Here is a 144,179-nt window from a genome sequence, read left to right as displayed (position 1 = left end):
GCTTGGAGGCTGCATTTTGGACATACCTTTGTTTCTTTTCAGGAAATTTCAGTTCAAGTTCTCTCCAGTGACTCTTATCTCTGGTCACAAATAAGCCCTATATTGGACCCCTTCAATTAGGCTGCTAGTGTCAACACTCAAGTAATCTGAGGTCCTTACCACTGTCTCAGCTTCCCAGAGAAAAATCAATATTATAAAGAATCACATTGGAGTCTTGCCCACAAATAAGCTCTTTGAGGAGAAAAACACTTGTTTCTAGCTATTACAAAGAGCCCCTTATTCCAGAAGTACAGACTGCCGTTACTCACCTCCTAACCAGATATGACATGATTCTTTTGCCATTTCCTTAGCAGACTGCACTAACAGCTTCTTTATTATTATTTAACACAAATATCTTAAAAATTGACACTCATAACAGGCAAACAGCCTCCAGCTCAGTACGTTCCTCTTGCCCGACAAAGATTTCTTCCTACTTGGGTCATTGGTCTATCCGGATTTCCCACAAGCCTTTCTCTTCATCCATCAATTATCTCTTCATTCTCTGAAGATTTAAACTCCACACCTTTCACCTCACATCTTCAGGTAAATTCTGAGGGAGAATACAATATGCATAGCATAACCGGCATGTATAGCTATTACAAACAAATCTGAAATACATAAGTCAAGAGAATTAAAAAGTCAGATGAAACTGTATTACCACAGTCAGTAACATATTTACGTGAGAATTTATATTAAGTACAATATGAAATGTAGGTATCATAACAGCTAAGCTACCTGTAGATGTCTTTCAGTTTGATAAGTAATAACATGCTATTCAGATACAGACATCCATACCCTTCCTCCATATTAAATAAGCTCAGTTTAAAATCTAGGGTTTTTTTCTTTACTGCTTCCAGCTCTACAAAGTCAAGACTGTGATAACCAGAGCTGGGGTGTACCACAGCAAATGCCGCATGGACATACCCGCCAAGGGTCTGGAGGCTGTGTTTCGGGACTGTGCTTGCTCAAGCATGTACTTATACCCCCAGAGTTTCTGACTCTTGAAGTCATCTCCTCAACAGCCAGCTCTGGTATCTGGATCCACTGAATACATATGGCTCAGACTCTTTTTTCTTCTTCTGTATCACTACTGGAAATAAAGGTGATGTCACATTTCTATCCATACTGTCTTCAGGTTATGTCTCACTGTCTCCACATGATGCTAATTTCCATCCCTACAAGAACATTTTCTGCAGAGCAGTTTTGTCTTGGTGTACCTTCAGGGACAAGCAAATGGCAATAGGGTTATGGAGGTGTTATTGAATTGTTACTGCTGGCAATAAAGTGCCAGCAGAGAAAAGCACAGTTTGACTGCCGTATTCCAAACTGAGTTACCAGCTCTGACAGCTAAGGAAAAGAAACGAGTACATATCTTTTTGCTGGTAAAGTGATCACATTTGACTCAAAGCCCTTGAAACACTGTGCGTTTGGAATGATACGTTACAGCTTTTATAGTCACTAATCAGAGGAGAAACGTGGTTTGTTACAACTTCTTTTAATGCAGACAGCTGGATGATATAAGCTAACTGTGCCTAGAAAATCTTACAAAAACTGAAATTCTGATCCAAAGTTTTGCAATAACCATACATACCTACAATAATAGCTTGAGCTCCCTAATCCTTATTGCATGTATAGTGCACCACTGTGGTAGAACAGTATACATTACAATATACATTACAGTCACTTGTTTTCCAGCACTGGAAATTTAATTAATGTTAACATCTCTTTAGATCTGATGTCAATTTAACTTGCTTATATAGCAAACTCCAGTCTTTTCCTGGGTAAATTCTGCATTCCTCTTCTCTCTTGACCTTTGAAAATCTTCCCCATGACTACCAATCAAAACACTCCATACATCAGAAATTCTTTCAGATCTTGCTGGAAGATTAATCATTCCACATTCCAAAATATTCAGTTGAGGGTGTTTTAGTTAGTTAATTTCCCCAAATTACATTCAAATAGTGTCTGAGTAATAAAAATTGGCAGAAATGATTAGTGGCAGTATCCTACATTTGCCATTGAAAAGGACATTAATACCTCGTCACCAAAGATGTTCATTCCCCTACGTGTACTTTTTGCTTCCTAAGCCAGATCCAATAAGTGACTCCTATGCCTGGAAACTAATATATGACATTTAGAGGTCTGATTCCTGCTCGGCAGAATCCAGAACTATTTGCTGAGTGTCTGGACTCTGGGCATGAGACATAGAGAATAATATACCACAAAATGAGACTCAGGGCAGCCACTGTGCTGAGCAGAAAGCTGACAAGGGTATTTACGCTCAGAATGCAGCCACCTAGGTATTGTCAATAAAAAAAACATTGTTGGGATAACTCTAGACATGGCTTTAACACAGTTTAAAAATACCTCTGCTCTGGCTCCTTACACAATCTAGTTTCTTTTCAGAAATACTGAGAATCCAAAGATAATCCAAATACAAGAGCAGACAGATTTAAGAAAGGGCTGTCAAGCTATACCCGCCGACTCTCCCAGAGCGCACTGGCAATTGGCACAGTCACACTGCAAAGAACTTGCCAAATTCAAGCCTTGCCATACCCAAGAATATGGGATGAAGGTGCAGATGTGTGTTTGCAGAGAGTGTTCGTGCTGATCTCAAGGCCCTGCTCCTTCATCTGTTGTCTGATGGAAGGTACAAATGTAATTGGATAAGAAATAATCAAAGAGGGGACTCTGGGATTTGCTGCTCTAACGTGACACACCCACTCGCACAGGGGCACACAGTTCCTCTGGTCGTTATTCCCACAAGTTTAATTTCTCCTTTCTGTTGCATTGGAAATGTACGTGTTCAAGTGAAGGCTCTGAATTTAAGCAGAGGGAGCCAGGTCTTCAACAGCTGGGTCACTTAGGTGCTCATCCCCGAATCTCCGCACTTTTCCCTGGAAAGTTCTTTTATTTTTAATTGCTCTGTATATTAAAGATTCACCATATAATTATGTTTATAATAATTCCCCCGTGGAAAGTACCAGCAGGGTTGTTCAAGATGAAAGACACTTTAGAAACACATTAGTTCTCATTGTGATATTGGGATTTATCATTTACAAATTGCACAAATAACAAACAGTCATAGTAGCTTTTCCTAACTTTATGTTTGTGCTCCCACTAATTGGTATCTCTCCTGGGATTCTTCACCACCAGATGGGTGACCATATGGATAGGGACACTTGTTTATAAACCCTGTTATTTATGCACATACAAGGCTACCTAGGGAAAATAAACTTCCCCTAGATTTTATTAGGGAGACAGACACTAAAGTACTGTCATTCCAGCGTGGTAGAAATTACATTTTTCTTGTATCTTTTTAACAGAAACTGGAGAAGAACATAGGTTTTCACTGTGGTTTTTTTTTTTTAATAACTTCTTCAAGCAAGTGAGGACTTAAATCAGCAGTAAGGTAAAAAGCTATTAACTGTGCAGCTGCATCACTTTTTCTTCTCCAAGGAAAGAGCATACAATGGTGAAAGGAGAAAAATATATGTGTCTGGCAACAAGACTGGCTCTGATAAAGAATAACAGGTTTTACTATTGCAAAGTGCACCAGAAATATCAGCTGGAAAACCAATAAACAAAACCTGCATTTGAAGTCCCTCCAAGCAGGACTATGGGTCCAGATTTTGGTCTATTGCATTAGTAAATGTTCAGGAAAAGTTTAGTAGCTCTAAGTCAACAGTTATCTGCATTCACACCAGTGTAATTGAGATCAGACCCTGGCCTGGAAACTGTAGGAAAACTAATATTAGAATAATGCTTTAGGCTAATGATAATTTACATTACTTAATTTGCCATTTCCCTAAAGCAGTTTAATCCACCAGAAAAATTAATTTGCTGTTAAAAGACCTTTTATATCCCATTGACTTCATTGGACATTGGATAAACTTTTATGAGTTCACAGACATTTTCAAAAAGAAATAAAGAATAATAGTAGCTAGTATTAGTACTGGCCAATTGAGAAAGTACAAATAAGGAACACTGAAACAATATATACCAAGTCATTTTTACATACTTCCTGTAAGTCAGCAAAGTTTTTTCTAACATTAAGTTAATAATTTTATTACTAACACATACAACAAATGTCATTGGACAGGGCCTTGCAGTGAAAAGAAGTGCAAAACGTTTTGCATGCTGTGTATGACATCAGTTTGATACTGATCATATATTCATAGAATGGTTTTGGTAGGAAGGGACCTTAAATATTACCTAGTTCCAACCCCCCTGCTCATAGCCCCATTCAACCTGACCTTGAATGTTTCCAGGGATGGGGCATCTACCACCTCTCTACCACAGGGAAATGTGTTCTGGTGCCTCACCACCCTCAGTGAAGAATTTCTTCCTTATATTGAATCTAAATCTACTCTCTTTCAGTTTAAATCCATTACTCTTAGTCGTATCACTACATGCCCTTTTAAAAAGCCCCTCTCCAGTTTTCTTGTAGGCCCCCTTCGGGTACTGGAAGGCTGCCATAAGGTCTCCCCGCAGCCTTCTCTTCTCCAGGCTGAACAACCCCAACTCTCTCAGCCTGCCCTCACAGGAGAGGTGCTCCAGCCCCCTGACCATTTTTGTGGCCTCCTCTGGACCCGCTCCAACAGGTCCATGTCCTTCCTATGCTGAGGGCTCCAGAGCTGGATGCAGCCCTGCAGGTGGGCTCTCACCAGAGCGGAGCAGAGGGGCAGAATCACCTCCCTCGCCCTGCTGGACACGCTGCTTGTGATGCAGCCCAGGATACAGTTGGCTTTCTGGGCTAAAGGACTGAAACATGGCCAAGCAGTATAAGCCATGAAAGAGACTTCTTTCTATCTATTCCTAGCAGGGCTGTTATGTTCATCGCTAGGCATCATTGTCTAACCTCCAAGGCCTCATCCAGTTTCTCCTAGCCCTTGATCTTCCAGGCTGGGAAGCTTACTGGGCACTGCTGGTGGCCTGTTCACCTTCCCAGTTCATGGATGAAGGGAAGAAAGAGAGGATATCTGGGCCTCTTCAGGACATGAAGTCAAATGTAAGCAGGGTCTGAAAGTGAATACAGGAGCTGGGAAACACAACTCAGATTGTTGGAGTTTTCTTGGTTTTGTTTTTTTTGTTTTCAGATATAACTCAAGAAACTGCTTGATTTGTGTTTAGCCTCTACAGCCACTTAAAAGACAGGTTATAACAAAGTATAGCTTACATTTTCAAACTGTTGGTTTCAGCAACACAGCACTGCAGGGAGTTTTCACAAAGCAGCTCACCTTCAAAGCCCAGTGTGCAGGAATGGCTTATTTCACTTTTGCAGCCCTGGAAGGGAAATAACAAGACAGCGTGAAATGGGGGAAGTACTCCTCTGCGCTGCAATCCTCCATTTAATTTGTCTGAAATTCTGCCTTACTTCAATATGAATCGAGTTAACTCAGCTGTGAGGTTAAATTTAGGTAGAAGGTTTGCATTGGCACTTCTCCTCCTTCCCTATAATCCCCCAGTAATACTCACAGCAAACTTGGCAGCAAGTTGGCTACCCAAGTACTGACTCCTTACAAGTACTTGAAAGATCTACACTTTCAATGACAGAGTAGCGCAGAAAGTGTTTTCTAAGGTCAAAGGTTTCTTCCTATTTACCTAATAGCCACATTAATGTAGCTTTCACATAGAATTTATGGCTATGACTCTACAGTACATTAACCAGTGCCAGGGAATGTTCCTGGACACGGGTGTTCGGTTCTCTGTCTGCAATGCAAAATCATTCAGATGATCCCTGGTGCTGTTTTGGCCCATGCCAATCAGCACTCCCCAAACAATGTCCAAGCACAGTTTGGGAGTTAGCACAGGCCAGTGTTAACTTGTAGGAGGAAGTCTGGATGTAGCCACCCTGTTTTGGAAGCTAGAAAGCTTCAGTAATGTGGACACAAGCCATTAGCTTCAGGGCAGATGACCGTCTTGGCTACTTTTGACTTGATAGAATAAGAGTAGTCTATGATTTTGCTATATGAAAATGTACATGCCAAGAAAGAGATGCTTACAAAAGGGTGAAATTTATAGCCATCATAGATCATAAAAATCACATTTCCGTTGTGGTAGCCAGCAGTGCATGTTATTAAGGCAGTTTATGAAAATACTGGGTATAGGAGATGAAGACAATTCCAGACAAGATGGATCCAAGAGGTAAAATGTACTGTGAGGGTGACCGAGCACTGAAATAGGTTGCTCTGAGAGGCTGTGGAGTCTCCATCCCTGGGGATATTCAAAAGCAGTCTGGACATGGTTCTCGGCAACTGGCTCCAGGTGACCCTGCTTGATCTCCAGAGGTCCCTTCCAATCTCAACCATTCTGTAATTCTGTGACTCTAATGAATAAAAATAATTTTAAATTCTTCTGTTTTAATTCTGTCAAAGGCCACAAAGAAGATGAAGAGAAATGTCACTGCTTCTGGATTGTTTTGTAACAGAATTTATTGCCTTTGTGTGGCTGTGTAAGGTCTAGGCAGCAGAGAGCTTGACCCATAAAAATACTCTGCTCCTGGATATGCTCCTATACTATAGTGCACAGGGAAGTGAGAGACTGGTGAACAGGTGAGGTAACAGTTGAAAAAAGAAGAAAAGATATCTTTGCTACCCTGTAGTGATAAAACATCAAACCCTACTACTGACTAACTCAAGCTGGAATGCAGCTTTTTCCTTTAAAGGCAGGATGTATTTCTCACCAAAGGTGATGAATTGTCCAGCTTCTGCACAGAATAGGAAAAGCACAGGAATGCAAAAGGAAAACTTTGTTTTCATGGATCGACAAACATGTTATTAAGGCTATTTATTCTGCATATATGCCTCTGGAACAAGTAAGCTGTCATCCTGTCATCTGAAAGAACTACAACTAGGGTCATTAAGTGGACATCTGACCATTAGAAATGGCTGATATCACTGCACTCACTTTTGACCACAGGCTGTAGGATAAAAGGTCCCATATCCCATAATTCATCAGGCTTATCCAGCCAGAAATATGGCCACATCTGTGATCCTGTTTACTGAATATGCTTAGGTGTTAAAGCACAAATAAATAAACTTTTAGGTAAAATCTGCAAGGGAAACATTTCTGATGTCTCTTTAATATTTCACAGCTTGAAGAGGATTATTGCCCCCTTCACTTATCAGAGGGTTAAGCATTTGAAAGACATGTCTGTACCACCTTCTTCTCATATCAAGTCCACCACATGTTATTCTCTCTAATTTACATTCTGGATTAGATTCATCAAACATTTCTCGATAACTAAGTAGAAAGAAATTGATCCTATTAGTAAAATATATTTTTCATCACTTTTAAGAAATCTATATTCATGGATTTTTTTAAAAGTGCCCTTGGACACTGGAGCAATTGATGGTACTAAGGAGAGCAACAGTTTTTATCACTGAAAATGGGCCATGGCTTCACAGAGGTCACTGCCTGTTAAATGACTGAGCAATTAGAGCCAGATCAAGGTGGAGAAGGGGGAAAAGCTGTTGCCAAGTGAAACAGAAGTGGAAGGAGTAAATCCAACATGAGGCTCAGCTGACTACCACTGAAACACCTCATGCATAGCAGGTTTCTCCTCCTGGCCTTGAACTCACTGTGCATGCCCAGAATTGCCCTGGTTAATCAGATAGGTCCCTACCTCTTGCCTTCTACCTGGGCCATGACAGGGTAAAAAGAATAAGCCAAGTAGGTCCACAGTGCCTTGAAGAGCTCATTTGGTCTGTTCAGGGTCACGTAGTCAACATACCAACAGCTGTCTGGAAGCTGCAGATTATGTGTGTATATTCAGTGCTACCTGATGGCACTAACAACATTTTCTATACCTCATATCACTTAGTACACTCCTCTTGGGCAGCAGACTATGCTGGCTGGGGAAGAGGCTTCCTGTCGTTATTGGTGGATAGTGGAACAGATAGGTATAGCTTCTTTGAAAGCACTGTGGTTGAGAAAGGCTTTGGACCAGGGTCTCATGTTGTGGGTAAGATCTTCTAACCACCCCTCTTGAAGGTGAAAGAGTGACAATACCATTGCTTCTCCTTCCTCTTTAAAAGGGCAAGAGTAAATCATCACTACATGAGCTCTTTGAGAGAACAATTGTAGAGGCTTATCCTAAGAAGAAGACTTTGGGCTCTAGCTTCCAAATAGCTAGGTAAATCTGTCTGAAAGACCTTTGTTGAGACTTCTCATTTTTGGAAGAGAGTCAGGTTAAAAAATGCATCCACATGCTTAGCAAATCCAATAGACTACATGGACAGAAGTCAGCCTGAGCTCTGAAATTGTTGAATCGGTCCAATAGTTCACGGTAATCAGAGAGGTGGCCTACTTATGGTCATTTGTTCTCATAGCATCTTATATTCATGAGAGACCTTGCACTTCACTAATCCAAGAGAGAACCATTCCCTCTTTCTTTGTAAGGTATTTTTCTTTCTAGCATAAGGGATGGAACAAAGAGAGGGGAACAAAACTATACCTCTGGCTCATTTTAGCCTTTTTCGTGAAACTTCACCCTCAGAGTGCACATTCTTAACTTGCTTTCTCTGCCTAAATCTTCCTGTTCACCGTATCGAAAGCCTCTGAGATCAGGATGTGACCCTAGGCATCAGGGAACTTCACTTGTACGTACTTAAGCCTTATATTGAATTAATTCAACAAGTCAACAGGCTATTGTTGAAAAAATCTCAAGGCCCGGCAACCACAGGTCAATTCACAGTCAACAGACCTGAGCTCTGTTGCACCTTCCTAATGACCCTCTGGCTGAGTTAAATTTTCTTCTTCTTCATTGCTCAAAGATGGTCAGCAGTATGGAGAAAGCGATATACCTCGGCAGGTGCAAAGCACTTTGGGAATCCCACAAAAATGGATATTTTGCTGTATAACTGAAAACCATTTGCACCATCATTTTAAAAATAGGCCCTTGTGTAAATCTGCAATAAGCAAATCTGTGCCTGAGCTCATGAAAACAGATATCACAGTGGATAATTTAACACTTTAGAAGCTCGGATATTTACCACTTTTATTCTTGTTATTAATAAATTTGCACAATTATTAATCCAGGATCTTATTTACTTTTGTGTCATTAGGATTAAGCAAGACTGGAATTCCTTTTTTGTTGTTGTTGTTGTTGTATTTATATTAAATGGTAGTCGATGCTTTCATGAAGGTAATTACTAATGGACAAGCCATAAGAGGCGCGTGTCTGTGCTCTCACAAGTACACTGACTAATGGAAATGATTGCAGAGCTGAATGAGATAAAGAAGTAGTAAGTAAAAGTAGAAGGGGGGATTTTGAAAAAAACATATTATTTCAGTATTAGCCATCAATATACATGATTTAGGGTTAATTAATAGGGGTAATTGCAAGTCCTCACTGTCCTAAACATTATCAGATGGCAATATTATATAAATATTCATGTTATTCGTATGGATCACCATAATTGTTCATAGCCATATTAATTTTTATAGTGGTCATGCATGTGTGTTTTCATGCATGTGTGTCATATCAAAATTTTAGTTTTCATAGAAAGAGATCTGCTTCATCCATCTTAGCACAATTCAGCAGCTGATGAATTTTCTGATTACTTAACCCTGAAGAAATATTCCTGCTAAACTGCCATTTTCTCTCCTCTAGTCATAATCTACATTTCAGAATAGCAGGACAAATGCTGGGAGGTGTCAAACATTTATAATTTGACTTCAGTGAAAGTTACAGATGCTTATACTTTTCAGGTCATGAACCAACATCTGCTTCTCTAGCTACTGAAACACTGATGCTGTCCACTGTAATTGGAGTTCACTTTCAAATCATGGATCTGATTGTCAATTGCTGGAGTTAATGGCAGCCTTGCCATTCACCCCACGTGGGCCAGAGAGGGCTACGTGCAAAGAATAAGAGAGATTTATTTCTCATGATTGCATTGAGTATTCTGTGAGGGAACTAAGTAATAGTAAAACTGTATTTACAGAAGTCATTTTATACAGAAGTCGTAAAAATACTTTACAAATAGCACAGGTCTATGCTTCATGCCCAGCTGTCCCAGCAATTGAGATAAACCCTTGTAATAAGATTTGTTTAGCCTTTGCTCCAAGTTCAAGGCTCCAGGTAATCAACAAAGTGTTTGTTTATCAACAAAACCGAAGAAAACACTTCTGAAAATAGTATTTAATTTATTTCTCCAGTAAAATTAGCCATATAAATATCAGGTTTGGTTTTTATATTTTATACTTAAATGGTCAAATTTCAATAAGTATTGGCATACAAATAAGAGGAAAATCTGAAAAAGGATAAATAAAGGCATTATTTGCATGTTGACATATGGCCATGTATTTCTCTGCCTAGAGATTAGATGATGGTTTTGGAGAGGGTCGCCTGCATTTCAGATATTCACCTCTGAGGTCTATAGTATTTCTGATAAGTATTTTCCATGTAGAAATGCAGAGTTGTACTGATGTTTCAGCAAGCGTAAGACCTGCTGCACAAATGTTGTCCAGCTGATCTATGTTTGCCCAACAATTCTGAAATTTCCCAAATGGGCTGACCATCCAAGGAGTGGAGGCTGTGGGTCCTCCTGTGTCTGAAGGGACACTGAACACATTGCAGTTGTGCATAATTGTGCAAAATCTTCTAACTCCACTCAAACTAAACTTTCAGGCAGAAAAAAGATGAGACTGAGAAAATGTTGACATATGGTAGCCATAAACCACTGGGCTCTGCAAAGCGGAGATGTGAAGCAGAAGAAGAAAAGTAAATTAAATGTCTTGCAAGATGTTGCAAATGAAAAATAGTTCCATTAAAATTTGAACGTTAAAGAAATCTCACCAGTGGGGTGACAATGACAGTGTACCACTGTCAAGATCTCCACAAGTTCACAGCTCTCTATTTATTGTATTTTTTAGAAGGATTTTGATCTTGAGAGTTCTTCATCACTTATAAATGAACCAGTCATTAGTAGTCTTTTATGTATCTCCAGAGAGCTATCACAGCTCTCATTAACTGCTGTATCTAAACAACTGAAATCTCCTGTTCCAAAGGCATGTATTTTCAAGTCTGAGTCTTTACCCATTACCATGTCCTGTCTTGCAGAAGCAGAAAAAAAGCCTGAATAAATAAGGTAAACCACAACTCTCTCAGCACTGCCTCAGTTAGTGTTTAGAATGTATACAAGATATATTGAACTTAATATTTCAGTCTCAAAGACTTTTTCAAGAAAATGAGGAGAAAGTAAAGTAGTGTCACAAAATATTTCTTGTGAACTGACAGAGCTGGGGTTTTTTTGCAACAACCGTTGATAATTTATATTATTCATTTGCTACCTATGAATGTGATCATTTTAGTCAGAAAAGAAACCTGTACTAAGAAGGGTTTTATGCAGAACCAGTTTGGACAGTTATTGAATCCCATCAAGAAAAGCAGCTGTGTTGCTTGTTCTTTTTTGCCACAGCTTTCCAGAGGGGGGGAAAAAAAATCCAGAAATGAGTTGTCACCTAATTCACAGCTTCCACCCAGCCCTTTGTATGGCTCTTGTCTAAGACTGTGTAGTAACACTGTATTACTTAATTAATGAAATAATTTTGCTTCTCTCAGTCTTACTACTATCCTTTATTTTAGGTAGAAATGCAAAACATATCCATAGTGGATTAGAGAGAAGGTCCATCTTGCTGAGTCCTGTCTCTGACAGTGGCCAGTAGCTGCTGTTTACAGAAAGGTATAAAATCCGGTTAAGGATCCAATGGTGTTTTCCCTCATCCACCCTACCAACTTCCAGCAAAAATATAATGGGTTGCTTTATACTCATCTTTTCACCCAATTTCTTTCCTTCCTGCTAACTTGAAGGGTTTTATGAAGCACTATAACTACACAATCTCTGTCCTCTTTTATGGGCACAGACAACATTTCCCCCCACCCCCCTCTGTTATTACATTTATAGTCTTTGCCTGCCAAGATACTTTTATGGCAGTGGGAATGATTGCCTCACTCTTGATAAAGTTTGGAGTATCCCTCGGTGCTCCATATAACTTGTCACAATATTCTTAACTACAGCTCATCGCGTATTCCTGAGCGACTGACGCTTGCTACCAGCTCCCTTGATGTGCTTTCTGACACTATTGAAAAATATTCTTCTTTACAGCATCTCCCACACAGTGCTGAGCACCAGTTCTTTCCAACTTCTGCTCTTGGTTTCTTCACTTGTCTTGGCTCCTGGGCTTTCCCCTTTGGACACAATGAAAATTTATGCATTTGCTTTGCGCTGTAACTACACATACAATTTGAAGTAAAACATTGCCTTTGCTGCAGAGTATTTTTGTTGAGAGTTCTGTGCGTGTTCCTGTACAGGGTATATCCCCAACACTTTTTTTTTTTAATGTAACTGGAAACCAGGCATGTTTACCTCAAAAAATCTTGTGGAGAGCAGCTCGCATTGTTACAAACAACTCTTGGCTTTCCTTTCAGCTCAGCCTTGCAGCCTGGTTCATCTGCATTTCCAGCTCATAGAAGATTACATACGCACTTTCTGTGCTGAAATGCATGACCTAAAAGGAATAAAAACCCAAACAATAGTATAGATTTGGTTCTTCTTCAGAGAATTAAATGGGAAAGAATTATTGAAGATACTGTTAGGGCCCCTTGCTGAATCATCAAACTATTTTGCAGTGGTAATTGAGACAGCATATAAATACTGCATAGATATCTCTTCAGGCCCTCTTCATAGAGCCGTTATATTCCATTAAAGTGCTTTTCTTGTACAGGTTAATCTCTCAGAATAAAAGTGGAAAATACAGCAACAAAACAAGATGATATTTTCACTACTCAATAAACCTCTCTTCCCTTGTCTGCAAATAAGCGATTCCCAGAGGCATCCCCTCCAGGGCTTCTGAAGAATCAAAAGGGCAAGGAAAGGAATTAAAAAATATCACAGCCTGCTCCAACACGTTCATAGTATTTATTAAAAACAAACAAATAAACAAACAAACCAGCATGTCAAAGGCTGTTCTGCTTTATACTTCACAGAGCCTCACTGATTCACACGGTATGCAAGTTAAATCAGATTTGGACCCCGTCTGACTGTAGGAATACATGCCTTCTACTCCCATTGATTGAGATAAAGGTGAAAACAACCTCCCAGTTGACATGAAGCAGAAAAGCTGTTTTTTTGAAAACGAGAATAGCAAATCAGTCTTGATGATCAGGACAAATCCAAAGTGTGAAAGGAGTAGAACAAGCTGCAATATCACCTCTTGTAATTTCTTGTACATCCCTTGCTTTCTTCTTTTCTTGCCCTGTGATTTTTTTTTAGTAGCAGAACTATATCTACAGCAACTGAACAGCACCTGATATATTTTGGATACTACGATAGCGTAACTACCAGCGATAAAAATGCACTCTCATTGCAGCTGCACACATAGGAAAGTATGTCAATGCTCACTGTTGGATTGATTTCACATTATAGGTTAAAAAAATACAAATGTCTCTCCTAAGGAAGGTCCTGCAGTATAATGGCTAGATACCAGTACCGCGGTACTTAGGTAAATTGCATTTATTTATACTGCATCTAATTATATACTATCTGCCATTCTGTTTCAACACCTTTGTCCTTCACTTCCTGTCACAAACTCTTGTATAATGGTATTGCATATTTTGCCAGACGTTTGTTCCTTGCCCAAGCAGTGGTCACATTTTCTTCATGGGCCTTGTATTTCCTCTCAAAGAGGGTTTTTAAAGGAGTTCGTAAAATGCTTTTGGACCTTTGGGGGATGAAAGGCACTATATAAATCTCAGTTATTACTATTAAAAGAGCACTGAGTGAGTTGTCTAGAGGCAACTCCACTATGTGGTTTGGCTCTTTATTGATAAATCATAGAAGCCTGCATTATTGGTCTGCTTTACTGTATATGAAACAAGAGTTGGATGACACCTTGTATTTCACCAGCTGCTTTCCTGCAATTTCTCAAAGAAAGTAACATAATATATGGCCCACCTGCTGTGAGAACATCTGAAATACCACAGACAGTAAAAAGCCTTTGAGTAAAGTTCTTCCACAGTCTTCTGTTGATATGCTCTATAGCCCTTGCTCTGTTTTCAGACAGTATCTCTAGTTTTCCATGGAAAAGAACTATTCTTACATCACTGTTCATTTTCTTACATGCATGAGGATTTGATGCAAATATTTTTTTTTTAAAAAAAAGTTCATTTTCCTTTTGTGTTAGGCTTCCTTTTTTTCTCTTTAATTTTCATTTAGGTCTGCACAAAGGATCAATCAGCCCATTATTACCTCATTGCTACCAAGTACAAATTCAGCCCCTGCAAGAGTCCTGACAAAGGACTGATCTTGTATCCTTCACTTACATAAGTAAATTGTCAGATGTCAGTGGAACTAATTATGAGATCATTGCTTTCTGCTTTCATCAGGACTTCAAGGCCTGATTGAAGCGTGGTCAATATACACCACTGTCTTCCAATAACACCTTTAGTCCAGATGTTGATTTTGAGTAGTGTCCTCTTTGAAAAGTGTGAAAAAACTTTATAAGCATTAATTCTTGCAATGACCCTTGAAGGGGTCTACAGCCATCCTACAGACAGGTCAGCTGAGTCGCAGCAAGGCTAGGTGGTTCAGCCGACATGTCATCACCAGCGACTGAGCCACATCTTTCATAACCCACACAATTCTCATCATTAAATTCCACTTGATTCCCTACAAGCACTTTGTGCCTTTGATTTGTACTCGATTCCTCTAGACCCACAAAGCAGCCACTAATTGTACTCTCCGTACACAGTGGAATGGGACCTTAAGGGATAGGTTTTTAGTAACTTTGACGACACCTTTCTAGTTAGTGTGGTGTAGCAGTATCCTATTTAAGATTGCTTTGTTTAATTATTTAAGAGCCATTATGGTAACTGGATATACTCTAACTGTAATTTATTAACTCATATACTTGAATTATCCAGGCCTCTACATCCACTTCACAGAATTACAGAGGAACTAGAATAAGGTAGTGGTATCAAAATGCTACAGAATATTCCCTCTGCTGAGAAATACAGAAGATCTCTTACCTCTCATACCAAAAAGGTTCATAAGCTTTTTCAAACTATTCACTAGATCAAAAGAATCATTTTATACCAGCAGCAGTTGTTAATATAGACAGTATTAAGAAAATGTGTGCATTTGATATACAAGTATATGTATATGGATGTACAGGTAAATATTTACACCTATATATGCATTCATAGATACATTTTCAATGGAATAATACAATTTGCTTCCCTTTTTTGTGTAAAAAATAATACTGCATCCTTCTGTTCATCCCGCTTCCTCTGCTACTTGAATATGCTTCTTCACACTCTGATCCTTGTCTCTTACTACTCTTGTGCTTTCTTGTTGTCTACTCGTCTTGTCTAAGCTAGGTTGCCATGTTAAATGCTTCCTTTTTGACTGGAGATACTGCCTGTTCCCCTGAATCCCTCTTCACCATCATCCCCTGCATACACCACCTGTCTGCCTCTTGCCTGCCTGCATGGGACATCTCTTTTCTCTGAAAAATGACAGCTCTGGGAGCAGCACCTTGAGAGTAGTTTTTCCTTGCTCCAATATAATGTCTATTCTTGCCATCAGCAGCTAGAATCTCTTCTTGCTATTCAGGCACTTTTACACATCTCAGAGCTGTCATTTGCAAAAAGAATAGAGACACATGAAGCAGCAGATGAAGAAAAAAAATATAGACTAAATCATGTGAGCAACCAGCTCTCTGAAAGCCATAGCAAGCACTCACAGACCATCTCAGTGTCATAAATTAATTTGGAACTGCTTAGAAAGAAAAACTTTTAGCACTCAAAATTCTTACTTATAGCAGTCTCTTCAACAGAATATTGCTTTAGTTACAGCATGTATCTTGCTTAACCCAAGATGCTTACCAGAATTCTGCTGTGCTCCAGACAATATGTCATAAACATCATGAACGTGCAGAGCCATTATAGATCCTGGATTCAGGGCTGCAGCATCCCTGCTGTTCAAATGTACTGGAACAGGACAGAAACTGGTAACAGTAACTCTAGAAAGCTTTTAAGTGAGGAGAAGAGGATTGTAACCAAATAGTGCCTTGGAGGCTCAGATGTTCTAAAGCAAAAAGGGGGAAAATTTATAATTCGCCTGGACTGACCACTCTTGCAAAAAAAAAAAAAAAAAAAAGTAATTCGCTCTAAACTAAGAGCTTGCAAAAACTAAAAGTTAGGCAGGCACACCTGAGAAAGATTATTAGAAGATACAGAATGCTTTCCTGCACAAACAGAATTGCATAATCACTAACGTACAACATCCCTTTTACACTTAACCTTTATGTGCTACCAAAGTACAGTGTCAAGCTTGTCCTTCCAGCACAAGTCTGTAACTAAAAGCTTTTAATATCCTCCTTCCACCTCCCTCAAAGCCAAGTTATCAGGAACATAGAAAGATTTAACCACTTATTAAACTGTGCTATCTTGTCAGGCAATATGTTCTTTCCCGCAGGGCACAATGAATTGAATGTGCAAGAGAGACAAAGTGTCTAACAAAGGAAAAGTTGCTGCATGACAAGGATTCTTCTCCTCTCCCAAGGAATTTGATTAGCAAGGAAACCTCCTCGTGGAGTACAAAACAAAGCAATCCTATGACAGGCAATAAGGCAATAGGAAATCACAGAAATAAAGATGTAGAAAGACACTGGCAGACATGAATTTTGTATCTTTTTTGCAAATGCTGCTTCAGTAATAATAAGAAAACTTAGGACCTAATTGCTTTGGTTACCTGGCTCAGGGTGAACATATCTCTCCCTTCTTCTTTTTCTGCAAAGTGGAGCTGACAAAACCAACTCTCGCTGTCATGTTTTACACCACCACTGCACAAACATGGCACAAAGCAAGTCGAGTACAGAAAGTAGCTGAGAATCAGGCCTTGTGGCAGGCACTCATATGCTTAGGAACATGAAATAAATAACATTATATGACTATGGGGGGAAGCTGTCATTGAGGATTGCTCCAGTGAATGAAAATGCAACAAGTAGTTCTCCCATGGCAATATTAACACATCCTTATTCCACAGTATAGATGCATGCATATATACTGACATAGAGAGGTCAGAATGAGCCTCTGTCCAGCTTTACCACCCCACAACTTTGGAGACAAAACAGCGCAAACACTTCAGGACCCCTACATCTCTATGCCAGTAACTCCCCCCTTCCACTGAGGCAGCTGCTGATTCAGATTCACACTAGCTCACGTTTGTTTCATCTTTAATGCTCTATCTAAATCCGTAATTACCAGTTGATGTATAGTCATGAGTCATATATACAAAAGTCACCAGTACTTCTGGGCTTTTTGGTTTCTGAAACCCAACATGAGACATACTGACCAACCTACAATATCTCTACTTACCTCTGCAGATCTCTCCTAACTGGAGGATACAAGGGCTTGGTCATATTCCCCTTTGTTTTTTTCTTGTGGATAGAATTCCACCCAGAAAAAGAAGATGCAGCCAAGAGTCTCTGGATGAATGGCAGCCTTGAGTTTCAGGCTTCCGTGCTTAAAATGGTTACCTAAAATCGGTAACTATTTTAAAAATGTAGGTTGTAACTTTTACAGGGTCTGGAGCACAAAGCAACCCCTCAGAACTACAGCCCCAAACTGAAATACATTGTGGTTTCAAAAGAAAACTAAAATATTAATATAAACATTCAAAATTAACTACACAGCCATAATGTTAAATTTACAGTTAATTTAGTTTTCTTGTTTACTTCACCTTTAAAAATAATGGGAATTGTTTTACATTCAGTAAAACAGGCATTTCATTAGGCTTTGTAATTCACGTATAATTGAATAAAATACTTGGAAAAGGGCATATCCATCTCAACTCGTCTTATATCATTGTTTGACTTAATATAGCATGCCTCCATAAACAGCCGCTACAGCTTGACAAAATGGAAGTGTATTGTTTCTAAATGAAACATTAAAAACAAGGACATCTGCAAATTGTTGTACAATCAATCATTTAAGCTCCTTTCCTCCTCCTTCCCAAATTTAGTATGAAGGGAAATGGCTAGCTGAGACTTCTGTATCACTCTTCGTAAAGCGTTAAGTTTCTCATCCAACGTGTGCCAGGTAAAGCTGACAGCCCCTGAGACAAGCTCGGGAAATGATCTGAAATACCAGTGTCGGTTTTAAATTTCAAGATCTCACTCTCTGGGGGTTACAAAGAAAGTTCCCCTACAGACTAACTGTGCCCTGTGCTTATTCATAGCTACATGTCTTATCTCATTATCTACACATATATATGTCCCAGATGTCTATAATTTGATCACGTTTTAAGATTTTTCAGCTGCTTAGTACATGAAGTGTTAAAAAAGAAGCCAGCTATGAATGTGACAGTGGGAGCTGCGGGAGAGAGTGCCCAGAACTTTAGAAAGGCTGACCTTTCTTTTAACAGTGACTTTCAGCTTTTGAAAACCTAGTCACCTCCCTGAGGTCTGAGTGATTCTGTAGTCTTTGTGCACACAGGTCAAGTGGACCTGGGTGTTCTTGGAAATCCATAAGCAACACAAAAAAGCTAATGCATATAATTAAGTTGTAGGATACAGACTTATTAAATAATTTCCGCAAAATTATGAGAAGTTGCTTACAATTAGATTGTTCAGTATGCTGCAAAAGAAACTTGACTTAAGGAATTTAACGCTTTGTGCATCTTCCTAAATAATCTTGCCAAGCCAGAGTAAGAAGAAAACGGCGTGTTGGAGGTTTCAGTCTGAGTCTCAATTACTGCAACTGTAGTAGAACAATCATCTGAAAAAGTCAGGAAAAAAAATGTCCTGCAAATGCACATATGGATGTTACAGTGCCTTATTGTATGCAAAAAAGGAGTGTACTTACTTGTGTGCCTTTGGCAAAATACAAAATCCGATCAATCAAAATACAAAAGAAACAACATAATTTGTTTCAGCCAAAATCCAACTCAAACTGAAAGGCATCAAGAATGAATGACAGAGGAAGCCACCGGGAGGCAGTAGTGTCACTTAGCAAGTGCATGATCAAAGTCGTCTCTGCTAGTGCAGGCCCTCGGCCATAACACTGGGAAGCAGAGCCTAACAGCGTTGTGTGCAGGTCAACTTCCAAACACGAACATCAAAGCACAGAAAAGATAGCACGTACAGATATCTAAAGTCTGATGCATTTGTACCTACCTTGATTAGTATTTGCAATAAAAGTGATGTGTGAGTTTTGTTCGTTACCCAAGACTAAAGTGGTTTGGTTTGGGTTTTTTATTTTGTATAGCACCATTTATCTTTATCCTGAACAACCATGGTATAACAAAAAAGAGGGCTATAATGAACAAACAAAACTTTTATGTGCTTATGGAAAAGCTTCTTTGTACACTAGAAACTAAGGAATATCTACAGAATGAATACTTCCCTTTCAAAACTGCAAATTGCTATGCAAAAGAAGAAACTGAAAGTGGTGATTTAATACGACTCTCTTCTCAGTTGACAAAAACTCCTAAATTTGTGCTTTGTTAATTTTCAACTGTATCAACCCCTTTGATTATCACCTCACCAGAAGAAACAAAGCTATGTGAAGCAAAGATGAAAATCAGAAACCGCAGGGGCCTAAGAGACATCCTGTTCTTATACTGCCTCTCATCAGAATAAAAGTCAACAAAATCCAACTGTTTTTTCTAGATTCACCTAAGTAAATTTTTTTTTCATGTAATTAACAATTTTTTGCAACTTTTTTCCACCCCTTCCTTCCATGACTCGGAAGAAACTTCCTAAAAAACTCTGACTCTCATATAGTGTCACAGTCAGAGAAGGCTTTCTTAATATTCTTGTCTTATGCATTTATTATATTATTAAAAGCTGCCATCAACTTGGAAAAATACAGCACTATTTAGGATTTTTGTTATTTTATAATGAAAATAACGTACAAAACCTGCTATTTCAAAAAATGCTTTATGGTCTCTAGTGGTCCATGCATACAGGGTTCAATTCCTGAAGCTGATCAGGCATATAACATTCTCCTTTTCTGCTGTTACCCACAATATTTCACATGCAGGATATTTGCCCTTTTTCACCTGCAGATAGAAAGACACACACCTCTAATTATCGATAAATGTGCTATCATCTCCCTTGACTGGCCAAGAACCTAGAAAGATTTGCTGATAACATGAAGTGTAGAAACACTTATAAAGAACCAAAGTGGACAATTTTAAGGCACATCATATTTTGGATTACTTAGCTCACTACGCAGAATACATTGGGAGAAACACAATACACATCTCATTTGAAACTCCTCTTTAGTGAAGAGGTTTTAATGTTAAAGTGAGTCTAGTAGGCTAATCCCTGGGAATATCAGATGTTGCCTGGTATATCTGTCTGTGTGAAGAGCATGTGCTCAGGCAGGTGGAAACATCTGGCTTTAATTTTGCTTCCACTCTAAGCTAGCAAAATGCAAATCAGCTCCAGGTTTGATAGCTGCGCTCCTGCGAGAGTGTGTCACCAGAGATGATGGACACAAGCAGAAACCTGAGCCAATTACATTAACCAGTTCTGCTTTTACACCTGGATGCACTCTGCCCTGCTGCAATGTAGGCAGTTAGCCCAAGGCAGTACAGGGTCACGAAGATATGCCAGGGCACCAGGGAAGGCCAGTTTGCTGTATGGGGTGCCCAGTGAAATCTAATCTGCTGCTCTGTCATAGGTTATCTTTGGACAATTTTCTGTGCTTTGGATCTTCACCTAAAAAATGTTATTTCTCTAATTATCACAGTATTGTAAAGATAAATCACTTTATAACTGTCATGCACTTTGATACGGTTGTAATGAGGCTCATATAAAATACTTCACAGACGTCCTTAGAGCTATCTCCTATGAAAGTGCAGTAAAGCTGGACAGGCAGCACTTACATGCCTCAGGCATGAGACACCCAGCAGCTTCAGCAAGAGGAAAAAAATCTGTTCTTCTGATGCATTTATTTATTTCTTATTGCTGGACAAAGTGAAGAAAAAGCAATCATTTAGTTCTACTCCAGAGAGAGAGAAAAAACCTGCAAAGTTCAACTAACATTCTGGCTGTTTGCGTTTACCTTTATTAAAAACAACTTGTGACATTATAAAGCTAAATGTGGGATTCAAACCCACTTGTGATTCACAGTCGGTGGTTACAAAGCAGCTCTGTCTGACACTGCTTATCATTAGAAGATACACAGAATACACAGAATCATTTAGGTTGGAAAAGATTTCAAAGATCACCAAGACCAACCATAAACCTAACACTGTCAAGTTCACCAGTAAACCACGTCTCTAAGCATCACATCTACACATCTTTTAAATAGCCCCAGGGATGGTGACTCAACCACCTCTCTGGGCAGCCCCTTCCACTGAATAATAATGCTTTCAGTGAAGAAATTTTTCCTAATATCCCATCTAAACTTCCACTGATGCAACTTGAGGCTGTTTCCTCTTGTCCTATGACTTGCTGCTTGGGAGAAGAGACCAACACCCACCTCGCTACAACCTCCTTTCAGGTAGTTGTAGAGAGCAATAAAGTCTCCCCTCAGCCTCCTCTTCTTCAGGCTATACAACCCCAGCTCCCTCATCCTCTCCTCAGAAGACTTGTGCTCCAGACCCTTCACCAGCTTCAGTGCCCTTCTCTGGACACACTCCAGCACCTCAGTGTCCTTCTTGTAATGAGGGGCCCAAAACTGAACGCAGTATTCGAGGTGTGGCTTCACCAGTGCTGAGTACAGGGGCACGATCACTGCCCTGCTCCTGCTGGCCAGACTATTCCTGATATAAGCCAGGATGCTGTTGGCCTTCTTGGCCACCTGGGCACACGGCTGGCTCATGTTCAGCCAGTTGTCAACCAACATCCCCAGGTCCTTTTCCTCTGGGCAGCTCTCCAGCCACTCTTCCCCAAGCCTGCAGCGTTGCATGGGGTTGTTGTGACCCAAGTGCAGGACCTGGCACTTGGCCTTGTTGAACCTCATACAATTGGCCTTGGCCGATTGATCCAGCCTGTCCAGGTCCCTCTGCAGAACCTTCCTACCCTTAAGCAGATCAACACTCCCGCCCAACTTGGCGTAATCTGCAAACTACTGAGGGTGCACTCATTCCCCTCATTCGGATTATTGATAAAGATACTAAACAGAACTGGGCCCAACACTGAGCCCTGGGGAACACCACCTGTGACCGGCCACCAACTGGATTTAACTCCATTTACTACAACTCTTTGGGCCTGGCCATCCAGCCAGTTCTTTACACAGCGAAGAGTACGCCTATCTAAGCCATGAGCAGCCAGTTTTTCCAAGAGAATGCTGTGGGAAACAGTGTCACAGGCTTTACTAAAGTCCAAGTAGACAACATCCACAGCCTTTCCCTCATCCACTAAGGAAGCCACCTTGTCATAGAGGGAGATCAGGTTAGTTAAGCAGGACCTCCCTTTCCTGAACCCATCCTGAGTGGACCCGATCACCTGGTTGTCCTGTATGTGTCATGTGATGGCACTCAAGATGATCTGCTCCATAACCTTCCTCAGCGCTGAGGTCAGGCTGACAGGCCTGTAGTTCCCTGGATAAATACCAGCATGACACTCATGGCCAACAAGTACCACAAGGGAAAGCTGAAACGTACTTTGAAGCTATAAATTCTGAGACCCCCAAAGAGTACACCTACAAACTGTGATGACATGGGTGTGTGTCTTCATTCCCTTACGAGACTTAACAATATTACAGAGAAATCTCATTTTTTAAAAGTTGTCATTTCCAACCTTGATATCAGAGGTAACTTGCAGGTAGGAAATAGTTTCACTGATGTTATTACAAAACTTAGTTTTTCACTTTTAGCCCCAGACTTCTGGGGTTACAGGCAACCAGAATAGGTTCCTTGAAGCTGTTGCACCCAGCAGCTCATCAGAAAGTATATAGCAGATTATATTTCCAATGTTGCTCCTACAAATAAAGCCATCCAGAGGAGACAGTTCCACAGAAATCCAGAATTTGACCAAATGAAACTCATCTGCCTTCATTATCAGGAACATGAATTTATACGGGACTGAGTATTTTTGGTTCTTTTTTTTTTTTGTCCCCATAGAACAATATTGTTTCTACAAGTTGGTGGGAGTGGAAACCTATAAACAACTCTTGATTGGTTGCAAATTACAATCCTCTTGCATCTGGACAGAATTATAGTCATAACTAATATCCTGTACGATGTTATGACCTGGTATAAGGTCTTTCATATATAATTAATTATACTTCTCATTTTGGATAGATTTTCTTTTAGAAATAGGAATGACCGTATTTGTCTGTTTAACTGCTAACATTAGTCTAATCTCATTCATAGTGAATTTTTGTTTCTGATTTGCACAGTGGAAAAAAAAATCAGATGCATGTGCTGGCTTTGGCTGGGATAGAGTTAATTTTCTTCATAGTAGCTCGAATAGTGCTGTGTTTTGGATCTGTGAAAGAAACAGTGTTGATAACATGGGGATGTTTTTATTATTGCTGAGCAGGGCTTACACAGAGTCAAGGCCTTTTCTGCTCCTCACCCCACCCCACCAGCGGGTGGGCTGGGGGTGCACAAGGAGCTGGGAGGGGACACGGCTGGGACAGCTGACCCCAACTGACCCAAGGGATGTTCCATACCATATGATGTCATGCTCAGCATATAAAACTGGGGGAAGAAGAAGGAAGGGGGGGACGTTTGGAGTGGTGGCATTTGTCTTCCCAAGTAACCATTTATGCATGATGGAGCCCTGCTTTCCTGGAGATGGCTGAACACCTGCCTGCCCATGGGAAGTGGTGAATGAATTCCTTGTTTTGCTTTGCTTGGGTGCTCAGCTTTTGCTTTAGCTACTAAACTGCCTTTATCTCAACCCATGAGTTTTCTTATTTCCACTTTTCCAATTCTCTCCCCAACCCACCGGGGGGAGTGAGTGAGTAGCTGTGTGGGGCTGAGTTGCCAGCTGGGGTTACACCACGACAGGCAGAATTTCTGAAAATAACCTTAAAGCTAACTAAACATGTGCATGCTTTTACCGAGGTACAGAAATAAATTTTTTTCCATATAAAAATGAGAAAATATGCACTTACTTACCTTTACCGTCTGGAAGTTATTGTCCATTTCTTCCATGTTGATAATGCAGTAGCTGTAGAGCTAAAAGATAGGCTCAGGGAACATTTGTTTTAAAATTTACTCTTTGGGGAGTTATTGGATTTATATGACTTTTTAATCAAAAATTTCAAAACAAAATGGTGAAAATTAGAATGCATAACTAGACTGTGTACCTAGTTATGTCCTATAAATCACGCAGATGAGCATTTTTAAGTGGGGAAAAGCAACACAAGAACAATGAGGAAATGAAGCTGTTTCTAAACCCTAATGTGATGATATTCTGTTGTTCTAGAGACACTAGAAATGCGCATGTACACAGAGGCTTATAAAGCTTCGCTTACTTCTCAAAGGGAATTGATAAATGGGGGAAGGCATCCCAAGGGGTTCCCTTAGTTTAACAAAAACAAAAGTAGTTTTCAGCACATTGCTTTTTCCTTACATCTTCCCTCAAATAAAATGAATTATGCACACAGATTGTTTATTGTCAGTTTGCGTGCTGTGGAATTTCTGTTGTAATAACCAGGGCTCTGCGGACTTGTCTGTAAATGCTTTTCCTGTTTATTTATGTGGTTTTTATCAATACAGATGCTTATCTCAGCCCCAACATTTTAACTCTCCCCCCAAAATAAAAACAAAAAACCAAAAACCAATACATTATTAGTTTGGGCAGAGCAAATGGTATAGGAAAGTTTAAATTCCTGCAGGACAAATATGCCAAAATGCACTTGTAGCTTCTTTCTTTATAGAAACCCAGCTGCAGCAGGATCTATCATTATAGCAGCCCAGTAGTTGCAATATTTACCCAGAAACTGTTGAGAACTAGCTTGTATGCTTTGGGAAGATTCTCCCCTCCCAGGAAGCTGCTCTAGTCGGTTAGCAGTTCACTCTTCCACATCCTTTGTCCTCCTGCCATATGAATCCTTCCTCCTTTTCAACACAGGGGAATGCTCTGAATGTACCTACAGGCTACCATGTTTTGCATTCTGCAGTCAATGGATTTAAAAAAGAAATAATCTTGAGGGTAAGTCAAGACTCCAGGACTCCATGCTCTTAAGTCAAGGTATTAGGCCCCAGTGTAAAACCGTTTCTGAGTAAGTGTTAAACCCAGTAGGTTATTTTGTACAATGAGGGCATCACGATGTTTTTAGCATAAGGTTTTTCCATTCATTCAGATTTGGCATCTTCCCTCATGAACCTTTTGACTCTGGACTGAGGAGGCTGTGTAGCATCTCCCTTGCAGAACAGACTGTGGTGCCTGAATTGCAGCGAGGACACAAAAATTGGACTTCTCCCATGCTCAGGCTTTTCCACTGGTAACTGCTGAGGCCCTAGAAATTCCCTAATGAATCTGAGGGACCCTGGATTGTCTCCCCAAGTTCTCCCCACAGCAGTGCAGGGAAAGCACATGGTGGGCTTTGGCTTCTTCCAGTCACCTAAAAAACAACCATTGCAAAAAATCACTGCAGTTCTTTGTCCATCTCTTTAGTGGTGGCGTGATGCAATTTTACTCTAAGTTGCTGGTAGTGGAGGAGTCCTACTTCACTGAAGTATCGCCATCAAAAACAGCTAGGCAGAGAAGCTGTTCTTGGAGGATACCTTTGCTCACTGAAGCAGATTATAGGACTCCACAGGCTTACACAATCTTGAAAAAGTAAGAAGATGCAGAAAGCTTATTTTTGGCTGAGGTTTCTGTGGCTCCCTGTCCCTGTTATAAATGTGCTCGTTAGAGCCCATCATAAGAGGTCTTCATTTATGTTTGAAGTTAGACTCCTGCACAACCTTTGGCACAATGGGGTCATAGCTATTACCAGTTATACCGGTAGTTGTTTTCACCTGCTGTCATGCTGGTTTGTTTTCTATATTTTAAAGAGGTTACCAAAGCACCGTAATGTCATTAATTATTGTCAGGACATGAAAAGCTTGGAGAAGAACTTCAATTCCTGCAGGAAAAAAAGAGAAACACTAAGCAAAAACTGTATCAAGCCTTTGTATGAATATTAAAATAATTTAAGAAAAATCAGGATTTTGACAACTACAAAAAAACCTGTCGTAACAGATTTCAACAGATGATTATTGCGTGTTGCTCACAGACCCTATTATGAAGCAAATAATGAAACCCAAACCAAACTGTCCTACGTTATTCTCATAAAAAGCATCTGGTTTCTTTACTGAAAGAAATCAAAACACAGGCTCTAAAACCACCAGGTAACCTAGACCAAAGGTGGCACACAGAAGGTTACGGACCCCTGTTACACCCTAACGTTCCCCTGCCAGGGCCACGTTGTCTTTAACTATAAGATACAGTTTTGTCAAACACTACCAGCTCTTCACCCCCTTTTCCCAGTGTGTTAATAAGGTTTAGTTACCAAAAGAATCGCTTGCAGTAGAACTACATTTCCCAGACTGTGTTGCAAAGCAGTTATCTTTCAATAGCTCTCAAGGCCCATATAGCAGGAAACCTCCTTCTTGAACCTCTGTCAGGGACCGGGTGATAAGACCCAGTTGAATCAGCCACCACATCTGGTACTGTAGAGCTGTTCCCAACTCAGGGTTTGCAGGTATTTGTAAACAAAGACAAGAGATTAATTTTTTATAGGGAGTTTATCTTTTCTCAATTTACTATACTGTCACATCTGAATGCTGTTGTGTGTTATAATGAATTTCCTTATAACAAAATTTGAAGGGGGAACAAAATTTTCTAAGAATTTCCTCACCACAAGAAGTGATAAATTACATGTAGCACAGGAAACAACTAGGGCTATACCGAGAGCTTCAATTTTGGAGGCCTTAAAAAACCTTAAAAACCACAAAGGACTTGGTAATATGAGATAATATGCTTTTTCACTTTTTAAAATCCTTGTTAACTTTTGTTTGTTTCAAGATTTCTAATATTAGAGCCAATCCCCTTTTTGGTGAGTTGGTTCTAAAGCTCTGGAGGATCAGAAATGGATTAAAAATTCCAGGGCTGCTTCTCTCTCCATGTGGATTAAGAAACATGTTACAAATATCACTAGCTGTGTGTGAGCCTTTAGGGTTTTGTGGTTTTTAAGGTGGAGGTTGAAGGCTTTTTTAAAATCAGGTTAGAAATTACTCCAGTAAAGACTCCTGCTGTATCAGCAGATCTGGATGAAAGTAATTAGTATAAAATGGTGTATGGGTTTCTTTCATAAAAAAAAAAAACAAAAAAGCAAAACCAAAACAAAAAACCCTGAAAGAAAACAAAAGTTGAGAGCTTGGTGTACGTAAGGAAAAACTAGTTGCAATAAAGATTATATAAACATTAAATTAGCTTAGAATCTACTCTTTTTTCTTCCTGTGTCTCATATGCTTTTGAAATGACATATTCAATATATTTTTATGTCTTTGAAATGAAGATGCAGAATAAATTTTCTTATTTTTATTAACAATAACTTATATAGTTGAATATTTTTCTTCTTCTGAAGGACACAAATATTAGTCCTTTCAAGCTCAGGACAGTCACAGCAATGAAATGCCATAATTTGGATCTTTTTAGCTCCTTGACATGGATGAACCATCCTGTAAAATTAGGGCCACAAATAGTCAATAGACTTCGATTTAATTTTTTAAGAAGAAAACAATTTACTTGTTTCTCAAATTAGTGTTTTTCTCATCTAATATCAAATTCTTTTGTAAGTTTACAATAGAAAAATTAGACAAACACACCTTTGACTTCCTTTCTTTTTTTTTAGCGAATGAAGATCTTTTGTCTTACCACTACTGTAGTAATAACACTAGCCATGTCTATTTTGCGAGCCCTTTCGTTTGGAACAATTTTTAGACTGAATATTGTTTTCTGAGCCTCACCCATCCTATAGTGCAGGGCAAAGCAATCTAACAAAAATGACTGAAGCATTAACATTTTAATTGTGAAGATTTTATTCAGAATTTATTCTTCAAAAGTCCATAACTTTCATGTTAACCTTTCACAAGTGTCTTCCTCTGGCCTTTACATTTAGTGAGACACGGAAGACCATTAGTCTGCAGCAATTTTATTGCAGTAGGTTTTAAATAAAGAAGTCGACTAATCATTAACCTTTTCAGCTAAAAAGGGGTTAATTGGGAGATAGTATTGCTAGTATTATTTTAATAACTGTTGAGGACTGAAACATGCTCGAAGAGCCATGTGGAAAAAAAGGTGGATGCTTTCACATGCAATTTACTCATTCCACATGTAAATAGATACAGTGGTGTCAATTCAGCATCTTCTATGAGCCCTGAATTAACTTGAAAAAGAATTCATACTGGGAAATAGCATAGTAGGGGTTAAAGTTAGGTTTTTGTCTTATGTTTATTATAAGAAAGGCTAACTAAGCACTTGTGAAGAGACTTAGATTTTAAAAGCATACCATAATTATTCACATTCTTGAGGGTGGGTGAATATTAACAAACAAGATGCAGGATGTGTAAGAGCAACCTGCATAACCTGAACAAGTGGGATAAACATTACACACATTGTCTTACAGTTTTAGGGCAAAAGCTCAAGTCCTACAGTGAGCTCTGTCCTGGTGCACTTGCATCCCATAACGCTTTATATCAAAGGAGATGTCTGTAGGTATAAGAAAAGGTCCTTATTGGGGGCATTGTATCCAATTTTCTGGCAAGGTAGTTCAGCAGATATTAGTGTCCCCCGGACTCTTTCCTTGGGCAAACTGTTGGATTAGATGACCTTGTGGAGTCTCTTCAACTCTGTTTTTCTTTGGTTCTGTATCATGCAGCTCACTGTAAGACTGCCATTGAGAAAGAAAATCCATGCTGATTTTTTCCTGCCTGTAGAGGACAACAGCATCTGCCAAAGCAATTGTTTCTAAAGCTACAGCTGACCACTGGCCCGTTGTGTTAAGGAAATGTGAATATTTGTATTTTCTTCCATATAAAGAAACAGCAAGACTTTAACACTGCCATAGCTAAATACCATAAATCTTGAAATGAAAGCATATGTTTCTTTCACACATTCCCACTTTTATGCTTTAATTTGTCCCAGCCTACCTGAAGTGTTTTTACTCAGATTAGATCTGTTACTAGTATAAAATTATAGCTGTTCTATTTATGTGATATAAAAAACGAAATAGAAATGTATCTGGCTATACTTAGGATGGGGTATTTTTAGGATTGCTTCCTAACTGCTGTGGAAATGTAATGCAATACAGAACATAAGAGATGACGTTATTATCCTTATAGATAAAATATAGGCCATTGTGAAGAAAAAAAAAAAGAATACAATAATGAATATTAAAATCTAATTATTTGTGTCATTTAGAACATTATATTTGTTTTATAATACAACCAAGAATATGGCACATTTGTGTAACATATTCTGTTTATTGAAAAACAAATACCAAATGAGATAATTTTAACTGCATATTGTACCATGTGAACAAAAGATCTGTGGCAAAACACTAGGAAAAAAAATAATCACAGTAATGAATGAAAAAATCAGTAGCTGAGAAACTTACAGCTAGGGACCCATTTGTTCTTTGGGATTGTTATGCTAATTTTCAGGACTTGCTGCCACAGCAAAATTGAGATTTAGGATGGATGCATCAATTACCGACTACTAATGCTATAAAAATATCCTCAGCTTCTCAAGGTAATTTAAAAGACCCATTCATATCCAGTTTGTCAAGCATTGCACTTTTGCTTGAACTCCATGAGAGGTAAACTCTTCAAAAGTCAAAAAAACTTCACAGTTTCCTTAATAAAACAGAAGTGGTTTCCTTGGGAAGTGGTAGGATCTAATTCTCCACTAATCTAAAAAAAAAAAAAGTCTGCCTGGAGGCCTGTGAATAAGAGCCAGAATTGAGGTTTCAGCCCATTGATGTATTATTCTTATAGAAATGTGTGCTCGGATATATTTTAAGCCTTACTATGCATTTCTTACCCAAGCTTACATTCATGGCTGTTCACTGCCAAAATAAGACAGCGCATCAATAAAATTCAAACTCTTGGTTTTTAGTAAGTTTTTTAACAAAAATATGTTTCTCTGTTTAAGTCACAGAACTGCATTAAGTCGGTATCCCAAATTATTAAGGAAAATGATTGGGTGAGGGAGGGAAACTACATTTCATTAATTTCTTCTAGCAGGAAAGCAAAGGCATATTTTTATCGTAACATTTCACTTCATACACTGATCTATAATGAAGTGGTCCTGCTTCTTACTTTCCCTCATTTTGCTACAACTTAATACGTGGACAGAAGTGCTGTGATATTTGTGAACATATGGCCAGGACTATTGTTTCCCAATTGAGTTCTAAATTAAAAATCTGAAATCAGGTCATTCTCACCCACAGAATTCTTAGGCATACTTTGTAGAAACAGGTTATTTTTTTCTTCCCAGTGACTTCTCTTTCTCTTTCACAGCCACATTTCCTTTACCACTCCCCAAAGCAACAGCTCTCTCAACTCTTTATATTGCTCTATTCTGTGTGTTCTGTCTTGTTTCCAAAACACATTTAGGACTCACAAATCCGGGACAGCCTCTAGAATTACTCTTTAAGTCTCAAAAGCCAATCTCCTAATATGTAACTGCCAGGCAGTATTCCCAGAGCGCTTTCCCCTGGGTTTTATTAGTACCCAGATATTTTTTTAAATGTAACTAGATTTGATACTTTAGATTTTTTTTTTCTTGCTACACCATAAAAATTCCAACACACTGTTCACAATTATAACCTCTCCTTCTGGAGTTTTTTTGTTGTTAACAGGGCAGGTAAAACTGATTTTCATCTCTTAAGGTGAAATTTTGAAATTACCTACCTTGTTCAAACACTCCTAAAACTGCATGCAGTAACGGCCGCTGTAAGACAACTGACGAGATACCACCTTATAACTGTAAAACTTACATGAGGGGTTGTGACAGCTGTTGTAACAAGTCTCTCTCCCCGCATCTCCATGTAATGCTACCTGATGCTGTGACCACTCAGCATTTAAACAACGCATGATACAAATATTTTTTTCCTCCTACAGTGAGACAATTAATGGGAAGATGAATCCTGATAAACAATTTGAATTGATACTTCCACCCAGACTACTTTATCTCAAGTAATAAATAAATAGATGGCTGTATATTTAAAATAATCACTACAAAATATATAATTATTACCAAGAACTCAAGATTACTATTCTAATGCAGTACCATATTGCAGAGCAGGCACTTTAAATTTCAGATCATGTCTGATATAAAAGATAACCTGAAAATGAAATCAGACTGTTACTGAAGTGGAAATTACCTTGTCTATTTACTGTCTAAAGCAAGAAATGCTAAACTTACAGATAACTCTTAGATTGCTTATTGCAAAAAATTAGAGAAAGTTAAGTAACGAAACATTTTATTTCAAAGTATAAGACCAGAACACAATGACTAGAAGTTCCATTAGAACTGAATTTACACTTATGTGACAGATTTAAATGGTGATTTTCTTGTGGGATAAAATTCATAAATGTAGCATCGGGCACAACTGTGCCTTGCCACCACAGGTACTCTCTTTTTCTATTACTAATAATTATTGATACATACACAGCTGAATTTTTTTTTCAAAACAATTGTTTTGCACATATTGGCTACCTGCTTTGTCATATTACAAAATTAAGCAATGAGATACATATGTAACACACCAACATTCAGTGTGGAGCTGGTATTAATCGGTGGTTTGAAAGCTTGGCTTTAGAAAACAGAACTACTTTGTGTTAAAAGTGCAAATGACATTATTTGGAGCCAGACATAAAAACATGCTAGCCTTTACAGCGATTGCTAGTGAGCGGAGCAAATCTCTGATGGCAACTGTTTGATGATTCTGCTTCTGTCCCTTATCTCTCTGCATCACAAAAGAACACAGGATACTGAGACCAGTTTGCACTGCTTGATCCTTCCGTTGTAGGACACTTGCCTGGCAGAGTGAGAGCACTTACAAAATCCACGTTTCACATACCGATTTGCCTGTATACTTCGAGCAGGAGCTGAGTCTTGCTGTCTTTCACAGTGAGTTCATCCTCTTTCTTCTGTTACTTGTAAAAGGTGCAGAAGGAGCATGCTCCCATTCCTAAACAGGAAAAGAATGGGTTAGAGTGCTTTATGGTCCTTTTGGTAACAGTTCCCCACCCCACCCCAGTTTCTTTGGGGCTCTCCTACAGCTGCTGCTTTGCTTCGTAATCTCACTTCACATACGCAGACTCTTGAAGGTCACTTAAAAGTGTCATTGTTTTTGTGTGTACTTTGGTCTCATCATAGTCTGCAAAGTTTTCTTGAAGTGTGTTCTGGCTCATTCTTGTAGAAGTAGCTGGTGCAGGTGAGCACCTGGACTAAACCCCCCCATCTTCCAGCATTTTAAGTATTTTTTTTTCCCCAAAAGAAAAATGGACATTTTACTGTTGTCCATCGTCCCCCTTAAGAGAAGCTGAAGGACTGCTTTTTATAAGACAGCTTCATGATTCTTCTGAGTTAACTCTGTTTAAAATCAAATGCAATAAACTACCATCACCAAATGGCCTCTATTATATAATAACTTTAGTTTACCCTAGCTTTTTAAGGATCTGAGCAGTCTGAACAATGATATTTGCTGATATATTATGAGAAAAAAAGGAACTATCTACAGTTTTCATGCAGAATAATGAAAGAAATGGACCATGGGTAGATCAGAAAAGAAGTATTGCAGAAAATAGTGGTATACAGAAGATATTAATGCAGCAGATTTCTTTCAGGGTTGGAGCAGATAACGTTCTTCACCCTGAATAGCTATTTGTTCCACTAGGTAACAAGGAAAAAGGCAGGGGTATTTTCAAAGCTCAGGTATCCAGTAAACTCATACAAGCAGACAGGAAAACACAGATTATCATTCTGAATTGAGTTCTGTTTCTTTTTAAAGAAAACATCACCATACAAAGATAAATGTTGTGAGACACATCAAGGTCTTACTAAGACAACTGATAAGTTATGGCTGATGAGGCCTTGGCAGTTAAGAAAGACAGTCAGTGAAAGACAGGCTTTGAATGGGATTGAATATAAGAGAAAAAAATAGCAACAAACATTTTCGCACAGGAAAAAGCTGTCGTAGGAACAAAAGAGAACATTCATTAGCACACAACACAATGTGCTAAAAGAGGTGCAACCGGGAAGAAGACAGGTATAACAAAGATGAGAGTGCAGTGGATTTGGCATCACCCACGTTCCGAGCAATAAAAGAGGTATGTGGGAGGACCAGATGCATCGAGGTTTGTAATCCATTTGACTGTCCAGCACTAGAGAAGACAGTCACAGAGTGCACAAAGCAATCCACTTTTATAAGCATAGTACACAGGGAAACGGGAGAGTAAAGAGCACACAAATTTGCAAAAGCTCCTAGCAGAGGATTTTAGCAATAGTAGAACAGATTATCAGTACAGGATCAAGAAAGGGGCAGTAAGGAAGTATTTAAATCCAAATATGACACAAGAGAAAAAGAATATACAAAAAAAAATTTTTCACCATGATAATGTTGATATCTTTTGCATCATTAGAAGGACATTGAGTATTAGCAAGTATATACAGGAAAATGTCAAAATCTAGATTTTTAATAAATACATGTGCAAAGCCAATACTGGGCCAGAGAGCTGTAAAATCATTGCACCTTATTTAAAACAAAATTAGAAAAGACTCTTTTAATTCTACAAAATACTTCAGAGAAAATAAAGTTCACCATGATGCCTACAGGCACATCGTATGATCAATGTATATGTGCATGCAGTTCCAGGACTGTGCGTTGTTACAACTGCCATTAGCAATAATGCCTAAAGGAAAGAAAAAAGCCCTTTGGATCACGGCATATATGAATGTAATGAAAAAGGTGGTGAACTCGCTGCAACGAATTGCCTGAATTACTGCACTAGAAACTGGAGAGGCTGTTCTAATACAGCGTGTTAGCTTTTAAGACCTAAAAAGAACAATAAGGTGGAAGCCAAAATTTACTGCTACAGATGATGCAGGTTTTTTTGCTCTCCAAGCCTCGTACATTCTACGTACTATGTGTTCAACCTGGGTACCAGGAGTTCAGGCCAGGCAGAGTGTAGCAACCCACTTTTCAGCTCTCTGGAAGATGGCAGTTCAAGAAAATGCTTTTTATCATGACTGTTGCATATGAGATTTTTAAGGAAGGTGCAATGATATACTAGAAGGACTGTTTGGAATTAGCCATTATTGATACTATACTGAAACAACAACAAAAGATTATGACAAAATCCTAATGTCACAGGCAACAGATACAAGGAGATGCAATCTAAAATTCAATTACAATTGATGGAAAACTGGCGTTAATCATTTTGGTTATGTCTAGGAATAGAGACGGATTTAACTCTCCAGAGTTAGTGCTTAAAGCCAATAAAAATATTTTCTTCTTAAGAGAGCTGAAGACCATAATGAAGATGATGACTAAGACTGGCAGAAATCTAGAGCAATTGTGGAGGGAAGGATGAAAATGGTATTGGGCTCACAGTCTGAATGATTTCACAGATGATGTTTTCCGTAACATGAAAGATTTAGTCATTTACTTGTTCTACCGTAGATTCTTAGCTCATTCAAGAAAACACACTGTGGGCCAATACATAACGAGGAGAATTTAAGAGTAGCCCTTCATTAATGTAAAATTACAGTTATCAGAATAGCAGTTACTTGTGGATACTCTACATATTCTTTTTCATCACACTTATGGGTACACAGGAACAGTAGAAACTACACAAAACCAGTTCAGATTCAAGAAAAGGCTTGTTAAACTTTTGGCTATTTCAGTACTGACTCTATAACATAATATAAAAAATACAAATGTACAACTTGAATGAGGCATATAATTGTTAAAAAAAAATATTTTTTGCCAATTTTTTCTACAACACAGAATATGGTCCGACCCCGTTGCTCCAGCAGGGCTGCCTAGAGCCAGTTGCCCAGGACTGCATCCAGATGGCTTTTGAACATCTCTGAGGGAGACTCCACAGCCACCCTGGGCAACCTGTGCCAGCGCCTGGTCATCCTCACAGTAAAAAAGTGCTTTCTGATGTTCAGAGGGAACCTCCAGTGTTTCAGTTTGTACCCATTGCCTCTGGTCCTCCCTGGGCACCACCAAAAAGAGCTTGCCTTCACCCTTTTTGCACCCTCCCTTCAGGTATTTATATACATCAACAAGATCCCCCTGAGCCTTCTCTTCTCCAGGCTGAACAGTCCTAGCTCTCGCAGCCTTTCCTCATTGGAGAGATCACCAGACGCTTCATCATCATCATGGCCCTTCGTTGAACTCTATTCAGTATGTCCATGTCTGTCTTGTATTGGGGAGCCCAGAACTGGATACAGCTCTCCGGATGTGGCCTCACCAATATGAAGCAGGGGATAAGGATCACCTCCCGCAAGCTGAGAGCAACACTTCTACTGCAGCCCAGGACACCATTAGCCCTCTCTGCAGCAAGGGCACATCGCTGGCTCATGTTCAACTTGGTGTCCACCAAGACCACTGGGTCCTTTTCATCCAAGCTGCTTTTCTGCTCAGTGGCCCGCAGCATGTATTGCTGCCTGGGGTTATTCTTACCCAGGTGCAGGACTTTCCACTTCCCCTTACTGAACTTCATGAGGTTCCTGTCAGCCCATTTCTGATCTTTAAGACCATAAAAGAAGGTATTAAAAAAAATGGAAGACTGGCATGAAGAGGTGCGTGTTTGCAGGAAGAAAGTATCTTGTGTTGAGTGTTGATCTGCTTAAGGGTAGGAAGGATCTACAGAAGAATCTGGACAGGCTGGATTGATGGGCCAAGGCCAGTCATAAGAGATTCAACAAGGCCAAGTGCCGGGTCCTGCACTTGGGTCACAACAACCCCATGCAACGCTGCAGGCTTGGGGAAGAGTGGCTGGAGAGCTGCCCAGAGGAAAAGGACCTGGGGATGTTGGTTGACAACTGGCTGAACATGAGCCAGCCGTGTGCCCAGGTGGCCAAGAAGGCCAACAGCATCCTGGCTTGTATCAGGAATAGTGTGGCCAGCAGGAGCAGGGCAGTGATCGTGCCCCTGTACTCAGCACTGGTGAGGTTGTATGTCAAATCCTGTATTTATTTTTGGGTCCCTCAGTACAGGAAGGACACTGAGGTGCTGGAGAATGTCCAGAGAAGGGCACTGAAGCTGGTGAAGGGTCTGGAGCACAAGTCTTCTGAGGAGCAGCTGAGGGAGCTGGGGTTGTTTAGCCTGGAGAAGAGGAGGCTGAAGGGAGACCTTATTGCTCTCTACAACTACCTGAAAGGAGGTTGTCGTGAGGTGGGTGTTGGTCTCTTCTCCCAAGCAGCTTGTGATAGGACAAGAGAAGATGGCCTCAAGTTGTGCCGGGGGAGGTTTAGGTTGGATATTAGGAAAAATTTCTTCACTGAAAGAGTGGTGAGGCATTGGCACAGGCTGCCCAGAGAGGTGGTGGAGTCACCATCCCTGGGGGTGTTCAAAAAATGTGTAGACATGGCACTTCAGAGCACGGTTTAGGATGCCTGGGGGCATTGGGTTCATGGTTGGACTTGAAGATTGTAGAGGTCCTTCCCAACCTTAATGATTCTATGAGCCTATGTTAGTAAAAAAAAGGCTTTCAGGCATGTAAGTTCTGTGCCACCATATTTTCAGTCACTATATGAAAACAATATAACAAGTTTTTGAAAGAAACAACCTTAACATAGCTGACATTGAAATAAATTTCAATACGGATGAAAATAGGCTAACCATTGAACTATGGGGCAAAAGGTATGAAAAGGAAAGCAATGAATTTTTAGCAGAAAGCATCCAGAGCTTTTGAAAATGCTTCATGATGGATGTCTTGACATGACAGTATACTCTTGTCTATTTTTTCATACTGTAGCCCATATGCAAGTATAACAAAAAAAAAAAAAGAAATGGCCACAGGAATATTGGAAAAAGGAGTGCAATGGTAATTTCCATGTGCCTAATAGAAATTGGCAAGTGATATATTGGAATACTAAGGAAGCCAGCACCTACTTAGCAACATGCTAATCAGAACTGTGGTGAGTCACATCAAGGACATATTCACTAGATGTGGTATTTGTGACAAACCATTTCCCAAAATAGACCCTGCTTCTATAGGTCTTCGGCTGTGTGCATTTTAATGAGCTGAAGTCTCAAATAAATAATGGTTTCGTAACAGTCTGTTGTGGCCTGAGCTTTAAATCAGGAACCCAGAGGTAAATCAGAGGTGAGAACTACATTAGAGCCATGAAAAGTCTACCATAATCAGTGGCAGCTTGATATGATTATTAAATAAATGGAGTAACACTAGTCACACAAAATCAAAATATGAGTGAACAGTAATTTAGGCAAAATTACAAATATTTAGGTGTGCTTACAATATTAGGAACAAAGACTTAAATGATTAAAATATTGCTTATGTTTACCAGCAAATACAGAAAATGTGACTGCAATAATTTCTACAGAACCTACATACCAGAGAGACGATGCAGCTCACTTTCTGCCTCTTCACACATAGTCCTCAGACGCCCCGTCAGCTGCATCAAAAGGTACAAGAAGTAAGAAAGTGAATCTCACCCCTGAGAGTGAAGGTACTAACATGTCCTAATGCTTCTATGACATCTGAATATTAATTTTGGCATCTACAATTTTTGCTTAGAAATAGGCAGGCTCACTGTCCAGTCAGAACACCGGCGCTTTAAGGGAAGTAATGGACACTACTCTGACACTGGCTCTTGACTGATGTACACCCACCAGACTAACTTCCTGAGACTACCACCAGCATATAAGCAGCAGAGCAGGCACGTGTCAAAAACCGTTCAGCTTAGTGGTGGAGAGTAGGGATAAGCACATTTAAATCGTGAATCTTAGGAGTTTGGACTAAAGACTTCTAAACATTTGTGAATACTAAAGCTAATACTGACTGGGCAGCTCCTTGATCAAGCTGCTTTTCAGGCTTTGTATAGATTTCAGTAGCAAGAAAGCAATCAATCCTTAAGAAGTTGGTGTTTCCTGCCATTCCTGGAGAGTAAGAATTACGCTCAGCAGGCTTTTCCCAGCTAACCACATCTTAGGCTGCTTTCTGTGGCCTGAGGCTCATAATTTCCCATCCTTTCCGTCCTCCTCGTTTTATTACATCCTAGTGAATTTCATTGGAGAAAACAATATATACTGCACTTGTTAGGTGCAGGTTTGAGTTTGAACAATAGGGTAAAATGTGGGTAATTTTGTAATTCCTATATTATTACAGACCTGGTGAGAAACAAGTCTTCAGACATCCATTAAGTCTTTCTGCATTGTAAGCCAGTGGGAATTGGTATAATTTGGGAAGAAATACTGTGGTTTCTTGAAACACCAAATGTTTATTTAATCAGTTACCAGGACAAATATGACTCTTACCGAGAAAGGTACACTGTGCTTTACACCATTTGTAATAAAATAGCTGCCTTTCTGTCTGAGGTCCTGTATGCTGTAGAGGGACTTCAAATACAGTTTCAGCTCTACTGGCAAAGATAGGGATTATTCTGCTCCAGGTCATTCAATAAAGATTACACTCCTACATATTGTTCTGTGTCAAAGTTGTATGTGTCTGCCTCTTTCACAACAGATGGCTGCATTTCAGTAGTGTTTTATAAAAGATGTATATGGAAGGTTGAAATAAAACATTCATTGTAATCCAACTTCTTCCAGTTGCTTGAATGTTTTAGTCCTATCCGTCAGGCTTGATGTCATGCAGGAAAACTTTTAAATTATAACTTTGTAAATTTGTTCCTGTAGTCCTGGGTCAAGATTTATTTGGAATGGTTTTAGAGAGATTATAAATCAAGTATATTTCATATTGTAACGCGTCAGACATTGTTTTATGAAATATTCCAGTCTGTAAAATGCAACAAGAAATGATACCTTAATATATGGTCCTTCTGTTTTAAGGGTGAAAGAGCACATGTAATTCTGAGAAGGGAGCCTTAACCTCTGCTTCCAAGCTTTGAGTGAGTGATTTCTCATGCTAGCCTATTTTTCAGAGCTTTTTTTCTCCCTATCTTGCAAGGATATCCCTATCTTTGCAAAGATACATTGCAAACCTTTTTTTTTTTTTTAATGAAATAAAAAGTAAATGCATGATTATTCAATTCACAGAAATAAGAATATTTTCAGTGGTCTTTTAACTGTTGCTTATCATTTAATTTCCTATCGGCTTTTCCAGTAAACGTTAGTTGAAAATCGACAGAGAGAGAGGAAAACATTACTTTAGCATTAAGATTCTGGCTTCAGTGATTTAGTAACTTTCCTGTTTTGCCCTTGTGCTCTCGGTCTCGCTTCCTTTGGGCTTTTGTCAGCAAAGACTCATTGATGAAACACCTAAGGTCTAATGAGGAGGCTATGTAAAGCCTCAAAGCTAAAGATCAAAGTGAATAATGATCTAATATACCAAGCGTATCCACTGAAAAAACTAGAACAGGCTTGAGCAAGGGTCCTTAGAACTTTGCTTCTCTCTCTTGTAAAACAGGCTGCTGCTGAATCATAAGCCTGCTCACCACGGCCCATCGGTGTAATTCAGCCGAAGGAAGATTTTCTGGCTAGTATTTATGAAGTGCTTTGTATTACTAAAGGCGTAAGTACAAAATGCTGGATAAACACCCAGTACCGCTGTTTGAGGGAGGAAAAAGACGTTAAAACAGCGTTTTTACTCCTCCTTTTAAGAACAAATCTTGCCTTTCTTCGTTCCCCCTCCCCTTGGGACGGGAAAGGCAGGGTCAGGACGCTGCCCGGGCTGCCCCGAGCCCCTCTCGCAGCCCCTCTTGCCCGGGGGAGCGGGCGGAGGAGCGCGGCCGGCAGGAGGCGGGGCGCGGCGGGGCCCCCCTCCCCGCTCCCAGCTGCCGCGCTCCGCTCGGGCGCTCCCGCAGGCCGGGCGCCCGCACAGCCGCCGGCGCCGCCGGGGCGCGCTCGGGTCCCTGGAGCGAACAGCAGCAGCTCCCCGCTCCGCGGAGTGTCCGCTGTCGTTTTTAACGGGACCCCGCGCTCCCCGGCCGCCACCCCTCCGCGCCGCCCAGCCCCGCTCCGCTCCCCACCGCCCCTCAGCACCGCCCCGCGCTCCCCGCCGTCCCGCAGCGCGGCCCAGCCCCGCTCCGCGCCGCGCCGCTCCCCGCCGCCCCTCAGCGCCGCCCGTCCCCGCTCCGCTCCCCGCGCGGCGCCGCTGACGGGAGCGTTCCCTCAGCGTCCCACCGGCGGGGCGCAGCAGGACAACAGCGGCCACCAACCCGGAGCTGCGGCCCGTCCCTGACTGACAAGCACACCACCCAATAGAAGTCGTCACTTGAGTAGGCGGGGCGACAATGAAGGGGGCTCTGCTATCCCCGCCCGTTGGGAGGAGCCGGGGAGCGGGGCTGTGGCACGGGGCGGGGCTCGGAGGACAGGGGGCGTGGCTGAGGGACGGCTGGGGGCGGGGCCTCGGCAGGGGTATTTAAACCTGGCGCGGTGGGGCTCGCCCGCTCAGTCGGCGCGGCGCCGCTGGACGTGCGGGCGGGGTGCGGGGTCGCCTCGGCCGCCTCACGTTCTCCCTTTTCTTCTTCCCGCGCGTGTGCCCGGGGCTGCGGCGGCCCGTCCCGCCGGGGTCGGCGGCTCCCGGGGCGCCCCCCTTCCCACCGCCCCGCGCGCCTCCTCAGAGGGATTTCTCGCCGCCCCTTGTCCGGTGCGGGGGGGCGCCCCCCGGCCCGCGCCCCTTCCCGCCCCGCTCCCGGCCGGGGGCTCGCGGCGCTTCCCTCTGGATGCGTCCCCGCAGCCCCGGGCGGGAGGCGGCCGGGGGGAAGCGCTGCCTCCGAGGATTTACCGCCGGCTGGGACTCGGACCCGCGCCGCCGCCGCCCCCTTCCCCGCGGGGGCACCCGGCGCTCCGCCGCCGCCGCCGCTCCAGGCCGCCGCTGCCATGGACGAGAAGTACCTGCCCGAGCTGATGGCGGAGAAGGACTCGCTGGACCCGTCCTTCACCCACGCCCTGCGGCTGGTCAACCAAGGTGAGGGCGGAGCGGGGCCGCTTCGTCCCGCCGCGGGGACGAGCCGGAGTTCGCGGGGGATGCCGAGCGAGGGGTTTGCTCTTAGCTTCGCGCCGCTGGGTGGGTGTTTTCGGGTTTTCTTTTTTGTGTCGAGGCTGTCGGTGTTCGCCGGTTCCTGCCTGCTCCCGGAGCCCGCTGCTGGCTCGGCCCGGGTCCGGCGGCGCTGCCCGGGCGCTGCCCCGCCTCCAGCCCCGCCGCCGGCCGCGCTCCCCGCGCCGCTCTCCCGCGGCTCCGCAGCCGCACCGGGCGCCCGCTGCCCTCCCGAAGCGCTCCGCTTTCGGAGGTGTGGGGTTTTGTTTCGCAATAGCGAGTCGCTCACTGCCCGAGTTACAGACTATTCCAAGATGAATTGCGTAGAGCAGCGTGGGTCTTCTGCGCCCTGGGCTCCAGGGCGGTTAAAACCCCCAAAGGTGCTCTTCTCCTACCCTGCTCCGAACAGTAAGTAGCTTATTGTATATATGTGAGCCTTTTCAAATCGGAGCCTACAACCTATGTCCTTTCCTAAGACCTCTCGGATCGGGAACTAAAATATTAAGGAACCAACAATACGTTTTGGTGATTTTCTTAAAAACCCAAAAGCATATTTTATTATATGACTCCAAATAACAAGTGATTCCTACCCTTTCTGCATCTGACATGTTAGATATGGTTTAAAGTGCTGGCTCTTTGCTTTAGTGATACCGTACTCAGTAGGGAAGTAATTCTATGTGGTTTACAATGTGACTTAATGCAAATTTGGAAGTATTGTATAATTGGCAGGTGATTTTCAAGTACAGCTCTGGAGAGATGAACCCTTGATAGGTGCTTGGGGTGGTCAAGTGAAACAAGTTACAAACTGATCTTCTAATATAACTTAATGACAGTCAAAATGATTTTGGCTTCAGCTGAAGTGATTACAAAGCTGTACTAGTGTACTTTCCTGTAACAGGAATAGGTCGAAATCAGTATTGCTGCTTTTAATGATTTGTTGTCGTTTTTGATGTGTAATGGATTGCGAATGCTCATCTCTAAATCAGGAGGAGAATCAACTATTGTCTGAAATACTCCGGAGTTAGGAGCAGCTGTCACAGTTTCAGCTGTGGAATGTATATGCCATGTGAGTTGTAGCTGCGTGTCCTTGGATGGTTGGTGTTTTGCATGTTTTCCCTAATTTTATAAAAATACCACTGTTGATAGTGGAAGGATAATTATACTAGTATATATTTGTATTGTTTGCTGTAAATAAACTTGCTAGTTAGCTTGATGGGTGAGAATTTAAGGCTGCAAATTAGTGAAAGATTTTTTGCATATGTAAATTATTTGAGGAAGTTACAGAAGTATGTGACTTACTGTTTTACAGACAGTGCTTATGGAAGTAGATATGACTGAGTGGCTGTTACCAAAACTGACTTTTTGGGACTATGATAGGTTTTTGAGGTTCTCTTGAAATGAGAAATTAGAGGACAAACTTCTGCCTGCTTTTATTATGTAACACTTGGTATCTGCATACATACTTTCAGCTCCAAAAATAAAAGATATTGTCAGTGGAAAAAATTAATATAGATGGACGTGGATCTAACTTCTGTATTCTAGCACGTCTCCAGACTTTTTTGCTTGCTTTGAAAATGATGTCTTACACTAAATCTGAAGTATTTCATGTTAGAGATGGGTAAAAAGATTAAGGATCGTGACTATCAACTGGTTAACTAGTTTAAAATGCAAATTTATATAGTATCTATGTAAAATCGATAATTTAGGCAGTTGTACAGACACCAAAGAACCAAATAAGGTGAAATGACTGTGTAATACAAGTGGGAAATGCAAGAGGAGATGTTTTACAAACCCATCCTGTTGTGGTGCAACTTTATCAGTGACTCTTTTTTTATTGTCAATTTCAACAATTCTGTGCAGTTAAATGAAGGCAAATATGTATGGAAATGTATATGTAATAGTTCTGGCTTGTGCTTCATATGTCAGGTCCACTGGGTTCTTTCTATGCTAGTTCAGTGAACAGGCAAATGAAATGGCTTGTTTAATGTTTTCAAACTGGGTTTGTTTACCTTTTTGATTTAGAATGAAACCTGTTTCTCAGTTTGGGTTCTTCCAGGTATGTGCAAGAAAGTCTCAGCAAAGGTTTTAAGTGCTTAAAATAACCAGCTTAATTATGTAATAGCATTTTGCTGTCTTAATACTATTACATTTACTATCTGTACTGTAGAATAGCCAAGTTTCTTCAGAAACTCAAGACTGATTTCTAAGAATTGTATGGTTGAATTAGTAAACCCTTCTAAAATGCTGAAGGAATTGAAGTGTGTGTACTGTGTAGACAAAGGAGCCAAATCACTAACAAATTTCTAATAGTGTTGAAAATTGGTTTCTAGGGAAAAGTCCTGTGCTGGGACTTCCAAAATCTGTTAATTATAGGTCTGGAATAGAAGTGGACACATTTGCATGTTATGCTTATAATTACAGATTATAATTTGGGTATGCACAAATTACATAATTCTAAGTGATACAGGAAAAAAGTGGAGCTTGACATGCTTTCGGAGTTCTAGGGTAGCCTTTTATCTGAAAAAGAACAATGTGGCAATAACTAGGATGCTGCAAGAATCCTTTCCTGGGCAGTATTATTAATCTGTGTTTCAGAATTGGGAGATGACGGCACCTCCTCTTGCCCTAACAAAACCTTGTTTTAAGCATTTCAAAAAACATTGAAATCAAAGATCAATATCCTTCATTGTTCCTGCAAAGTATATGGAAGTGCTGATTTTTCTTGTTGAAAACTCTGCTCAAGTATTTGACGACTTGTCTCTTGGGACACAAATACAAGACCTATTGTTAAATTTTCCTTTAAACAGTCATTGAAACATTCAGCTGCTGCTTAAATTTTAGAACAGTAGGAATCTCTTGCAGGAGACTAGACTATAATGTTTGCTCTAAGATGATTTACTGTATGCTTGAACAGTATGTCTTCCTAAAAAGGGGGTATTGTTACCTGTAAACCCTTAAATTGGAAGTAGAGTTACTTTGCGTGGGTCTAAGGTGACCCTGCTAATAGGATTAATTAGCAGCTGGTACCAGACAGTGGCAACTAGAAGGTTATGTCCAATTATTATTTTATAATTAAGTTCTGTAATTGATGTACCTTGGGAAGGATGAGGTTCTGTGAAGAAGGAAGAGTTTAGGACATGTGTACTTGTGTTTTTCCTGTTTAAAACTCCCAGGTGTGTCTTTATGCAAAATCTGAAAAGCACTTTTGTATGTGAAAGTGATGCTTGTTCTGAAATCAGGCTTGTTCCTTGTGTTTATTGTTGCGAGGCACTGAGTAGCTTTACTTTTTAAACCTTTTTTGGAGACTTTTTGAAGACTGATTTTGTTTGCATTTGGTGTCTTATGTAAATGTTGGTAAATGTCCAGGTGTAATGTTGATTGTCATAACTTAGTTCATGAGTGATGCTATAAAAATATTGAAAGCTCTGCAAGAGAAGAGTTACTTTATCTTTGTCTCACATTTAAGTATAGTATTGATTTATGACAGTATTTTGTGAATGTTGGGTAAAGTATGAAATTGCAGATGGAAGAAGCGAACTGTAAATAAAACATGTTACAAAACAGCTCTGGTATCAACAGGGGAGATATTAAGATGGATGCCTGGCACTTGTTTGATTTGTGTGATGTTAAATGTGTAGGTGGAGAGGACTCTGTGATCAGTTAGGGCAGCTGAAATCCTTATGAGTCCTGGTGCCTTTGCTGGAAGACAGCTATTACTTCTCTGTAGATGGTACCTGTGGAATTCTTCCTTACAAGCTCATTTTAGCTACTCTGAGGTCTGAGGTAATGTCTTAAATTGGTGAGGCTTCCTTTAAATTGTCAATGAGATGGTGTACAGCAATAACAAGCTTTCCTATCAGTAGATGGCTGTATGTGCTAGCTGTATATTGAATGGTTTTACTGAGTGATGTGACTAGTACTGATCAGTAGAGGCTTGCTGGTCTTGTGTCAAATTTTGAGTAGGAGTTCAATAATTAGACCAATACGTCCCTGAATATCAGGGAGACTGGAGTGTGAGGAAAAGTGTATAGAGTTTCTCCATTTGTAAACAACATTAACTGTCTGATTTTTAGCAGGTAAGGGATAATTTTGTAAAAATGTTTGAAGCAGGAACTTATAAATTGAGGTTACAGAGATATTTATTTTGAACAAATCTGCCTTCCTATGCAAGGGCTTCTAGGTGCTTAGCAAGGGTTTCCTTTAATATTTCAAGAATACAATTTTAATTTTCCACAATTCTAAAAGATGTACTTGATTATCATGACATATGTCATTTCTTTACATATATAAACCAGTTTGCTGCTGAATCATCCGCTTTCCTCTGAGGACAGACGTTTCATGGCATGGAACAGACGTGTGGTGCTGCTTGTTCCCAGCCCCTAATGGTGTTACATGTACTCTGTTCCTGTATAACCTCAAGCTCTCATTGTAGTCTCAGTTGTACGAGCCACACTTGTTTCAAGTGTCCTGCTCTTGGAGTTTGGCAAAACACTTTGTGAATGTCGTCAGCATTTTCTAAAGCAAATATAGATGAAGAAATCTGGGTTTTAGGATTACTCCGAGCATCCCACTAATTTGAATAAGATAGTTTTGTGATTTGCTCTTCAGACAAACATTTTTTAGACAGCAAGTCACTAAGTTGTCTGTCTTAGAGGTTAACTAGAAGAAAATCTTCTGTCTTCTGGTAACCAGACTTCAACAATTTATTGAAATGTGCAGGGGGAATTGATTATTTGGCAGGCTCAGTGTGATAAGAAACTTATTGACAGTGGCAGGAATGGATGTGGGGTGATGGTAGCACCACAAAGCCAGGGAAGGCTGGTTCTAGTTTTAGTTTCTTAAAAGAGCATGAAAAGTAATAAGGTTTGAAGTGAATAAGAGATTCCAGAGATTGTCCCTCATGTCTCAGCCTGCCTTGTGAAGTTCTGAAGTGTTACTGAGCACTTCTTGTAATGGTTGCCTCTTTGCTTTTACTGCAGTGAAACTGTATTGGGAAAGTCATAGGACTTATTAACAATTAGATTCCAGTCTTGGTCTCAAAGGGCTGGGCATGTGACTTATCAGCTATTCCAGTCATGTTAACAGGGCTGCTGCAAAATGCAGCTGAAGATAACCATACATACCTCACCCTAGGCTCATCATGCTCTGAAGCATGACCCTAGCCTGCAGCCACTCACCGATGATCACATTTAGTCTAAAGCCGACTTCTAATTCACTTGCACACTTACTTTGGCAGTCAATGAGAGAGCTCGAATTTAAAGGGTTCAGATTTAAACTGACATGGTTTGTCACTTTCAATCCTTTTCGACACCAGCCATGCAAATTAAAACTGTAACCTTCTGAGTACTTATTTACTGGAGAAATCCGAAAGAAGGTCACAGCCGTGCATGGCTGCTTTTCTGGCTTGTGGCTTGTTTGACTTGACTTGCATGTACTTAATGTGTGTGTCACTTAATGTGACCTTTCTGCCCTCTGAGTTTTTCCACACACCCCCAACTTCAAGTGTAATTAAGAAACAAAATGATTTCGGATGTGCTTTGATTGAAAGAATGGGGTATCAAAGTTCAGAGCTGAGTAGCCTTTCTAAAGTATTCAGTGTGGTGCTGTGTGACTTCTTAATCAGTATTTAGTAGTTTCAGTAAAAAGCATGTTTAAATGGATTAACTGGTAACTGACACACCTAATATTTTATGGTGAATTAACTGACTGTTCTTAGCTGAGCTCTGCAGGAATCTTGCAAGCTTAATGTTTACATTATTAATGCTGTTTTTCAAATATAAAATGATAAATGACAGGATGCTTGTACTAGGCCAGTGGAGTATCCTGATCAAGTGGGGTTATCTGTCCTGAGACCTGGGAAGGCAAGTCTCACCTGTGCAATGGGAGCTGCATGGTAGGGGTTGTAGTAGTTTTGGGAATTACTTTAGAGCCACATATTGTTAGCAAACTGACTTCCAAGTACAGCACTAGCTGGAAAATTAATATCTTTATGGCCTTAAGCTAAGGCCATAAGGGCATATGGGCTGGGGAATGTCATTTTCTTGTGACACTCTAGGTACAGAAGTCCATGTGTCTTCATCTTTGAAGTTCATGGGAAGAATACAATGCTTTGCAAGCTTGAAGGTCTGTAGGCCTCTTGCTAGTCTGATTGGTTTGTGAAAATGATGGTTAACCTGTGGTTTGAGTGCCTTACTAACCTCACAGAGGTAAAAAAGGTGCTAAGAGGCCCTTTAAACTGGTGATGAAATGTCTGGCCAAAAAAGTGCAAATGAAAAAATAAAGCACAGTGCCTTAGCAATGGATGATTAGCTCCTAAATCAGATGTAAGAACTGGTAGATTTTGCATCTTGACATCTTCAATTAAAAAATGTTTCTGGACACCTGATAAAATTGTTAAGCTTTTCACTGAACTGTCAGTGACTTGGGATATACAGTAGATGTAGGCTGGCTACTTATGACAAGAGCAAATTAAAAGTAGCAACTGGAGAGGTGGGATGAAGAAACATTGTTAAGCTGAAAAAGCTGTATCTTGAGTGTCTCAACAGCTGAGCAGTGCATGTGTTATTCTTTGTTTATCCTATCTTAATGTTCCTTTGCTTGAACTCAACTTTGTCATATTTATCACTTATTGTTCTTTTGTTTTTCATTCTCTTACCTTATTGTCAAGGTAAAATTAATAAGAACCTGTAAAGTTAAATGATTTCCTTCCTATTCTCCATTTCCAGTTGCTGTTCTGCTGGCTGCCTTCCATATCTTATTTTGATGTGTTTATCAGGCTTTTGGCTTCAGCTAGCAGCTCAACAGGAACCAAGTTGCAAGGCAGCAATCGAATGTCAGTTTAATTCTTGTAGTTGGTAAATCTTTCACTTTTTTGGCCTATATAGGTGTTATTTTGTAGGTCTTCATTTTCTAGGAAGAATTTCTTGACAAAATAATTGGAAACCTAAAAGATTAGAAATCATCTCAGTAAACCTATTCTTGCACTTAATCCAAAAGAAAATTTGTTAAAAATGCTGTGCTGATCTTGGTATAATGCAGTGACAGTGAAAATCTGAAGTTGCAAATCCTTTGAGGATTTACTGATTTTCTTCAGCTTTATTAATCCACTTGGGTTGTACAACAGGAATAGTAGGGGAAGATACCTTTTTGTGGGCAAGACAGAATCTAGGAAGAAACCAAATTACTGCTGTTGCTCTGACACTGAATACTGCTGCATTTACTGAATGCTTGGAGAGTAAATGTGCCTGTAGTATCTTACTGCCTCTGGTTATTCAGTAACAATACTCTGGAAAGCAGATGTGTCTGAAAGCAAAATTTAACCCAAAGCATCAGGAAAATAAATAAGAATGTTTTTAAGATGTAGAAATAGAAGGACTGCTTTTAGTGCAGTCATTATTCCTTTCATGCACTTCCTTTTCTGTCAACTGATAAGGGGTAAAAATTTTTGTCCCTGGTTCCTTTTGATCTGTGTCCTAATTAACGAGAGAAGGTCAACTAGAAGTGGTGGTGAAGCACCAATCCTGATGTGTCTCTGGTCAGCAGCCTGGTTTCTGCTCCCTGAGCTCCCTAACACTCGGATACTGAGGATCTGATATTTTCATGTTGTCTTTATCGTGCTACCAGGAAGAAATGATAGGCTGCGTACACAGATTTGAGTGATACAGCTCTATGGTGTAAACCAGTGAAGTACAAAAAACCCTTCTCTTCTGTTCACCTCCAAAATAATGTAAAATAAATTTCACTTTTGCAAAAAATGAAAAGCACTAAGGTCCATCGTGTCTGTTTCATGTTTTATGCTTAACTACACCCTATAAGCCTCCCTGAATTTGAAGGAAAACAGATTGTATATTCTAGACTTGCCTTCACACAGCTTGAGTACAATGTTCTTGATCTATTTGTACAGACATGGAAGTTCAGAAACCTAGAGTGGTTTGTCACTTTATGAATTATCTGTTTCATGACTGTTTCCAGCCTGTTTTTAGGATCAAGAAGCCCTAATTTCAAGGAAGAAGGGTGTGTTAGTGCTGAGTCTTTGCCTTCCTTACAGGGGTTCCCCAAAACTTTTATAGTTAGTGGAGGAGTTTCTCAAGGTGAAACAGTTTCTTACTAATGATTTGACTGTTTCTCCATTTAAATTCTGGCTGTGTGTGGAGGGGCTAATCTGCTTTACTTTCTGCTTCACAGCAGGTAGGTGCAGTGACACCTCCAGCTCTAGTTAACTCTTGCTGCTTTTCTAGAGATCCTAATGATATCCTAGGCTGAGTAGACAGTCTGCAAGGTGAAATGTGGCACCTTAGCCCTAGATTTTAAGACTGGAAAGGACTACTGTGGTCCAATTTGTCTTATGAACACAAATTGGTCTTAAATATTCTTTTCACTTATATACCCTTGACCTTTTTGTTACACCATGCATCCATGGTCTGGAAAAACAATTAGGTATTTATTGGTCTACTGTATAAAAGCATACAACAGAAGATTTATGTCTTTAAAGCTTACTGTATGTATTTTTCAGACATTTTTTTTCTGCAGACGCTTGAAGTCTTCACAGAAGCCTGTTAATATAATATGAAGAGACTGTTGTGAATGACAGAAGTACAGCTATATAAAATGCTTGTGGGAATTATGACCTGTTAAGATTTCTTCCAGCCTTATTTTCTTCTGTGAATTTGGCTGTCTTGGGCAATCATTAAGTATTAGTATGAGCACATGTTGGAAGGAGGAGTGTTCCACAGTGGATTTTCCTGTAGGATACCTATAGAGTATCTTAAATATTGTGATGCTGAAATTTTGATGATGTAACTTACCCAGGAAGGTTTTTGGATGCTAACTGTGTCAGGAAGCTCCAGTGTATGAGCAGTAGGTCTCTAAGTATTAGAGAAATCACCATGCTGTTTTTAACTGTGGAGCTTTTCCTGAAAGGTGTCTATAGACGGTTTTCTGGAATTATTTAAAAGGCAAGGCTCCCTGCATTTCCAGCTGGGCAGCACTGTCCTTCTGGTGCTCAGCTGAGCCAGCCCTGCCGGAGCTCCCTGGGGAAGTGGCATGGCCAGGAAGGGGGGTCAGCCCCCAAGGAATGCAGCCGGAGCTGCACACGAGTGCTGGGTGCCATTGGTGTTCACTTGTCACAATAACTCTCGCAGCCAGATGTGTTCTGTCTGCTTCTTAAAACGCAGGTCCCTCCTGAAAGCCAGTATTTTAACTGTGGCTTCAGTGCTTAGAGGATTACTTTGTCAATATTACTTTTCATGTAACTTCCTATGTGAATATAAAAAAGTTGGTGCTCAAGGTGTAAAGGCTTTAATTGGTAACTGGCCTGTTTGAAATTAGCACCTTTCTTGGTAAGCATGTTTCTGCTTGGCCATCTCATAGGTATTTGTCTTTACTGCTCATACCTCGATCACAAGCTTAGGCTCACATACCGAGTGAAGGCTGTGGCTGTAATAGAACTACCTTATCTTTGGACACAGGGTTTCCAAATACAACAGAGATATGAATAGCACCTGAAATAATAGCTTTGGCCTGTGCTATTCTCTTGGTATATGCTCTAACTAGTAAGACTGCTGTCAGTCCAATTCGATAAGTGTTGGATGAAGTTTTAAAGGAAATAGTTTGCCAGACTTTTAAACTTTAAGCTCTTTGAATACCACACTATTATCAGCTGATTAAACAGAGCACAGGGAAACTACCATAATGTTATTTATAAATCATTTGTTCATAGACATATTTACAGAATTTTCAAGTAACTTGAAATAACAGTTCTTGTTTGGAACACTAAGTAATAGTTCACAGTTCAATATAAGGTTAATTAAAAATGCTGATATGTGTTTCATTATCACATAAGTGGCAAGTAGCTGGCTGTGAGATCAGCTCTATGAAGATCTCTAGACAAATTAGCCTTTTTAAATTAATGCTCCTGATAGAATAAAAAGGATGTGATTTGCTTTCTTAACCAGTGGTTTCTTTAGACTTCAGTGGTATGCTGAGCATTATGCTAACAATGTATTTTCAGTTTCTGAGTAGCTTGAAGGTCCTCAAGGCACTGATCCCTTATTGTCAGCGTGCTCAAAGCAATGACCGAAGCTTTCAATGGCTGGTTGTCTAGGCTAGAAGGCTACCTGTTAGGATGGCTTGGCATGAAGGTGATGCTGAGAAGTTAGCTGCTCTGGGCACCAAGTGCTCAGCTTGCTGGATGGCTTCCTGCTTGGTCTTTCTGCTGTGGAAAACAGTGAGATGGATAGGAAAAAATGAATCAAATACTTTTCCCACTTGGATGAGCTAGGATGTAAAACTGTTTCATTCTGTACAGTCCTTTCAGATTCCTTTGCTTAACTTGATGCTGTTGTATTGGAGTAATATCTGGCTAGAGCTCAAGCCTGTAGTTTGTAGTGAGTAAATTTTTAGGGTAACTATTCATTATTTATAAGTTTGCAAATGGTGCTAATCATGTATGTATGTCTTGTTCAGCATTTGTATGAGGTATTTTTGGGCACCTCATTTGGAAGGCTTTTGTGCTGTTATCAAAGGAGGTACTTGAAGCTTTTCTGCAGAGTCATCTGAAAAGAGCTGAGTGCAGAGAATACAGAAAGCAAACAGTCCTTTTATTCAGATTCTGCACCTTAAAGCATGGCTGTGCATACTTGTAAGGGATGCCAAGCTGTGTTGTAATAAAACAAATGTTAAAGAATTATTTGCCCTTCATTTTATTGATGACTAATTATCTAGTTGAGCTGTATCAATTATAGTCAATCAGCTTTTGGTAATAACCCTTCTAACCTTACAGTATTTCATCTTCAAGACAGCTATCCTGACATGGGAGAAATTTTTGCATGTAACTAATTGAAATCCTAACAGAATAGTGAATGCAATTTCAAGCTAAGCCATGAAATCAAGAAATAAGAGCAGATGGCCCTGTCAGAAGAATAGATTAAAGAGAATAGATGCTCCTGGACAGCTATGTAGTTAATCCCTTGCTTCTTGTCAAGAAGTACTGCCAATAGATAGTTACTATGCAAGGGTAAAATAAAAGCTGTATGAATTTAATGAAAAAGCTTTTTCTCATTCCCAGCTTTTTCTGATAATTTAGTGTTATGTTCGTCTTTCTAAGATACACTATAGTAAATTGGAATAGTAACCTGCTAAATTAGCTGTGCGTTGCTTCAGAAAGGGATACTAAAAGAAGCAGTCCCGGGAAGGTAGTTTCATTTATATTCAGTGAAGATTCATTCTAGCATTTCTGTGTTTTTCTTGCTCTGTGAAACACTGAGTCTTTAAACTCTCATGTCAAATTCAGTAGACATATTTGTGCCTCTATTTCTCCTGATGGCATGAAGAGGAGTTTAACTTCTCCCTTGTTAAATGTTCTATCTTTACTAGTGGATAGTCAGATCTTTTTCACCTTTATTTCTTGAGTTTATGCGAAATAGTGTATTCTAGCATTTTAGGTGGTTATTCTGTTTGTAACTAGGTAAGTAGTTCCTGCACTTCCTCTAAAATCAATGAATCAAGAAGGGGAAGTGAGATTTGAAACTTAATATACACATGAACCATTCCTTAGGAAGACTTATTCATGGGACTGTAAGTACCCACTATGACCATTTTGGTCTTCTGTTCTTCCCAAATGCACTTGTATGCTTTGCTTCTCTCTAGTGGCAAGGAGTGATAGAACAATTGACCATACTAAGTGGTTATTGCTGTCTCAGCTGTCCTTCATCCTTTGGGCACCCAGACCCTGAATTTCTTGGGTAGCTGCATTTTTATAAATGCATCCCCTTTTTCCTCTGCCACATCTAGAAGGTAACTTGATGCTATACTTTTGAAAACTGGATCATCAAAATTTCCTTTCCCATGTCGAAATTTAAACATCACCGAACCAAGAAGTAATGGTACCTCAGGTTCTTGGCTTTTGCACTTTTCTTACTGTTTCTTGGCAGACAGAAGTGATGAAAGAGCAGAAACTTGAGAATATGGGATTATGAAGGCAGGTGGGGACAGGCAGGGCATGTCTGTGGTTAGTAGCAGCGTCTGCATTTTCCCAGTGCTACTTGTATCTCAATGTGACCAGTTCAGCTTTGGTGTGTGCACATGAATGCACATGCACTTCCCTGGCTGTGAATTGTTCCACTGTGCTTAGAGATGTTAGCTGCCTTGCGCATGTGACACTTCCTAGTAGCTGATTATTTTGTGCAAAATTAGTAGGAATGTACTGAAATCAGTTATTTCAACTAGTAAATATAGGAATTACTACCACAAGAAAATTCATAATACACACAATCCTCATTGGGAAAAAGTTGTAGTGTTCAGTGAAGGCTGGGATTTTGATATTAGATTGATTAAAACTAAAACAGTAACATTTCTAAAATTCATCATACAACTACATGAGAAAATGGGGCTTCTGAAACTGCAGTAAAACTGAGGCATCACCTTTTCCATTTCCACATAAGCACATAAACCATCTTCAAAACAAATTTGTAAGACAACTGAATCTTCAATATCCTGACTGCTGAGTAGTAGCTCAGAACATCACGCAGGTATTCTGCTTCACAGCTATAACAACTAGGTCTATTGGAAAGAAGCTTGACCTTGGGTTTTCAAAAAATATTTTTACCGAAGAGGCTTTTCATAGATTTACTAACCTGAAATATGACTTCTTCAGAAGGATCTGTTCAGTTTTACTTAAGATAAACATGAAGCCACTTTCAAGAAAAAACTTTAATTCAGAGCTGTTTCCTATGGCAAGTAGAATCATACCATAAATGCTACTAAAACTGTAGTATATTAATTTTCTTCACAAGGTATATTTCACCAAAAGCTTACTGGCATAAGTTGGTAGTTATTTCAGATTTATGTAGATATAAACTACAAAGTTCTTTCTTGAATCTGGAAAATTGAGTAATATTCTATTAAGTGAATGTTAGAACTACTAGTTAAAGAAAAAAACTGTCAGATGCTGTAAGTTAGAAGATAGCTTTCCTCAGTGAGGGTGCTAGGTAGTTAAGCACATGGTCCTACAGAGAATAGGCTTATTGCAGACTTAGATCTCACTTTCCTGGAGAAACTGGTCTGTTGGCAGAGATGTTAATTCCTTCCCTTGTGATTTGCAGCTGGAATGAGTCCATGAGCTGGACTTGCAAGTCTTATCACACTTATAGGGAGGTCTGATCTTGGTCTAAAATTCTGTGAAGTGATTCTGCTGATTTTTTGAGAATAAGTTTAATAGAATATTTGGAAACAACTGAATGTGTCAGCAGCCTGCTTAATTGTGATATGTATCTTTGTACACAGAAAACATGTTTGGATTCACCTGTTATTGAGCATGTGGAAGGGATAGTAATTAATGTTATCCTTCTGCCAGTTAATTTTTAACTTGGATGCTAAGTTTTTAAACGTTCAATTTATGTTGAAGTTCATACATAAAATTTCCACATGAATTTTTTTAAGCTGCACTTTCCCATAGGGCAGTAGACATACAAGCTGCCTTTATGTTTTTCCTGCCAAGCTATGTTACTGCAGCCAAGGACTGTAATGGATGACAAATAAAAGTACTGCCTACAATAATTGTATCAAAAGCAGTGTTTTGCCTCTTTTTGTCTGCTTGCAGTGGCAGTAATGGCCTTCTGAAGGATGAGGTGTGTTAAAGTAATCCAGAGTGGCATGCTGGAAATTAGTCCCCTTCTACATACATCAACTGACCTCCATAGGTTTGTTTCATACATCTGTGGACCAGAATATACAAATGCTTTAGGATCTTTGGGTTGTTACCTCTTTTCCTTAAGTATTCTGAAGGCATTTTTCAAATTCTTGAGCTGTTTGTTTTATGCATTGAAATACAACCCACCCACAATATTAAATTCCTTCACATTCACCTGTGGCTTCATGTTTTCTGTATAAGTTTACCTTTTCACACCTCTTGGATATCAGTAGTTCATGCTTCAATAAAGTTGCAGACATGAAGTCTCAGGAATCTCAGATCAAATTACATCAAATGACCAGGAAACTTGTTAGAATCAACAAGCTGAGAAACTTAATCAGCTGAGTCAACACAGGTCTGTGTGAAGGTTACTCCAGCACATACTGGTTTCAGTAGTTGATGGCTTACAGGCATCTAAGTAGTGGTAGCATTCACTTGACCAGTGCAGTGTCACAGAATTTTTAGATGATGTTCTCAGTTGCTGTAGTAAAAATGAGGTTACACTTGTTGGTGGTGGTTATGTTGGATCCAGTGGGTATGAGTTCTCTAAGTACTAAGTGTCTGGTGCTAGCTCTGAGTTCTACTGAACTCACTGCAAGAATTTAGGGGCATTACAGTTACTTGTGATAGCCTCATCTCTGTTCCTTTCCCTAACAATGTGAAATATGAACAAAAGCTTTTATTGGACAGAAATCTATTTTAGACAGCATGATCTGGAAAGCAGTGGGAAGAGATATGTAACTTAGAAAGAATGTGTACGCTGCCAGCCATGCAAAGCAGAGTAGTAGTGGTGTTGTGGAGAGGGAAACAATGGAGTGCTGTACACCAGATCTGAATCTGGTACTCTAGTCTGACCACATGTAATCCTATGATGCAATATGAATTTCTAGCATGCTTTCAGGTAATAAGTCATGGCTTCTGGGCTATGGTATTTAATGAGAAATAAATCTTAGGGTGGGGATGGAATTCACTAAAACTGATACTCTTTGAAAACAGCAAAGATAGAACAAATTTTTCCTTTAAAAAATATTTTCAAAACTCTTCTGCAAAACAGCAGAAATAAAACAAGTAGCATGTGAAAACTTGTGCCAGTGTTGAGTAGAGAGGAAGGATCACCACCTTCAAAGTGCTGGCAATCACAGAATGGTAGGGGTTGGAAGGGACCTCTGGAGATCATCTTGTCCAACCCCCTGCTTGAGCAGGCACACCCAGAGCAGGGGGCACAGGAACGTGTCCAGGTGGGGTTTGAATGTCTCCAGGGAAGGGACTCCACATCCTCCCTGGGCAGCCTGTGCCACTGCTCTGGCACCTGCACAGGGAAGGGATTTTCCCTCATACGTGGGTAGAACTTTGTGTTCCAACTTGTGCCCATTGCCCCTTGGCCTGCTGTTGGGCATTATTGAAAAGAGTCCAGTTCCATCCTCTTGACACCCACCTCCAGATATTTAAGTACTGATAAGATTCCTCCAGGCTGAACAAACCCAGGTCTCTCAGCCTTTCATCATAAGAGATGCTCCAGTCCTCTGATCATCTTGGTAGCTCTCCGCTGGACTTGCTCAATCAGTTCCCTGTTTCTGAACTGGGGGGCCCAAAACTGGACACAGCACTCCAAATGGAGTCTCACTAGGGCAGAGTAGATGGGGAGGATAATCCCTCTCAATCTGCTGGCCACACTCCTTTAAATGCAGCCCAGGACACCATTGGCCTTCTTGCCCACAAGGACACATTGCTGCCTCAGGATCACCTCGCTGCCCACCAGCACTCCCAGGTCCTTCTCAGCAGAGCTGCTTTCCAGCAGGTCAGCCCCCAGCCTGTACTGGTGCCTGGGGTTGTTCCTCCCCAGGTCCAGGACCTTGCACTTGCTCTTGTTGAATTTCATGAGGTTCCCCTCGGCCCAGCTCTCCAGCCTGTCCAGGTCTTGTTGGATGGCAGCCCAGCCTGCTGGCATGCTGGCAGTGGTGTCCTAGTGCAGCCTGGGATGATGGTGGCCTTCAAGTGTACATTCCTGGCTAGTGTTAAGCTTGTCTGGACTCCCAGGTCCTTTTCTGCAAAGCACTTTCTAGCTGTTTTGTTGCCAGTCTGTTCTGGTGCATGGGGTTAATCCTCCACTGACTTTGCAGTTTCCGTTTGAACTGAATGACATTCCTATTTGCCCATTTCTCCAGCTTGTCAATGTACTTCTGAGTGTCATTGCAATCCTCTGGTGTTTGAACCGCTTCTCCCAGTTATCTATTACCTGTAAACTTGCTGAAGCTGCACTCTGTCCCATCATCCAGGTCACTGATGAAGATGTTAAATAGTATTGACCCTTGGAGCACAGTACTAGTGTCTGGTCCCCAGTGGGACTGGTTGTGATGCCACTAATCACAACCCTTTGATCCAGTGTTGTGGTTTAACCCCAGCTGGCAACTAAGTACTGCACAGCTGTTTGTTCACTGCCTCCCCTTGCTGCCCTGATGAGATGGAGGAGAGAATTGAGGAAAAGTTAAATCTGTGGGTTGAGATAAAGGCAGTTTAATAGGACAGCAAAGGAAGAGAAAAATAATGATAAAAGAATATACAAAACAAGTGATGTACAATAGAACTGCTCACCACCTGCTGACCGATGCCCAGCCCAAACCTGATTGCTGTCCTCAGTTAAGTCCCCCCAGTTTATATACTGAGCATGACATCATATGGTATGGAATATCCTTTTGGCCAGTCTGGGTCAGCTCTCCTGGCTGTGCCCCCTCCCAGCTTCTTGTTCCCCCGGCAGAGCATGGGATATTAAAGTGCTTGTCTTAGTTGTTGCTAAGTAGTGCTTATACTAAAATGTCAGTGTCTTATCAACATTATTCTCATGCTACATCCAAAACAAGCTACCAGGAAGAAAATTAACTCTGTCCCAGCTGAAACCAGGATGGTATCCACCCCTTATTCTTTACTGTCTGTCATGCCCAGGTCCTATGCTTTCCAATACATTCTAATTAATCACCACTACTTTCCTGGCTTTTGATATTCACACATGGATATCATTCCCTTGGTCTATGGGCCATCCCTCTAAAATGTCTGAGTTCCTTCTGCCCATGACTTTGGGTTCCATCTGTCATAAGTCTTTCAGAATGGGGAGATGTGTGGTGTAGGATTGTTGCATGCTAAAGTCAGTTGTAGTTCCATTACTGCTGTACTTTGCTCAGTTTTATCGAAGTTCATTCTTCATTAATCTACATGATTCTTACTGTAGTACCATGATATGGCATAAAACTGTAGTAGTGATGACATATGGTATTATATAGCAATTAACATCATAAAGTTCAAATCATTGGCTATTCTCACCTAAAATCAAATCCTCTTGGTATACATCACAATTCCCCATCCTTTCACATCTACCAAGTGCACCCAGGCCCTTGAGCAAAATAAATCCCACAAATTGGGTTCTTCCTGGCTTGGAGAAAGGAAAACCAGACTGTTTTCCCCAGCATATGTATGTGCACTACAGGGACTTTATCCCCCTCCACAGCACATAACAGTGCTGATTCAGCAGGGCCACCTCGATTGGCAGATTCCCTATTTTTGACTAACCAGGTGGCTTTTGCTAAATGTGTATCCCAGTGTTTAAATGTTCCACCCCCCATTGCTCTCAGTGCAGTCTTTAACAGTCCATTGTATCGTTCAGTTTCCCAGAGGCTGGTGCGTGATAGGGGATGTGATACACCCACTCAATGCCATGCTCTTTGGCCCAGGTGTCTATAAGGTTGTTTAGGAAATGAGTCCCATTGTCTGACTCAACTCTCTCTGGGTTCCATGCGTCCATAGGATTTCCTTTTCAAGACCCAGGATAGTGTTCCGGGCAGTGGCATGGGGCACATGGCGCTTGACTTGGCAGGTTTGTGGGAGTGCAATATAGTCAATTTGCCAGGCCTCCCCATATTTATATTTCAACCATCATCCCCCATACCACAGAGGCTTTACCTGCTTTGCTTGCTTGATTGCAGCACATGTTTCACATTCGTGCATAACTTGTGTGATGGCGTCCATGGTCAAGTCCACCCCTTGATCATGAGCCCACCTGTATGTTGCATCTCTCCCTTGATGGCCTGAGGTGTCATGGGCCCACTGAGCTAGAAATAGTTCACCCTTATGTTGACAGTCCAGATCCACCTCAGCCACTTCAATCTTGGCAGCCTGATCTACCTGCTGGTTGTTTCAATGTTCTTCAGTGGCCCGACTCTTGGGGATGTGAGCATCCACATGATGTACCTTTATAACCAGGTTCTCTACCCGGGCAGCAATATCTTGCCACAATGTGACAGCCCAGATGGGTTTGCCTCTGCGCTGCCAGTTGCTTTGCTTCCACTGCTGCAGCCAGCCCCACAAGGCATTTGCCACCATCCAGGAGTCAGTATAAAGATAGACCACTGGCCACTCTTCCTGTTCAGGAATGTCTAAGGCCAGCTGGATGGCCTTTACCTCTGCAAACTGGCTTGATTCACCTTCTTCAGCAGTTTCTGCTACTTGTTGTGTAGGACTCCAGACAGCAGCCTTCCATCTCTGGTGCTTTCCCACAAGGTGACAGCACCCATCAGTGAACAGGGCACATTACTTCTCATTTTCTGGCAGTTTGTTATACAGTGGGGCTTCTTCAGCATGTGTCACCTCCTCCTCTGGTGATAGTCCAAACTTTTTGCCTTCTGGCCAGTCCATGATCACTTCCAAGATTCCTGGGCAACGGGGGTTTCCTACTTGAGCCCTCTGGGTGATCAGTGCAACCCATTTACTCCATGTAGCATCAGTTGCATGGTGTGTAGAGGGGATGTTTCCTTTGAACATCCAGCCCAGCACCGGCAGTTGGGGTGCCAGAGGAGCTGTGCTTCAGTACCAGCCACTTCTGAAGCAGCTGGAACTCCTTCATATGCTGCCAATATCCCTTGTTTTCATTTGGTGTGTAGTGGATCTTGGACCCTCTGTATCCCCAACTCCAAAACCCTAGGGGTTGACCTTGGGTCTCCCTGGTGCTTTCTGCCAGAGTCTCCATGTAGGACCATTCTCCCCAGCTGTGGGGTAGAGCACATTTTTTACACCTTGTCCTGCCCGCACTGGCCCAGGGGCCACTGCGTGAACTCTCCTGTGTAATCTGTTCAAAGGCTTGTCATTGCTCAGGGCCCCATTTTGAAATCATTCTTCTGTGTCACTTGAAAATCTGATTATTAACCCTCTCTGTAATTTGGCATATGCATTCTCCAAAAAACATAACACCTAAAAAAGCTTCCTTTTTGCTAGTTGGTGGAGACATGGCTGCTATTTTGTTGATCATATCCATTGGGATCTGACGATGTCCATATTGCTATTTCATTCCCCAAAAACCAGATCTCCTTGATGGACCTTTGTTTTATGGCAAAACAAGCTTTCAGAAAATTTGGCTGTTCTTCCCATCTCTTCTCCTGTGTTGCCCCACATATCATCAGTGTATTGAAGGTGTTCTGGAGCTCCACCCTGTAACAGTGCAGACTGGATCAGTCCATGACAAATGCTAGGGCTGTGCTTCCACCCCTGGGGCAGTCGATTCCAGGTGTACTGAACACCCCTCCAATTGAAGGCAAACTGTAGCCTGCACTCTGCTGCCACAGGGATTGAGAAAAACGCATTAGTGATATCAACTGTGGCATACTACTTGGCTGCCTTTGACTCTGCCTTTGAGTTCTAGCATGTCTGGCACAGCAGCACTTCGTTCAGGCCACGATAGTCTACTGTTAGTCTCCATTAGACTTCCGGACTGGCCATATGGGACTGTTAAAGGGTGTGTGGGTCTTACTGATGACTCCTTGGCTCTCCAGTTGGTGAATGAGTTCATGGATGGGAATCAGGGAGTCTCGGTTGGTGTGATATTACTGCCGGTGCACTGTTGTAGTGGCAATTGGCACCCGTTAACCACCAGCAACCCCACAACAGAAGGGTCCTTTGAGAGGCCAGACAAGGTAGACAACTGTTTTATTTCTTCCATCTCCAAGGCAGCTACACCAAAAGCCCACCTGTACCCTTTTGGGTCCTTGAAGTACCCTCTCCTGAGGCAGTCTATGCCAAGGATGCACAGAGCCTCTGGGCCAGTCACAATGGGGTGCTTTTGCCACTCATTCCCGGTTAGGCTCACTTTGGCCTCCAATACAGTTGGCTCTTGGGATCCCCCTGTCACTCCAGCAATGCTGATGGGTTCTGCCCCTATGTAGTTTGATGGCTTAAGGGTGCTCTGTGCAGCAGTGTCCACTAGAGCTTTATACCCCTGTGGGTTGGATGTGCTGGACCATTGAATCCATACAGTCCAATAAACCTGTTGTCCTTTTCCTCCACCTGGCTGGAGGCAGGGCCCCTCTAGCCCTGATTGTATTTGCTACTCACTTCTTGTAAGTGTGAATCAAAAGTCCTTGTACTATGATCAGAAGTAAAATCAGTGCTTCTACTCCTCTGTGGACCTGTTCCCTAAAAATTGGGGCAGCAGTTTTCCTGGAAGAGGTCCCCTGAATGATTTTTTTTTTCCCTGCAGCTTGCATACCTGTGCTTCTAGGGTCGAGGTAGGTTTTCCATCCCACTTCCTCATGCCCTCTCCGTGGTCATGCAGGTAGAACCAGAGAGTGGCCTGTGGTGTATATCTTCTCTTGAGCAGGGGAATGCTTGTTTGTAAAAGTTGAAGTGCTGGTCTGTACAGGTGGGAAGAAGGACATATAATCTTTGAATTGCTGGGACTCCTGGGACAGTTTCTTGGCTAGCATGTCTGGCAGTTTCTCCATAGCTGAGATACAGCCCCCTAGAGAGGAAGAGACATTTCCTTCATGTTGACCAGCCAATTCATCCACCTTTTTGTCCTTCTCAGTCTTACTGCCAATGAGTTGGTGTATAATGTGCCCTGTACAAACTTCTGCCACATGGATCACATGGTCTTGACTTCATCTGCATCTTTGGATAACTGCTTGTTGTCCAGGTCATCATAAATCACCTCTGTTATGGCTCTCTCCAGGTACTGGACACCTCTCTCCCTGGTGGCCCACTTGCCTGGATGACATATAACATCTTATTTTGAAGGGATACTTTTCTTTCATGCTTGACAGGAGTCAGTTCCAGAGGCTGAGGGCACACTGTGCCCCTTTTCCAATCACTTTGTCAGTGCCCCCTTCCCTAGAAAGGGGTCTCAGCTGCTTGGCTTCTCTACCCTCTAATTTCAGGCTACTATCCCTGTTATCCCAGCATCGGTGCAGCCAGGTGACAATGTGTTTGCCTGGATGATGGCTGAAATCCTTTTGCCTATCTCACAGCTCACTTGGGGATAGAGTTCAGTTGGTTACTGTCTTGGTTATGAGTTCCTCTTCTCTGAGGAAGAGGTGGAACCCTCCTGCCAAGTTCTTCCTTGGAAGTGGGGAATTCTTCTCCCTCCTCCTGTTCTCATGACGACCCTACTTTAGAGTAGCCTGCCTCCTTGCTGGTGGGGGCAGTGTGCTTCTTCCTCCTCCCTCTTACAAGAAGATTCTTCATCCCATACTAAGTGAGCTAACTTTTTCTTCCAAGATTTCTTGTGTATGGAGGTGACTAATACTGGCACGGGTTGGTTCTCTGGTTCAGACACAGTGCCTGTCGCAGGGCTTGGAGGAGTAGCCACAGTATTCTTATAGTTGTTTAATCCTAAGCAAGACCTGACATGTGTTCAGGAGACATAGCAATAGGAACATGCTGGTTTGAACATCCCAAGGATATTCAAAATTCTAAAAAGCTATCGAAATTAGCCTGGAGGAGAAGGGTAAGATGGAGGGAGGTGTCTCCTCGTAGGTTGGCTCTCTGAGGAGAAAAAGTTAAAGTGTAATTATTAATATTTTCCAGTAGATGGCTCCCAAAGTACAGTGGTGATGGCAATGCTGACAGCAAATACCAGATTGATCTCAAAACCAGTAATAAGCCAGTGTTACACAGTACAGCAAAGCGATAACCTTGATCCACCTCTCAAAGGTGATAAACAGCACATAAATACTACTAAACAGTATATATGGCAAGTATTGACATTGTAACCAATGACTACTAAACTAATATAATGAATGCTTATAACAATTTGCTTTAATATGGTCTGGTTAGATCTGTCCTCAACCTTTCCTGCCCCATGTTGGGTGTGAAAAAACTGTTGTGACTTAACCCTAGTTGGCAACTAAGCACCACACAACCCTTGCTCACTATCCTCTAGTGGGATAGGGGAGAGAATCAGAGTTAAAAGGGTAAAAGTGAGAGTCATGGGTTGAGATAAAGACAGTTTAGTAGGACAGCAAAGAGAAAATAATAAAAATTTATACCACCCACTGCCTGATGCCCAGCCAGGCCCTGAGCAGGCCCTGGCCCCCAGCCAACTCCTCCCACTTTATACACTGAGCATGATTTCATATAATATGGAATATCCCTTTGGCCAGTTTGGATCAGCTGTCTTGGCTGTGCCCCCTCCCAGCTTCTTGTTCCCCTGGCAGTGTGGGAAGCTGGAAAGTCCTTGACTTAGTATAAAAGCTATTTAGCAACAGCTAAAACACTAGTGAGTTATCAACATTATTCTCATGCTAAATCTGAAACACAGGACTGTACCAGCTACTAGGAAGAAAATTAACTCTATCCCAGCTGAAACCAGGACAGCCAGCCAGGTAGGTCAGTTTTCAGTCCACCTCGCTGTCCACTTCTCTAGCCTTTACCTTATCTGTTTACATGAAGATGGTATGGGAGACAGTCTCAAGAGCCTTGCTACAGATGAGATGGACAACATCAGCTGCTTTTGTCTCATCTGTGGATGTACTCATATTGCCAAAGGCTTAGTTTGGTATGGTGTGACTTCCCTGTCATAGATCCATGCAGACTACTCAATAGGATGTGACACATTACTGAATTAAGGGTTGCCAGAGTGGGAGGCTGTACCCTGACCTTCTGTCAGTTGGGATGGAGAATGCTGGCAAAGCTCTAGAGTTGCTGAAAGATTTTTAGAGAAGTAGGGCAAGATAACACTACTTTATCTTGCTGATGGCTACATAAATCTTGCATAATGATAGGTAAACAGTTGTACCCTTGTGTAACTATCAATTTCACAAAATCTGGGGATGGAAGATACCTATACTACCAAAACACACTTAGTAGGATATCTTCCAGTGTTACATGTGGTTTGTTTGAATCAGTTGGCAGATTTTTAGACTGCACTGTCTTTTCTAGTGCTCTAAAAAGCTTTAAATGTGGTCTTTAATAGTGCAGTGCTCAAGTCTGTCTCCTTTAGGGTTCAATAACTGGATGTGCTATGGCTAGTGCTTCAACTTGGCAGTAGTTTAAAATGTGATACATATGCATGTTAAGAGCTGCAGGTCATATCCATTTTTCAAATGAGATCTGAATTATGCTTTTCCTTGTGAAAGTTGTTAAAGGAATCAGTTTATTGAGCAGTGCTATGTACATACTAAGAAAGGATGGACCTTTCTTGATGACTCACCAAGACGACAAGTAAAAGCTTGTGTAAGGGTTACTTGATCATCTTCATACATATAAATGAAGATGGAACAGCTTTTGTAAGGGCTTCTGATAGAAAATATTACCTTCATTTTTGTCTCAAGCCCTATGCCCCAAGTACTGAAGATGATCTGTACGATGGATCCCCTTCTGAAATAAAAAGTCATGGATTTACATTTGAAATTTGCATCCAGAGTAGCTTTATATCTGTACTGCCAGTTGTCACGTTTGCACAAGCTGATTTTTGTGATAACTACTTAATACTAACTCCTCCATCTTGTTCCTACCATACCATCTAAATAGTTTAGAGAGCTTCCAGAGCTTTGCCTTTGGGTCTTGGGGTCTACTTGTGCTGTCATATGGAAGCACAAAAAAGTCTTTGCAGAAAGAGAATAGTATTATCTATATGCCGTTGCTTTGTAGATACAGTAGGTAAACACAAGACAGCATGGATCCCTTTTTGGACACCTTCTCCTTACAGGAAGAATCACAGGATGCCTGAGGCTTTAAGAAACCTCTGAAGGTCCAGCCTCCTGCTCAAAGCAGGGCAAAAGCCAATGCCTTTCCCAATATTTAGGTAGCAAAGTTAAGTGTTACTGAAGGAGGGAGACACAGGGAAGTCAAACGTTTTCATCCCTATAGGATACAGCATCCAAGTTTGAAGGACATTGGGTACTGTTTTTCTGCATATATATGTATATGTTGCCTTTAGAATTTTTTTATTTTTAAGTTATGAGTTGACACTTTTGCATTTGTTTGACCATGTTCGTGTACAAACATTCATGTTTAAAGAACATTGTCAACAGTGGGTAAATCATACAGGAAATTTTAGCACTTCATTATAAGTTCAGAAGCTCTCTTCACAATGAGATAAATAGTAATTTCCAGTGGAGAAGGGTGGGTATACGAGACTGAAGTCTGTGTTTACATCTTGGGTTTTTTACTAAGCAAGACCGACTGAACATCTGTTAATACCTTAGATGTTACTTTTGACAGTTTCTACTGTGGTACTTTCTACTTTATTGCTATATTAATCAGTATGAACAGATCTTAGTGTAGTCATTTTTTATGTGAAGGTAATAGGTGTTCAATTAGTTCTGAATTGCTTAAATAAAAAGGCCTATTCAAAATATTTGTCATATTGGTGACTGAAATGTATTTTCAGATCAGTGCAGACAGTAGTACTTAAACTGTAAAAGAGAACTTACAATGCCTGTGTATGCAATTTAAATAAAGATAGGTTTAAGTCCTTCAACAGGGATATTATTATTTGAGTATGCTGAATGTTGTAGACATTCTAGCATGAACTCCTTTTATTGTAAATTCAAATTAGATTGTCAGTTGCTTCTACAAAATTAAGGTGGCATATGAAAGGCAGTTATTCTGAATTCAAGTATTTTAATAACGTGCATGTGTTGAAACAAATTCCTTTGTTTCTCATGCACAGTTCATGCTCTTAATGTATTACTTTTTATGCCAGTTCGGAATTTGGACCTACTGTGGAGGCTAAATTTGTGACTTTTAAAAAGGCTTTTTTAAAGTATCAGAATAATGGCTGAGGAAGATAGGTGGAGTTTTCTGAAGTTCATAGAGGAATGGAGGTGGGTGCAATAATGGAGCAGCTGAAATAACTGAAGATTTTATTGCACTTCTGATTTGAGTCTTTTAGACCCATTCAGGCTGTATCTAGATGTAACCATTCCACATATATTTAACTCCCTTATTTTAAAATTTGGAGGCTTTTAAAATTTTATTTGCTTTATTACTTTTGTTCTCTAATTTGACTTTTTTCATTAAGATATACTAACCAGTATTTGCCTTGGAAAAATCTTGTGGGTGGAAAAAGGGGTATTTGCTTACACCAGAAATTTACTTATATCAAAATGTTTAGTTGCTGTCTTAATTGTGTGGGTTTTTCTGTGGGATCGGGATGCTATGTACAATGCAAACTGAGGAATTCTGCATCTCTTGTGAATATGCACACAGAGAAACTGCTTCAAAGCTAATCATGCTATGCTAGATGTGTTCTGGGATACTCAAAAGCAGGAGGCTAAGTTTACCTCTTTAGTGCAGAAAGTAGGGGGGTGATCTGACTTCAGACTGATCAAGAGACAGGGAGAGTGAGTAGTATGTCTCTTAGAGGCTGCCTTCAGGAAATCTGTAGGGTTTATTTCAAATTCTTTTGAAATGTACTAAAGCTGTAGTGTGTTGATTATAATTCAAGTTCCGGTTGCATGGGCCTATTCAGCTGAATGGCAATACTTGTTGGAGAGGTACTGTTTCAGATAACTTGCCCCATTAGTGGGGGAGGAAATAAAGGACTAAGACATGTATAATCTTAAGCACAGTTGTGACAGTTTTATTATGACAATGAGATTAAGCTGCCATCAATGTAATCAAAATTAGAACTGTTGTTGGGTTCATCATCCTGTCTTACTGCACTCTGGATTTAGCAGAACAAGTCATGGAAGGACTGAGCATTAAATCAGCATCAGCATAGCAGGCTTTCTATGACTTGGCTTCACTACAAAAGTTCTAACTGCCAGTATTTTCAGAATAGGTGTGCTTAAAATGTGCCTTCTGAGATACAAGTAGGGATTTTGCCACAGTGAAAACTCTCAAATAAGAAACTTCTTAAAGAAATAGTTTAAACGCTGTAGAATTTGACACATGGTATAAAAGTAATGTTTATAATCCCAAAGACTGTTTCAGAAGTAGTTACTGATACCCTGAAGTGGAAGGACTGTAGAAAATTTTGAGGACACTGAACTGATATTGTCCATGTCTTCCTCCATTAAGGAAAAACTATTTTGTTATGAATTCTGCTGCAACTGACCTGGAGCCCGCCTCATCCTCTGCAGTCATGTCCCCTATCAAAGCTTGGTTATATTCCTTAAAGGTGATCTTCATAAAGTACAAACTAACAAGCTCAAGTTGGTTTTTGTAGTACTATCATTTTGCTTTTTTCTGATGTGAACCGTAAGGAATCGTACTGTCAGACCAGATATCCATCTAGCTCAGTGTTGTACCTCCAGCAATGGTGAAGAGCAGAGAGTCTTTTCAAGAAGCAAAAGGACAGGGAAAGTATATAAGGATACTTCCACAGCCTTCAATTTAACTGAAGAGCTTTCTGAACTGGAGATAGTGTGATTTTTTTCCCCCCCTAAGTCAGCCATGAAGACTTGAGAATTTACTGAGAAATACTATTATTATTGGGACATGCTTCAGTAGTTGTATAACAGCCTTGTTTGGTTGACTTGGTCTAAATTTTAATGCTGCTTTTTCATATCTACAAGCTAAAAAAATGGAACTGTCCAAATAAAGCAGAATATACTGCTGCTGTTATATAGTGTTAGTAATTTCCCAAACCTCCTCAGTGTATTTCAATCAAGCATTATTTAGGAGTATTTATAAAGGATAATGTTTCTCTTACAATATTTTCATTTTCAAACTTAATGTGAAAACTATTTCTAGTGAAATGGATGTGCAGTTCCATTAACCCCTCTTTTCTGAAGCCACAATCATTTGGATGTCCTAGAACTTGAGCCTGAGATTCTTTGCTTGTTCTTCCATTTGAAGTAGAAAAAATTAGTATGAAATGATTTACATTTAATAGGGTGTATGATAAGACTTCCTAATCTAAGGAAAAATAGAATGTTTAAGGATTTGCAGACAAATTTACATGGCTCCTGTTTCTCCTGATCTTGTGTTTTGGAAACATTGTATAAGGACAAATGCAGTAAACATTTGTTTACTTTGTTTGGCATTTGATCTTATGTTGATTGTATTGATTTACTACAGGCAAATACAGAGCATCACTTTGTTCTATATTAAACTCAAGTATTTATATTGGCTTAGAGTGAGCTAGAATCCTGGTTTGTAGTTCTGCTGCAGGAAGATTAATTCTACCTAAAGATTAACGTGGAACAATTCTACTTTGTCATTATCTGATATATCTAGCAACTTGATTCAGTGAATTAAGCAAGGAGTAATCATTGCTTAGATCCCTCTGGTAAGATTAAATGTAAAGAAAAAACCCCATGCAGTTATTACTTTATCCAGTTAAGTTCTGGGACTGTGGCATTAGCTGCATCCTTGGTCTCTGAGAACAAGGGATTTTAATCTCTAGAATTATGGGAAGCTTTAATCATGTTTGTTTACTATTTGTGATCTAGGAAATGTCAGTTTCATAGTGAAGCAGTACAGGATGTAATCTAAGGATTAGGAAAAGGCAAATCTTCCTCTCCATTTGACCTTGAAAATCTGATTGGATTTCTTATGTGATCTGGCATGTTTTTTCCTTAATTATCTAAAGCTTGATGTACATGATACCAAATGAGCTGTGCTGATATGGGTAAAATTCTAATGTTTAACTTTAATTCATATTCATCTTAGATTTGAGTGCAAGGGAATTACAAGAACCAGAAAAATCTGAGAGAATATGTGGTTTCAGTGTAAGATAAATGTGCAGCACTTCAGTGGCCTTGACATTGTTCGTTCAGAATGAGTCTTATGATAGCAGTGGGTGAATATGCATAAAGTCTTAAGTCCGTTTGATTAACTTGGGACCACAACAGGAGAAAAACTTTCATTTTGTAGTGCTCTGGCAATGGGTTTGGCTGTTCATTACACAAAAAATAAGTAATTTGACTTTAAAACAAATGGAAAAAGTTGTGATCCATTTTGCTAAGTTAATTGACAGCATCTTATGGGTTTCAGTAGCTTCAAACAAATGGAAAGTTGATTAAACTGTGGAAGTTAGGATAAATAAAGAAATGGCTGTTAAAATGGTTGTAAAAAGTATGTAGCTATTTGGGGTAGGAAAACTGATCTTCAGAGTAATGAATGCATTTCTTTTAATATTTACTTGGGCCATTTCAAGTCGAGTGATTACTAGAGCAAGAATATTCTATGACCTTAATTTTTTTTTAAGTAAATCAAAATACTATAGAATCATGAGTGTATCAAGCATTAATCAAGTTGTTGTAGTCAAGTCCTTCAAATAATAAATTCAAGTAACTTACATAACCTAAAATATTTGGGAAATACAAATAAGTATATTGATTTAGGGAATTCATGCAGCTGGCTCATCTGAGGAATGTTACTGAGATGTTGGTAGAACTCTGCTCAACTCTTCAGATACTTTATAACCTTGAAGAGTCCATTTGAGACACCTGAATATTCCTGAAACAAAGCTCACCTTTAGGTGTAATTTCTTGGCAATTTCTAAGAAGGGCCTTAAACCGCTGTTTATGAATCAACTTGTGGTTCTAATTTAAACTTCCTTACTAATTCTAGAAGTGCAGTTCTAATGAAACTTAATTTTCAGGTGAGCAGGGGGATTGCAGTGTATGTAATACTCTGCAGTTGTGTACAATAATATGACTCAACGGGAGAAAACGAATTTTTAAATTTACCAGTTTATGAAAACATGGTGGGATTTGATATTACAGGTACTCTTGTAAGTTTAGACCACTTCAGGAAAAAATCCTTTACTGTAACAGTAATTATAGTTACTGAAAACTTCAAGAGATCTTGTATCAGTCTAACTACCAGGAGTCTTTGGTGCACTATCTATTCCAAAATACTACTGCACAGTTGTGTTACTTTAGTTTTTATTCTTGAAAAGAGTTGAACTGTGCTTTTCTGATTTTCTGAATACAATTTAGTCCCAACATTTAAAGTCACAATTAAATGAAGTCATATTAAATTTTGTTGTAACTGTATTTGCTTCAGTCATGCCAAAGTGGAGATATTTCTAATAAAATGTTAATATTTGGTGTAAAATGTTGTTAAAGAACAGCATGCTTCAGGTCAGTTTTGAGCTTTGAGTACTTATACTGTTGGTAGTGTATACAAACTGCAGCATTAAAAATTAGTGTCATGTCTGTTTTCTACTTGTAAAACAAACAAACCTCTAGTCTTGTTTTCCAAGAGAAATCAAAGAGCTTTATCATGACTGCCCTTGTTATATGAGGAAGCAAGGGTGTTAAAGTGGCTTATTTACATTCGAGTGCTGTAATAGTACTACACTGTTATCTCTGAATGTGGTATTTAGAAACTTGGACATGTAAGTAATGGGTCACCTGCTTTGAGTGGGAACATGCTGTATAAAATTTCAGTCTTAATTTCATCTGGAAATGAATTGCCATGTAACTCTGCATCTATTTGCCTGTGATTACCTAGTCTAGAAAGTAGCATCTACGAAGAACATGGGAATTCCATTTTACCTGGATTCAGCTGCTAAAATATGTTCCTCAGTAGTTGTCATCCTGTAGGCTGAGGGGATTGGAGTTTTTTCCGAGCATGCTGCAACATAAAGGACACTTCAGGGGAAGGCTGCTTTGATAGGGCTCCTACAGAATGTTTGCATTACTAGGATCCATATGAATCAAACTTCATAGACTTACTGAGGTTTGAAAGTGTAGCTGGGGAAGGCTTTTCTTAGAATCATAGAATTGTAAGGTTGGAAAAGACCCTTAAGATCAGAGTCCAACTGCTAACCTCTCACTGCCAAGTCCACCACTAAACCATATCCTCAAGTACCATGTGTACCCTTCTTTTAAATACCTCTGGGAATAGAGACTCAACCACCTCTCTGGGAAGCCTGTGCCAATGCCTGACAACCCTTTTGGTGAAGAATTTTTTCCTAATATCCAACCTAAACCTCCCCTGGCACAGCTTGAGGCCATTTCCTCTCATCCTATTGCTTGTTACTAGGGAGAAGAGACCGACCCCTGCCTTGCTACAACCTCCTTTCAGGTAGTTGTAGAGAGCAATAATGTCTCACCTCAGCCTCCTCTTCCCCAGGCTAAATAACCCCAGCTCCCTCAGCCGCTCCTCAAGACTTGCTCTTCAGACCCTTCACCAAGTTAGTTGCCCTTCTTTGAACATGCTCCAGCAACTCAATGTCCTTGTAGTGAGGGGCTCAAAACTGAACACTGCATTTGAGGTGTGTACTCGGCACTGGTGAGGCCAGGGGCACGATCACCTCCCTGCTCCTGCTGGCCACACTATTGCTGATACAAGCCAGGATGCTGTTGGCCTTCTTGGCCACCTGGGCACACTGCTGGCTCATGCTCAGCCAACCAACACCTCCAGGCAGCTCTGCAGCCACTCCTCCCCAGGCCTGTAGCGTTGCATGGGGTGGTTGTGACCAAAGTGCAGGACCAGGCACTTGGCCTTGTTGAATCTCATACCGTTGGCTCCAGCCCAATGATCCACCCTGTCCAGGTCCCTCTGCAGAGCCTTCCTGCCCTCCACCAGATCGACACTTCCACCCAGCTTGGTGTCATCTGCAAACTTATTGACAGTGCACTCAATCCCCTCATCCAGATCATCAATGAAGATACTAAACAGAACTGGGCCCAACACTGAGCCCTGGGGAACACCACTTGTGACTGGCCATCAGCCGGATTTGACTCCATTCACCACCACTCTCTGGGCTTGGCCGTCCAGCCAGTTTTTAACCCAGTGCAGGGTGCACTTGTCCTAGCCATGAGCAGCCAGCTTCTCCAGGAGAATGCTGTGGGAAAGGGTGTCAAAGGCTTTACTAAAGTCCAAGCAGACAATGGCCACAGCCTTCCCCTCATCCACTAAGCAGGTCACCTTATCACAGAAGGAGACCAGGTTAATGAGGCAGGACCTCCCTTTCATAAAAACATGCTAGCTGAGCCCCATCTCCCGGTTGTCCCCCATGTGCCACATAATGGCATTCAGGATGATCTGCTCCATGACCTTTCCCAGCACCAAGGACAGGCTGACAAGCCTTTAGTTCCCTGGATCCTCCTTCTGACTCTTCTTGTAGAGGGGTGTCACATTCGCTACTTTCCAGTCATCTGGGACCTCCCCGGTTGACCAGGACTGCTGGTAAATGATGGACAGTGGCTTGGCGAGCTCCTCCACCCCTCAGTATCCTCGGGTGGATCCGATCCGGCCCCATGGACTTGTGAACATCCAGGTGAAGGAGCAGGTCAGTGACTGCCACCTCTTCAACAACTGGGACTTCATTCTGCTTATTAGCTCCATCTCCCAGCACAGGGGCCTGACAACCCTGAGGATGACCAGTCTATTAAAGGCTGAGGCAAAGAAAGCATTAAGTACCTCAGCCTTCTCCTCATCTTTCGTGGCAAGGTTACCTTCTGCATCCAACAAAGGAGGGAGATTCTCCCTGGCCCTCCTTTTGTCACTGATGTATTTATAAAAACATTTTTGTTACCTTTAATGGCGGCAGCCAGTTTAAGTTCCAGCTGGGCCTTCACCTTCCTAATCTTTTCCCTGCATAACCTCACAACATCCTTGTAGTCCTCCTGAGTCACCTGCCCCTTCTTCTGAAGGCGGTAAGCTCTCCTTTTTTTTCTTGAGTTCCAGCCAAAGCTCACTATTCAGCCAAGCTGGTCTTCTCCCCCTCCTGCCTGAGTTACGGCACATGGGGACGGCCTGCTCCTGCGCCTTTGAGACTTCCTTCTTTAATAACATCCAGCCTTCCTGGACTCCTTTGCCCTTCAGGACTGCTCCCAGGGGACTCTGTTAGAACCTTTCAGGTAGTTTGGCTTTTAGTTCTTCAGTCACTGAATATTAACTTGAATAAATACAATTGTATTTCCTGTTCTGTGCTAGTGAGGTGAAAACTTGTATGGAAGACTGGAGTTTCAGTTATTGGGAAAGATGTTGGCTTCATTCCTATGGCGGTGAACGGGAATGGACTGGTATTCATTAAACAAAGCTGCTAATGATGTGTGGGTTTTTTCAGTAGTAAGAAATGTGCTGGCTTACTTTGTTTTTCATCGGAAGTACTTTCAAACTAAATTGTCTTTTAAAGTGTACTTAAAGGATGCTTTCTCTTTCTATATTTTTAATCGATTTCTTTGTATGCAAAAGTTGTTACTGTCTCCTGTTGGTGTAAGACCACATTCCCACTAAAGAAACTTCAGGGTCTTGATAAATGTCATTAACTTCTACTGGTCAAGTAGAGTAGAAGGGTGTTTTGTATTGAAAAACCAACAAGATATTTGAAGATTTCAGAGGACAAATGCTAGAAGTCCACAGAAAAACTTTCGTCACACTGCTAGAGTTGGTTCGATTTTGGTATGTTCTGTGCCTAACATGTTTAATGCTGCAACTTACAGCGTGGTGGGCTCCAGTCCAGCAAAGATTTCAGGCAGTACTTCATTTTCAGTCTCCTTTTATGCTTGTGTTTCCTCCCCAATGAAATCTGCAATTTTTCATTAGCACACTGGAAAGTCAATATTCGGAGAGAATTATAAATAAGAATCAGTTTTGTATGTGGCTCTGGCATGAGTAGACTCATGCAGCCTGGGTTTGAACTTCTAAATCTCATTCCTAATTCTGTCATTGGTACAACAGTAATCTCAGATTTTTGGGTATGATCGATGTGCCTCAATTACATTCCTGACATTTTGAAAGATTGATTTGACATTTGCTCATAAATGCACGGTAGGCAACCACCATTAAAACTCTATACTTTGTTTATAGTATAGAGGGATAAAATAGTCAAGTATTAAACTATGCTGTAAGTTTTTTAATTTACAATTGAATAAAGGCATCTAAGAATAGCTTCTGCTTCAGCCATACAAAAGGTAAATGTATCCTAAGTATTAAGCTAAAAGTTAGCATTTAAAATGCTTGCAATGCTAATTCAAGGTGCTGATATGAACATGAGTATTAAAAACGCCTGAAAAAAAACATGTTTTACCCCCTTGACCTATGTAATTATGTGTATTAGTTACACATTATGCCATATGTATTGTGCCATACAGTATTAGTTTTAGTTTTTAATTTATACTGCTTTTGAAGATTCTCGTCTCTTAGACTGTTGTTTTAAACTCAAAGTAACTACCCTTTTTCTTTTAACAGAAATTGAAAAATTCCAGAAAGGGGAAGGAAAGGAAGAAGAAAAGTATATTGATGTAGTCATCAATAAAAATATGAAGTTGGGACAGAAAGTTTTGATTCCAGTAAAACAATTCCCTAAGGTAAGCCCAATTTTCATACTCATAAAAGCTAAGTGCTTATAAGAGATCCCACTAATATCTTAAAAATTTTTTTAACTGTTAGATTTTAATACAGTATTAACAGTCTGTACTATTGCTGTTCTGCAGTGTGTTCTATAGAAGTTCTAAGGTAGGGATGGTTCTTGCTGCAATAAATGTGCAGGAAAGTGGTGCTGGTCACACGAAAAAAGTACATTGAGAACAAATGATAAATGAGTCATATTTTCAGAATAGCAGGATCCTCCTCTTCAGAATAGCAAAAAGAATGAAATATATTTGACTCTGATGCCAGGCTTTGAACCTTTCTTATTGTAGGTAGAAGGGCAGCTTAGTTAAAGGGAGCCATGGTAAACTTTTTCTTATCCTCTTAAGTTTCAGCCATTATTAGTCTTGAGTTAGTTAAATGTGCACTACTAAATTATACAGCCTATTCTGGAGGCGTGCGGACTGTTTTGTTAATGTCTTTGACCACCATGAATTCTTAACACTACTGCCAAGTATTATCTTGCACTAAAATATTGCTACCTGGAAGCATTTATTCAACATTCAAGAGGCTGTTGAGCTTTATTCTTTTGCTTTTTAAATTTTAAGGTTAATGTTATGAAAATCAGATTAGCATTTTTTTCCACTTCTTTGAAATGGCTTTTTCGTCCTGCTAGAAATTTCCAGACTGCTTCTATTTCTGCACATGGAGGAAAGGAATGCCTTAATTCCTTCCTCCATTTTTTTAGGAAGACTTTTTCTAATTTGTTTCCCCACACTTTCTTCAGACTATGCTGGGTAACTTGCAGGGGTTGCTTTACTGCAGTTCAAAGTTTCATGAAATACTGCTTCAGTGATTTCAAGATTACATACAGTGTATATGTGAGCACCTCTTTGGAGCTCTGATTTGTCATCTTTATGACTGGCAAGAGCTATATACAAACATACAGAAACATAAAGATGGGAAGGTTAAGGATAGGGGAAGCTTACATGGTCAGTGTAATACGGATGTTTTTCTTCTAGATGTTGAGGTACAGATGCTTGAGTTCAAGGGGAAGAAAGGCAAAATAGATATTAAAAGGGAAACAGTGCCTTTTGAAAGAGGCTTCTACTTTACATAGTCAATTTTCTTTAAAGGACTAAACGCTGAAACTTTTATTTAGGATAGCTATTAGGAAAGCCCTTGCCATCTTCTGAATCAGCAAGTGTGCTGTGCTGTGTGCTCAGTAGTTCTGGTCCATGGAGAGTCTTTGAGCTGGGATAAAGCCTTGTATGTGGTAAGGAAAGAAACCTGTATTTATATCCAGGTAGAGCTTTGATGTTATCCTCTATGTGCCTGTTTGGACCACTAGGAGCCAGAGTACAACTGCTGTGCAGAATAGACATGCCATTTGAGTTCCTGTGTCTCCACTAGGACTTTCTCCACAGAAAGCAGAATCCTGGTACCTCTACTTACACAAGTCTCCCTTCTGCAAGAGCAAATAACATCCTAGGTATTCCCTATTTAAGAATATTTTTAGTCCAATACAGGGGGGCTTAAATATCTATCTACATGTAATAAGATAGAAATTTTGAAGAAAAATTATTTCAAAGCTTACTCATCAAAGATTCTGTACAGTCAAAAGGAATTAGTTTTTCACTGTAGAGTAGTCTGGGAGGTAAGTATGAATTTGGATTTATGACAGGTTCTCTTGAACTTCTCTGAAAAGCACCCACCTTAAACAACAAGCAGACACTGCAGTTTAGTATCACTTGTTTACTAGGACCAGGCTTGTGGTTTTGTTTGAGATCAAATAAATCTAAATACATTTTAGGAAGTGACATAGGTTCAGTGTGGCAAACAGCCTTATCCTGGCATATTATAGTCTGCAGTGAATGACATGGGTTTTGAGTGCCTGTACACAGAGGAACAGTCTTTTTGCATCCTAATGTTTGCTCTAAAGACTAATCCTCTTCCTGTTAAGTGTGTTCAGAGGAGGGCTCAGAAATTAGGGATGCTTTATCAAGTCTTTTGGGATGGATACAAAATTATTCCAGTCATCTTGGTTTCACTGAGCTGTATTTAGAGTGTATGCATTGTATAATCAGATTCTGCAGAACTTAAGCAGAAGATATTATGTGATTCTTATAAAACCTGAAGTGATGCTTCACCTAAATGCTTTATACCTCTACGGTGTTCTATACACATATGCATTTTTCTAGACCATTTTGCCTACAAGAGGTGTTAGTATTGGTGCAAATGTGTCATTTGTAGAAGGTGCCAAGTGATAGTTCCTTAGAAAAATGGTTTAAAGATTTGGTTCTGACCTATGAACAATTTTCTTCCTCCTGAGCAGGGTTGGTGATAAATGCTTCATAAGAATGAAACTTAAGACTTATATGGACGAAATCTGTGCAAAAATCTCTTCTGCATGTGAATATTGAATTTAGGGCAGTTCTCCTAGCAAGCTGGCATCTGTTTCTGTATGCCTGCAGTCCACAGTAATGCTGTTGTGCAAGATCCTGAAAAAGATACCTCCAGTCTTTCAGGAGGTGTAGGCTTTTTGGTGTTAGAGAATTGAGAATCTGTTCTTTGAAGCTGACCAAGTCACTACAGCGGTTGATAAATCTGAACTAGCATTGGGGTACCAGTTTGGATGGAATCTGGCAAACTTGGGTATCCAGAAAGTGGTGAGGAAAAACTAAGTTTGTTTCAACTTTACAAATAGAATACTGCTTCCCCAAATGAATGATTCTGCTTTTAAACAGAATAAAAAAAATTGAAATAGTCAATCCTTAATGGGGTTTAATATCTGAAAATGAAACTAACTAGAAATATAAGTGAGTTTTCCAGCAAAAACTATTCCTTTGTTTATATTTATCAGTGATGACTCTGGCAAGCAAAGATGCCTCTGCTGTTCAGATATATTGATAGGAGTAATGAAATATCAATCATAATTTTTGTGATAAATGAGGTCTCTGGACTAAAACTGCCCCTGTTCAGAGGACTTACTAGATCTGACACAGGGTTAACTAAGTTTCCTTTAAGTATTTCATTGCCCTTTCCCTCTTTAAAATTCTTCTCTGACTCCTTGAATAAATCGTATTGGCCTCAACATGGGTCAGGCAGTCTTAGCTCTGATCTGCTCAACCTGGCATTGTAATGCCTGCTCACATTACCTATCCTGTCAGATATATTTTCACGGCCTCATAGCTGGGTCCTGTGCAAATTCAACCTCATTACCTCTGACAGCACTGGAAGGTGACAGGTTAACTGCAGCAGAAAGCTCTTCAACTGAAGTTCAGAGCAGCTGGGTTCCTGTTGAAAAGAATCTGGTAGACTTCACGTTCAAAAGTAGGTATTCCACTTTTTTGGGCATCTTCGCTCTCCCAGAAAAACCTTATGAGTTTCTGGTCTTCTGCTTAGTGTGCAAACAGTTGAGTGTCTGATATCCTTAACTTGCCTCCTACCTAACAGCTCTTCATTGCTTCTGTGGGTCTATATAAATATATACTTCAGCTGGGACCTTTCGTCTTGCTCAAATCTTGGCAATGTTAACAGGCCTAATATGCTAGTTGGCCTAAATGTTTTTTTCATGACTGGACCTTGATGGAAGGTAATAGAATAACCAAGACAGCCTGAATTTGTCTGCTTTATGAAATAATTTGTCAACATAGTCCCAGGAGTTATGTTCAGTTTCTGCTTGAGGATGGTGTTGTGGTTTTACCCCAGCTGGCAACCAGGTAGCACACAGCTGCTTGCTCACCCTCCCCGCTGCCTCCCCAGTGGGATGGGGAGAGAACTGGAAAAGTAAGGAAACTCATGGGTTGAGATAAGAACAGTTTAATAATTGAAATAAAATAATTGAAATCAAAATGAAAACAGGAGAGGAACAAAACTGAAGAAAAACAAGTGATGTAACTGCTCACCACCTGCTGATTGACACCTGGCCTGTCCCTGAGCAGTGATTGCTGCCCCCTGGACAACTCCCCCAGTTCATATGCTGAGCATGATTTCATATAATATGGAATATCCCTTTGGCCAGTTTGGGTCAGCTGTCCTAGCTGTGCCCCCCTCCCAGCTTCTTGTGCACCTCCTCGCTGACGGAGCATGGGAAGCTGGAAAGTCCTTGACTTAGTTGTTGCTAAACAGTTTTTGTACTAAAACACTAGTGTGTTATCAACATTATTCTCATGCTAAATCTGAAACACAGCAGTGTTGCCAGGCACTAGGAGGGAAGCTAGCTCAATCCCAGCTGAAGCCAGGACAGCTGGTTGTGCATTTGAATTCATTTAATTTCTTCTTTACTTTCCTGTACACATTAAAAAGCAACTGAATTAATATGTCTTGATAGGGTGACAGATAGTCTTACTTGGTAAGACAAAACCTTGCAGAAACTCTTCTATAGATCGCAGGTCCAGTAGTCTTCTCAAACTGATTGTATACAACCTTGTTATGAGTTTTTCAGGTTGGTCCAGCAATATAGTCCTCTGAGAAGTCTGAATCACTGTGATATGGAAGCTAATCTGAGGTATTTAGGTGAGGCTTGAATATGCTTTGGTAATGCTGTGTAATCCTTGTTTGTAGCACCTAAGATAGTAGAGAGGTTAGGGCTTTTATGCAACCTTGTAGGAAAAGGGCCAACTTTTTGAGGTAGGATTCTGTTCTAAATCAAGTTACCTATATGTAGGAGTACATGTGGATGCTGGATGTCTAAACTGCAGTTAGTGGGATGAGATCTTGTCATCTTAGGCAGTGGAGTTCAGGGTGATTTAATATACCTTGCTATTTGATTAGCCGAGTAACTCAACTGACTCTAGGTCAAGTGTGAAAAATGTGACCTTTAAACCTGCACACATGCTTGAAAATAATCTTCAGACTTGCACAGACTTAAAGATAAAGGCAGAAGTGAGCTTGCTTGCCATGGAAGGTCACCATGTTGTTTTCTTGGTGGAGAGACTCTCTGGATCTCTCCTAACACTGCTATGAAATGCCAGTGTGTGTGAAAGGTGTTTCATAGCTTAGGTATGTACAAATGAGGCAGGAGGGAGTTATCCCCCTCCCACGCATTCAATGAATATGCGTCATGGAGTAGTTTAGTCTGAGAAATCTGATTTTTGCTTTGACAGTTCAGTGAACTCAAGTGTTCTGAATTGGGAGGAAAAATACCTTCCATGGATGGTAAATGTAATGATGATGGCTTTCCATGAGATGGATCAAAACTATCGGAACAATTATTTCTGTTTTGTGACAGGCTACCATTTAAAAAATTGCTCATAGATCTACACTTAATACTGGGTAAATCTCAAAGTTGGTAAGAAATGGTCTGTGTTGTTCCCTGAAGTGATAGTTTAAATATATATTCTCAGAAGTTACTGACTTGCAGAACTGATATCAGTTTAAGCCTTTTATTTCAACATTTAAAGTGAAAATATCTATTTTAAAATGTCATTGTCATATAAAATATATCTGCAGTTGTTACTTGAAGTCATGGAGAGATTGCTATTTTAGTCACACGACTAGCTAGACAACAACTTTTTGTAATACCTGAGCTCTAAGGATTTCTTAGAGTAGGAATGAGAAGATGTGGCTGTATAACTAAGTAACATGGAAGAACAAGTATCAAATGTAATAGGGGTAACTTTTGAGCAACTTTATAGTAATTGACCAAGCTTTCTGTTGTGAATAAATGTTTAGAGAGCTATTACTGCATTGTGTGAAGGAGAGAGTAGTTTCATGTGGTATAACATGCATGCTTGAAGTATTTACCTTTCTCCAGAAACATTATTTTCAGAAAATGAGTAAGAAAAATCTTGATTTCCTGGTTTCAGGTCATTGTAAGAAAGTGTTCTGAATCTTAATTTAACTATTTTTATTCTAGTTACTTTATCACAGAGGAACCATTGCAGAAAACTAATATGCTAAGAAAGCTTTCTATGGCTTTAATGACAATGGCTTGCTTGAGCTTTACAGCAAAGCATTTGGTCAAGTGCTTATATTTCCACTAAGTATTTTAAGCTGGATGAACCATTCTCAGCAGGTTTCTCTTGGTGGGGATAAACAAGGATTACTTTTTCTATTATATCCCTCTTTCTGTAATATATACATTTAAAAATGCTGTAGCACTGGCATTAATTCCTTTTTCACTAAGTTCATATAGGAGGTCAAACACTTATGAAGAGTGCCTCATTTGTATACTCTTTGTAGCTGTGTTCTCTAGAACTGTTTTCAGGGAATAGTTTCAAGCAGTGATCTGGTAAGGAAATAAATCTCTAGATATCTGCTAAGGTCATATCTTGATTTAGGGATTCTGAAGAAATGGGTGTTAGGCAGTGATGTCCATAATCTCCATTGAACTACATCTGCAAAAAATGCTTCTTAAAATAAGGATTTATGAATTACCTAGAGAAGAAATATTTTTGAAGCAAAAACCTGATTATTGATTTTTTCCTCTATTTCTATAATTTTTTACTATTAGTGTGTTAAGTTGGAGATCTCGTAGTTATACAGCAGTTCAAGATAATCGGAGAAAGGGAAACAAATACATGCTTTTCAGTATAGATAACCAGTATCTGCTGGCAGCGGTGTCTGTTAGCCCAGGGATGGAATCCCATGTCTGAGGAATTTGAGAAGGGGCTGTTGCACTTCATGGTGTCTCTTTAACCACAAATTAAACCAGAGGTGTAGGTATGGGGGGATGTGCTTTCAGTAATCAGAGGCCTTAGGAAATAAGAAGACTTCAGTCTTGCCTCCTCTTGCTCAAACTAATGTACATCTGATGATACTTTGTAATGGTGTAAGACTACAGAGGGTACCATTTATCACTACTGGAGTGTTACTTGGCTTGACCTGTAGCTGGTGTAACAATTTTCCCCATCTTCAGTTGTCTACTCTCAGGTCTGTTAATCTGAATCATGATACTGTTTTTGCAAAGATGCTTTAAATGCTTTGCTATAACTTCTTTGAGGTGCCATATTTGCCATATCCTTCAGAGCTGGTCTAGAACCCAATTCAGGTTGGGCACTTCATCTTCTGTTTTATACACCATCTTCCATAAGATCCTGGTTCTTACCCAAGACATTGGAAGCTGCCTTAATGTATAGACAAGCCTTGGTTTAACATAAATGATTCATCCAGTGTAGAGTAACAGTCATGGCTGGCCCCTCAGAGTTCAGCTGTCCTGTAGAACTGTGGGTACGGAAAAGCTTCCAAACCAGCTCGCATTGCAAAGTAGTGCAACTACTTTAATACGATGACAAGCTGAAGCTAGTGAACTTGAGGACAATTTTAGGTATTTATGGCAGTTCAGATATGGTCATGCTCTACTAGAAAGAAGAGTGAGTGAAGAAGGGGAGTCTGGCATGTCTAATTCCGAGCCAGAACTAGTGAATGTGACTGATCTGACTTTTATAGATGTCTGTTACTATCAAGTGCCTCTAATCCAGAGATAGTGTATGTGCTTGAGTTCCATACTAGACCTGAATTTGGTTTTGCTCTTGTACTCTTAGACAAATAAACTCTAGGAATGTGAGGCATGGGAAGTGCTCGTGAAACTTGTTTGTGAGCTATCTTGTGCAAGAGCTAACTAGGATCTGCCAGGCTTACTTCCTTCTGTTTCACCAGCAGATAGGCTGGATTTGTTAATTTTGTAACAAAAACTTGTCTGCGTGGTGGTTTTGTACGTTCACGTTTGAGCCCTTTTTACTCCTTGACTGCTGAGCATAGTGTATAAATAATGATATAATGATAAGTTACTAACCTTAGTGGCTGATATGTTTGAGTGTTTCTACATCTCTATGAAATATTTCAGAGTAAACTTTTGCTGATCAGATGTTTCCATTTTGATGTAAAAGGGAGATAAAGCAATAGTTTGAACAAAATCCGGTACCTGTGCAAAGTAAATAATCTGATTTCTACTGAAAGGATTCATTCAATATAATAAATGGGTTTCACTTATGGAATAATCAACTGAAATGTTCAAAGCTTTTTAGCTTTGCGAGTGGGAGCAAAAAGGCTTTGGGACTGCGTTGTAAGCCATTTTTTTAGTAACCTTCAGTGTTTGTCATGTTTTTAAGCTACATATAGAGGTACTGTGCTCTCAAATCAGCAGAATTTCAGATTTGCAGCACAGGTTTCTCATGCTTCAGACTCGTCAAATCTAATATTTGGAGCCTTAATGCACAGGGAAGAAGAGTTCAGTGGATCTCAGGATACAGCTAATACATTTTCATGTTCATTAAAAATGTTGTCTAGAACATGTCATCTGTGCAGCTACAGCTTTTTGTATAGCTGCCATAAACTCTCTCTCTATAAATATATATAAAAATATACATATAAAAAATATATAAAAATATCAACAGATTTTTTGTTTTGAAAAGATGACAACTTTTGGTGATATTAAAGTTTTGTAGGTCAAGTTTTAGATATACACAATATATTAAACTATTTGGCTTTAAAATATACAATACAGGTGGACTAAACAAATGTGCTTTGGAACCCCCAAGTCTCCTCTGAGCACTGAAACCTTTTAGTTACTTTGATTACACACAAATAGGATTTCACTTTTCTTGCAGGTAGGCAATTCCATTTGCTACGATTTGTAGTTTGTATTTTAATTGTCAGGGAGTTGTTTGTTGCAGTTAGAAAGTGATATTCAGGGCTATGCACTGCATAGTTAAATACATGCTTGCCTATTCATAAATTGCAGTCAAAAATTGAGTAAAATTTCATCTGAATATTTTAACTAAGATTACTGCTAGAAATTTAGACTGTATCAGACTGCAGGTACTCAACATTCTGAAATAATTCAGCATATTTTACTGTAAATGGAAAATATCTCATATTAAATGTATGCAGTGTTTATTTTTGTTCCTAATAACTTACAAGGCTATTTTAAAGTAAACATAAGTAATCTTAAGTAATCCTTGAAAAATTGATGTAGCATTCCATTATATGAAAGCTTTCATTTGAGCTTAACTATGAACTCCCCGTTCATAAATAATGACCCTTTATTTAAGGAAGCTGTTGACAAGGAATTACTTCTAGAAGTTCAGACCTGTTATGAATTGTTTCAATTTGTTTGCTTTCCTTGCAGTTATACCGCCAGAAATAATAAAATCAGGAGTCTACGTTGGAAGGGACCTCTAGAATATCTGGTCCAACCTTCTGTTGAAATCATGGCTGTAAAGTAGATTACACAGGGCCCAGTCAGTGGCCCTGAGTCCTGAATTTTCTCAGCAAGGGAGATTTCTACCATTTTGTTGGGTAATCTATTTCTGATGAATGCTTTCCTTGACTGTATCTTAGGACCTATAAGAAAATAAATATACCAAATAAAACTTCAAGAAATCCTCAGGCAATTTCTTTAGATTTGACCTGATAATTTCAGAAAAGACTAGTTCATGCAAGGCCCTAACTCTAATAGCTTCTGTGGTCTATAGTCATCCATAAGTAATTTGCTCAATGTATCTTGGTTCTAACTCAGTTCTACATTGGGAATTGAACTTGCAGGTACTAAGGGGAATAAAATTAACTTTCATATTTAGTAGCTTTTAATGCTTGCATTTCTTTGTCTGAAGCTGAAGTAGGTGAACTGGAGCTGTAGACTTTCTGCATTGTAGGGTGACTGCAGCTGGGCCTTCTTTTATTAGCACTTCCAATGTAGCAAAGGATTTTGAGGTCCTACTACCCCATTGTGAAGTGTTTGCAAATTCCTCCAGAGGAATAGGGAGATCAAAGAAGCCCATCTTGGTCCTTTAGTGACACAGTTGTAGAGGAACAGTCAAAGAATTTAAACTGATTTATAAATTTGAGGCCACAAAGTAGTTTAAGCCTGTTTATTCTTTAGCATCACTATCTTGTGCCTAAAACTTTTTTGTTATTGTAATTGTGTCACTTTAGATTCCAACAGTGAATATCCTGGTTTTAGAGTTTCATTGGAGATCGTAAATATTTCTGAACAGTAGTTTCTTGATAAGCAATCTGTATTGCAGTATTTTGACAGCAATTGTGATGGGTTGACCTTTTCTGGCTGCCAGGTGCCCACCAAGCTGCTGTATCACTTCCCCTGTGTAGGATGTAGTAAGATGAAAAGCTTGTGGGTCGAGATAAGGACAAGATCACTCACCAATTAGTCACAGGCAAAACAGACTTGGGGAAGATTAATGTATTGCCAATTAATTGTAACAGGATAGTGAGAGAGAAAACAAAACTAAACCCACCTTTCCTGCATGTCCCACTTCTTTCCAGGCTGAGCTTCACTCCTGACTCTTCCACCTCCTTCTCTGAGGTGGCACAGGGAGTGGTGGTTGTGGTCAGCTCATAACGCTTCATCTCTGCTCCTTCCTCCTCATGCCCTTCCCATGCCTGGGGTTCCCCCCACAGGATACAGTTGTTAAAACTCCTCCATTGTGGGTCCTTCCCATGGGCTCAGTTCAATAACTGTTCCAGTGTGGGTCCCTTCCCGAAGGACTGCACCATGTGGAACAGACTGTTCCAGAGTGGGTCCCCCACAGGATCACAGGTCCTGCCAGAACGTCTGTTCCTGCGTGGGCTCCTCTCCACAGGCACAGCTCCTGCCATGAGCCTGTTCCTGTGGGGGCTCTCCACAGGCTGCAGCTTCCTACAGGGCATATCCACCTGCTCTGGTGTGGGGACCTTCATGGGTTTCAGGGTAGATATCTGCTCCACTGTGGTTCTCCCTGGGCTGCAGGGGAACAACTTGCCTCACCATGGTCTTCACCATGGGCTGCAGGAGAATATCTGCTCTGGTGTCTGGAGCACCTCCTCTCCTTCCTTCACTGACTCTGGTGTCTGCAGGGCTGTTTCTCTCACCTTTCACTTGTCTCAACTTCAGTGTTTGTATCCTTTCTTAAATGTTATTACATAGGTGCTATATCACTGATGGGCTCAGCTTTGGGCAGTGGTGGGCCTACCTTGGAGCTGGCTCTGCCCAACATGGGGGCAGCTTCTTGCAGCTTCTCACAGAAGTCACCCCTGCAGCCTCCTGCTACCAAAACCTTGCCATGTAAATCTAATACAGGAAAAAATTATTTTCAGGAAGTGTTTAGTGCTCCATACCAACTTTGTAAAATATAGAATGGATGTGGTTGGAAAGGACCTTTAGAGGTCACTTCATGCCCCTGCAGTGAGCAGGGACTTCTTCAACTAGGTCAGGTTGCTCAGAGCCCTGTCCAAACTGACCTCAAATGTCTCTAGGGATGGGGCATCTACCACCCCTCTGGGCAACTTGTGCCAGTGTTTCACCACCCTCATAGTAAATTTCTTCCTTATATCGAGTCTAAATGTACCCTTCTTTAGTTTAAAACTGTTACCCCATGTCCTATTGCAACAGGCTTTGCTAAAGAGACTGTCTCCATCTTTCCTGTTGTCCTCCTTTTTAAATACTGAAAGTCTGCAATAAGGTCTCCCCTCAGCCTTCTCTTCTCCAGGCTGAACAACCCCAACTCTCTCAGCCTGTCCTCATAGGAGTAATTACTTCATAGGAGAGGTGCTCCAGACCTTGGATCATTGTCCCTCCTCTGGACCCACTCCAACAGGTCCATGTCCTTCCTGTGCTGAGGGCTCCAGAGCTGGACGCAGCCCTGCAGGTGGGGTCTCACCAGAGTGGAGCAGAGGGGCAGAATCCCCTCCCTCGCCCTGCTGGCCACGCTGCTTTTGGTGCAGCCCAAGATAAGGTTGGCCTGGTCTGCAAGCACACATCGTTAGCTCATGTCCAGCCTTTCATCCACCAGTACCCCCCAGTCCTTCTCTGCAGGGCTGTTCTCAATCCCTTCAGCCCACAGCCTGTGTTGATACTGAAGGTTGCCCTGACTAATGTGCAGGACCTTGCACTTGGCCTTGTTGAACCTCATGAGGTTCTCACAGGCCCACCTCACCAGCTTGTCTGGGTCTTTCTGGATGACATCCTGTCCGTCTGGTGTGTCAGCTGCACTGCTCAGTGTCATCTGCAAACTTGCTGATGGTGCACTCAATCCCACTGTCGATGTCATTGATGAAGATATTAAACAGTACTGGGACCAGTACGGACCCCTGAGGGACACCACTTGTCACCAGTCTCCATCCGGATGTTGAGCCACTGACCACACTTCCAAGTGTAGCTTATGTTTATCAGCTCTTTTTACTGATTTTTTCCTAACTGAAATAGTTGTCTGCATACTTTAAGTGAATCCTCAAGTCTTCTCTGAAACTATCCTTCAAATTTTAGATACCGTCCAAAATCCAGTGCAGTGCTATATGAAAGTGGACTGCTGAATGTACACAGCTTTTCCCCTGGTACGTGTGGCTGGGAGTATATGCCCTACGGAGCAGTGCTCATGAGAACTTTCACACCTCCTAGCTCTACTAAGTCCACTTTCGTGTCCTTGAAGTGACAACAGGCACATTCTCCCTTTTTGTTTTCCTTTGTTATGAATGGAATTTTGATACCTGTTTCCTTCAGCCCACTTTCCCTCTCAAGCACCCTCTGGGCTTGAAAGAGTACCGGTTGTACTGGTTTTTTGTCTTCCTTTATTTTTGTGGCTTACCCCTTCTCCCTACTTGTCTTAATGGTGTAACGCCATAGTTGTCAACCCCAACTGGTTTTGGTAAACTTTAGTGATAATGGGGGTTGAGTGGTAGTTGGGAAGATCATGAGTGCTGATTCTGGTTTGGGACTGGATTTCTATGCTTATGTTCTTGGCATTTAATCCCATCTGTGTTTTAGCGTAGGGTATATTGTATGGGTTGCTGTATTACTTCATAGATCTTCAAGGGAGGGTATGGCGATCAAGATATTTTTTTCTTTTGGAGCTCTGGTTCATAGGATTGTATCTGAGATTGCTTCCAGCTGTGTTTTAATGGCTTTATGTACCTGGTGACAATTGTTGAAAATGGAATTGTTGAATGTGGAAAGCGCAGGTTTCTTTATACTATTTGAGTTCTCTGAGGGCAGATATGTCTGTGTTTTTGTTGGCACCTGGTGGAGGCACTGACATGCTGTTAATTGTCCTAATGAGTTAATGACTGTGTAGTTTATGATCTGATGCTTGTTTGCACCTGGAACAAAAAGTTGTTTCAGCAAAGTATTCCATTTTGCTTGTTCAATTATGCTTAAAAATCCAATGAACTTAAAGGGTTTTTATTTTCTTGCAGTTCAACTTTGTGGGAAAACTTTTGGGCCCACGTGGCAATTCTCTAAAGCGCTTACAGGAGGAAACACTGACAAAAATGTCCATTTTGGGAAAAGGTTCTATGAGGGACAAGACAAAGGTAAGACCTGAGTATGCCAGTGGAGTGTTTGATACCTGGATAACTTTTTCCTAAAACCTTTGAGCAGGTGAACAAACCTAATGACAAAAATTGGGAGGCAAATAAAAAGCACATCTATCCCAATAGTGATTAGAATCAGATGGAGTCTCTTTTCCCTAAGGAGTCTGTTCTCAGTGTGAGTATTTTGAGGCTACCATGAGGTGTAGTTAGCCTCTACCCCCCAAACCATGGTCCTTGGGGGGATGTAAGGGGAGCATTACTGGTGACATATTCTAGATCGATCTTGTACAGCTTGTAGTGAGAAATGCCCAAGCAAACATAGTAGTGTTTTCACTTTCGAAGGCACCGAACACTTTCACATAAAATAACACTTAATATAACTTAATGTTTCAAGATAAAGAAAAAAATAGGTGAAAGGAGGTAAAATACAGCTGGAAAAAAATTCACAGCTCTCAGGATGACTTATGCAGCTTAAACAATTGGCAAATTGCAATTGTTTCTATGACAAGTATTTGGTTATAGTGGATGTATCCATTACAAGAGCCAAAGCAGACAGCAGAAGAGGGACCTTCAGCTTGATATGTGTTTGTACTAATCAGTTTCACTCTTTACTGAAATAAATCTCTGGCAAAATTTGTAGCAGATAAGTGTCCATCAGTGAGATGTCACCTGTCTGATAAGCTGCATTTTTCAGTTGGAGCATTCCTAATGATACAAATTAAATATTGAACATATTTCTTGCCTGTAACATACTGTGTCTTATAGGCCTCCAGTGAAATCTTTCTGTGGTTATATAACTGTGTTCTTTAAAGACTGATAATGACATATATGGAGTAGTGACTTAAAGGGCTGATTACGGACTGTCTTAAACTGTACTTTTCAGCACATTTCTCCACCAACAAAACGTAAATGTTGTGATTTATAGAGTATTTATCAGGAACTTGATCAGAGCCCGTAAATGCCTTTTTTGTACAACTCAAATTGAACTCTTTTAATCTTGAAAATATTTATTAAATATGACTTACATACATGTAAGTTATATTTATAAAAATATAATAAAGGCTATGAATATATGAAATAGCTGTTTTGAATGAGAGCTGTTACATAATACAGAAAATGCAACTTTTAATCTCAAGTGCTAAACCATTAGCTGTGAAAAGCTACAAACTTGGAATATGACAGTTCAACTCAAAAAAGCCCAAGAATATAAACTAAATTTGCCATTAAGCCAGGATGACAGTAAGGCTCCAAATAGTGTTTTAAATGACATTTAGTGAACATTTTCAGTTCTTGTGGAACATGTCAAACTGACATTGTTCTGTTGCTGGATTACATGTTTCTGTATCAAAATATGATGTGTCGGGGGTAGGAAGGCCCCTGAGTTTTTCTAAGGGCTCTGCACTATAAAAATTTTATTAAAAGCAGAAGCTCAAGCTGAAAAGTTCAGATTCTAACTTGGATTTCAGAATCCTGGGGAAGAGTCTTAAAGGTTTACATTTGAATAATTTGAACTTCTCATGTTTCCTTTGGTAATGATGTAATTATCACTTACATGCTAGTGTACCTGCTACAAACCAGTTTTCCTGAAGAAAAGTGGCAGTACGCTCCACAGACTTCCCTGGCTGAGCCAAACTGCTAGATGCTTTAAGAGGACTTCAAAGACTTGTGGAAGAAAGCTGATAGGAAAGGTTGACAAAATAGAGCAAAGAACATAATTACCTTCTGCAAGTTTTCCAGGGAAAGATATAAAATAGGAAACACAGGATTCCGTCTCACTTTAATTTAAATAAGAGACCTGGGTTTAAAAAGAGCACATTCAGGAAAGTGTTTTCACTGTATCTTTAAGAACTCATTGAACTCTAGAACTCGCTGACTGTGAGTTCTAGAATCAATCTAGCATTTCTATTTCCATTTCTTTTGTCAACATCTGGAGAACCATTTCATGCTTTTACTTGTGATATGCAATATCTAAATTCAGTAATTCTCTTCCATTGGCATGTTTTTTTTTCAAGCTGTGCTGTCACTTCATCACTGGCTTTTCATGAGTCATTGCTCAGTGCAGAGACCTTCTGCTAGACTATTCAGGCTTTCATATGTCTATGGGAGAGTGAAAAAGTAAAAGGACCCATTTCAGAATTTCTTTATTACATGACAAAATTGCTTTTATATTGCAAACCTGAAGAAATAAGTGTTCCATGCCAACAAGTTATTCTCCTGTTATCAACAGTTTGAGACTAATACAGGCCTTTTAACTAGAATATTCTGAATGGTATGTAAAATCTGATAGACGCCGAATTTCATTTAAGGTAACATTAAAAAGAGGTATTGGGTAGTACCTAAAAAAAACCTTACAACCTAAATCAAAGATGGTGTAGTAAAAATGAAGATGGACTGTACTGTGGCCGTATATTTTGATAAATACTGCTACTCAACTACTGATTTAAACCATAGAGTTCTAGGGCTGGTGGCTGGTTCTTGATATCTTGGTAAATAGGGTGGAAAGCAACAGGGTCTATAGGAACAACAGAATACAGGGCAAAATACATTAACTCTCTTTAGGTGTATTGCCAGATGCCTTGTGCGTCAAAATGCATCATAATCTGTGCTATACTCTGCTTTGTTCAGGACCACGAAGGGATGAAATACAAGAGCACAAGGTACAAGGCAAATAGTGAGCTTTCTCATAAGGTTCCCAGGGTGCAGTACTGCAGGGATGTCTGTACTGAGAACAAGCTAGATCAGCTTGTCCAAGCCATGAACCATTTGGTTTGATAGTTTTTGTGTGAGTAGATGGTGATTTGAAGGACACTTGTTTACAAAAACTATAGGAAGTGGCCACCTTGCTGTCTTAGCTCCCTTGTTCCATATCTGCTTTACTTTCATCCTTTCAGCAGCTCTCAAATCTCCATTGCAGTCAACAAAAATTCATTGATTTGGCCAACTGTGCAGCATCCACATGGACCAGGCAAGCCTAGCCAATGCATGTACTGTCAAGTAATGGAAGGCAGAGGGTTTTGTAGGAGCTAAAAATGCTGTCAATGAAGGATATTGGTATGGGAGCAAGCTGTGCCTTTTGTGTTGGTCATCATGGGGAACAGAAAAAGCCTGAAACACTTAATGTGTGCCCAGTGTTGGGATATGTAGGCCCCAGTGGATGAGCTCTTTCCCATTCATGTGCTGCTACAAGAGCTGTGGAAAATAGTGTTGTGTGTGGTGCCAGAATTAGAAAAAAAATATTTTAATCAAAATGAACTTTGCAAGTGAAGCAAGAAAGTATAAAATAAAACCTTCCTTATGGGAGTGATTTTTAGAACAACCTGCACTGAAATATCTTGTATGTTTTGTTAAAATTGCTGGTTGGAATCCATTTTCACCAGGCACTGCACATGAAATTGTGACGTTTCTATTGCTTGCTGCTATTACCAGGCACGCTGATAACCACAGAAATTAATTTTCTTAACTCTCTGCATATCTAACTGCACAGTGGTTTTTTTCCCTTTAAAAAAGGGGACATGGAATGCTTGATAGCATGTGTGTACTAAAAAAACAAAGTATATGGGGAGCTCCACTGATGGAAACATCTAGCTTCTGGTGCTAGATGATGGCTCCTATGTCTTGAATAACTGTGCTTAAATACTCAAGTGAGAAACAGTTGCTATTGAAATGAAATGTTTCAGCTGTTTAATGTTTACATTAGTTGACTTTCTATTCCTAAAATGTGCTGTTTGTGTCAGCAAGATAATGGTTTTGCTGATGCTCTAATCCTGCTGACTCTGGCCTCTTAATAGTCTTGCTGTGGGTGCTTCAACAGTTAACTAGATTCTGTTGATTTTTTTAAACATCCCCATAGTCAAACATCAAGTCTGACAGGAATGTTGTTTGAGAAGCAGAAGCGGATTGTCATTTATAAACCTCAGCCCATAATTAAGGGGTGTGCATGAGGGGAGCTTTCAGCTATCATCAAAACTATATAATTTTAGTAATCTAAAGGATGAAGTACTTACCTGGTGCTCACTACAGTAAGTAGCGGGAAGGATTCTTAGGGCTTTATTTTTTTAGATAGCAGAACCGCTAAGAATTTGATAAAATGTTATCTGATAATACAATGAAATTATTTTTAATGGTGGCTTAGACTCTTGGGAAGTACCAGCCAAACACACATGGCGGGGAAGAGTCGAAGACTTAGATGTCCTTTAGGTCTACACATTTTGCATGTGATTGCGAGTATTCCAGAGAATTGAGCTGTTCCACTACACTGAAATCATAGTTTTTCAGTCACGTTGAAGTGGGTTAGGTGAAGCAGAATAAAAGACACTGTTCTGAAATAGCTAGTGAACTCTCTCTTTCTCTAATGTCCTCCTTCCTTGTCTCATATGCTGAACTGTTGGTTTCATGTCCAAGTAGCACAGTTTTGTGAAGGATGTACTCACGGGGTAGAAATCTCAGTGAGAACAGAAAATAAGTAGTATCTGAGCTGTACAATAACACTAAGAAGAGATTGGAATAATATTGGTTAAAAGAATCTTGCTTTTCTGGAATATTAGATCAAACCTGTTTCTAAAGACTATTTTTGAGAAAAGAGGCTCCAAGTTCACTTACATTTCTCAGTGTCTGTGTGAAACTGCACTTGGGAGAACTGCTGGGAATATTCTCTTGTGCTACAGTTTCTGTATGTGAGCAGAAGCTGATGGGTCCTGTTTTGCCTATTACTAGTCACTTATCAGTTTGCTTATCAACGCTCTGATATATAGCAACATGATTGGTTTGAAGTGTATGAGAAGTGTGTAATTTTATACTTTTAGTTGTTGATATATGAACATAAATAGTATGTACAAATGCCTCTGAAGCAACTTTAACACTTGCATTATAAGATGTTGAAAAGTGGAAAAGCCCCAACTTAACGCACAACTTTTTCTTGTGTCCTAGGAGGAAGAGTTGAGAAAAAGTGGAGAGGCAAAGTATTTCCACCTAAATGATGACCTGCATGTTTTAATTGAAGTATTTGCTCCACCAGCAGAAGCATATGCCAGAATGGGACATGCATTGGAAGAAATAAAGAAGTTCCTAATCCCTGTTAGTATTTCAATTTTTTTCATAAGAATTCTGGTAGTCTTGAGTGAGAAATTTTCTCTAGAACTAACCGATATTGGTCAGGTTTTGTTGCTTCATTCCCTTCACTTGTTAGAAGTGATGTTTACAAATACTTGTCATTCTGATATAGGCAGTTACAGGGTGAATGCCCAACTGTCCACATACTCTCACCTCATGATATGACCTATAGTGAAAAGGCAACTTATTCTTGCTTAGCTGGTCATGTGCAAAGTATTTACATTTACAAATAATTGTAAAAATCTGTAAAATATGGGAAAATATCTTTAAGGTAGGGCTTTGTGTTCTTGGTATACCTGAAGCATCGGTATCGGGTTCTATTTCACTAAGAATAAATACATTTGAAGTTGTAGTATTGCTCTGACCCATAATCCTGGTTTAGTGTTCAGTGCTGAGAATCAATAGTTTTATCTTGTAGCTTTATTTTTTCTTACAAATCTAGTGATACATGGGTTATACCTGTCTACTGGTGTATTCTTCAACTTGTGATGTATGGATATATCAAATGAGATGCAATTTGCAGTATAAGTTTGTACTCCAGGCTTGGGATATGTGTAGACATTGATCTTGCGGGGTTTCCAATGTCTTTTTACAGAAGACTGCTTCTCATGTAAGGTTCAACCTCGACTGTTTTGCAATATTAAACTGCTTGGAACAGTCCAAGCTCTTTTAAGAAGCTGGGGCATGTGAGATGGTCTTATGGTGTGTGAGGTTCCTAATGGTCTTAGCTCTTCAGTGAATGTTCTATTTGGTTATCAAATGACTGAATATCGAAAGCAAAGCACCTTCAAGGTGCATTGATTTCTGTTTTTACTTCTAAAAACATCAGCCAAGTGTTGCTCTGGATTAGTGTCAGATCTTGGACATGTGGAAGACCTAACTAGGGAAACTTCACTAAGGTGTGTGTGAGTGACAGCAGCACATAAAAGTTTGAGAGTATAGTGAGTGTAGCTGTGGTCAGGACCAGTTGGAGATGCCCATTGTATGGCCCCTACAGCCTGTTGGGAGTAGAAATGCCAGCTGTACTTCAGGGTGAAGCCGCTGATGACCTGACAATACTAGTGTATGCAGCTGGAGTTTGTACTTTGTGCTAACTCTAGTCTAGGTCCATAAAACTAAGTCCCCAGCTGCCTGGAGTGGATTGTGTGTTCCTTGAGTTTCTTCTGGCTTGGTTTTGTCTGAATAAAAACTAGTTCATATGCCCCAACACTACTTTATGACATGAACCAAGGCATGGTAAGTAATGATCAGCAGGAGGCATTCTGCTGTGAAATGTGCAAATGTGGACGCACCTTAAGACAATTAACTCCCTGCCCGCCTCCCCCCAAATGTCCTGAGCATGATGTTCTGTTATAAAGCAAGCACCACATCGTAACTGTCTGCAGGTGCCAAATGGCTTTTGCTTTGATGTATATGAAGAGGTAAATAATTATTTACGTTCGAAAATCCTAACTGATTAGGTAGGGTATACTCAACAGAACATTTGTAGGAACGCTGGGCTGTCATAATGTCAAAGGTTACTGTATTTACATGATTCATGATTTGATCATGTGAAGAGATAAGGGAGAAGTAAGGTCTTGGCTGTTCTAGTGAACAAACAGCTGTTAGATGAAAATATGCTTAATTTGATAAGTGCTTTTTGCGTGCACTAGATGTAAGGATATATCTGATTCCTCTGTCCCCTTCGTCAGATCTTATTTTTCTTCATTGAGCTTGATTCACCTAATATAATAAATGAAGTAAGTTTATCAAAACCTAGTCATTACTCTGCCACTGTTAAGCCAGTGAAATTATAGGCTGATAATGAGCAATTCCATTCCTTGGTTGTAAATTTTTGTCTCAGTTTTTGTTCATTGCATCTTTATTGTACTGAGCTGAACTGGTGCTGCATAATCTTTTCTGAACTATGGGATCAAGCCAACACCACCTTAATTTCCCTTTGGCTTTTCAAATGTAATCTTATCAGAATAGCTCTAAATGCCTTAATCATTTCCGACCCCCTGCCCCCCACCTTGCAGCAGCCACTCCAGGAAGGAATAAGGAGCAGCTTTGTCCTCTGCAATACAACCATTTGGTTAACTGCTGCCAAATGCAACTTGGTTTTTCATATTCTGTAAAGTCTGTTTTGGCTTTCTTAGCAAATTATCAATTTTATCTCAAGTAAGAAGTCCTGGTATCAGGATATATGATTGTGATCTTAATTTGTGTTCTCACAGAGTAAGCTAACTGTTCCTTCCAACAACTTTAGATGCTGATCCTAACTTACGTATATGGTTATTGTTCAGTTTTCAGATCAGACCTGAATATACAATCACAATTGGTGCTAGAATGTAGAGTATAAAATACCTTTTAGTAGCTGACCATAGCAAAAATGCCTTAGTCTCTCTTTTCAGATCTTTTTAGATCTGTGAACAAGCACCTTTGCATTGAAGTTCAGCCTCAAACAGCTGCAGTGGCGTACTCTCCTTTAAACTATTGATATAAGTCAAACCAAGACACGAAACCTTCTGACTCAAATATTTTTTTGGCCCTGCTTGTCATGTTGCCTTTGACCCTCCCAGCCTTCTGCAGGTAGAACCATGGCTTCTGACTTCAAGTATATTCTTTTGTCCTCCTTTAAATTAGCCAGTCCCTTTGTTCTGGCCAGACCCTCTGGTCAGCAGTCTGTTCAACTGTTAGATCGGTGGGTGTTTTGCTTGATATTTGTCCCAGAACTACTTCTGTCATTTGAGACACAAAGCCAGGTACTTCCACCCTCACCTCCCCCTGGGTCCTGTGTTACACCATCACTCCAGTTTTGGCCAATAGGATTTTTCTTAGTCTATCTTGCTTAATTTTTGAGTAGTAGCAGTCATTCTTCTTTTAACAGCTACGACATTAATTATGCTTTGCTGTAACCTGAGTTACTTGTTTTCCTTGTCTTTAAAGCAAAGTATAGAAATATCTTTGAGAGAACAACCTGTAGCCGTCAACTTACAATGTGAGCAGAATTTGCAAGTTCTTCCTATAGTCTCCCTTGCCTCCTGCATGTTCAGTTTGTAACATGTGGGGATGAAATAGCATTTAATAGTATTTGGAAGAGCTGGTAGGCCTTGGAAACTCACACGCTTCTCTTTAAGCAAGCTGGCAAATAACTCTAAGGTGTATGTGCAAAGGTAGCTGGAAACCTGATAACTCTTGCTCACTGCCAGGATAAAGAACTGCTTTGGTGTTTTGCAAAAATTAACAGGGTTTTGCAGGGATCTGTCCTAACATTAAATAAAAAAAAATTTTTACTAATAGTTTGAATGATAAATTGGAAGAAGTTCTTAAGTTGCAGCAGCTCTCCTTGGAGTCATCTGTCAGTGTGTTGATCAGGGCTGGGTGAAAATTGCAGATCACATCTAAGAGAATGTTGCTTAGTTGGGTCATGTAAGTAAATCTGTGTAGGGATAAAATTTCATGTCTATCTTGATGCAGTCATTCCTACAGATGAAAACATCCTCCATGTTCAGAGAAGACTGTACTCGGAGTCAGGATGGGCAGTACTCATAAAATGAGAGTATATCTGTTCACGTGAAATTAATCAGCAGGATTTGACTGAAATTCAAGTGTTGCCACTGACTAAACTGTGCAGGGGAGGAGTGCAGTCTAAAGGGTTTCTGTGACCATCTTGTGTTCTAGGTGAGGAAGAGATTGCTGTCTCCTCAATTTCACTTGAAGTGTGCTGGTTACCAGCAGCAGGTATTCATAAATTGACTTTCTGTTACTTTTAATTGAAGAATCCATTTCAGAGTCTAGTGGATTAACACAGCTGCTTATCATGGCTTCCTTGTACTGCCCCTTCTTTGTTTGTCCTCCTGCCTCTGGCATATGTGATAAGGTCCATATTTTCTGTCCTGCGCCTTTGTGCAGTAGAGGCCTTGTCTATGATTTGGGCTGCTGGTATGTCTAGTAGTATGCTGCAGGAAAATGAGAAATCATTAAGGATGTAGCATGTGCAGTGGCAACCTAGGCATGTCTAAGAAATTAAATGATACTAATATAAAATGATGATCAAAAGTGTTTTTCTAGGAGCACAATTCTGAGGCTGTCATCTTGTGGAGAAGTTATAAAGGGCATCTCTGACATATGCTATGTCTGAACTTCTAAGACCAAAGTATTTTTTGTGGTACAGTTCTAACAATTCATTAGCATTTTGTTTCAGGACTGAACTTGTTTGTTCCTTACATGCCTTGCATAGAATTTTCCTGTTGTAGCCAATTCTGGTCCAGCAACAAAGCACAAATATGAAGTGGGTTTCTGTACAATAGTTGGCCAGAACAGTATGCAACTGTCTGTTTTCTATTCTACTCCCTGCGATGGTTTGGCTGTGTATTGGGTCCAAGCTGTTCTTAATGAAATCTGTATCTCGAAAGCTCCAATTATGCGGTTTGAAACAGTTGAATCAGTCTTCCGGACTTTTCTCTTAATCTTGTTTGCTGGTTGATTTCTGCTGCTCAGTAGAGGATGATCTCAGATGAGCCGTTGTGAGTTAAATTTCAGAGCCTATTCAAGACAACTTGGACAAAATGCCTTTATAGTGTGACTTTTTTTAAATGCTAACTATCTTAAGAAATGGCATGTAAAGGAAAACTTTCTTATTTCTGCTTGTGGAAGCCTAGGGGAGAAGCAGAATGTTTCAAGGATAATTGGGTTCTTTGAATTCATAGAAGTGTTAACCTCCTTTCAGTGCAGAGTTATGTTTCGGAGTTGTCTGCTGCAAGGCTACTTGACAGTCTTTTGGTACCTGCCTAGTGCATAAATGCAATAAACTCAGGTTTCCAATAAGAGATGTACATCCTTTGTTTTGTAATTGAACTGTAAAATGGTCAGTATTTGAACAAACCTCCTTTCTTTGAAATGGGAGGATTTGCAGATAAGAGCTATTATAAAAGTATCACCTTAGAGCACCTATGTATTTTGATACTTTGTATGTATACACATTGAGTAAAATTTATTTTTCTGATTTACCTTTACAGATGCATTTTTTGGCTTACTTTAAGTGGAGGAAAAATGATAGAAAAATATGTATAGCTCAAGAGTTCTTTGCTGTACAGATTTTATTCCTGTGTGATGTGCTAGTTTTGGAGGTTGGCTACAGGCCCCTGAACACTCTTGTGTATTTTAGAAGTACCATATTTATTCCATATAAGTAACTTCAGCTTTCTTTTGGCAAACCTTGGGAGAGGATTTGTGCACAATAAGGAACATCCCACGTGTCTTCAGCTTGTTTACCATTGCATATTCTAGAACTGAAATATTTGAAGCTCTTTTTGAGATAATAGTACATCTGTATTGAATGAATTTCCTTATATATTTTCTTTAAATCCTGATTTTAAAAGTGTAGATGTCTAATCTATTTCTTCTTCATCAGGGGCTGTTCTCAACAGTGTGTTCATTCTTTACTGCTTTGTAACACCAGGCAATGGGATTTCATGTGCTTTTAACACGCTATCATTCTACAGCTGGAGCTACAAACCACATCTCAGCTCAGAATGTGGGACCTTGATTTTGTTGTTGTTTTTCCCTCTATAGCATTCTAACATTGGCATTTTAAGTGGTAATGCTGCATGGAGATAATATGCAATGGGAAAGAAAATTCCTGAGCAAAAATTAATATGTAGAACTCCTTTAGAAATTTTCAACTGAATAATATGCCTATAGTATTCTGCATAGTAAACTTTTTCAGTGGGCTGTTCCACTTTTTAAGAGGAAACTTCCAGGATCAGTGTTTGCTGATACTAACTTGGTGGTTGAAGAGTTTGGGTTTTTTTCTCACTCTGCCCCCCTGTTTTAGGACTACAACGATGAAATCAGACAGGCACAGCTTCAAGAATTGACATATCTAAATGGTGGTTCAGAAAATGCAGAAGTTCCAGTAGTTCGTGGAAAACCATCTATTCGAGCAAGAGGAGTACCCGTTCCTGCTTTGGCCAGGTAAGTATCTCAGCTGCAGCGGAATTTCATTTGAATGTACATATTTTAAGCTTCTCCTTTCAAACACCTCCCCCCACCCCAGAATACAACAGTAAAACTCATGAAGGACTCCCAAAATATGAGCAAAAGATAAGGGAAACAATCTTGATTTGTTAAAGACGGTTTAATTAGTTTAGACTGAATTAACAATAGTACCGAAATTTGTGTTATGAAACTTGAATGATACCTATGTTAAACAATGTACATCATAGAAGATGCTCGATCTTACTGTGTGAGCACCTGCTTGACTTCTAACTTTCATTTGCTCCTTAGGTGCATGTAGGGTCTGTGTATTGGCCCTGTAGAGCTTGTGGCTTTGAAAAACCGGTACATCTGTCTTGCCTTGATGGACATATGAATTCCAGAGTGATTTCTCTAACTTATGGAATACACCTATTCCCTTTTTTACAGAATTACAAAGTTTTTGTAGTCATGATGTTATAGCAGTGCTTTGGAAGTAGAATTTGGATTCAGTCTCATCTCAATCGGATGTCTGATTCCTTCAATAAAAAGTGGCTTTTGTTTGATTCAGGAGTAGGCAAGTCTACTGCTTCTTTTGCTTTATTTTTCTTTGACACAGGAAATGTTTTATATTAGCTCTAGCGTCCCCTATCCTCCTTGCAGTACTGAGATGACAGCTTCAACTCCTTTGAATCCTGAAGTGTGAAAACAAAATAAAGTGCATAACTGTTTCTGTTACAGCATGGAGACATCGTGGCTGCAGCAGCTAAGTGTAATTTTCTACAGTGAACTATTTTCCTTCGCTTGTGTCTATGGTGCTTATTAATGCAAGCTGGAAACTTATATTTCAGCTTTTAAAAATATTTTCAGAACAATATTCTGAAGTGTTTTAACTCAGACTAAGTATGTTAGAAGAAAAAGCACCGAGGAACGTACATTCTGTAATAATGATGATTGCAAACACAATGCAGAATGAATCTTAATTTAGAATTTAAAATTACTGTTGGTTGTGTCCTGTAAGAATATAATTTCTCTAAATCAACAAATTTTTGTTCTTATATTGTGTAATATATCTAGTCTGCTTCTCTTCTTGATTTTAATGTTGCTCAGAGTAGTGGTAATTACATAGCAAGGTTCACATGCTTCAGTACTATAATCAGCCCTACAAAAGTGCCTGCAAATTAGAGATCTCATTTGTTTTTGGAGATTGGTTTTCTGTTAATCCTTTCCCATAGATGGCTGTAACAGCTCTGCTACAGATGCTCAGTACAGAGACGCTCACAGTTCTATTTCATGTTCACTTCATGTTTACTTCATATGTCCTTAAGCTACTGTTTGCGATACAGAAGTTATTGATAAGATCAGACCAAACAAGTTTGATACCTAATTTCCACTACTAGTTTCTAGAACATGCATGCATAATTAACTTTTCATAGCCCTGAATTTCTAACATTACTAGTTCCATCCTCTGGATTTTTGTGAATTATTTTTCAAACCTGCATTTTATACAGACATACACGCTGTTCAGTAGCTCAGTCCTTTGTAGTTCATCCTGTTGGCCTACAACGACTGAAGTGTCTTCAGGGTAGATGTAAATGCTATTAGCATTTTATTTGGAGATGACAGCTAAAAATTGTACTTGTCATCACCTTTTTTATATATGTTCTAAAGAGAACTGAAAGGTGGTTTGCTTGTTTGACTTGTCCTTACTTTAAAGCTTGTCTTAAACTCCAAGATTTTTTCCCTTCAAACTGAAGTGCTCTGTTAGCATAAGACTTCTTGAGAGAAATTTAATGCCATTGCTACTGAGATACCATTGAGTCAAAGATCTCAACTTCAGTTGCAATGCTCTGATTCTTTTCTAGCACGAAGTGGTTTCAGTGAGTAATACTTACACTGAAGTAAAGCTTTGTTAAAGGCTTTGTCTCAGTGTTAAAGTTTTAATAGCAAGTGTCCCTGAGGTCCAGGAGAGGTTGAAACAAGCCTTTTCAGGCTTTGCAAAATGAAGTCTAAAACCTCAATCCCAGTCTGTGTAGTCTATAGCATATTTTTAAGATGCCAGCCTTGACACATGAAACATCCTGTGAGGATGCAGTAATTGTGTGTTTAAGTTTGCAATTTTTTTAAGCCTTTATTCCTGAATAGTTTCACTTAAACCCCAAACCCTAATTTATGCTTTTTTTACTCCTTATCAGACATGTTGAAATTGGAGATAATGCATCTTGTCAAGTACCTTCTTTTAAGACTGCTATGTGTATGTTTAGCTCCATACCAAAATTTTTCTTTGTAGAAAACAATACATTTGTTGTGCTGGCACACAAAATTCTACCTTGTGCACAGCTGTTCCTGTATATGGTAAGTAATTTCCTAATGGTTGTGGTTTAAGTTTTTTGTCTGCTTTTTCTGGCTTGTTCTGGACTTTCTTGACTGAATTTTTTGACCGTAGAGCCAAGTATGATTTTTGGGAGTGAGTGGATGGAATTTGCTGTAGAAGGGTTGTATGTGTTTTGAGCTTTACTTTTAGGAATGTGCTTTTCTTATCATTGCAGCATATAGCTGCTTCCTTCTGCCCTCCTTCCACTGCATTTTTTTTCCTTCATCTTAATACTGTTACAGATGACCTTCAGATGTAATTACAGCACTTCTATTTTCTGTGATGTTTATGCTGAGCATTTAACGTCTTTAGTACCTGCCTCTTGTGCAACAACAGAAGGGACATGAGAATCTTTCCCTGTGAAAGTCTGGGTTTCATTCCTTTGTTTTTATTGTAAACTGATATTGTTCTTAAATGTGTTTTTGAGGTGACTGCATAAAATGAAGGATCATACCAATTACTTTTTAATTTATTGTGTTAGCAAGCTTAGAGAATCCATGATGTTTAATGTGATGCTGTTATAGTGAGTAGCTAGATGATGTACCTCTTTTGGAATCAGTGTTTCTTTAATACAGTTGAATTCCCATCCTGAATCAGTGCAATATAATTGATAATACTCCTGAAATGTGAATTAAAAGGCTGCAAATAAACATGTGCTAACATACATGTTAACGTACACCTCTAAGGACATTTTGCAAATATAAAACTAGCATTTCCTCTCTAAAACTTCATATTTATATTAACAATAAATAAAAATAAGGTTTAAGGATCACTCAATTCTGACTCAAACTAAGATATATTGGAAAAATCAAATTCTAGGGGATGATAATGGTCTAAGAATATGTATAGATCTTCCTTGCTACATTGGGATGGGGAAACAATTCATGTCACATAGCTAGAAATCACTGTTAGAATCAGAATGGTGTGGGTTGGAAGGGATCTTTAAAGATCATCCAGTCAATGCCCATGCCATGGGGAGAAACTTATTCCCCTAGATGAGGCTGCTCAAAGCTCCATCCAACCTGACCTTGAACAATTCCAAAGATGGAAGTCCAGCTTGGCTCCTCAATTCAAGAAAGGCAGGGAGCTACTGGAGAGAGTCCAGCAGAGCTACAAAGATGATCAGGGGACTGGAGCACCTCTCTTATATGGAAAGGCTGAGAGGCCTGGGTTTGTTCAGCCTGGACAAGAGAAGACTGAGGAGGGATCTCATCAATGCTTATAAATATCTGAAGGGTGGGTGTCAGGAGGATGGGGCTGGACTCTTCTCAGTAGTGCCCAATGACAGGACGAGGGTCAATGGGCACAAGTTGGAACACAGGAAATTGCACCTGAGTATGAGGAAAAACCTCTTTCCTGTGCGGGTGCCAGAGCAGGGGCACAGGCTGCCCAGGGAGGCTGTGGAGTCCCTTCCCTGGAGACATTCAAACCTACCTGGACATGTTCCTGTGTCCCTGTTCAAGCAGGAGGTTGGACGAGATGATTTCCAGAGGTCCCTTCCAACCCCTACCATTCTGTCATTCTATGGGGCATCCACAGCTTCTCTGGGCAACCTGTTCCAGTATCTCACCACCCTCATCGTAAAGAATTTCTTCCTTATGTACAACCTAAATCTCTACCCTTGATTTCACTTAAAAACCATTTCCCCTTGTCCTGTGACTACAAGCCCTGGTAAAATGTCTCTTCGTCTTTCTTGTCAGCACCCCCCCTTAAGTATTGAAAGGCCAGGGAGAGCTGGGGTTCCCTCATAAGACTGAGAGGAATTGTGTTTGAAAACAGATATTTTGGTTAAACTGAGGGATGAAAAATTAATTTCCCCAAAAGCCAACATGTAGGAATAGTCCTGTTAAAGAAATAGCAAAATTCTGGTTTATGCTTGCAGGGGATTGTGGGTTTTTTACTTTCTCAATTATTTTTATTCATATATGAGTGTGTGCATGGCTGGGATCCTAATGGATGAATGACTGTCACTCTTTCCAGGGACAAATAAAACTGTTCAGAAGTTGTAGGTGAGTCTTATGTGTCAAAAGTAATATAAGGTGATGTGGATCACTGCTGTAATGTGTTTGCAACTTCGCATTGTTCTTTGTTAGTCACCAGATCAAACTTAAACCCAAGCTGATTCCAGACATGACAGGAATGACTTTTTTTAAAGAATAAATTTTTTGTTGTGAACATGTAGGTAACGCATTACGAAAGATTCTGTAGCACAAAATATTTGGCAAATCATAGAATGTCCTCAGTTGAAGTGACCCACAAGGAACATCAAGTCCAACTCCTGTCCCTGCACAGGACAACCCCAAATTCACACCATGTCTCTGAGGGCCGTGTCCAAGTGCTTCCTGAATATCACCAGGCTGGTGCCGTGATGCCTCCCTGGGGAGCCTGTTCCAGGGCTCCACCACCCTCTGGGGGAAGAACCTTTTCCTAATGCCCAGCCTAACCCTCCCCTGGCACATCTCCCTGCCATTCCCTCGGGTCCTGGCGTTGGTCACCAGAGAGAAGAGATCAGTGCCTGCCCCTCCTCCTCCCCTTGGGAGGAAGCTGCAGACCACGATGAGGTCTGCCCTCAGCCTCCTCTGCTCCAGGCTGATCAAACCAAGGGCCTTTAGCTGCTCCTCATATGGTTTCCCCTCTAAACCCTTCACCAAGTTCATGGCCCTCCCCTGGACACTCTCTGGTAGCTTTGTACCCTTAAAGTCCTGTGGCTCCCAAACCTGCCCGCAGCACTCGAGGTGAGGCCGCCCCAGCGCGGAGCAGAGCGGGACAATCCCCTCCCTCGCCCGGCTGCAGCGCAGGGCTTGATGCCCCCCAGGGCACGGCTGGCCCTCTTGGCTGCCAGGGCACACTGGTGGCTCATGTTCAACTTCCATTGACTGGAACCCCCAGGTCCCTCTGCAGAGCTGCTCTCCAGCCTCTCGTTCCCCCGTCTGGGGCTGCTGTGCCCCAGGTGCAAAATCTGGCACTTGCCCTGGTTAAACTTCATATGTTGGTCATTGCCCAGCTCTCCAGTCTGTCCAGAATCAAAACCTGAAACTGGCAAAAAAAAGCCTGAACTAGCAAAGCCAGTTCATGATCCAGGACAAAAGCAGGTATTTTGTTCAGGGCGTTCTGTTTCTTCAGTCTTGGGGTAAATCTCCCATTTTTCACAATAAAACATGATTGTACATATTACTGCTTTCAAATAAAAATGTAAACCAAAACTTGCCTAAGAGTAACTTCACTGGTGACTCATTAAAAAAAAAGATGAAAAGGCAGGAATCCTAGCTCTGAGGGGTATCTGAGTTATTGAACATCCCTGCAGATGTATGGAACTATGAATCTTAAAACTAAATAATTCCAGATGTTTTCTCACTGAATAATATAGTGTTAGGGAAGTGGTCCTAAATTTCAAAAAGTGATTTATTTTAAAATATCCTTATATTTACTTCCCTTCTGGAGGGGAGATATTGAAAAGGAGCGTCGCATCACAAAAACTCCTTTAGTTTTTGTTCTTTCACTGAAAGTGAAAGCAAGCTGTGAACTGACCCTAGCTGTGATTTCATAATCGTCATTTACTGAGTCAGTCATCCAGTGAAAGGAGAAACTTGAAATAAAAATCAGTATAATACTAGAGAGAAGGAAGCGGTAAATGAAAAGATAAGAAATTAGACCTACTCTTTAGGGAAGCCAGAAGGGAGTATCGGCCAGACACTGTGCCTGCTATGGTTAAGGGCAGTACTTTAGTTTGCTGGAAGCAAATCCTAGAAACCCTCTGGGACTCTACTATAAAGTAGATATAGCAAAAATTATTGCTAATAACGGCCAAAAAGGGGAAGTGTTTAAGTAGTTTTCTATGGATGTATTTAAGTTGTATAAACTGGTAAAATACTGTTTTAGTGGCAATCAAAGATGAGATAGTACCTGTGAAAAATGTTTTGAGTCCAGCTTAGTGTAATGCGGTTCTGAGTGTTACTAGATTCTTTAGAATATTTTCTGCACATTAAACTCTCTATTCAGACAGCGGGTGATTAATCAGTTACCCAGTGCAGTGCTTAAGTAATGTTTGACATATACAGAGTAAGGGTACACTTTTCAGGATTTTATACATCAAAATTATCTTCTATAATTACTATACTGCATTTACAAGTCATACCAGCACGTTCTAACACTTTTGTGAAAGGCCTGTTCTCCCATTCTTTAATGTATTTATGATAACTTTATAGAAATTAAGTGATTCACTTTTTATTTTTTCCTCATACTACATTGCAAGTATAGATATTGAAACTCTTGTGGGGGGAAGATTGTTTCCAGCAAAAATAGTTTTCATGACTCTATTTTCAAAGGATGCTGTGACATGAGTTAAATTAGATCATTTCTTCCCACTGTTCTGGTGTACTGTTCAGTGTGTAGTGAAAACAGAAGATTTTGAATGAGTTACTGGGATTGGCTTTATTTAATCTCTAGTCCATGGTACCCAGATTGAAAAACACCTTTTTTCACTGCAGAACCTACAAGTTAATTACGTACCTATGGGTGTAGAATTATTCTTAATTTAACTACCTAAATTACCTGTGCTTTTAGTGGGGATAGGTTAACCTCGTTCACTGGATTCATCGCTCCCAGATTAATAAAATCAGGAAAAAACAAAGCCAAATTTATGACAAAGGTGAAATGGCGAAGTATTCCAAATTTTCTCACATATCAATAGTAATCTGTTTCAGGGCAGGAAAATGTTTCTTTGAGAGCAGGACTCAGCGGTCTCAAGTACATATAGATGAGCACTTTGATTTTAAAACACGTCTGGAGGTGAAGATAGTAGCACCTGGCTGGAAGATAGGATTTACTGAGTATGTTTAAGTACTGCCTATTTAACTACCACAGTCTGTTTAATATAAAATACAGTTAATAGGTACTTAAGGAGCAGGGTTTTCCTCATCTGAGGAACTTTGAGATACTGATGTAAGAGTAGAGTTTTTTTTACAAATGTAGGAAAAAGAAAACCAGACACTACTGTATCCTGCAATGGTTCAGTACTCATGTATTTGCAGTACCATAAAGGAGCTTTTTATTTCAGGTGTCCTGAAAATAATACACATTAACTCTGTTTCAAAGTACTTACACAATCAAAGTATACAAAAAGTTTGAAGACAGATATATGGGGGGGTTCAGTGCCCATTTGTGTGCACCATTAGCCTGGCTATGTTGGCAGTCTCAGTACTTGTGGGCCCTGGACTAAGGAGGACATTCAAAAGATTTCTGAAAGGGAATCTTTTCTGAAAGGGAATGAAATGCCAGCACGGTAGTGAGGAGGGAAAATAAAGGCAAAAAGGCCCTTCTTGTATTTCAGAATATAAGCAGGTTGTCAAGGCTGACAAATGAGTTTTGATAACACAACTTTTAAGGTTTGGGGATATAATGCTTTGTGGCCTGTAGAAGTGGAAAAAAGATCTTCTGTAATGAAGAAATAGAGGAAGGATTAAGAGAGCTATCAGGCAAGGAAATACATTAGGAGACTGATCAAATTTCAGATTCAGAAGTATTCTGATTGAGGATTAATATAGCACAGTTTTCTTTATCAAAAGGAAAAGTTATTTCCAGTATTTATGCTGCTTTTAGTGAAACCATGAATTATGTACTTGAACCAAAGTTGTGGATCAAGACTGTTTCACAGTTATTTGAACAAATGTGCCATAATTCTAATTAAATGGGTATTTGGTATCTATTCATTGAAGCTTCAAAATCTACTTTTCTAAACCCTCAGTTAAACATGAAAGAATATCTGATTTTGGGAGAGGAGCCCTTCATTGTCTTAAAGTTTTGATGACACCTGAAAGTTCCATGCTAAATAATTTTTCACTTAGTTAGAAAAGAAAGGCTATTTTAGGTGTTTTTATAAAGGAAAAAAAGAATAGTCTGTAGGCTGTGTGCAAAGACAAGAGTTGATGGTGGCAGCTGAAATCTGGCCTGCAGAATTAAATTATGTCCTTGGTCAAAGAAGCAAGCAGTGAAAAACTAGGAGGGACTACGAGCCATGATGAATTTTATTTGATAGTAAGGTATCTCTGTGAATGTGATAGAACAGAGCTGACATATCTCGATTTGGATGCAATAAGCAGAAAAATAATCAGTGTTAGCAGGTACACCAAGGTTTTTTGAATTTATAGGTGAGACAGTTGTAGAAGGAAAAGGGTAGAGAAATGACCCTCTGCAGTTTCTTCAGAGAGCTGAGCAGCAGATGTATACCCCTCAAAAGTGGTTTAGTAGGAGAAGGAAAGCCCAGGAAAGTGAAAGAACAAGATTCCAGAAGGAAAAATGTCATTGGCTCAGAAATGGTAAAAACAACATGGAATAGGTGGAGAAACGCTGTAGGAGATCTAGCTGCAACACAAGAGTAGGCAAGATGGATTAGAACTGAGACCTGTGGCAGGACTAGCTAAATCATGGAGGATGAGAATTTTAAGAGATGTGTGGGGACTAAACTGCCCTAGGGCCATCAGTTCTGCCCCTAATGGACAGACACATCTGCTGCATAGACATAAGTAGAGATGACTTGCAGGAGTCATCAGCAATGTGTTGAGGGATGTCAAAGTCAACACAAAGTGCTTTTATGAATACTCAAGTAGGAATAGGAAGGTTAGGGAAAATGTGGGCCTACTGCTGAATGGAGCAAGGGCCCTGGTGACACAGGGAATGAAAGACTGAGGTACCTACTATCTTCTTGAACTCAATCTTTACTAGTAAGAGTGGCCTTCTTAAATCCAAGGACGTAAAGATGAGGGGGAAAGCATACCCTTGGTGGAAGAGGATCTGGTTAGAGAATAGCTAAGCAAACTTGGTGTATATAAGTCTGTGGGCTCTGATGGAATGTACCCACAAGTGCTGAGGGAGCTGGCGGATGTCATGGTGAAGCCACTCCCAATCTTTGAACAATTGTGGAGATTAGGAGAGGTGCCTGAGGACAGGATGTCACTGTAAATGTCAGTCCTACTTTCAAAAATGACAAGGAGCACCTTGTGAACTATAGACTGGTCAGCCTCACCTCCATCCCTGTGCAGGTGATGGAGCAACTAATCCTAGAAACCATTTACAGGCACATAAACTACAAGGTCATCAGAAGTAGTAAACATGGATTCACAAAGTCATGCTTGATCAAAATGATAGTATTCTATAATGAAGTGACTGGCCTGGTATGTGAGGGGAGAGCAGTGGATATTGTCTGCTGTGACTTCAGCAAGGCTGTCTTCCATAAGGTCCTTATAGAGAAACTGTTATGTATGGGTTGGATGAGGAGACAGGTGGATTGAAATTTGGCTGAATGGCTAGGCCCAGAGGGTGGTGATCTGTGGTACGAAGTCTAGCTGGAGGCCAGTAACAAGCAGTGTAGCCCAGGGTTTGATACTGCCTCTGGTCCTGTTTAACTTCATTCATGATCTGGATGATGGGGCAGAGTCTACCCTTAGCAAGTTTGCAGGTGACACTGAGCTGGGAGTAGCGGGTGATATGCCAGAAGGTTGTGCTGCCAACCAGAGGGACCTCAAAAGGCTGGAGAAATGGCCTGACAGAAACCCCATGAAGCTCAACAAGGGGAAATGCAAAGTCCTGCACCTGGGAAAGAACAACCCCATGCACCAATATATGCTGGAGGCTATCCAGCTGGAAAACAGCTTGGCAGAAGAGGACCTGGCTGGACACCAAGTTGAACATGAGCCAGCGATGTGTGCTTGCTGCAAAGAAGGCTAATGATATCCTGGGCTGCATTAGTGTTGCTCGCAGGGTGAGGCGGGTGATACTTCCCCAGTGCTCATCACTGGTAAGATCACACCTGGAGTGCTGTATCTATTTCTGAGCTCCCCAGTGCAAATGGGACATGGGTATATACTGCAGAGCGTTCAGCAGAGGGCCACAAAGATGATGAAGCATATGGAGCGTCTCTCCTGTGAGGAAAGCCTGAGAGCTGGGACTGTTCAGCCTAGAGAGGAGAAGGCTCTTTGCAGTGGTGCCTAGTGATGTGACTCTGGCACACATTGCCCAGAGAGGTTTTGGAGTCTCCATTCTTGGGGACATTCAAAAACCACCTGGACGTGGTCCCGGGTAAGTGGTTCTATGTGGCACTGCTTGAACAGGAGCTTGGATCAGGTGACTTCTAGCAGTCCCTTCAAACCTCAACTATTCTGTCATTCAGTGATGGCATTTCATTGGAGCAGTCATAGTGGCTCAGGCCTTAGGCAATCTAGTTTAATAGTCTATTCCTACATGTTGATATCCCCTGATTCTTACATTGGAAATGCCTGCTGAATAATTCCTTATGGGTCTAAAGTACATAAGGCTCATCAAGTCCAACTCCCTGCTCCTTGCAGGACTACCTAAATCTAAACCATGTGACTAAGAGCATCATTAAGATACTCCTTGAACTCTGACAGGCTCGGTGCTGACCACTTCATTGGAGAGCCCATTCTAGTGACCAGCCACACTCTCAGTGAAGAACCTTTTCCTAATGTCCAGTCTGATCTTCCCCTGATGCAGCTTCATTCCATTTCCTCGTGTCCTGTTGCTGGTCACAAGAGAGAGATCAGCATCTCTCCCTCTGCTGCTCCCTATGAGGAAGTTGTAGACTGTGATGAGGTCGCCCCTCAGCCTTCTCCATTCCTTTGATGTTCCTATTGGTTTCTATCATATAAGCCTCAGTTGTCATTTGTAGTATGAAGTGCCTTAATCTACTTAATTGTTCCTTACAAGTAAGCTGTTCTATACTGTTCATCGTCTTTGACATAGTTTCTGATGCACTTCCGGTTCTTTCGTGTTCTTTCCAAATTGGGAAACAGGACTGTGAGCACACACAGTTGGGTAACAAAGTTTTCTGTGTTTCTTTCTTATATTTTCTAAAATTGTATTTGTTTTCTGCTGTCCTGACCACTGGGCCACTTTTAATTCTAGATGTTCTGCGGGTAGTGAAAGCACAGAACATATTATTCTGTATAATGTTAGGATATATAAATTTATATGTGTGTGTATGTATTAACTCCCAAGTGTACCCTCCTAAAGCTTGCTGCTTGGAATTATTTTTTCTGTTTTCCTTTCCTTACCATTCAGGTTAGGATTCAGCTACAGACTAAAGAGCTAGGCATCTGAAGTCCCGTTGTAGTTTATCAAAAGATAGTGCAATTACTTTTATTTGCTCTTTTTGATCTGTAATTTGTCTCTAAGACAGTTGGTGGCACCATCCAATGCATTGCTCATAAGGAAAGGCTCTACCATGAGAACCTTGTCTGGTCTTTCTTCATTGTGTATCAAAAAACTTAATGTATACATATGCACATACCTTACTGTTCTTCACTGGTGATTCAGCCTCGCTCTGGCAGGTTTCCCAATTCCAGAATGTTTGAAAGACTGGGGTTTTTTTTTTCTTAGCCTTTCTACAAATCCTTTGTTATCTCTGACCTGCTTTTCTGAGTATTTTACATTTGTTTTATGAACATTTGCTCTTTGATGTTAGAGATGGGTTCAGTTTTTCGAGTGATACCTCTTTTAATACCTCTCCTTATGCTGCTGTTGCAGCCTTACTGAGCTCCTCTTGCCCTTTCTCAAGCTTTTTCTTATTTGAGAATTGTTGTAGATCTGCTGTGATGTCCCATGGGATTTCCCTAAATGTCTTCCCATATTGTGTATACACATTTTACTTGTTTAAATCTTTTTAAACATAATTTGTATAGCTGCCCTTTTTCAAAGTAAGCAATACCAGAATTAATCGGTTGTTTTTGCAAAGGTATGCATAGGTTCCTATTCAAGTGTTTCCTCAATATTTTGAGTCAGTTTCTGTTCATTGTTCATGTCAATCAAACTTCTTTAGTTCCCTGATAACATCTTAATGAAATAATTTACAGTTTCTAAAAACTTGTTCTTAGCATCATACCCTGGTGTGACTCAAATATGTGTGGTGGTAATTGAACTCTCCTGTTACTGGGTTTCCTACCTCTGCACCTTTCTAGTCTCCTCCGGCCTTGTGCAGTAAGCATTTGAGTGGTGTAATACAAAACTATACATCTCAGATTGTTTATTCTTCCTGTAGTAACTCTTGAAAAAAAAAAAAAAAAGGATGTAAATGGTCTCCTAATATAGGAGAAATATGATTTCCCACCCTTTGCTGCTCCGGTCCCATTAACTGGTTTTGAAATGCAGAAAAGGCCTCATCATGTGGATCTGGTGTTCTAATTACTCTTCAAGAATAAATCTGTGCTGGCTCTAAAAACTGTACATTTTTTTTTTACTCCCTGAAATGTTTTCCCATTTTTTTCAGCATGTCCCACTTCCTGCTGCTTTCACTTGCACCCTGTCTGAAGGATGCCATGAAGGTTATGGCTACTGATTCTTGAGTCTTTTTACTGACTTTTTCTTTTTTTTTTTTAACTTGGTATTGACTATTGTCTATGCCAATAGGTTCATTTCCCTTTCTTTGGCTTCACTTGGAAAGTGTCACATTTGCTATTTCTTTATATTACTTCAGCAGGCTGTGTCTGGGAACTTCACTGCTCACCCCTGCCCCCACTACAATGAAGTCAAATAAGCAGCTGGTACCCTGTCCTGAGGAGGCATTCTACAGATTAGCCAAAACCAAGTAATAAGCACAGTTTTAAATCACTTACTCTCTAGGCTTGTTTAAAATACTTTGTTGACTGTGTTTTGATCAGTAATTAGAATTACTAAAATCTCTCCTGATTGTATCAAGTATTTATGTTTTTGCATTCTTCATTTAGTGATGCAGTTTTTCAAATACTAATTATTTGTGATAAAATTATTATTTGTTTTTCTGATAAGTTTACCGATGAGAAATTAAATGACTTATTTGAAATGGGATAGGAAATCTTAGGGCCAATCTGGACCTTACTTTATAATATGGTTTAAGTAGGAAATTTCTACTGAAATCAGGACAGAGCATTTTTAGTTACTAATCTTGAGATTAATTAGATGATGGCTTGATAGGTAGAAAGGTGGTGTAGAACTTGTGCTTGTTTGTTTTCTTCTGCGCATCTGTTACAGTATACAATAAGGGTGTGACTTCCTCGGAACAAGTCTATATGCCTACAGAGCGGTCATTTAGACTCAATTATAGCCCGTGAGGTGAAATTACCTCCTTTAAAAAGGAGATGTCTGTTAGCAATGTTCTGGGCATCCTGTTTAAAAGAGGATTAATGATGCAAATTTCTCACAGATTGTACCTCTAAGTCTCTCCCTTTACTATAGGGAGGCAGGGGGGAATGCCACCTCTAAATGGACCAAATATTTTTGGAAATTGTTCTGGTTTAGGTCTTGGATTTTTCATCCATATATGTTAAGTGTCCAAAGTAATGGAATGCAAGTTAATGCTTATCATTCTTTCAGAACTTTAAAAACAAATATACTGTTATTTCTTGTTTTTAAGTACATATAGAAAATCAGGTTATATCCTATAACCACCCTGCACATTTATTACATACCAGAATATTCCCTGCAACAGCTGGAAACCTCTTCTCTAGAACCAGAAGAAAATGTAATTTTGCTGACCTGCTCAGTCCCTTACAGGCAGTGATCTTTGGGTTGCATTTAGAAGCTTACACAGGATCAGAAGGGAGTTGCAACCGATTCCTCTCTGCAGGGTTTGAGTACGATATAGCCTGACAGCTTCAAATTAACCTGTTATTCTATGATTGTGATTTCGCATACTCTAAGTCAAATTCTAGTGAAGTTCACTGACTCCAGCAAATTGCTTTGGGTGTCTGTGCGTATGTGAGAACGGCTCAAGCTAGTGAGGAGTTCATCACTGAATAACACGTTTAGTTTGTATCTTTCTGTATTTGTTGCATAATGTGTGTAATTAGATTAAAGCGTACAGAAAAATGACAAACTATAAACCTTTTAGACCTTTTCTGGCCATAGCAAAGCAAAGCTGTCATGATGTTGGGGAGGGAGCTGTTGAAAGGGAGGTCAAGGGTGTAGTATTTAATGGTAAGCAATCCATATATTCACAGGGGCCGTGGAGGAGTGCCTCCACCACCGGCGGGAGTACCGAGAGGGGCACCAGCTCCCAGAGGAGTGCCGCCCAGTAGAGGACCAGTCAGTCGTAGCCGTGGACTTCTAGCACCCAGAGCAAGAGGAGTACCTGCACCTGCAGGCTACCGGCCCCTTCCACCGCCTCCAGCACAGGAGACGTACGGTGAATATGTAAGTCAAGCTATTGACACACTCTTCATAAAGCCCCATTTTGGAGGGGTGATCCTAACTATCACTTTAGAACTCAGCAGAATCCCTTTAAATACTGCCTGATTAGTCTTGTACCCAGAATCTATGAAAATGTGGTCATCTCTCGTCACCTTTTCAGACTTGAACTGTTTCATATTACTAAATGTTCAGGTTATACGTACTACCATAAAGACATTTACAGTGCATTTGGCAAGATAGTTGTGTACCTCTTAAACGTATTATATTAGGTTTCTGCTTTACAAAAATCTGAAAAATCACATTGTCAGTAGATTTTTAATTCTCAGCTAAAACTGAGAATAATATTGTACTCGTCCTCCCAAACCTATCTTTGTGGTCGTATAAATGTTCAACGATCAGACAATTAAAATATTTTTATGAAAGCTTCAGAAATGATCCTAAAATTTTAACAATGTACAGTGTATCTCAGTAAGCCATACATACCTATCTCGGTTTTATTGTATTAAAAATTAAAAAACTTATCAAAATACTTTATATTGTACATGACTGAAAATTATAGACAGTTATGAATTGTTAGGGTAAATTCAGTTTAAATTGAACTTACAGAGCAGTGAGATAAATAAAAAAACTTGGTAAATCAAAAAAATAGTCATAAAAATGGCTTTAGTCTCACAGAAAAATAACATTTTCAAGGACAATGCTTTTAATGTTTTACATATCTTAAAGCTTTTAGCATGCCCTCTTTACAGCCCAGTCTGTCTGGACTTTGTCTCTGTTGTTCAGACTAGTAAAAAAAGAATGCCTGAGGTCCCAAAAATGGTTTTTCTATGTAGATATTTTTTGCTTTTCTCTCAACCTTTCTTCCACCTACCTTCTCCCTCTCTTCTTTCACTGCCCCCCCCCAAACCCTCTAAATCCAATCTCAGCTATCGTCCTTTTGATCAGAAACATGATTTTCTATATAACACAGCTTTATGCAGAAAGAAGTTTTATGTCATTAGTACAAACATTTATACGCATACCTAAACAATTCAGAAGAAATTAACATAGTTTATTAATGTTATGAGAACTAGTACTTGAAAAACGTATCTAAATATCCCCTGGCTATACTCCCTTGGCTAGTCAAGGCAGGCACTGCAAATAAGTGGTTGTTTCACAATACTTTCAAAGGAATTAGTCCTCATTAAACAGCCTGTTTCCAGGGCATACACTAGAATGCATGGTGATGTGGTAGAAAATAAACCTCTTTGAGTAACCTCATATTTATATATATATCTCTGCTGTTTATAGCTTGTGTATATAGAAGTGGCATGGAAATAACAGCTGTTTGAATCAGTATCCTGATGTATGCTTTACTTCTGAGAGAATAATTAGAAAGTAGCACTATAAAGAAAAATAGTGCTGTGCTAAATAACTTCTAAAAAGAATGTTCTCTAGAACTGGATCACTCATCTTCCAAACAAGATGTCTTAACTGGGATAGATATATTTAAAGCTGTAATCGATATAGCAATGCTAGCTGGTCCATTTTTAAATTGCCATATTTTTCTGTGTCTCCTTTGTTAAAATGGAGATTCATTAGAATAAAGTTTTGCTAAGACATGACCCACTACCGTATTGTATGTTAAATGTTAAGTTTAACACATGGTATTTTTTTTGCCCGCCCATTTGTACATTATCAAAGTGCCTTACCTGTCTCTTTTACAGGTTAAGGAAACATGGTAGGAGTCATTACTAGCATTTCTGTCCTTCCCTTACTAATTGCTGTTTAGCCCTATCTAGTATTAAGTGCTGGTTTGCTAAGCTGAATATCTGAGCAGCGTAAGGTGTCACAGTTTGCTGAGAAGTGTGTAGAATGGGAACGTCAGTGAGACTGCGGGTATCATAAGAAGTTATTTTAAGCAACATAGAGTTTCAGAGCCTCGGAGACTGGGATATCCAAAGAGGTTATAGAGCAGCCTTTAGAACTTTTCCATTGAGTATTAGAAAGTCTGCAAGGATTCATAAAGCTTTTCACTCCCTCAGGCTTACAAGCCTCTGCTTTGTACTCATTAAAATAATGTGAAACTGTGCAAGTTCAGAAAAAAGCAAGCTATATTCTGGATGAAATCCTTCAACCACTTGCCTTCTGTAACTCTGTAAATATCTCAAAGATGATGCAGGGCTTTCAGTGCATCAAGTGCTTGCCCCTTTGCTCTGTGGTGTACTATTAAGTACACCTTGTGACAGAGAATGAGGCCATCCTTGAGTCACAAAGAGCATCCATTTTCCTTGCTTGCTTTGGTAACTTCTTTTTCTGTAGTCCTTGAGACAAATGAATTTCTAATGGGTATGAGCAACTTGCTCAGTTCTGCCTCCTGCCTATCTTAATCTCTCTCCTTCTTCTTGATTAAGTTGGTTTTTTTTGTAAAAGCTAGTATCAAAATGGGAAGTTGAATACCTACTTAATTCTGAAAAATTGGAAGGCTTAATTCTGGAGGCAGTATCTCACATAGGGAAAATCATGCTGCAGGCAAAAAATAATTCACTTGGATTTAAGTGCATTTTAACATGGGCTCAAGATCAATAAAACTAGGTGATCCTTGCTGTTCCACGTTTGGAGCCCATAGGGAAGTTGCCCAGAGCTTAACTGTTAGAGAAAGCTCTACACAGAGGTAGACTACCTCTGTTGTCTGGCAGCTTTCTGGGATGTTTATCACACTGACTCTGGATTCTTGATGTGCCCTTCTCTGCTGAAGGCACGCAACGTATCAGACGAGCAGCAATATCTGCGCATTTTCCAGTTCAATATAACTAGTCTTCCCACTCCACTTATGTATTTTTCTCAGCCCCAGGACCCATTCCTCCTGGGACCTCACTATATTGTTAGTACCATGATGAAGGTTTTGAAGCCATCAAATGACAGTTCCTTATCATTTTCTGTGAACATTGTCTTTTTAATAGCTGTAGCATCAGCTTAGACGATAGCAAAAATTCAGGCCTCTACAGCCAGCCAGCTTCACAATCATTCTTCTAACCTCACTGCTCTGTTCGGTGTGATAAACTTTCTCTAAAGGCTAACATGCCTCCCATTTTTATGTCCTCAACCGCTCAGGTCAGGAGACAGCCTAGTATGACGTGTGAAGCATGACCAGGGTTATTTTTATAATGCTTGCATAAGAGAAATCGTACTAGGTGGTTGCTAGATTTATTGAACAACAGATAGTTTCAGGGACATAATTCTATTAATTATATAAGAATTTTTCTCTACTCTTTGAACCAAATTGTGTAATAGATAAAAATATGTTCATGTATTTTTAAGCTGACAATTTATTCCATTAAGATAAGAAATGGAAATTCTATTTAACCACTAGCTGGAGATTTTAAGCTTTTTCATAATTTTTAATAAGCAGGAAATTAGTAACGATAAGCTAGCAATTCACTACTCTCTTTAATAGTGTCAGTTCCTGAGCCAATGTTCAGTCAAACATAGGGAAGACCATACCTGTTCAGTCTCACTGTCTAGTAACAGTTGCTGCTCTCTGCCTTTTCCTGTTGTCCTCTTCTTACCAGCTTCAAACTTTGAGGCCTTTTCCAAGATAGTAACACAGCATTGTATATGAAGCTTTTGTAAGATTAGATTTTTATTTGATGCTATTTTCATTTTCAAAGATAAGTATTTCAGTTCTGTACTTTGTATGAATATATTTGGGATTGTGCCATGTCAAGTCCCATTTTGGCTGCCTAAACGCGTTAAATGCAAAGTGAGATTTATCTGAGTTGATAAACAGATATTTTTTTTTTTAGGCATTAAAAATTGGACTTTAAACATGGATTTAAAACCTGTTGCTGTGGCAGGGTGGAATGTCGGCACTGAAAAAATAAAACTCGGCAATCTAGCGAGTTATGGCCAAGTCTTGCTTCAATGCTACTTTGGAAAGCAATCAGATCTAAATGTTCCTCCCTAGTGTGTGGGGGGAAGGTTGTGGCAGAGCTTCAGATCTGTTTCTGGCAATTTTATTGATGTTTCCTTGTGTTCAGAGGAGGGTTACCTCAGCGGCAGATTTTTCTAATGCAGTGACCACATGTATAATTTCTAGCAGTTAATGCTTCAATTAGAATGCCTCAATGAGATTGCTTTCTGTAATAAGAAATTGAATTAAGATGGAATGTCTACCAGTAAGAGACCTAGGGAGCCTTTCTAATGTTAAAAGTAAATTGTAACTTGAAAAAGAACATTATGAGCTATTTCCAATTACATGCATAGGTTTGGGGTTTTGTTTTTGTTTTTTGTTGTGTTTTTTTTTTTTTTAAAACTTAAAGTTACAGAACACTTAAAGGGGTGCCCAGAACACTTGGATACAAAAAGGATGCTGATAACAGACTTCAAAATCCAATCTTTAAAATCTATGTTTAGTTATCGCCTGATTCTGGAAGATCCTAAAGCTTAGAGATTGCTAAGTTTTAAAAGTTTATAGTTCCTGAACCATACGTTTCTGGATATTTCCAAAAATATGTTGCTTTTACTGATGGACAAAGCAGTGCTTCAGACTTAAGCTTGTAATTCTCATACTAAGTCTGCACTATGAGACTATACTCAAACTATGTGTACTGGAAAATATATATTATAGATACTGCAACAGTATGAGACTATACTCATACTGTTTCCCATGAGAAATGGGGAAGATGCAAAAGACATTACATAACATGCTGGCCAACAAGATCCCACCCAAATGATAAGCCGAAGATGTAACGCTATATGTCTCTTAAATTAAAGCTCAGTATTTGCCCAGTAGTGGAAGGCCCTTGGTTCAAATGCCTGTCACAGGTATTGGCATCCCCTTGGCTCTGTCTGGAGATGGTGCGCTGACCACCCGGCTGTCCTGGCATGCAGGGTCAGCAGCAGCGGTTTCTGTCCTTTCAATTTTGCAAGAAATCCTTACAAATTCATGGGAAGATTTAAGTAAGGGAAGCTCATTCTCAGGTGACACTTGGCTGGATAGCTAAGAACAGAAATCCAGTTCATGATCCAGTGGTTATTATAAAATATGTGTAGATGTGTCCATTAGTAAAAGAAATGAACACAGAGTCTTACTGTTTGCAGGTGGGAGACCCATTCACCTGAGTAACCTACAGCCTGTTATTTAGTGCCCCTTCCTAGAAAGCTGGTGGAAATTGTCTTTTGATGTCCAGCATTAAGCCTGAATTCTGTATCTCCTCATTGAAATCATACTTACTTTAAATTTGAAAAACTGGAAATTGGGATTAAAAAAGCATACTGTGGAAGCAATTGCTTAGATCTATTAATACAACGTTGATTTTGCAGGGTAAACTGTTTTTAAAGTAGACTTTTTCTCATTGATGTTCCTTTGCTCACTGTGGTTGAAAAAGGAAAGATCTGTAGGAAAAAGAGGAAGAACTTTGTATATAATATGAAAAACCTCATGCTTATTATTTACAAATAAATGCTTCTTGGAGTTGAGGTGGCAAAGTAGGGCTAATCCAGATGACATAAAATTTTGAAAAGAATTTAAATCTTCCAGATTAGAGTTCAGGTGTAACTTCAGTGTCACTTTGCAAGAGTCACACTATGTTTTAATTTAGTGTGGCCTTCCGAATATCAATAGCTTCCTAATCTGCACCATTTTAACAAAACTAATTTCAAATGTTTATGTTTGCGTGGTTGTTTTGAGTGCAAAAAAAGAGTTTTAAAGTTAAGTCCCTCAATTGTTTTGTTTCATTTTTAATCTTTTACATTTACCTTCTGGGTTTTTTAGGCCGGGGTAGAGAAAATGGAAAATCTTTTCATTTTCTCAGGAGCTCAGAGTGACTTTGGCTGTGGAAACAGTGGAGTGGCTTTGGGGAAAGGCTGAAAAGCTTTTCCAGCTGCCTGTCTCAGAGTTGAAAGTTCACCTCTAATGCACATACAAAATACTCCCTTCTCAAATTATTTGAAGAGTTTAAGCTGCTGATCTAAGTTCACCATTTTCTGAGTTGATATTATTGAATGAGCATGAGTCTTCCTCCTGGTGCTGACACTGCTCCCTGCTGTTGTATATAGAAAAACAGAATTGGTTTGGCCTGATAGTAACTTGGTTTAAATGTTACTGCTTATAGTCATTAGCAGCTCTTCAGTTTGGGTTGGTTTTTTGTTTGTTTGTTTGTGGTTTTTTTGTTTGTTTGTTGTTTTTTGTTTTGTTTTGTTTTGTTTTGTTTGGGTTTTTTTTTTTTTTTGAGGTGCATGAAAGTCAATCCACTAGTACATCTCCCTTTCCAGGAATACCTTGTTTGGTCTGGCTGTATATTCACTGAGTTCCTTCTAGATGAAAACAGATGAAAAACTACAAAATAAGCGCTTACAGTCTGTGCATGTTTGCTGCTAATGTCCTTAATGTTATCGCTCAGACTTCAGACGGTAGTAGCTACCCATATCTGTTTTGATTGCCTCATATTCCCTGTTGATTAAATGATGGGAAGATGTTATTTCCATGTAACAATATGGCTGTTTCTTCCCTTTACAATTCTAATTTGCCAAAAAAATTCTTTATTGCACTACCCTGATGTTGTCTCATGTTCTTTCTTCTTCAAGTTAATCTCTGCACAAACAATTTTTTTGAATGTTATAGTTTTTATCTAAAAGGAAGACATTCCTCCTGTATTCTGTGGTAAAGTACTGGTGTAAGTATTAATTTCAGAGGATGATGAGGAAAAGAAACAACAACCTTTTAGTTGTGGTGATAACAGCCTTAATTTTTTCCCTTGGATGGATTTACTTAGTTGGGGAGAGCTAGAAAATTGATTTCGTATTGATTTCATGATTTTTTTTTTCAGTGCTGCAAATGGCCTTTTTGTTAAAATGAACTTTTTACCCTCCTCTTTCTTCCTGTTTCTCTGTCTTGTTCTCTCTGAAACATCGTTAATTCTCCCTAAAGAGGGCCCAAACACTAGTCTGTCATTGTCACTGCCAGCAGATTATAATTTAAAACTACCATTTCCTTTTCCCCATGATCAAGGGTATGTTTAGAGTACTTAATTATTAGAAAGAAACACTGATGAGCAAGGCTTAGCATGATTTGTAATGTTCTGGGTAGTGCAGAGGTTTTGGCAAAGATTGCTGTCACTGTTTTTATCATCTTTTAACCTGCAATAGTAACTTACTATTTAATATATTTGAAGGGTGCATATTTACACATTGCCTTTGGTTCTGTTAATGAAAAATTTCTGCACTTTGCAGAGAGCAATTACTGTTACCAGTGCTGCTCTTTGGATTTATATCAGCTGTGGGCACTGTCGCTGAGACAACTGCAGGCAGAAGCTCTCTTTAAGAGGAAATATAATGTGATTCTGGCTTGTAGGCTGGCTTAGTAGTGGAGTTATTAATCAGGTTTGAGATTTTACAGGATAATTTCATATTCTTTTCAGATCTGTCTTGTAATTCTATCTGTTCTGTTACTTTCTGGGAAGATTCTTATGACTGGAATTAACAGAAGGCAGGACAATCGCTCTTGATACCTTCCTGGTTGGTATTTCAAGTGTGTGGAAAATACCTGTAGTTTAAAAGAACTTTAGCGTTTTCGTCTAATTTTTCTTCTACGTTTTTGTTTTAGGCAGACGCGGTACAGTACCCTTGCTGCCTTTTGATCAGACTAAATGTGATGAGAGTTAGTTTTGTAGGTTATCCTGAAAAGTAGAATAATGAAAAACAGAAACAAAATGCTCCCATTCATGGGATAAAAATATGCTCTTGTTTGGGCTTTTGTTTTTTGGAATGGGAGAGGTAATACAGCTTCACCAGTAAACTTTCTTATTACCGAGTAGCTTTAGGAAGAGCTATTTATAGACTGAGGTAATTGGAGTAGAGGGGAAGTCCATTGTACTGCATTTGGTAAGTAGTAGGAATGCAAATGCCGTCATCCATGTGAAGAAGAATAATGGCTTTAAATACAGAAAAGAATACTTTTATAAATACCTGAACCATGCTGAAAAATCAGCAGGAAAAATGCAATTAAAATACCCTTATGAAGGTGTAATTCTCACTGTATTACACTGAAGAAAATCTGTAGAGCAGTGCTTGTCAGTGAATCTGTGAAGTACTTCAGTACAGGATATCTCTGCATATTTAAGTTCTGTCCTGTCCGTTTTCATTACATAGGTGTAAAAATGATAGATATTTTCATTCGAGTTAGCATGGCATTTTATAGTACTGAAACATGCCAGATGGCCAAGGATATTTCACCTAGATACTAAATAAAGTTAAAGAAAACATTTATTGAAGCCACAAGAGGTCTGTGCTTCAGAAGAAAAATATTCCAGTAGTGTGGATTTAATCTAAAATTCTGCCTTGGCCAACCTTATATGTAACCTTCTGAAAGAGAAAGTTCTCAAATACTGTATGACTAAGAGAAAACGCTGTCAGCCCTAATTCAGGGAAAGCTCGGAAACATACTTCAGCTGCCTGTGCCTACTGGCTGCTTCAAGGGAATAGTGCGCAGTAACCAAACGTTTTGGAATTTGACTCTCTTATCTCTTAACAAGCATTTGAGAGCAGCTCTTTAAACCTATTCTATTTTTGCAGCATGTTTCACATGAAGTTTATCTTGGGTTTAATGTAAATTTTTGGTTTTATAAATGTAAATACAGCAATAAAAAGGAAGAATTGATCTATTTAAGCAGATTATAGTAATTGCAACAGCAAAGGTTGGTCTTTTTAATGCTAGGTGACAGAAGTTCCACATATAAACTACAAACCAGGTGTCTTTCCATTCAAAGCTTAAAAGCCACCTTCCAAAATATAATAACGCAGGATTTAATTTCTGCAGTAGCTAATTTATTAACATACAAAATGGTGAACAGTAATAAATTCTGGGAAAAAAAAATCCTTTGGAAGAGAAATTCTAATACTAGAAACACTTAAGTCTGATACTAGACAGCATGGACTTCCCCCAAATTTTCCTTTTGTTCTGCTGGTCGTCTTGTTAACAAAAGGCTTTTCCTATTTCAAATTTACTGTGTTCTTTGTCTGCAAGAAGTCACAGATACACCATAACTTCAGAGTAGTCGTTTTCCCCTTCTCTTTCATGATCAAGTTTTAGTAAAACAATTAACATAAATGTGGAGAATAAGACTGATTGCTTAAGAACTCTTGAATGATTCCTTAGTGGCAAAGCTTTCCTAACGTGAAAAGGTTAGTTTCAGTCCTCTGCTTTCATTTGTTGTCACTGCTGGGTGTGCATGGTTTGAAGTTTGGGAGCCTCTCTTAGGGATGGCTGGTTCACAGTTGGGAGATCCTTTGAGAGGAGACCAAATGTCATGTAAATGTTCTGGAACAGAGCAAATAAGTCGGCTCAGACAGCTTCTGCTGTTGATCAATGTCTGTATTGTTAACAGATGTCTCTGCATTGCATCAATAAGTAATAAAGTGCTTATTCATAATAACTGCCAGGAGGCAATGGTTTTGTGGGTTTAGTGTGTGGCTTATCAAGAAAAATCCATATCCATATCAATGGGCAAAGGAAATGCTAAGGCTCTAATGTTTAGTTTCAGGACAGTGAATTACTGAAAGAGAAAACAATGCGTTTCCTCCTCAAGTGGGACTATTTATCCATGGATCTCATCGCAATAGACAGTTGGAAGAATCCTCACTTCTTCTTCCAGACCTAGGAAATAGGCTGTAACTCATTTGTGCCTGCAATTATTTATAGACACCCTTGTACTCATCACTGCTGGGAAACAATCACGTTCACTGGTCTAGCGGTGGTGAAGCAGTATTGATGGGCAGATTGCCTAGTTTTCCATATAAGCCATTTAAAATGACTGGAAAGATGCTAAAAACTCTCTTAGCAAATTCACAGTTTCCTATCAGTCGTTTTGAGGATGTCATTGGCTTCTGCTATAGCAAGCTTTCCTTACAATGTCTAGAAAGCTGTCAGATTCCAATCATTGCAGGTTTTTTCTACTAGACTTGGAAAATCCATCATTTGTCATCCCCACCTAATTGATACTGCTAGTTGGTTTTGTTTTCTGTCATCACTGAGAGGGTCTTAAAGGTTCATTTTCCTGGTAAAGAGCTTGTTCTTTCATGAGACTTTATCATTACGTTGCCAGGGTTTGGCACACAGTTATTCAGAAAAAAGCACATATAAGATGTCACCTGATTTTCATTTCTCTGGGTCCCTGTATCTTCAAAGTGTCTTCTCATTAGGTCATTCTCATCTAGCAGAACTGGTCAAGATATCCCTAAATATCCATTGAGGTCTTTGGCATATTTGGATAGGATTCGGATATTAGGATTTTCTAGGAATCAGTACAAAAGAAGTCCCATTTCTACTTTGCATGCATTTAGCTCAGATTTATTATTGGATGAAACAATAAATTGGTGACAGTTCTTTGGATTTCTACAGTTCATCCTTCTCTGGGAAAACACAGGATCATTGTCACTTGTTTTAAGATTAAACTTCTGTATGGCTTGTAGCTGGAATTAGTGGTTCGTTCAACTTGCTATTTAAATCCAGTGCTATTTTGGGAAGAGTGTTTCTACAACGTATACGTAGATAGTCTGGGTAACATGTGAGGCGTAAGAAGTTCTTATTTTTAGTTTCTTAATGGGTGCTTAACTTCCACAAGTTGAAGAGTATAGAGAGGACATTCAAAGAAGTAAAACTGTCATTCTTACTCGTCTTATCGCTAGGGAATTTCTTTCCTGTCTGTAGTCTACGCAGAATATTGTTCAGAAATAAGTCAACTACCTAAGTCAGTTGCACAGTATTTATTCAGATGTTTTGATTTCTGAGATGCTTCCCAGAGCTTTCCTGAAGATCAGTAACTCATCTTAAATTCAAGTACATGGAGACACGAAGCATTTGTACTGTCTCCGCACAAGCCAGTGTTAACTAAGAAAATCTTTTCAAAGCACATTGCCAGGAGTTCAGCGTGCGTTTAAAGTAATTACAGTCTTAGGTGTGTGTGGCCCCCTAAGTGGAAATAGTCTCTAATATCATTACGATTTTGCTGTTCCATGGTGTACATGTCATATACACATTTTGTAAGAGTATCCTCTTTACTATTTAGAACTAGGTTAATACTTTGTTTCTGAAGTGTGCTTACAGTTAATATGACCTTTCCTTTATATATCATTTCAGGAGTATGATGATGGTTATGGAACTGCTTATGATGAACAAAGCTATGATTCCTATGATAACAGCTATAGCACTCCAGCACAAAGGTAAGACTCCAGATCTGCTGTAACTACATTTGAATATTTTACAGTTGGAAAGTTAGTTTTTCAATTTAATCTTAGAGAGCAAAAATGTTATAAGAGGCTTATTAGAAATAACCCTCAGTGATATTTGTCTCTAGTATCACAAAAGTGTAAAAGTGAAGTTACTGAGTGGTTGAAAAAAAGCAGAATTGAGAACTTGAAACAGAGTTTTTGTGATGACAAATCATAAATCAGAAAAATTTCAAAATTTCATGAAACTGAAGAAAATTTAATTCAGATTCATTTTTTGGGGGGTGGTAGGGAGGAGGAGAGGAGAAAAAAAATTATAAACGGTATTAAATCATCTGAAACACAGAGCTGATTGCATTTTCTTACTTCTTAAACATGGTTGTATTCCAGTATTTTACCTTTATTTGGATGTAAAAAAAGTACACCCTTTAGTTTGTTTTACTCCTCTATGGAGTTGTCTTAGTGACAGATTTGGATCTCTTGCCGTTTGTGTCCCCCACTTCATTCCCAACAGTATTTTTAAGCACTTACGATTAATTTTCTTAAAATTTTGCTTTCTTCAAAGGAGTCGCTATTTGAAAACTCTATGAATTACAAGGAATACCAATGTGTCCAAATGATGGCAGAAATGCTATGAAGTACAAACTGTTTTAATTAGGTGGTAGTTTTAATGTAATGGCAAATATCACATGATGCATTATTTAGCAGCTTGGCCCATCGTCCCAGCTATTAGGGACTTCTAACGTGCACATCTGGGAGGGGACCTTCTGTGCACCTTTTACTGAGTCGTAGTTTATTCTTACTCTTCTGCTCATAGACCAGGCATTCATAGTTTGATCAGCATTAGTTTGTAATGTAATTGAGAATTTCTTGAAACTTTTATGCCAATAAACTTAAAATGGTTGAAATCAAGCTGTTGAGAAAACAGTAGAATAAAGGAAATCAAATGCTCTAGTTCTGCATTACTGCTTTGGTTATTTGGGGTGATTAGAGCTTCAAACCTTGCCCTCTGGAAGAAGAAAACAGTAAGAGAGATATTGGTGGATATTGTGATGTCCGTAAATAGATACTGATTAGACTGGTTTACCTTCTGCTAAATATTTAAGACTCTTTTTACGGTGTAGCCTTACCTGAAGTAGTATGGAACTGTCCGCAGCAGAGTTGAGAACAAAGCTGTTCACACCTGACAACACTACAGCAAAGCAGATGACACAACCAACTTAAATTTTGTTGTATAAATTAATATTTCCCTGTGCCCAACAACTTAAGTCGACGTGAAAAAGCTTAGTGGAATGTTCAAGTGTCATTATTGTTGAGAAATAACAGAATAAAAATACCTTTGTGTCTGATACTTGGCTCCTATAGAGTCTTGTAAGCTACTGAAAATTGATAAAAATAATATGACTTAAGAAACCAGCAGTGTAGGACCTTCAAAATATGAGGCTCTGTAGGATGTTACATTTAGAGAACAGCTGCTGGTAATGGATTTTTTTCCAAAAAGAAAATTACCAAAATAGTCCTCAAGTTTTATGTTGGCAATTCTGTTCTGTTTTACTGCTTCTAGTGTTGGTAAATGGGTTTATTGCGCACAAACATTTGGACTTCATTACAAAGTCATTTGCCTGAGCCAAAACTAAACATTACTTGGATTTTTTTTCCATGTTAAGAATGTTTTCGCTAAGATTTTTTTTCCTTTGAACTAAAACTAGCAAAAAGCAAATCTCCCAAGAAATGAAATTGCACTTGTAAAGGACTGATACATAAGAATATATATAATGTTCTTAGATACAATATGCGCCCATGCTTAGCCCAGTCTGGAAGGAGATACTTAATGATTGCTCTGCTTTGTGTTTTACCTCTAGTTTCACAATACATATACTGGTAGATTTTGCTGAATTCATTATCCTGTGAACGATTGCTTCATTCCCCACCCCTTCTCCCCCCTAATTTTATTAAGTGCTGCATGGTGAAAGAAAACAAGAAATTATTCGCTTGTACATTTCTCACTGTACATCGGCTCTAATTTTCTGGCATGGCAAAGAGGTTTTTAGGATTGTATTGGCAGGCAAAAAGCCAGCCATCTGAGCTACCTAGAACAGCATTCCCATCCTTAATCTGAATACCAAATAGTCGCCCATATTGCAAAATGTCATTTTGTAACCACTAAGAGATACTTATCGTATTTAGGTGCATTACAATATCCTTGCTGTGAAGGAAATTAGGGAACAGTGTATTGTTTTCATAGTTTAGCCTTGTATCATTCTTGATATTTTGCCCTCATAAAACATGGAAAGAAAACACATTTGCACACAGAGGGCAGTCATGTGTTTAAAATGCATCATTTAGTGACTAGCATGTGTAAATAACTTCTCCTCTTTCCCTTTAATAAGTTGAAAGGAGTAATCTTAGTAGAATAGTATTTCTGGTATGCCTAGTGATACTAATTTCTCTAAAAGATTGTGATATGGATGATATTATGTATTAAAGAGGTAACTTGAGAAATAGTAAACTGAAAAATATAGGTTTGCTCATTTAAACTATTTGCAGTAGTTTTTCAGTATATGAACCCTCTTCCTGCACCTCATCGAACTCGGTTGATGTTCTCAAGTGTACTTTGCGTGTACAATGTACATGTGTGATACAGTGGAGACAGACGAAGAGCTCATTTTGGTTGTAAGGTTTTTGCTCATTTTAATGATTCCTGACCATTCAGTACAACACAGCATGACTCTCCTTTATTGTTTTAATTTTGATGTTTCTAGTGTATTTCCCAGAAATGGCCAGATCTGAGACAGACTAAGATGTTCGGATACGAAGAATAGCGTATTTCTGTGTGCCTTAAGGTAGCTGAGACTTTGCGTGCCTCTGCAAACAGTTCTTCCTTTCTATAACCTAGCAGCTTGCTGCCACCCAGTCGTGTGCGTTTAAAAGTTTAATGGCTTTTTATTTGACATTATGAGGAACTGTATCCTTCCTAGTGCTTGGCAATCTGAAGCTTTAGTTAAAACCTGTCACAGCACTAATGGGGAGAGAAACATCAGAGCCTCCTTCAAGTTCTCATCTATTTTAATGCCCTGTAATCCTATAAAAATAGTTTTCCTTTAAAATATCTTCTTATCCACAGTTGTTTGTTCATGCAACAAAACCCCAAATAGTGCTCCAGGGTGTCTTTTAACAGAATTATTTTTTTATGGTGAAAAAGACTTAAGAAATATCCCTTGGAGTTGTACTGAGCTTGACTAGGTATCTTAACTGATTTTTAGAAGAGGTGTGACTAAATTATCCGTATAGTTTTTTGCAGAGGATTATTAGATGATATTTTTACCTATAAACTGGGATGGTTAATCAGCTGGACTGTCCAGTATTGGTATTAAAACCCAAAGCAGTCTAAAATTAATATAACAAAATATTTCTCAATTTCTGTAAATCAAAGGCTAGCAAATACTTAAAAGAAGCCAAGACAGTGTTACCTTAACAGGGCATAATGAACACTGTCAGAAGCTATGATTGTTTATGGTCGATACTCAATGCCTAGCTAAGGAGAGCAGCAAGACTAGGCTGAATGTTATTCTGTCATGCAGGGCAGGCATCATGTTATGCAGTCCTCATAAAATGTCTTCTGTATACGTATGTAGTAATTTAACAAGTACAGTTGTGTGCCAAAAACCCTTTTGGGGTCTTATGGTAGAACATGATGAACCACCATGCTTATGGGGCTGCTGGTCCTGATATTTCCTTGCATCCGATGCCTGCAGATTTGTCAGCTCCCCTCACCAGCAGCGATACATGCTTGCTTACACCACTTAGCTGACCCTTGAAGAACTTCATCCAATCTGTCTAGAACGGTAATCCTTTCCTTGGATTTATTGCAGAAAGTAGTTGGGGGTGTGTTTTAATGGCCTGATGTTAATGCTAGACCAATTTTAATATGAAAACTCAGAGAAGAACATTGTGGAGGTAGCAGGAGCATTTAGCTGGGTCTTCATTTAAATTTGTAGATCAGTTTAAATATTATCAGCATGAAGAAAAAAATCTATTTATTTTAAATCTCTGAAATATGTTTCAAATCGAGCAAAAGTGCTTTTGTCCCCCAGTGGCTCCATACGTGATCTGCACAAGTGTTTGTGAAGACAATAACAGGGCAAAGGGAAATGCATGCTAATAAATCAATTGGCACTGTCAGTTCACTGTTTAAGTTCTCTAGAATACATAAGATTTATCACTGAAGAATTGTAGAATAATGGTGGTGTATGGAAACAAAGTCCACCAGGGAGATGTACTACATCATTCAGATTTAGCGCTGCCATCTGCTTAATAGCATTGAGATGACTACAGAGGTACTTATGATCAACCATTCATAGCAGTGACAGATGCTGCAGAGAGTTAACATGCCAGAGAATGAGGTTTGTTACTAAAATTCAGATTATGTGACAAGGTTGCTGAGAAAGCGGGCTGGGTTTGTTACCTCTCCAACAGCATTAAAGGTTTACTGTATGCTTTTAAGTTCACTATCAGAGAGAATGGCTAACGCAGTTACTGTAGTACAGAAAAATGTGGAGAACCCCATCTGTTTGCTTCATGGCACTCAGAAGTTTCAAATAACTTCTTTAGACTTGTCTGCTAGAATTTAAAACTGGATACTTCTTTTCAGGGCGGGGGGGGGCGGGGAAGACAACAAACCTGCTTTTATCTAGCTTTTGTTTTACCTACAACAGATCAGCAGTCTCAGCTACAAAAGGAATAGTTTGTATAACTGCCTGTGTCTGTTTAGGGGGAAAAATAATAAGGCATTTATGTAGTAAAGTAGTCATTTTATGTTTAATTAGAATTTATAATTTAAAAGCTGGCTTAGGTCTTCAGTCCTGGTGATCTGAGGGGAGACGTTATCGCTCTCTACAACTACCTGAAAGGAGGTTGTAGTGAGGTGGGTGTTGGTCTCTTCTCCCAAGTAACAAGCAATAGGATGACAGGAAACGGCCTCAAGCTGCATCGGGGAGGTTTAGATTGGATATTAGGAAAAATTTCTTCACTGAAAGAGTGGTCAGGCATTGGCACAGGCTGCCCAGAGAGGTGGTGGAGTTGCCGTCCCTAGAGGTATTTAAGACGTGTAGACGTGGCACTTCTGTACATGGTTGAGGAGGCCTGGGGGTGTTGGGCTGATGGTTGGACTTGATCCTAGATTCCTTAATGATCCTATGATTCTATATAATTCTATATAATTGCTACCATGTCAAATGATACCAAAATGTGATACATTCAAATGTAAGTCGCTTGTAAACCTTAGAGGCATCCAGTCGGGCTAATCTGAATTGAAGGAATTGGCAAATTCTCTGTAGTATGCCTGTGCTTGTTCAGTGCCTCTAGTTCACTCTGTTTTTATTCGTTAATGCATTGGGAAGGGAGAAGTACATGCTGCAACTTTATTTTACATTATTTATTTAAAAGCATAGAAAGACAACTGCCCACGTGGTGATTCCTAATTATGTTAAAAATCCAGTGTGTGAAAGCCACGCGGTGAGGCCTTATTCTTTACCATTCATCTCAACAGTGACTGATTCAAGACACAAAATTCCTTTAAGGTAGGGAAGACTATGCAAAAGACCATGTGGTTTAAAAGGATTGTGGGTATTTGTGTTTCATAGCTTGTGGTAGTTACTTAAGAACTAAATGTCTGGATATTAGGTTGAAAAGAGGACTAAAAAAAAACCCACCTTGAAATCCGGCAGCGGCCATTGTTCAACTGATGCCTAAATAATACAACTAAATGGGTTTGCTAAAATCCCTCAAACCTCTAAATATCTGATTTTGTGCCACTCCAGAGGCACCTTAGTTGTGAGAGAAGCTGATTCCTAGTACGTAGTTCTAGTCAAGACCTTCCCCATCTTCAACTAGGAACTCAAATTTTCAGGTATATTCTGAAACTGTGCTTAGAAGTCATACAAAAGATGACGACATTGCTGTTTATTAGGGGAGGATTTTATAAAGAGCTGAGTGTATGGATTTGAAATTGGCTTATGGAGGTGTTGCTATTGGTATTTGAAAGTTAATTGCTAACATTTTGTTTGTGTTGCTCAGTGTTTTAAATTTACATTGTTAAGTTTGTCAGCAATCATGCATTTCCAGGGTGTATAAATATGCATTATATGCAAAACAGTGTCTGTTACCGTAGCTTTTCAAATTGTAATTCTCTGGATTTCAATGCTAGTAGCTGTTTGTATTTCATGACGACTCGTAAATCAAATCAATCCACAGCAGTTTGATTTCTGGGGATAGTGCAAATAGCTTGTATTTTGCAATTGTTCTTGCTTACGAACACCTGGTATGTCCGAGCATATTGGAGGTTATAATTCTGCACAAATGAAGTCTCAAAAGCATTAGCATAAACAAGCTAATGTATCTTTTAACTGAAAATCCTGCCATGTGGTTTCCTGCTTAATTTTTACGCTCATATTATTGGAAGAGATTGTTTTCTGCAGTTTTTCAGATCTAGTTCTTCAGGTTTAGGGGTTTTTTCATTACCTGTTAAAATGTGACAAGGTAAAATACCCAGGAGTGCATCAATAGCACAGATAGTTTTATTTGCGAGTCTAGCATACATCCTTGATTATTTTTTTTTTAATTGGTTTACAGAAATCTGTCTGAAATCATGAATAAGACTAAGGCAATTCAAGTGTAATGATGGAAAAAGCTTATCTTTAAAGGAAAAATTAATCTTAACACAAGTATATCACATGCTGCACTCATAAAATTGGAAAAGGTTTTTACAATCCTCATCATGTTGACATTAGTAGATTACTTCCCTATTTAAGAAATATTAGCATTACTTTTAATTTTTTACTAATTATACTTAGTAAAATGTTTTTTAGATACAAAAAATAATTTTCATTTTCTTCATGGCTTTGCGATTTAACTTATCTATGACTATGCCTCAATATTCAGAACACAAGTAAAAATGCATTTAAAAATAAATTTAGAGACCTGTTGGAGAAAACTTAGAGGTGTTATAGTAGTGCAAAATGTAGTAACATGAAATTTTAAATATCTGGGGAATCCAAAAGAGGAATTATTTAATAAAATAAGTTTATTCATTTTGCATGATTGGTTTAATTTCGCTTAGGTGACTGTACAGCATCTTAAACGGGGTGCTTGAATGACCATAATATATTTATACAAGGATGAGTATTTGGTAGGATTTAGGATTTTTTCCTTGACTGATTACAGAGGTGAAAATGTGAGAAATGGATAGGTCAAATAAGATCTTTTAAGAAGTCCTTAATAGAAAGAAGAACCCATGAATGTTGAATATTTTTAAAATATTAAATGCTATATTGTAGTTATTAATGGTAACTTGCAGAATTAGTCATGGTTTAAAAATATCTTGGTTATATGAGGGCTTCAATTTAATTACAGTTTGATTTTGTTTTGGTTTGTTGTTTTTTTTTTTAAAAAAAGGTACTTTAAGCTTGGGTGATGGAGGTAATAAAGGAAGGAGAGTATCCAGTTGCTAGGCCTCAGCAGGATGCTACAGCAGTGCTGCTAGGTATATTGTCTTTGGAGACAGAACTTGGATAATCAGGCTTCCAAATCTTACCAATTTAAGTTATTATTCATTTAGAAATAACTTTTCAAATGTCTTAGATAATAAACTTTCTACCAGTTTCATTAAGAGGCACCACGATGAGCGAGAAGAGACCACGTAGTCTCTCTGTGAATAAAGGACATCATAAATTCACACTTGCAGCAGACAGTGAAGAATATTTATATAAGGAAGATTTCATTTCCCCAGTATGGGTTGGAGAAGGAACTTCACTGGCAACTCACACTTTCTTGGAAGCCACTGTCTATTGGTTGAATGAGAGAGGCATGAGGTACCAGGCTTCATCAGTACAGAACAGATTTTTGTCACAGAACACATTTTTGTAGATGAAGTTTTGACACTGTTTTGCTAGTTGACAGTCAACATACTATGTCTGCTTACTAGCAGTAATTAAAAATTGCAGTTTTTTCTCTTAGACTATCCTGTAGTATTTGGTTTGCTTTCAAGAAAAACCTTGCTGCTTTCCATTGGTGAAGAAATATCTGTTTAGCTGGGCAACTTTAGAAAGGGGAGATGGTTGCAAGAAAACTTAAATTGGTCTTATTTGTTTCTCCTGCTTGTATTTTATTTTAGAGGAAATACTGGGAGTGTAAATTGTACTTTTAAGCACAATTTTTGTATCATTCAGTTGACAGATGATGAAAAATACCTTTTAGTAACCATCAGAATTTGAGGTTTATTGTGGTGTAATTGTCAGGTGCAGTGTGCTTGGAACATGCATGCTGGTAAAAGCAGTAGAGCCCACATAAGCCCAGCAAACAAGTCTCAGCAGTTAAGTGGACTGAATTTTCTTTAACACAAGAGGAAGAAGTCTGCCTTGTACTTGGAGAGGCAAGGCTTGAACCCTGCCTGTGTAAGGGGCGTTAGAGAAGCACTGGAAAGATCTCAAACATGAATATATTGCTTTTAAGATCTGTCAGATTCTTATAATTATGCATCTCTGAAAACAACTAAATATAATCTCTTTAACCAAATACATTCATTGATGGTATTATTATTATTTTTATTATTTTTGAATTCTAAACATATAGAACTGCGATGGAATGATACTTTTTCTCTCAAATGCTCTTCAATTTCAACTGATGAGTAAGGGTAGCAAATTTATAGGAAACTGATGTAAGTTGTGCTATTCCTTCAATAAATTAGGAAGACAAGACAGTATGATGTATATCTTACTGAGCAGTATTACTAATGACAGAATGGTGACACACCGTCTGTACAGTTTTTGTGGATGATGATGGATTAGAGGCCATAGTCTTGTACTCCAATCTGTGACAAATAACAAAGTCTTGGGTCTCTAACATCTTATGCAGCACTTAAGAGGGATAACCAAGAATTGGATAGAATAATACCCACAGCTCCTTGCAGTATTATAATGGATAGTGTAAAGATTCTGATACCTGTCAGATCTTCATAATTCTCTGCTGCTTCCACTGTCCTGAGTAGTCTTGACTGTTCAGAGGGAAAAAGACGCATCTTTTTCCAATGTTAATGTTCACGTTGGTTCACATGTCTGTTCTCCATTTAGCAGCTGGAACACATTTGTTACACACCTGGATAGTTTAAGGCTTCCAGTTTAGTTTCCTCTGGCACCAGTCTAGTTCGCTAATCCCAATCCGTTTTGCAAACCACACAAACGTGATGTGAGGATGGGATGGTTCTAATTCACAGGCCAAACCAAAATACTGATATTTATGCAGCCTGAATTTTTAGCTTTTCTGCTGGTGCATTCTTGTTTGATGTAGCAAATTTTTGACATTTCATTTAGCATTTCTCATGTTTAAGAATTGATTGTTGCTGTATTCTATTTGTAGTTTCAAGGTAAAGCTGTCAGTCCCTGCTGCTGCTGTTCCTGAAAGGAAGCCTTATGTGTACTGTGTGCTTCAGTCACCTCTGCTACGTGCCATTTACCTTTCCTGTTTTGAGAGATGGGACATGAGTGGAGTGGGGGGAAAACGTCTGTTTCCACAGACAGCAGTAACTGGACGTTTCAGATGGTAAAACTGTTAGCTTTAGGGACCTGTGTAGAGTTCTGCCAGAAATATATAGACAGGCACAGTTCTGTGCCTGGTAGGTAGCACCAGAATGCAGATGCCTCTGAGGGCATTTCATTGTTCTGCAGAAGTGAAATTTATTACAATTTCTGCCATCCAAAAGTAATTTTTAAATAGTGATAGCTAAGGGAATCCTTGAGGGGGCACTCTGGTCATCTTTTAGGATTATAGGAAATAGATTTGCTATTTGTATTATCCATATGAGAGTACAATAGGATATAATTTAAGGAAGATTGCATCATTTTTTCTGTATTTTATAAAGCTTTCACTTACAGGTCTCAGTTGCTTTCTGAGATCATTATCTGCTTTATAGACATAAACTAAGATGCAGGGGTGAGAGTATGTACCAAAGAAACTTCTGCTAAGAAGTGGCAGAACTGGGCGTTAAATAAAAATCCATCTGCAAGATGCAAGAAAAGATGTGGATCTCCTCTTGATATCCTGGTTTTATGCTACACTGCTGTAAGCTGGGTTGCAGAATGTGGTGTTCTAGTGATCCACAGAAGCATTAAGGACAGATACTCCTCTCAATGTTCCAGCTGATTATGGAGATACAAGAAGCTTCACTACAGTGATTGTTGTCTTGACGATAACATTTGGGAGACACTTCTTCCTGTTTACTGTTGACAGATGCTTTTTGATATAAGAAGCAGCTGAGTGTGAAGATTTGGTAGGAATGTGTGGAAAAGTTCTGTTTCAGTGTGATCCTGTCAGTCAGGAACCATCATATAAGAAAGACGTCTTGCTAGAGAGACCCTTGTTTGTTCTTTCTAGTTTGCTGTTCCGTATGACCTCTGTGTGGAAGGACAAAGGTGACACACGTGGAGCTACTTTTAGCAGAAAAGGAACCCTTTGTGTTTCAGAGGTTTTTCTGGTCACTTTCTGAAACTGCCCTGGCTTCTGTCTGAAGGGATCAGTCCCAAAGTTACTTGTGATACCAATGTGCAAAGGAAAAAGTAGAAATTTTTTTTTTCCATTTTTCCCTAGTAAGCATTATGAGAAGCCAAACTGGTTGCAAAAACTGTGTTTCATCACTGAAGAGGAAGAAAGTTTCAGTTCACTCAGTGCTTAAAACCCGGTAGCCAGCCTTGTCAGTGCTTAAGTGTGGGCTTTTCCAGTAAACAAGAAGCTTCTAATCAGAGGCCTTCTACTCTCCCCATAGCAATCAGGCTCCCTGCCATACTGCTTTTGTTTCAAACATAGAAATGGCATAATGCTGATTCTGAAATATACCTGTATCAAATCTAAGAAGCTGTGGCAATCACATTCATTAATCACAATATATTTTGACTACCTTCATGCATTTTTTTGGAAATACAACCACTGTGTGGTTGACATGCCTGTTCTAGGCAGTGTCCCAGAAGTAGCATAATGACCCATTCTGATATCCTCGTGGGTGTTAGACTGCAGCTCTACCATTCTGTTGATACCTGTCCCAAGAGGATATTCTAACAACTCTAGACAGAATAAGCTAGTAGTTAATATAGTATAAAAGGTAAGAATTCCTTAAGACTTAATCATTATGTCAAGAGCAGTTACTGCTATATGGTTTTTTTATAAAGATTTGTTCTTCTATTAAGGTTCATCAAGATATTTTCAGAAACAATCAGCTTAGCAGAAAAGCCTGAGAAATTCAGGTCATATTTCACAAGACCTTTGAAGACTCACATTGAATACCTCCAAATTAAAGCATTTTAAGACACTACTCGCAGCATTGTGGTTCTAGAAAAATGGAAGGAAGCTTACTAGTCCTCTTTTTTTACTAGATAAAAAAAGCTCCTCTAAGGCTTTACTTCATCAGTGATGCAGTGCTAAAATCTGAGGCTGCTCTTCTCTGTCTCAGGCTGTTTCATGAACAGAGGAAACAGGCATTTCCCCCTGGCCTTATTTAAACTACTTAAGTCTCACTTCACACTTCCTCTAAGCATTGTAGGATTAATGCCCAGCCCTCAGCAATCAGAAGTGGCATACTTCTTAAGTATAATTGTTGTTTGCTGATCCTTCCATACCATTAGGTGATTCCAAGTTTTTATGCTGAAGTGAAAAATAATTGGGGTGGGGTTTTTGCCATCTGTCTTCTCTCTTGTCAACCTAAAGACATTGTGCGGGAATGGGAATACAAAAGAAGTTAAATATAGGATCATAGAATCATTAAGGTTGGAAAAGACCTCTAGGATCATCAAGTCCAACCATCTACCCAACGCTACCATGTGTCCTAAACCATGCCCTGAAGTGCCACGTCTACACGTTTTTTGAACACCCCCAGGGATGGTGACTCCCCCACCTCTCTGGGCAGCCTGTTCCAATGCCTGACCACTCTGTCAGTGAAGAAATTCTTCCTAATACCCAATCTAAACCTCCCCTGATGCAGCTTGAAGCTGTTTCCTGTCATCCTATCGCTAGTGACCTGGGAGAAGAGACCAACACTCACCTCACGACAACTTCCTTTCAGGTAGTTGTAGAGAGCGATAAGGTCTCCCCTCAGCCTCCTCTTCTCTTTTCTATGAGTAGATATATATATGTGTCATATATAAATAGGAGGAGATGTATATAGGTTTCTATATGGAGAAAAGATCTGATTCACAGCTGATACTCCAGTGTTGATTGCACTACTTCTGTTTACTTGATGGTTAGGAAAATGCTTGAAAACTCGCCTGACTACACCGTGTAATGCCGTTATCCATCTACAAAGTAGACACCACAGAATTTTCAGGTACTGCCCCCATCTGCTGCTAGGGAGAAACTACTTGCAGACAACTGGAGAAGAAAGGAAAAATTAAGAAAATTGAAGAAAATGGCCTCAAGAAGACATTTCACATCTTAAAACATAAGTACTCAAAGCAGATTTAAGGTTTAGTCTTGCAGGGTTAAGAAGGAAGGAATCCATTGTACGTTTTTTTTTAACCTTGTGCTGAAAGGAAGGAGGCACATGAGGTAAAAAGCAAAATTAACCTGTTTTATGTTTCTGTTCTTTCTACAAGAGGAAATGAAAGGAATAGGAAGAGAAGGGTTTCCCTTCCAGAATAAATCCGTTAAAGGGAAATGCAGAGTTTGAGTAGCCTTCAGTCAGAATGCTAAGTTGCCAGAGAACATATATAAAAAAGTACAAAAGTCAAGGATGCTTTTTAAACAAAAATTGACATTGTACCTTCTGTCCAGAGGAAGAATTATTTAATATAGCTACTAAATTCCTCACAACAGAATGGACCTCCACTATCTCAGTTAATGAGTTCAGATATACCATTTACAAAGAAGTTTGATATTGCAGGTTCCTTTTACGAGGTTTCCTGTTAGCAGGTGACTGCCTCGAAGAAAATACAGTTCTGTAAGCTGTAACTTCATATACAGTACTAGATTTTTCTGTAATTCTTTCCCAAAAACCCTTAGGTATCTTGGTTTTGGCTGTGAACTCCATGGGCTATTCAGACTGATACAGGTGAAACAAAAATAATCTTTTTAATGTTTTCTTTTTTACCCAGAACTCTTTACAGCTGCCTGAATGTACCCTTTTCTTTGGGTTAGTCTTTAAGTTGTCGTATCTGAAGTTTTGCATTTGTTTAGCATGCAGTTGAACTGAGAGCGCGTTGTATTCTATTGTTCATAGAGTACAAGTGAAGGTGCTCGGAGTAGAGAGAATTGAATTGCACTAGGCAGCATTCCTTCACATTATAAATTGTACTTTTTGGAAAGGTTATTAATTTTGATGGGTCATGATATACTTTCAGTATAAGTAGAAGATTTTTCCTTTCTGATGTTTATTCATTTTGCAGTTTATATGCTGTAAAATGAGACTCTTTTTTGTTTGTTTCATAGATATTTTAGGTCTATGAAATGAAACCCTCTAAAAGTCATTCTGACAGGATTGACAGATATGGGGATAGGGCTCAGCTGCTATAGGCTTCTAAACTTGATGACAGCCTTAAAATAAATAATCAAGTAGCGTGTGGAAGGGTAGTTGAATGTCAGTTTTTAGTTGGTTGTCAGAATAAAGACTGTGTTATCACTGGCTGCTGCAGGGCAAAATTATGTTATTTCTTATGCTTCAAACTTTGCCCTTGTTATTCTGGGATGCTCATCACATGGACTGGCAAATGATAGGTAACATTTAGGTTGTAAACAGATGCTTTTTTGTGGGTCTTCATAGTGCATTCTGGTTAAGTTTTTGTTCAGTAAGCGTTACACTAGCAATAACAGATACTCATCCACACTTTTTAGTGGGAATTTGCACACCCCAGAACTGTATTACTTCTGGCCTGGATTATTTTGTGGTATTGAAAACTTTTTAGTTAAAAACACACACACACCAAGGAAAAAAAAAAAACAAACACCACTAAAACACAAACAACCCAAACACAGCAAATGATCTTTGTCTTGCATCAGTTTAGAAGTGATTGTGATGTATTATTTGTTTTATATAAATGCTTTACCTGCTAATGCATGTTAAGGCTATAAATTGCCTTTTCTCTCTGGTTTTTATTTTGTTAGTGGTCAATCTAATGTTAGAAACATTTTGTCAATATCAGTAATTACTTGCTAGCGATCATATATTACTGTGATTTCTTTCTCACTCAGGAGGTAATGACTTGGTAACATCAGTTCCTAGAGGGTTTTCCAGATAGCGCCAGCCCTGGGTCTGGCTGTTGTTAGAAAGAAAAGGAATGAAACAATTAAGAGACTTGGTTTTGACGTCCTACAAACATGTCTAATAGACTTGTGCACAATTATAGCACAAGACAATTATGTAAGAGACTATACATAGCTATACTTAAATGAGATATGAAAGCATGATGGAAAAGTAGTATGTACTAAGGCTTGTCCTTCAGTTTCCATTCAGAGGTCTTAATACAAGTAGAAATGCCATTATGAAGTGGAAGACTGGTTCAGGCCATGGTTCTGGTATTAATACATACTTTTGAATCCTAATGACTGTGGATTTCTGCTTTTAACTTTGAAGTTCCTGTTGTTTCTTGTCTGCCTATGAAGATGATAGCATTTGCATATGTGTACATTTGTCTTGTTTTGAAGACACTGGAACCTGTACACGTACAGAAACTGTTTAACTCTCTGATCAGCAAGTTGCTTGTCCTTCATTGCATTTTTATCAGTGAATTTAATGATGCAAAGACAAAATACTGGGCAACAATAGGTAATGAAAATAAGTTTATAAGACAAAGAATTGGGTTCAGTACCTACACCACCTACTCTTCTTTCATTGGAACTGAGGATTTTCAACCTTCCCATCTATAAGTATAATTATAAATATAAAATTCCCACATCTACATTTAATGCTGTGGAGAAGGTGCTCAGTGATGAAAAAAAAATCCTAAATGGAAATAAATAAGGTTTATTTTCTCTACTTCTTAATGAACAAACAAGACCAAAGCTGTCTTTGTGTCACATGAATGCTTACCTCTCTTAACTTAGGGCATGTCTATATCCTTCAAGCTTTCTTCTTTTCAAAGATAGACTGTGTAAGGATAATAATTGCTTCTTAAAACATAACTGCTTTGTTTCTTCTTCTCTTTCTTGTTCCTACTTCCCTCCTCCTGTACAGTGGGGCGGATTATTATGACTATGGCCACGGACTGAGTGAAGAAACGTATGACTCTTACGGTGAGTAGCTTTATGAGCTGAATGACTACAGCAGTAGACTTTTGGAAAAACATAATCAAAAAAGAATTTCCGTAAGGCAAGCTTCAGTTCTACAGTGGATAACAGCTGTTCAGGGATTCCTGCACCGTCACAGAGCTCCTCATGTGGTTATTGAGAAAAATACCGAAGGAGGCTTCTGTGGTCTGTTAGCTGATATAGTCATGTGAAAAAGAAAATCTAAATCACATTGCAGCTAGCATTTTCACATCACATTCAAAGAGATTTAAGAAAAAAGAATGGGGGGTTAGGACCTTTTCCAGGAGCTGTTAGCAGCTGAAAGCAAATCCCTCTAGTGTGGCACAGCTGGCATTGAAACTTGGTACAAGGTAAGAATATGCTGAAGTTCTCAGCTGAATCAGGGCCTAACTGAATGCATTTTAGATGTGTATGATCTTTTTGTATTAGCTCATTTTCACGCATCGGTCTTGTGAAATCAAGCAGGGAGTCATTATGTAAAGTTTATTAAAGTACTTTAGGTAGCTAATAGATGTGAGGGTGGTGGGTTGCTCATATGGAGACAAAACAATGTGTAATGAAGCAAACATGCTAGTGGTAAAGATCACTTTTTTTAAGCTAGAAGCGTGGTAGTGACAGATTTAGTTAAATCTGTTATGGATTAGAAGCATAAAGCATGTTAAAAGGCATCTTTGCTTAAGGGATAAATGCTAAATCTCTGGCTAGAGATCAGAGAAATATAATCTAGATCACTCAAATCTCAAACATTTGAGGATTGTTAGTAACTAGTGTAAAAGAGTTCTGATTCTGGGTAGTGGATGCTTCAGTGATTTTAGTGTTCTACTTAAAATTTTCCGTGGTGTATTTCTTGAACTCCATTTGGAAGTGCTTTCTGCTGAGAACTAAAATGATCTCAACTAAGTTGTTGTGATAAATGCACCTAATACAGAAGTTTGCTCAATGTCATCTGCTTAAACTAATTATTTTGCTTAAGGGGAAAGTCAGTTCATCTAAAGAAGTCACTTGAAATTCCTCTGTCCCCCAGCACTTTCAATTCGTCTTGATAGATATACAGCTTAAATCTTTATTTCAGCATTGAAATAAGCTGTTTGCCATTATAAGCCTGATATTTCTAAGACTATTTTATGAATGCAAATGATGGGGGCAAAAAATGTATGAAACTTCTTAATGTAGATAGAGTTGACTGATTGGGGAAAAATGTGGATTGCAATATTTAAGGTTCAAAATATGGATTTTTTCATTGCTTTTGCATTTAAAATTGGTTTTCTATTTATCAAAGCACAGCCACTCAGAATATTAAGTGATGTATTTACTCAAGTTGAGAGGAAAACTATAAATACCTTGAAGAATGATTATGGGTTACAGCCGCTGAAGTTCTTGCGCATACAAATAGTTATACACTTTATTTCTTAACTAGCTGATCCTCAAGTCCATCCTTAAATGCAGAGTTAGATACTAATAATCATCCTTACAGCATGTAAAGAACATTAGGTGCCTTGGACTAAAATTCATAAGACTGCATAGTGAGCAGGTAGTTGCCTAGTGCTGGCCAGGAGGAAACACAGTTTTCCAGGAGGTACCTGGACTTCTCCTCTTCGGAGAAGCTCAGGTGCCAATCCAGAGGATGTAGGAAGAATATCAGTATTTTTAGGGTTCAGAGCTATGAATGGCACCAAAATGAAAACTGATAAAAAGCAAGCTGACTCTTTACCCTACTCATTTGACCAGTTGCTTGAAAAGAAGCAAGTATTACCCTTAAACTGTAATGAAGACTGCTTTTTCCCTTTGAAACAGTTCCTTGCAGTGGTTCTTAAAAGCTAGGATATTTTTAATTCTTGTTCCTCAGCCAAGTGCCTTTACTGTTAGGCTAGGGTTCTTTTCCTTGCTTAATATAAGCCTTGCTTTCTGTGTGATGAAGCAGCACTTCTTATGTATGTTATTCTGTTATTAGATTCCTGTGGAACTTGCCTGAGGTACAAATTTAATTCTTTTAGCCTTAAACCAAACCTGAACTTGTTCCTTCTACCTCCCAGGCAAATGTTCTGACCACCTAGGTGTGATATATAACCTTGGCTCTGCAGGCCACCACCTACGTTTTTAAGAATAAAGTAGCTAAAATGAGACTTCACTGAAGAGGTTGTGAAATTGGACCCTTGACTTATGGGATTCTTGTCACCTAGTTTCAGATATCTACTGTCTGAGGAAGTTACCTTACCATTTACAGTAGTACAGGGGTTCTTTGACTGTTGACTGGTTGGTTTTTTTTTTCAATTTACTATAAAGACAGATAAAGTGATGCCTACATTCTAGGTTACCATAACTAGTCATTTGGATTCTACCCTTAGTTTCTGGATTGTGTTGGGTTTACTTGGACACCTGTCTGCTTAGGGCAGGGCAGTTCTCCAAAAGTAGATGTGGAAGCACAAATGCTATTTTCAGGTGTGTTTGCCTTTTGTGTGTTTTTGTTTTTCCCCTCGGGCACTACTCTTATTCGTTTCCTTGATTAAAGTGTAGCTAAGTACTGTTTCACTGTACCCTGCATTTGGTCCTATGTCTTCTCTTTTGTTATATATGCATGGCACAGTAGGTCTGAATCTCATTTAAGACAATACTTGCTAATTTTTGTTAATATTTATTACTGCTAAAATGTGGTCAGATTATGAAGCATTAAATATAACACAAGCTTTTCACAAACTTTTGTTGTCAAAATTCAAACAAGCAATCTTCCTTGCCCTTCCAATTTTGTTATAATCTGCCTTCCTATTTCTTGCATTTTTTGGAAGTGTATGTTTACACTGAAGTCAAATATTGCCCCTAGATTATTAGAAGCCACAGGTGTTTGCAGTGATACTTCGAGACTTTTCACTATTGGACTGCATATTTGAATTACGCCTAAATTAGTACTGACGCAAAGAAACTTATTTCTGAGGGTAGCTTATTTGCTTATACATAATTCATATCCTCCATTCATTTCATCCTAGCATAATTATTTGTAGGTCTGCCGCTATAGCTGGCATTTCTGTGTATCTGCAACAAGCAGGTCCAGCCGAATGCCAGAGCCCTAAGTACAGGCCATTAGCCTGTCACATTCCCTGCTGTTATGCACTGAAAAAGCATTGTGGCGTAGCTCACGTAGACGTGTTCTACCCAGATTTTTTGGTTCAAGTGTTAGACCTCACTTTATATACCTTGGTTTCAGTAAATAAAATGTCACTATCTAATTCACAGTTAAATAGGAAAAAAAATTACTACAGCATCCGAGAACATTGGAAGGAGTCTAACTATATTTTCCCTTCTTGTAGGGCAAGAAGAATGGACCAACTCAAGACACAAGGCACCTTCTGCAAGGACAACAAAAGGAGTCTACAGAGACCAGCCATATGCCAGATACTGATTGTACTGTCTGATGTTGTGAAATATCCAATCTCCACCAGTCCTGTATACTGTTCAAAGTAATTTTTTCTATGAACAATCCCTTTTTATTAAATCAAAGCGCTTAAAAATCTGAATGGATGGACTGAACTTAAAATATTTTGTTGAAAGAACAACCTGGACATAAAGATATGTAAAACAAGGAACTTTGTTTTTTCCAAACTGTATTTGAAAAAATAGGTGATCAAAAAAAAATAACCTTTGATTAACTAGTGTTAAACAAAAAATAGGTTTACTAAATATGTTAGTCCATTCTTTTAACGTAAGCGTAACCTTTTATTTTAAAGGTTTTCAAGGATTTAGTTTTTAGTTTTTATTTTCAGCCATTTGCTAGTTTTTCTCTTTGCAAACATGCGTAAAAAGGGAAGCAAATTACAAATGCAAATAATGTGGTATTTTGTAACTCAAGTCTTGAAATGTTCTGTAGTGTTAAGCAAAGTTTTACCCTTGCTTGATACTAAATAAACTTTTGAAAGAAAATCAGTGTGTGTGAGATTAATTTTATGTTTTATCTTATAATAAAACTTCATAAATAGTAGTAAACAGGGAGAAATACGTTTAACAGTGATCAGCATAAAAGGCTCATATTAAACATTGCGCAACTTCTTTAAAAAATGGTATAAACCTAAATGTATATATATATTCACAGTAGATATAAATGCTGTTTAAAGTATCCAAATGGTATGGATCTGCTTGAGTGCCACATTAAATCAAAATCTTTTTGTTAAAAATGGTTTAAAATAGCTAATGAATTTTCTGAAAAAGATGTGACTAGTTTTCATCTTGTTGAGCATTTTTTCACTAGTGCAACTTTGGAATTTTTATGAGAATTTTGGTACGTTAATGACCACCTCGCTCCGTGCTGGAAGCAATAAACACAAAGCTTTTAAAGACTTTCTGACTTGACTAATTGAGGTCGCTTTCGTCAGAGGCAGAGGATGTGTAACCCTTAAAACGGTCTTCATTTGCAAAGGTAAATAAATCAAATAAGATTTTAATCTCAATTTATCTTAATATAACCAATAAA

At 39.5% G+C, this 144,179-nt stretch overlaps 1 protein-coding gene and 1 long non-coding RNA gene across 5 annotated transcripts; one reads left to right on the top strand and one right to left on the bottom strand.

The window, feature by feature from the left end:
* Positions 1-24,684: 24,684 nt before the first annotated feature.
* On the bottom strand, positions 24,685-40,478 carry LOC135311843 (uncharacterized). Of its 2 annotated transcripts, none has more exons than XR_010371365.1 (5): positions 40,387-40,478; positions 37,605-37,665; positions 33,836-33,926; positions 26,516-32,203; positions 24,685-26,089 (listed from the first exon to the last, which is right to left on the bottom strand). It is a non-coding gene; the product is annotated as an uncharacterized LOC135311843 (long non-coding RNA). The 2 variants fall into 2 exon arrangements; XR_010371366.1 differs by having other exon boundaries at positions 31,007-32,203; positions 40,387-40,458.
* Positions 40,479-40,609: 131 nt separating this feature from the next.
* Positions 40,610-143,632, top strand: KHDRBS3 (KH RNA binding domain containing, signal transduction associated 3). 3 transcript variants are annotated; one of them, XM_064442044.1, is made up of 10 exons: positions 40,610-41,138; positions 74,254-74,372; positions 87,505-87,621; positions 92,548-92,694; positions 98,549-98,688; positions 111,549-111,656; positions 113,047-113,239; positions 124,353-124,435; positions 139,647-139,705; positions 143,023-143,632. In XM_064442044.1, the coding sequence occupies exons 1-10, from the start codon at positions 41,051-41,053 to the stop codon at positions 143,112-143,114; spliced, it is 1,146 nt and encodes a 381-aa protein (XP_064298114.1). In that variant the 5' UTR covers positions 40,610-41,050; the 3' UTR covers positions 143,115-143,632. The 3 variants fall into 3 exon arrangements, with proteins under 3 accessions (XP_064298114.1, XP_064298115.1, XP_064298113.1); XM_064442043.1 differs by having other exon boundaries at positions 40,611-41,138; positions 111,546-111,656; XM_064442045.1 differs by lacking the exon at positions 111,549-111,656.
* Positions 143,633-144,179: the final 547 nt, after the last annotated feature.

This window comes from Phalacrocorax carbo, chromosome 2, assembly GCF_963921805.1.
Source record: "Phalacrocorax carbo chromosome 2, bPhaCar2.1, whole genome shotgun sequence".
Taxonomy (NCBI): Eukaryota; Metazoa; Chordata; class Aves; order Suliformes; family Phalacrocoracidae; genus Phalacrocorax; species Phalacrocorax carbo.
This window is presented reverse-complemented; position numbering and strand designations above follow the sequence as displayed.

What these genes read in the sequence shown, in the direction of transcription:
- KHDRBS3 (XM_064442043.1), top strand. Translation starts at nt 41,051, where the DNA reads ATGGACGAGAAGTACCTGCCCGAGCTGATGGCGGAGAAGGACTCGCTG. An exon ending in CTATGAGGGACAAGACAAAG is followed by an intron (nt 87,622 to 92,547) that starts GTAAGACCTGAG and finishes CTTGTGTCCTAG; the next exon opens with GAGGAAGAGTTGAGAAAAAG. An exon ending in TAAAGAAGTTCCTAATCCCT is followed by an intron (nt 92,695 to 98,548) that starts GTTAGTATTTCA and finishes CCCCTGTTTTAG; the next exon opens with GACTACAACGATGAAATCAG.